This window comes from Zonotrichia leucophrys, chromosome 2 (assembly GCF_028769735.1).
Source record: "Zonotrichia leucophrys gambelii isolate GWCS_2022_RI chromosome 2, RI_Zleu_2.0, whole genome shotgun sequence".
Classification (NCBI taxonomy): Eukaryota; Metazoa; Chordata; class Aves; order Passeriformes; family Passerellidae; genus Zonotrichia; species Zonotrichia leucophrys.
Genome location: NC_088171.1, coordinates 91,707,584 through 91,823,791, shown reverse-complemented (window position 1 = coordinate 91,823,791; position 116,208 = coordinate 91,707,584). Strand labels below are relative to the sequence as shown.

Genomic DNA, 116,208 nt, shown 5'->3' with positions numbered 1-116,208 from the left:
CAATCACTTTCTCAAAATTTTTCTTCTCTAACAATAGTTTTGTCTTTTCCCACGTCCCACATCTTTATCCAACAAACCCTTAAATTCAACACAAAAAAACCCAAAACAAAACAAAAAAACAAACAAAAGCTGAACTCAGCACTCCATTTCTCACTTCCTGTTCTCCGTATCTAATGACAGGGTCACATTTTTGCTTTAGAAATCATATGGGTGAAACTCAGTTGGTGTCAAAACCAAAAAAAAATAGAGATGTTATTGAGTTGCATAGGAATTATCAGCTCCAAATAAGACACACTACAAAGACATATATTATGAAAACACAATACGGATGGGTTGTGGGCAAAGAGTTGGGAGTTAAACTTTTCTGCCCATTTCACAGAGCCCAGGGGGAGCTGAGAAGGGAGAGCTGGGAAGCTGCCCCACAGCTACAGCTCTCCTGTAGAGCTCCAAGACACAGGGAATGCGGCCAGTCCTGGTTTACAAACTCCTGGTCTCTAAAAGGTGAAAGGTGACCTCATGCTGCCTGCCAGCCCATTTCTGGTCATTTAATCAAACCTCCTGAGCTGAGTCAACTATGAAATATGGCTGGTGGAGATGCAATTTGTATCCCTCCCCTTTGCCCATCTGCAATGACACTCTGGTCGTTTTTCCAGGCCTCAGAAACTCCCCCTGCACCACCAATTGTGGTATTTGGTGGGTCCCCAGGGCAAAGGAGGAATTGAGAATCTGACTCCATGTTCTTAGAAGGCTAATTTATTATTTTATGATATTATATTAAAGAATGCTATACTAAACTATACTAAAGAATAGAGAAAGGATACATCAGAAGGCTTAACAAGATACTAATACTAATTAAAATCTCATGACTGACTCCTCAGAGTCCTGACACACTGGATGGTGATTGGTCATTAAGTAAAAACAATTCACATGAAATCAATCAAACTAACACCTGTTGAGTAAACAATCTTTAACCACATTCCAAAGCAGAAAAACAGGAGAGAAAATTGAGATAATACTGTTTTTCCTTTTTCTCTGAGGCTTCTCAGCTTCTCAGGAGAAGAAATCCTAGATAAGAGATTTTTCCAGAAAATATGACAATGACAATCAATCTTTTCCTCTTGCCACACAATCCCCTGCAGTGTTGGGGACCAGCCCCATGAGCAGTCTTGGAGGCCTCCCTGCTCTAGCCAAATTCCTAAAGGGAATCTGAACACCAGCTTCCAGTCCCCCCTTTTGGTGTCACCAGCAAATTAGACGATCAAGAACTCCATTGCCTCCTCCAGATGTTCAATGGCACAGTCCCCAAGACCAACCCCTGCGGTACTGCCTTTCCAAGGGCACCAAACCCCTTCTCCGCTCTTTGGAGACCCATCACTGGCCCCATCAGTGTCTTGTGGCAGGGAACACAAGGGTAGAGCCAGCCCCCTTTGTGGTGTCACAAATGGCTGGGGAGAGGGAAGAAGCAATTTTCCCTGCCCTGCTGGCTCACACCTTGTTCACAGCTGGCACCTGGATCTGCTGGCTGAGCCTAGGGGAGTTCAGGTGTACGGCTGGTCCTGCTCTGTGGGCACCAAGCTCCCCTTCTGTGTGACACATCTTGCGTTGACAGCTAGATGGAAGTGCTGAAGTGTCTCAAAATGGAAATAATGCTGGTAAATATAAGTAATGTAAAATGTAGGGTGAAACCCACATAATATAAATAAGACAGACCTCAATTATTTTAGCTATGAGGCTTTAGGAGAGCAGACATCCCACACTCAGCCTGAGGGTGCACCTATACCCTGCTAGCCTGAGTGAGAAATCCATCACAGCAGACTGCATCTACAGAGGTGCTAATTCATGTCTGGTTGCCTGGGAAATTTCACTCTTTCTTTCCATGGAAGCACATTAGTCCTAGCTGTTGCTTCCTCTGCCTCCCTGGTGCTGGTGGAGTTTACCAGTTCAGGGTCTGAACTCAAACATGGTAAAAAATTGAAGAAACAAAAACAATCAGGCTGACTCAGAAAAGAGGAGAACCTGAACTTTTACCCATCAGGTCAGAAAATTCCATGTAAGACTTATATAATCTGCCTCACTGAAATGTCTCCAAATCTTATATATTTACATGAAAAAATTGGCTTTGATAAACAGAAATTTTTAACTAAAATAGCTTATGATTGTAAATACAACCCAACCTTTCTTCACTGATTCCTGATGAGATTCTGTGGCTTTCAATGTTTTCATCTTAATGTTCCATTAAATTAATGGGTTAGTGTCGGATCTCAAAATCTCAGCCCTGAGATTCTGAGCCTCCGAGACCACTTTGGGGGTCTCGGGAGTCCTGGAATGTTGCCAGAAGTGTCTGGTAGCTGGACTTTAACCCTGCACAGGAGACGACAAGGATGAGGGCTTCACCGGGTGAATGGTGAAGGGATTAGTTAATTAGAGGGTGAGACACAAGGTTTAAGATTTATGTACAGGGGGGTTTAGAGGAGTAAGATGGAGGAATTGGGGTGTGTCCTGTCCTCCTCCTTCTTCCTCCTCTCCTCCATCTTCTTTGGCCACGGTGGCACCTTTCTATTGGTTATTACTAAGAGTACACCGAGTTATAAGAATAGATGGTATTGGGGAAAAATGATAAATATTGTACACGTAGCAAAGGGTATAAAGATACGTGGCTGCCCGGAGGGCAGACACAGTGTGCCCATGGCTGACTGCTGAGCAGATCTCTGCTGGCTGAAAGAACATCTTTTAGATAAACAATTAATAAACATAAAACCAGAAAGAAGAACTGAAGCCTCTTCTCGTCTTTCGATACGCGGGAGTCCCAAGGCCACCTCCGGGCCACCTCCGGGCTCTCCAGGCCCCTCAAACAGCCGAGATAAACCGGACAGGTTAGTCCTCACCCCAGCTACATTACAGAGTGAAGTGCAGTCATCAAATAGCTACACTCCTATGGCACTAAGCAGATCACAAAGCCAAAAACAAGGTTGTATGAGACCCAGAAACGAGGCAATAGCTGTCCCATAAATCCACTAAAGGCATAGTACTACTTACCATAAGATGGTTCCCATAGTCAGGGGCAGCACAGAGCTCTAAGTGACCAAACCAGCCCCACCTCTGGCTTGTGTCCTTGTACATGTTGCTGCACACCTTGGCCCTGAGTTGACCCCTGTGTGTACAGAACAAAGGGGAGCTCCCCAAAGGATTTCCAGGGTGTCCTGTAGGAGATGATGTGCCTCTCTCAAACTGAACCTACTTGTCTGGGGCAAGTTTCAAGGGCTATTTGTATTCTCCCTGAATTCACAGTACAGGACTTGTGGTGTAAACAGTGAGCAGCATGTAAAGAGTTCACACTCTAGTCTTCAAAAATTTAAATAGCCTCCCAAAACATAAAGAATTTTTGAGTAACTTAGGCTGCTTTAAAAAGAATGTAGGACATCACTCCTTTTCCATAATAGAGACCCAAACATATCCCATACTTGCCCTTAAAGTGGTTTCCATGATTTGGCTCAATGGTTCTTACCCTGATCACAGCAGGAGAAGTGGATCATGCCTACAGCCCTCCTCTGTGTCCTGAAAGAATCATGTTTGAAATGCTTAGTGTAAGGAAACTGAAGCGCAAGTATTTTCTTCATATTATTATTATTATTTAAAAGAGTAATTGGGAATGTTAGTGATGGTTTTCCCCTTTAATTAGCAATGTATAATGCAACTTTAACTACAATTTAATTACATTAGGAAAGCAGCAGGTATTTTCTGAAAGCTCTTGAATTTTTTTCCCTTGCTCCTAGATTAATCCCATTAGTATTAATAGTTTATCTGCTTAAAATCCTCATATATTATGAGGACTGAGCTAAAAGTTTAACTATTCTTAAAAATTGTAATGCTTGTAAATTAGACATGTTCTACTTAATCTTAGAGACATAAAAATGGAAAAAAGATGCATGGAATTTCAATATGGTTTTGGCTCTGTGAGAAAAACTGGACTTTTATTTATCTTAAGAAATATTGCAGTAATGTAGATGATCAATTTTATCAAACTGCAAATAGCTAGTATACCACTCTCAGGGAAGATTTTGACATTGACAGAGAACACCTCTTTCCTGCTCAGAAAAGAAGGTGTGGAAGCATTCTTATTTAGACTTCTCAAGAAAATGAGCTGTTTCTTCTCCCCTTGCCTGCAACAGGAAAGTTTCTTCACTTCAGCTCCTTGGTGTTCAGATTTAGATTGTCACATGTCACATTCTCTAGTAGGGAGGTGTCAAAGAAGTGGCTTTTCATCCTTGTCATGAACGATGCAGCTCACCTGTCAAAGCAGCTGTTTCAGGCTATCTGACATCTTAGGCAGATCCATTTATTTGGTTATACATAGGTCATGGTTCCAGCTAATCTGTAGGCCAGAGATCCATATGTACAGAAAAAAAAATAATGGAAGTCCAACAAAAAATCATGAATTTCTGATGCTGCTATCTCACTTTCAAAAACAGCACAAAAAGTAAGAAACAAGATCCTAAAATTCATTCTAAGCTAACCTGCAGTGGAAACTCAGATATCCACAGCAGGCTATAACCAGGTCACTAACAAGCCCATTACATCCCCTCAGAGGAGAAATCCTTGAATAAACACCAGAGGCAAAAGATCAGCAACTTGTTATGCAAAGTGGGAAATCAAACTCTAGTGAAAATTTCAGTTTCCTTTAAATGTACAATATGCAAATGGATGTTTTGAGAACGAATATATTTGCATTCTGAGTCCAAAGTTTGGGCACAAACATTGAGTTGTAGAAGCAGAGGAGTGAAGAAACAAATACTGCAACTTTCTCAGACAAAAACTGTGGAGTTAGCCCACCTTGGATTCCCTAGCTGAGATCAGCTAATGTTAAAAGGAAACAGGCTAACTGGTGGAAGACACTCTGGGTTTAAGTGAGAATTAGAAGTTCCTGATACGTATATTTTTTGAGGAGATTGATTCAAATGAGTGGTTTCCTACCAGAAACCTTTTTCCCTTCTCAAAAACAAGTTCCATGAATAAAGCTGAAAGAGCTCCATTCTTTGTGCAAGCAAAGGGCAAAGTACTACTAGAGAGAAATTTATCCCAAACAAACTTTCCCTCAATTCCTCTAGATACACTTGGAAGAACAATTGCAACAAATACAAATTTGTATTTAGTAGAACTGTAGACTTTGACAGAAGTTCAAACAAGGAGAGAGCTGGGATTTCATGCAGGCAGGATTCCCTTCAAAAGTCTGATCCCACTTCAGAGGAGTTTCTGTCATAAACAATGTTGAAAGCTGCAGCAAGAAATCTGAGTAAACTCTGGTGACACCTTTCCTGCTGAACACCCCAGTAAAAGTGACTGTGAATTAGGTGGGAAATGGCCTCCACAGAAGAGAGGAGAAGTCTCCAAAACAAGCATGCAGTGAGCTGTGACTTTCCATGTCCCGGTGGAGCCTCAGTCAGCTTGTAAGGCAGAAAGTTCTTACAAACCTTACCTAAAATAGTGGCATCCACTTTTCCCACATTTCTGGGTGCAGAAATCATCTTAGTTATTTTTAAGCAGAATACTTTAACTTACTGACCCTGGTGAATGTGTAACTGGGACACTCAGGCAGAGTGGGGAAACAGGGAGATTTAAAGCACTGTTGGCCAAGCAGCTCTTGTGGAGTAATCAGTTTGGTACCTGCTTTTTGTGAGTACTTCTGAATAATGCCATTTATGGATGCCTAGTGGAGGCCCTCAGAAGAACTGACCTTTCTCCCTATAATTTCTGTGAGACCTCAGGGGAGAGCCCTGAAGGTAATTTGCAATTTTCCTGCTGCCAAGAATGTCTTTAGAAATGCTGCAGTACACATCCAGGGAGCCTCAAGGCTATAATGATTTAGAATAACTCAAGGTTTGTGATGCATTTTTGTTTAAAAATTTCTTAAGCCAAGTCTTTGTCAGCTTTGAATGTTTCTAATTTACAACTTCCATCACTATCCAACGAGTAAAAAGATGAAAAATGAAATGTACATGGGATTTATGAACTCTCAGGTAGTACAATAGTTTTCATCAATAAAAAGTAGAAAACCTTTCACTGGATGCATTCAAAACTATACTGAAAGAAAAAATCTAGGGATTAAATTTCATGACACACAGAGTTGATATTTTCAATTTTCAATTTTTCTGTGATTTGATTAACACACATTCCCTGCTATTACCTTATATATTCTACATTAATTTTCTGTGCTTATCATTCAGCCTGTGTCTATACTAATTAAGTACGTAACTATCCAGAAGAGTCTCTAAATAATTTGGGTGGATGGTTAAAGCTTCAGTGAATCCAATGCAACTGAAACCTAGAGCAACTGATCTGCAATTTAATTGCAGCAAAAACTATACAAAATGTATACAAAAGAGGTACCTTAACAGATTACCTTCTTATAAGTCATGGGAGCACTAAAATGAAACTTGACTGTAAACCTAACACTGCTGATTTTACTAACAGATGTGATGAAAAGACAAAATAAGCCAACTAAAGTATCAGCTGAGTATATTTAATATTTACAGATGACATTGCAATCATAAATGACTAAATTTTTTTTTTTTGTGGTGGCAAAGAATAAAAAACATCCTGGGATAATAAATGCAATAGAAGACTATTTTCCTTGTTTTAAGTATCAGATATATATTAACTGAGAATCAAAGCATAAGGCATATAAACCTCTATGACATAAAAACAAAAGCAGATACAGCACTGAAAACAACCAAGAGGATTGTATTTTTAACACCAACAGAAAAATTTATCAAGTTTCTATTCATTTGTGAACAGCTCATACTCTCAGGCCAAACTCAGGCAACCTTCTGGCTTCTATGAACAACATTGCTGAACGAAATTCAGCCAAAAAAGGTGCCTGGACAAACCATCAGTTGAAATGCTTAATTCAAGCTAAAAATATAAAGAATGGTTCATATGCCCTCCTGAGCTGCAAGAAAGAATTACTAAATTAATACCAGTTCTTATTTCACTTTTGTGAATACAAGGTCTTGGGTTTTTTTATTGTAATGGACACTATTTATTACTTGCTTTCCCCACACTATTTAAAAACTCTTACTTCTAATTTGCTAGTAAGGTTACTTGAAGATACCCCTTCTTGTCTTTCATCTTTGCAAAATCTCTTCAACAAATTGTCACCCTTCCAGAACAGGGACTCTGAATCATTGTATCTTATTGAAATGAGATATAACGAAGGCAGAAAATATTGATTTCACAGATATTTGAATAGAGAGGGAAGAACAGAATCAGATTCACAAGAGTATGCTCTGTATTTGTATTTAGAAGCCTTATTTTCTGTGAAAGCAGGAAGTGGCTGGCGTTAAGCTGGAGTCAAATATACAAACATATTCATAGGCACTGAGAGCTATAAAGAATGTGGGTTGTAAGATCTGAGTCACCTCCTCAGACTTTATCCCTCTTGTACAGATTTTGACCATGTAATACTGGAATTAATTATTCTAATTTTTTTAATCGCTCATGTACAATTACTGTATGATTCTGTCCTCTCTCCACTGTCACTTTACAAACACCTAATAATTACTTAACATTTCCTCCTTCACAATCCAGATTTAGTCAAAGCAACTTTTTTTCTGAATACTTACTGTTTTCTTGCCAAAAGCACTATGAAACTTAAAGCTTGTATTGACTAAAGCACCATTCCTCCTTCAGCCAGTGTCACCCCTCACCATTTACCAGAATGTCAGGCAGAGGCACAGTTTCCTCTCCAAGTTAACCTTTTGAGAATGTCAGAGAATAACTTATACTTCTCCTTGAGTTACATTTCAGAAATTAGCTTTTGAAAACAGTTCACTGGAGCAACTAATCCTTGGAAGTTCAAACATCAATGTTCTAAGGCTCCCTTGGTCTCCTGCTTTTTTCTTACTCTCAGTCAAAGCTAAACAGAGATGGTCAATCAAATGCCTGCTTAACTTTTGCATTAAAGATAAAAATAAAAGATGAAGGATCTTTGAATGAAGTACTGCAAGCTCTTGAAACTGAACCAATAAAAAACCTAGGAAAAAGACAACTGGGTTTTTAATTTAGTGAATGATGAAGTTAGTCAAATTGTGATAAATGCTGAATTTCAGGAGACATTTTCAAATAATAAGATCTATTAAAATGTGCAGTATCTTATGTGTAGGAAGAAAAATCTTCACCACTGTAATTAAACCTTGACTAATGTAGAGAAAATTATGTCTGTAGATGTAGAAGGATTATATCACTTCCTCATATCCCTATGCAAATCAATTTATGTATTTCAAGAATGTTTAAAAATCCAAATACACACAACCTGCAAAACCCATAAATCAAACCACAAATGACATGAATTCAATTAAAAGTTTATATTAATCTGGCTGAAGTTTATATTTGTCTTAGTTATCAAAACTGCTGCAAAATCTGTTCTGATGCACTACTGGTACAGAGAAACTGATGGTTATTTAAATTAAATTTCTGGAAAATAAACTTAATTATTGTAATATATTTCTTGAGTCTTTGAGAAGATGTAGTGGGTGAAAAACAAGTCTCTAAAAATATTCAATGAAATCATGATTAAGTTTTTTTTTTTTTTTTTTATATAGTTGTAACCAGCATCTGTTAAGTACAGGAACGATCATAGAAATTAAGACTGGACAAGAATACAAGTAGATCTTCTATGAGAAATAGCACTGAATTTCTGGAGAAGCGTGAACCTGTCATAACCTGTCTGGAGACCAATACTCTCTCCAGTAAAGTTATGGCCACATATGCATATTTCACTTCAGCACATCAAGGTTTTTGAACCTCTTAGCCCAAAGAGTAGAGAAGGGAATGCCTGGATTTTCAAATGGACCTCACTGTGTTATCTGTGTCATTCCCACTGAAATCTATCAATTAAGTGTCCAAGCTGCTTGGGCCTTTCAAAAAATAACTCACTGCACCTCTTTCAATCTCTCTGTGTCCAAAAGTAATTGGCAATTTATCCATAATCAACTCTGTAGGCAAGAGTATATGCTTCCAAATGAGAATTACAAACTTTAATTAAATAAAACAGAAAATTATTTGGTGACCTCAAATGCGACATTTCAGAGAAGAAAAATAGGTTAAACATATCGGACAATAAAGCACCAGTGCAGAAGACATATTTTTGGAATTGTCTTTACAAATAATAAACTGAATTGGTAGGAGCAAGAAAGGATTTCTCAAATGGTAAAGTTTTGGCCAAGAGCTTAGAACTTTTATAACAGGAAACTGGGTTTAGCTCATCCATTAACTTCTAAAAAATTGTGCAGCTTTTGTAACATACTGAATTTCCTTAGGTAAGGGTTTAGACCAGTTTCAAATTGCTTTGATTTCAAAATTGTTAATTTAGATATGAAAAAATGTTCAAACATTTGATACATATCACTACCAATACAATCTGTGACAAAAGGGTTTTTTTGTCCGTTCATATTTCACCTAAATTTTTCGTGATCTTTTGCTGTCTTGTAATGTACTTGCTGCTTCTTGCTGCTTATGGGATTCAAAATGCTTCACAAATTCATCCTATATTTTAAATTGTATCAGTCATCATTTTAGCAGTCCTGTCTCCCAGAACTATGCTTACTACATTCATGGTGTTTATTTCCATGTTATGTTACTTCACAGCTCCTGGGTTGGTGTGTGATTCACTGGTGAGTGATTCCAGCCCTGGTTTCAAGCTGCACTCCCATGAGTGACTGCAGAGCCCCCCTGCCAGCCGGCCTCAGCTACTCCACAGTTACCCCGTGTGTTAAATACACTCGGCACAAGAAATGAGCCCCTACTGCTACAACAGCTCCACGGTTTTCTGACATCTTCACAATGACTATGAAAACATCAAATCCTATAATTCAGGAAATCCACTCCATATTCATGTTACTGGAAGTTTGTTGACCAAAATTGTGTAATGCTATCAGATAGAAACTTTTGGCTGTGGTGCATGCACTGACTGGTGTAACTTAGATTTCTCTAAATGTCAGATTGATTTATAATAGTCTGCTATCTCCCTCAATCTTTTTTTCTGTTTTTCTTTCATCAGCTGACTTAGCTTCTTGGTGTTGTAGGAATAAATATTAGTGGAATATATACTTGGAGATCTGCAGAGGTCTATGATGCCATTAGTTTAAGATGGAAAATTAAATCACTAGTGTTCTGGAAAAATTAAATTAAATCACTAGTGTTCTGGAGTCCTACAATGACTAGTTATTACATCCACAAAAAGGTTTCCAAGCCATGCCACACTGACTGTGCGTTTTTTCCTTTTTAAAAGGTTATTTATATCTGACCAGTCTTGTTTTAGTGGGCTAAACAACCAAGGATCTCTAAGTAATGCTTTCTTTGTGTAACTTCATAGGTAGCTTGTGTATCTGTCCTAGATGTCTTCTTACTCAAGCTCATGCATATTCTTTGTGAACCAAGAGATATTTTTATTAATAGGCAGAGTCAAAGGTACAGATCATACAGAAGCCAAACGTCAAGGTACAGAATTAATTATTATTTGATCAGTTGCTATCTCCTACAGGCTTTCTAAACAGGAAAAGACTCCTGTGGTTCATGATCCATTCAGACTTTGAATTCTGCACAGAGTGACGATTTAGGATGGCTTCCTGATATGCACGCAGCGCTCTCAGATGTCAAGGGTTTTGGCAGGAAGCACAAAACTCAAATCTGTACAACATACAGTACGTGGGAAAAATTATGTGTCCTGACAATTTGAAATTCTGCCAATGCTATAGAAATTTTCATAATGGCACTAAAAGACACCTTTCTGACTCAAAGACTCTTTCCTGACAAGCTCCCAAAATATGCTGCTAATCATGATGGAAGTGGAGCTGTTAAAAGTTATACCCATTTTATTTTATTACAGAAAGCACTAGACAAACTGTGTTAGAGGCTGCTACTTCTATCATAATACTTAAATGGTAATGAAATAATTATGTCAAGCAATTACTTTTAAAAATATTCTTGCAAATTTTGACTATATGCTTCTAAAAAGCTATCTATATTGAAGACTGAAAATGCAGTGCTTATATTTAGTTTGATAAGTTACCAAAGACTTACAAGCTTCTGACAGGCTGGAATTTTTATTTTTCCTGGGGAAAAAAAAGGGCATCTTCTCTGTAGCCACCATTTAAGTACCAGAACGCTGTGATGAGATCCCTCCAAGCCCTCTTGTCTCCAGGGAGTGACTAACTCCAGTGTTTCCTGAGAGGTCAGGTTTTCCAATCCTTTGCTCATCTTCCTGGCCCTCCTTCAGACCCTCTCCTCACAGTATCCCAGGCTCAGCCTGATATGTGTTACATAACATATTGTGTGAATTTTACAATTTGGAATGACCCTTATTAATGAAAACCTTTGTTATTGTGACTACAAACTCTATTTTAATTACATAAAATTATGGAAAATGCTAACAGTTGCTCATCTAGTGCTCAAACCAGTGGATTTTAGGCTCAAGTAAAGAGCTTTGGGAAGATAGGCTATGCTTCAAAGGAAACAGTAAACCATGCCATTTGTAGGACAAAAATCCTGCAGTTTATATAAAAATTTACAGAGAGAAAGCTTCCACTGAATTGCAAGTTCCAGATTTGGATCAACGCACACCATAATCAAAACTACCTTGGGAGCAGAAAAGATAGAAAGGAAGAGAATGCTGCTTTGTCCCTTTTGGAGCATGAAGTGTTAAAACCATCAGAGTTTCTACACAGAGATGTCATAGATTACACAGTTGTAACAGTAGCAAAGACACTGATGTTTTTAGGAGAAAGAGTTATTAGCCTGCTTTTCCTTTAACTGTAGAGCAGAAGCTTTCAAAGTAAGTATTGCAAATGTAGTTAAAGACACCACAGATAAACTGCTTTTAGAAGACTTACTTGCAAGAAAAAGAAATGGAGTTTTAGATATTAACAATGGAGACCCACTAAAGCTTCCACAAGATTACAGTATCCAAAATATTAAAAATTGGCAGTAGCTTTTTTTTCTTTTCTTTGATTTACAATATGTATCTTTTTTCCCCACTGTTCAGAAATAACCTTCTAGTCTAAAGAATTCGTTACAGTCTTACCATTTTTAAAGCTTTCAAACCTAGCAACTTTTAAAGCTGCCTTTCTGGTTTTGCTTGCTACTTATCTATTTTCAAGGAAGACAGTAGAGTTGTTTAAACTCTCTGCTTGTCAGTTCCTAATTATAAGCTTTTGCCTTGTTAAAATGTTTGCATACATCTTCTTCAAAAATTATTATTTTTCCACAAAAAAGACCCTAAATATAAAAATATTGTGTCCAGAGGCTGTAAAATTCAGTTTTTGAAAATAACGTTCAAAACATCTGCGGAGAGATACAAGGAAGAGAGAGAGCTTAAAATACTGTATTCTAAAAATTAAAAGACCTTGCCAGTAATGGAAACTGACAGTTAACTGAATGATATGATGATTTTGCAGCTGCATTCTCAGCTGTCCATAATTAGAGTGAATACTACACATATATAGAACAATAATTATTGAGAAGCTGTCCCAACATTGTGCCTCAGCTTCAAATGAACAATATCTATCCTACATGGACTTTTAGGATATGCATTCAGGCACAAAATTATCACCATAGAAAAGTGAAAATTAACATCTTAAATTGTGAGTTGCTTCATGATTAACAGTGTTATTTACAGTAGGATTTGGAAAGCTAGGGTATTCCCTAAATAATATGCTATTAAAAAATGTCATTCAGTTGCCATTGTTCTACTAGCAACAGGGTTTTCTTCCTCTTCCACTTGGTAACAATGTTGTGTATTACTTTATTTTAGTAAGTTTGAGAAAGACTAATGTCCAGAACCTGCTGTCATGTGAGTTAGACAACCAAACACATCAGATAACTGAGTGGTCACCATGGAGCAAAAGTTAAGGACACATATGCCTGCTTACAAAAGACTTGTTCAAAAGACTGTGGAACAAAATTGTGTAGGGCTTGTAGGGCCCAGGAAGACTTCAGAAGGCACCAGACTTCTGAAGTTAGGGTAATTTCAGATTCTCCACTCACTTATTTTATGTTAAGTAAATGCTCTGATCCATCTCTTTGACTACTCAGCAAACTACAAGTTTTTGACAAGTTCTGGGACTACCACCATCATCCTTCCCTACCCTCACTTTGATTCCTGACTAAGGCACAAGTTAAATTTCTGCTGCCAGAAGGCACAAAGTCAAACACTAGGGCTTCCATTATTTTGGTACTTGAACAAATTTCCAGTAAAAATTTCCAGTGTTTTAACCCCTTGCAGCTCACACAGGTGACAGGAAGATCTTACCTAGAGTCATGAGGATACTGAAAACCCAATTCACACCTTTATGTCTTCAATCAAATCATCCCAAGCAACATTTGTACGTATGCACATATGCATGTATGACTGCATACTGACATATCTGACTGTTCAAATTGCTTCAGCTCCCAAACTGAGCATAGCTTGTAGTGCCTGAAAAGGGCTGCCTACAAAGAAGAGTTTAGTTTTAACCTTTGTGTGACCTTGTGGGCAGATGCAAGCTTGTTTTAAAGACATAGATGTGACTGCATTACTATCTGGCACCAACCCTGATCTAATAAGCTCTTCAAGAAGTTTGGAGAGACAAATTCTGACTTAGTGCATTGCTAATGCAGTCCCTGGCTTTTTGACTAGAGTGGCCTTGTGTGCTCTTTACTCAGAAAGCAGAGAGCTTGTTCCTACCTGCCAGCCATGCATCAAAACAACTCAGATAAAGAAACACAGAACCACAGAATATCCTGAGCTGGAAGGGACCAACAAGAATCACCAAAGTCTGACCCCTGACAAAGGACAACCCCACAATTCACACCATCTTTGTATAAGGAGCATAAAGCAGGTATAATAGAGGACTAGAAGGTCACAAGACAAAGTGATGAAGGAAATATCTGCATAAAATAATACAGCTAACATTACTCTAAATGCAGTATTAGATCTTTTTGCATTTTCCATCTTTCTGTCTTTCTATAGGAGCCTTCTCCGAGTTCTGACTGCAGAGCTAGAGAGTGTGGGGATTTTATGATGAGTCCAGAAATACATGATAAAGTGTGAAATATGGTCCAGAAATATCTGGTGTTCAACTTTGAGTTATTTGAAAAAGACTATTTTGAGTTTCCAGGCTCATATTTCCAAAAAACCTGAAGGCAAAGATTGCTGAATCATCTGATATCAGAAGCCAAATTTTACTATTATTTTAATCTTAAAAGAGTGGAGACTTTTAGCCACTCAGGCCTGTTTTCAGCATTAGGCTCACTGTTTTTTAACAATTATGATTAGTCATATTTGTCCTTCTCTTTTCCATGCCCATTTCTGAAATACTAAAGTGCATGTGAATCAAGTTTTCTTTCTTTCCCCTCGAACTACAAGCATTAGAAATGTGTTTTAAAGACACTTACACTGATATTCATTTCCAAAGACATTAAACTAGCAGTACCTTAGGGCTTTAAAATAAACACCAGAAAACAAAGTTCCATATGGAGTCATTAATTCACAACAGGTAGATATTACGGTTTTTATACCAAACACACACATTAAATGTAAATTATTACGTCTCCATTCCTCTTTATGACTTAAGCTGTAGCTGCTTAGGAGACAGAGCACACAGAATATCTGAAGGCTTTTCTGATCCACCACATTTGAGTTGGCAGTGTGAGAAATGAGATCATGAAAAACACCTTTCTCTTTTTCTCACAAATTACACTGTTAGTTAAAGTATTCTTCCTGGAGGACGGGACTTCTTCCACTTCAGGTCTCACTTTTGCTCCATCCTTTCAGAACTTGTAAAAGTTAGTACAAGTTAATTTTTGGGCATTGAGTCAATGGCTTCAGGTAAGCATCTAAAACACCCTTCGGTCAAAAATCAGACTTAACAGTGCTGCACTAAATTAGTTCCCATTCCATCAGGGACACCCACACAGGACTGGCTTCAGCAGATGGGATAGGGAATGTTTGTCATGAACCTGTGGTGTCCAGCCCAAACATCTGATCTCTGCATTTGATGAATGAAGCAGACGGAATGCACCATCCTTTCTTGGGACACCACTTAGGAGGGAATTATTTCCAGGAGGCTCAGAGACTACAACTGGATTGTGTAACAGCTACACCCTTTTTTTCTTCCCTGGTAAAAACATTCCAGTGAAATGTAGAAAATAAACCTTTATCAGCTATGGAGGAGGGTGAAGAGATGTGGTCATTGGGTCAATGATTATACAATACTCATTTTCTGGATGCTCACTTGCTACCTGATTTACAGACAGGCCAAAAACCTCACACAGGATCATTTACCATCAGTGCAATTTTTCCCTTTTAAGAAGTTGGTCAGAAAAGGACTACAAACTTGGTGCCTAGACTATTTTGCAGCAAGGGTAAAAATACCTTTTTTTTCTGATTGTTACCAGAGCAGCAGCTCTGCAGGAGTTCTCAGTGATGATAATATTGTTGAGCAAAATCAGTGGAAAAACTCAGCACAGAAAAAATTGCAAAGACTTGAACTGAAATTCTTACATACAGGGGAGGATTTCTTTTGGCTGTCAGTCATGCTCTATTCCCATTTTTGTTTCTCTGTTTAACTTTTGCACAGACATCTTAAAAGCATATATGGTAGGTGAATTAGTATCTATTAACAGTAATAGTATCTATGTTATCTAGTAACATAGTGTTATGTTACTTTTTGAATGTAAAAACATTAATACATTTTAGTAGCTTTGTGTGATTGACACAGATCTGTGAATAGCACCATCCAGTTATAGAGTTATAAATGTATTACTATGGAATTTTGTGAAGAAGATTGCTCTCAAACTGAAGGAAGAAAAACAGGCAACTGCCTTACAAGAGGAAAGTTCAAAAGTGAGTAGGATGAGAAACATGAGAAAGCTAAAACCTGGAAATTCTCTTACTGCCCAAACAGAAGAGAGAACTGAACTGCCCACACCTCACAGCAGAATATGAACTGTAACACCTCAGAGAATCCGGATGACTGAACCCAGACAAACTGTAATATCTTAAGTAATGCACCAGCACTCACTATGCAGGGCTGAAGAAAAACCTTTCAGGGCATTAAAGGACAGGGTGCTGTTTTTCCTGGAAAAGATTGTTAAGAACTTAACCAGCAAGCACAACTGAAAGCAAAGGAAAAGGTACAGAATTTGACAGCTATGACATCAAAAGCACTGATCTACTTGAACATTTCAGGCAAATAGCATTGTATCTGAAAAGCTGAAGTTAGGAGACAGTTTTAGCAACAGCTCTCAGGCCATCGGGTCACCTGAAACCAGGCAGAATGAAAAAGTGAGTACAGCACAGCAGTTAGTGTGCTGTCAGTGCCCAATAACAGATACACTACTTACTGAGCTGTGGTTTTGTTGTCATTGTCTGGCAGCAAGATCATTTGTTTTAATGACCTTCTGCCATCATGTGAAAGCAATAGCTCTTTTGATTGGACGTGTGGTAAAATTAAAGGCTAATTGGTATTCCACTGACAATATACAGTAGGTGCCTCATTGTGCTGCTGACAAGATCTGATGGATGCTGCTTCAGGTTGAAAGGAAATTAGTTTGATAGGAAAAAAACCTGGCCGTGCCAGGTTTTCAAGTTATCTACTAGTATTCTATTTCACAAGAGATATTATATCATCCAAGTTTAATACATACCAGCCAGAAGAAAACATAATGACAATAATGCTAAATATTATTGTGGCATCTGTCCGCTGTATGAGGTTACTTTAGTATCACAGATTTGAAACAAGCATTACAACTTAAGAATTTCAGAGAGTTGAGGACATCAGTGTAACAGTTTACCAAAACATCAAGTCTTGAGACCAACAACAGGTCTCCTAGTACTGAAAATGTTATGGGAAGTCCTGAGGAGTAGAGCAGGGCTGCTGGATATTTAGAAGCCCTACACATGCCAAGTAGTTGCAAAGGAGCAGCTTATCTAAAGTGCTGTACGTGATACATGCAGTTTCAGAGTTTATCTGCTTAGGTGCAATTAGTACAACACACTTTGGACACTATGTGTTCTGCAGCATGTAAACAAGCAGCTGTGGCACGACCCAAGAGCTACCCAACTGTAATGGTTTAGGGCAAATTTGTTAAAGAATCTGCAAAGGAGGGCCCCTCCAGAAAGCAAAACCCACACGGCCCCTCCCCCCAACCGGTTTGGGAAAAAATTCCTCGGAGAGAGGTGGAAAGAACCTGTTTATTTGACAGACACAGCACCCCCAGCACAAAATGAACAATACCCGATGACACCGCTCTGAGAAAGATGGCAAAATCAGAAAGTCTCTTTCGGGGGTGGTTGCTCTGTTCTCAGTCCTTCCAGCGCTGGGACAGCTGCTGCAGCCAAACCTTCGGTGTTCCCGGGTCCCAGTCCGGAGCAGGTTCGAGATGGTCACAGGAACAGGAGAGGAGAAACAGTCCCGGACGGAATGTGGACTGTTTGGCTAAACTAACTAATAAGCAGAGGCAAAGCAGAGCAGAAGCAGAAGCAAGAGCAGAAAAGCAAGCCAGCCAAGCAGCAAGCTAAGCAAGAAGAGAAAAAAACCAGCCCGATGTACGCTCTCTCTCTGTCCCTGATAAGAGAAACCCAAACAAAACTTCCACTCTTCAGAGCCGGTCTTAAAGGCACAGAACAGAGGAATGGGGATACAAACATCATAATGTCACCCCAGGACACCAACACACACGTTGCTACTTCTTTCCACAAAGTGACAAAGAGAAATACAGCAATACTTCTAATGCATAATTATGCAATAAACAACTCTATCTGTGACTCAGCCTTTGTGTCAGAACAGCTTTACTGCTTACTTTACCTTAATGGCACTCATCAAAGCTTTACTGGTCAGAACTCAAGCTTACATTAAAGACAGGCTTTTAAAATGGCTTGGGAACACTGTATCTGGACTCAAGAATATAAAAAAGCAGGCATAGATTCTGAGATGCTGACTACTCATTAGCTTCAGTGATTTCAAAGGCATATGGGCTTGAAACCTTTGATTTTAAATTTGGGATTAGGAAGACAACTTCCCAAATGTGTGCCTTCCAATTATCTTCTGTGCTCAGCAGAGACCATGAAATACAGCAAAAACTGCAGCGCTCATACATGCTTTTTGAATCCAGCTTTTAACTGCCCTAGCTCTGCAAAGTAACATGAACTCCAAAAATTTATTCTAAAATACCTTCAGCAGCTATGGCTTCCATTATTACAATCCATTTTCAAAATACACGAAGTAAAGAGGCATCATTTTCTGTTAGGACAAAGCAAAGCAGGGTACAAAAAAAGAAGCAGGCTATGTAAAAGGGAAGGGTGGCCAGCCATAAATCCAGTCCTGTGTTCAGCCCAAATAAAAGAGCCACAACAGAGGTCATCCTAGTGCAACATCCCTTTTACAGGACACTGCACCCAAAACTGGGGAGAATATGCTGCTACCACAAACATTCTTCACCACAAATTTTCTCATTGCAAGTGAGTGTTGCAACATTAGCTCAGGTAAAAAAGTGAAGGCAATGAGTATTGAGAGCCCAGTGCTAACTCAGTGAAGCTGGCAGCCCACCTTTGTTGACTGAGCCAGGGCATTTGAGATTCAGGCTTCTATTTACACAATCAAATGTGTGAAAAAGGAACAAAAAATGAGGAAGCTATTGCTTCTGTGTTGTTTAAATATAACTTTTTCTAACTAAGCTGAAAGTTGCTGATTAAATAAATGCTACCCCTGTATTTTAGATACACATGAAACGTGCACATTCTATGATGCAGAATCTCTTTGGCAACTTCCAGAAGTAAATAAAAACTCTGAGCACCAGATGTGTACTCAGACACTTTAACTATTATATTTCTATGGCACAAAGGAACAGAATCTCCATCCTGGGATATCTTTTAATTATGCAGTAAAGTCTCCTGTGAAGATACATAATAACATAAGCTATTGAAAAGCAAGCCATGCATGAAAAAATGCTGTTACACTCTTCCTTCAGCATCTTTCAGTCAATAGCACCTACAAGAATGTATAAAATTATTGCATATTATTGTACTGTGTATATATAACAAAGTACATTTTTCTGCAATTCTGAATAGGCTTCTTGGAAGTGTTTATGTATTTTTTTTCTTATTAATTTTCTCCATATTCTTTTCTGGTATACTTTACTGCTGCTTACACTCTTTTCCTGAAAACTCAGCCTTTCTGCATCTGAGATCTAATACCACCACAAAACCCAAACAACAATTACCCAGTAGAGACCAGGCTGTTGCTGCTCTGATTCCCACAGCAGTGAGGCTGAGCAGGTTTTCTCAAAATAGGGTGGAGGTGCACTGTACCCACACAGGGCCAGCCACACAGATACACAGACCAAAACACAGCCCTCGTGCAATCACCAACAGCACTGGCACCCACATCCTGTTTCCCCATCTGGCTGATTAGGATGAAAGCCTCTGAGCAAGGAATGCACACATGGATATAGCACAGCTCCCTCCAGCAGCTGCTCTTAGACTCTCCATCTGTCCAGTTACTGGCTGCCTGATCTTCTGGTGTCTCCAGTTGCTGGCACCTGGACACAAAAGCCCCTGAGGCCCACAGCCACACAGGCTGCTGGCTCCCAGACCCACTGGAGCATGTGCACACTTGCACACACTGACACTCACATCCTGTGGCTCTCTCTGGGCTTAGCCAATCTGTAACCAGCTTCCCAATCTCCTGGCCTGATACTTGCCTCATGTACAAACAGGCTCTCTCACAGCCTCATCCCTAATTCCATGGGTCCCTCCAACAGCTGGCTTGGACCTCCATCTTAATGTTCATTAGTGATTAATTACACACACTGATGTTCCTACCCACCCAATATGCACACACTCCAGTCTTTCCAGTTGCTGTCACTTCAGCACACAGACACCTATGCCACACTTATGGCCACCTGTCCAGCTGCTGGCACTTAATCCTCCACACATTTGTCTTTCCAGCAGCTGGTATAACAAACAAGGGCCCCTGAAACTCCTGGTGCCCCCTCCAGCCACTGCACTTAGTTATCCATCCACACAGAACAGACAGACCCTCATCCACAAAGTTACCAATGGAGTTCAGTAACAAGGCTGGGAAAGCAGCAGACCATGTTAAACTACTTACTAGCAGGCTTGCAACTGGCCCTTATTGTCATCTCTTCCCTATCTTGTCTTTGTCCCTTCTCAAATCACCTGAGTCCTTCTCCCAAACACTTTATATTAAGCCTTGCATAATCCCAAGAATCTGTCCCTGCATTCCATAATGGCTTCAATGTCCCTCTCAGGGTGATGGGATGTCTGTAATGATCCAGCCAGCTTCTTCCATTAACTTGTCTGGTGAATTTCACACTTGGTCCCAAGGCTGAACCTCCTCCTCTGACATTTCTATATGACATCAGGGCATTTCCCTCATGCTTGCCCAGCAAATTGGTAACTGGAGTTTCCCCTCAAGTCACTGCTCCTCTGTGCTCTTGGCAATGAGCCTCTGATAACCTCTCATATAGCTTATGCAAAGACACTTTGCTGTGTTATATCATTACATTATCAAGCACAGCTCAACAGTTTACAAATTATTTTCAATACTGATATTCTACATGCATCATAAGCATTGAAGAACACAAAATATAATCAAAATTACTGAAAACAAAAATTGCAGCAGACCCAAACTGCAAGGTTTTTTGTTTGTAAGTATCTGTGATCATATGTTCAAATCCCTAGGGAGTTTTTCCACAGACTTCAATAACTGACAGATCAGGCTAAAGGCAAAAGACCCTCTTCAGGGGCAAATAGCCTAACTTTAATATTTTATTTCTATTCTTTACTATTTCCATCATTTCAGGGCTTATTCTTCAGAAATTATTTGCAAGCAGGTCATGTCTATAGCCATGCTTTGAAAGAAAATGTATGACACAAGTCAGAACCCCACCCTGGCAGCTAGTGCCTCCCCAGACATCTGTGCAGCTAAGCACAGCACAAAAGGATCCTTGCTCTTGCTGTGAAGCTTCCAGATAATTATTTCTTCAGCTAAAACCTCACTGTTTCAGAGATGTCTTCAGAAAAGAATTTGTTGACATGAGAATGAGCCACTACAGAAAGGCAGGAGCACAGAGGAAGGTCATGGAGATTCTTACATAAAGAACTCTGTACTGCCATATATTCATATATGGTTTTTTTACTTAAGAAATTACAGCTATGTATTTATGCTAATTAAAAAACCCAAAACAAAAACAAAAGAAACCAAAACTCCCCTCCAAAGCTCAGCTTATAGGTTGCAGAAAATCTGTAGCCATTTGGGAGACATGACCAGCAATACCAATTTTGTTTTTTCCAAAGAGAATTCTAAGGACTTTGAAAACCACCATAGAACACACATACTAACAAACAAAGGACATTGTTACATTAAAATGTACTTTTAGGGCTTAGAATACAATAACATCAAATATGTAATTGCCAACTTGTTGTTCAGCACAGTACTGAAAAGAGGAACCTATTAGAACACTAACAAGGAATTCCTGATTCAGGGATTTCTTTACAATTGTGAAGTGTTGTTAATAGAACAGAAGGATTACTGGAGATTTTAAAGAAAGAGATGGGAGTTTTGTGTGAGGTTTCAGCTGTCCAGAAATGTTATGCTAAAAACTTTGCAGTTTAAACTAAAACCGAATTTTTTAACTTTCAGAGCTCTCATTTATTTTATAAAACATTTCATATCTCTAATCACATAGCTGTTCTCCATAAAAACTTAAAAGGCAAGGAAATAAAAAACTTTCCAAATCTCAATAAAACTTTTAGGGGTAGAAGCTTAGAAGGGCCACTTAAGGGTGGTTCCCAGCATCATGCTCAGTCCCACTTCCCCATCATCACCTCCATTAAGTGCATAATGTTGACCTCACACAAGACAGCTGTGAAAGAGCCTCGCTAAGAGACTGGAACTGCACCAGCTCCTTAATGGTTCCCAACTGGTAAGTCTTGAGGCATTTGCACTGGCACACACTCAGCACAGCAATCAAGGCATTTTTGGGCAACACCAATCACATCAGTTAAACATTTGGTATTATTTCACAAGCTTTTCCACTTCCATCCTCTTCTTCCTCATCCATTTTCCCTCCTGAAAACAAACAACCAACCCCCCAAAAATGCCAGTGAAGATGATAATTTCAATTCCAAACATACCCTTATTGTAACAGGGGCCTGGATCCACAGGCTATATTAAGATGCAGTTCTATGATGGACTAAGACAGCAATCAAACTGCTGCCTGGTTTGCTCTCCACCAACTCTCCAGTTAATGCTTCCCATTTGTCCACAGGGCTGAGAGATTTTTTTTTACATGCATTAAACCATCCACAAGGGTCACCAAGACCTTTGTTTTATGTAATCACTGTAACTACTCCAGAGCCCATGGCTGGATATGTATTCAGACTAAAACACTAAATGATAGAATGGGAAAAAATTATTAAAGTACTTTAATTTTACCGTAAGATAAACCTACTGGGATCAGTTCAGGTAAAATAGGCCTGACCTCAAGTTTTACTGCAAATAAGTGTTTTAGGTGAATTGTTATTACTGTAATGGATTCTTCTTTTTTTTTTTTTTTTGCCTAGTTGATGGATGTTAACTACTCAAATTAAATAAAAAAGGTAAAGAGCACTGAAGATCTGTCCTGCGTGACATAGGCTCCAACACTTAGGTTTGCAAATGACCTTGACAAGATGGGAGGGGACACTCCAGATTTGACACAATGAAACAGAGGCAGTCAATGCATTTGAGAGGCTAGAAAATGAGGCTGCATCATGTAGCAGCTGTAATTTCAAAAGATTAAAAAAAGAAAACAATCCACAACAAAATGCCTAACATTAGCATCTTAGGCATAAATGTTGTCTAACTGAAATAATAGAAAGGCATCTGGTAAATAGTATTCATGCAAAATGAATTAGCATTAAACAAAAAAAAATCTAAACACACAAACCCTATTCACTCCTGCATTTATAGCCTTCCTCTCTTCCTTCGGGAGAAAAAAAAAAGAGTAGGGTTGAATGACACAGAATTTTTTCAATACTTCAAAAGTGAGTGCATGGAACAAATCCATAACCTTCTGACGTGCTGCTCTCTATTTCTGAAGTTGTTCACAACGCATACTTCCCTTCTGTCCTTCAGTCAGCTGAACTCATGAACAAAGAGGTTTAATTCAGTCAGCGAGTGGGAGGTATTAGACATAAAGAAGAGACATCTGTCACCTCCTGACTGGTGAGCAAGGTGGCATTGTCAGGAGTGCAGGCAGCAGGAGAAAAATGGCTGAGAATGGTTTGGATGGTAAGTTTAAATCACTGTCATAACATTCCGAAGTCATCAGTAAAGCCAGATACCAGGGCAGGATTCAGTGCTGCCTTCACACTCTAGCAAGATGAAAAACCTTGGCAACTGATCACACAAGAGAGGCCAAATTCAGAGGCAGTGGGCATGGGTAAGCAGAACTGCACCCACTTTACCAGCAATATTAATTGTGTGGTGATAGAGAGAAAAACCCTAGAAATGTTGGAGAAAGATTCGGGAAGTGTAAGAGAGCCTGTGCCTGGGACTCAGGGCAGTGAAGGTCTCATGACCAGTTATGTGGTACAGCAAAGGAACATTTGAAAAATACAGTATGTTTTTTTCAGAAGAGAACATCATGTTTTTATTAAGTGTCAAGCCTTTCTCCATGGTGATCTCAGTCCTTTCTTACTGTCTTTGTCCACTGGTGCACAGAGTGATCCTTCTGCCAGATCATTAACTATAATGACAGGTTTGAGCAAAGAGCGCTCACCGCAGAGGCCCTGTGGATGCCGTGGAAAGCCGACATCCCTCGCCATTCACCGCACCCTTGGCTCACAGCCGGCCAGCCCGATCCCGGCCCTGGCCTGCCCACACACGCACTCTTTGTAACACCGGGAATCCTTGCACGAAACCCTTTCCAAGCCCGCAGGGAACGTTACCACACCCAGCGCCATCATCCAAACCAACGCTGCCAGCCCTAAATGACTCGCGTTTTCTGGGAGGAAAAGACTTCTCTGACTCTCATCCTTTCAACTCTTTGGGGATTATTCACACCTCTCGCGAAACCCTAAATCCAAACGTCAGTGACTTCTCAAACAGGGAACCTCCCGGGATCTAGCCTTCCTCCCGACCACCTCCTCCTTGCTGCGGGCTCTGTCCCGGGCCGTGGCGGCGGACAGGAGCGGCGGGACCCCCCGGCAGGCTCCGGGGGCGGCTCCGCGGCGGCTCCGTCGAGGCCGCGGCCGCTCGGGCCCCACGTGAGGCGGCCCCGCCCCGCTGGAGCCGCCGTACCCGGAAAAGGAAAGAAGCGAAGGGAAGGGGCGCGGCGCGGCCGGCGCGGGCGGGCAGCAGCGGTGGTGCGGCTGAGCCCGGCCCGGCGGCGGCAGAGGTAACCTCGGGCTGCTTTTCCTCCCCCTCCTGCTGCGGCAGCCTCTCGTGGGGAGTATGTGCCGGGCCCGGGCCCCGCGGCAGCCGCCGCGCTCAGGGCAGCGCAGGCGGCCGGGGCCGGCTCCGCCGGCGCGGGGTGGCCGCGGGGGCCGCGGGCGCTGAGCGGCTGCTGCGGGGCACAGACCGCGGGGTGGGACAGGCTGGGGGGGACCAGGGGGGAACGTCTGGTCCAGCCGCGCTGCTCCGGGAGGGTCATCCCAGAGCACGTGGCACAGGATTGCGCCCAGACGGTTCTTGAGCTCGTGTGTTCCATTTCTGCCGGGAGGGAGACTCCTCACCCTCTCTGGACAGTCTGTTCCAGTGCTCGGTCACCCGCAAAGTAAAGTTCTTCCTCATATTCCGAGGCCGCTCCCTGTGCATCAGTTTCTGCGCGTTGCCTCTTGTCCCATTGCTGGGCACCGCCGGGAAGAGCCGGGATCCATCCTTGTGGCACTCCTCCCTCAGTTACTTATGGGCAATGACGAGATCCCCTCGTTTGTTTCTAGCGGCGGCAATGGGGTTTTCCAGGCTGACTAATACTTTTGAAAAAAGAGGTTCTCCTCATTGCCCTGAAAAGGGCTGAGGCAGCACCGCCCTGCTCGCAGTCTCCATAGCAGTTAATTCGCAGCCCTGCTGGAGTATTTGTGGGATGAAACACACAAACGCTCACACTTGTGAGCATCTGGTCCACAGCAATGGAACAAGTGAAAGGAGCCGTGCCACACTAATGTTAAAACAAAGGCAGAGCGTGACAGCATAAAAAGCCAAATTTTTGTGGAGTGCTGGAAACACTCGCCCAGCTGGTTTGCCAAAACCTCTGGGAAATCCAGTGATGAAGGGTTGGAAATTTCGGTTTTTAAGCAGGAATATGTAATTTATACTACATATCTTGACTAATGCATTGCTCAGACAGAAATTGCAGGGCTTCTTTTAAGCACGAGAAGACCCTAACCTAGAACTTAGTTGGTGCACCCTTGAGGGCTCTCCTGTCAGCAGTGACTCAGGCGGAGCTGAACAAAGGCAAGCTGGCACCTGGGGAGGTGTTCATGGCCAGTGACCTCACTGTGGTATTCAGCTTCTTCTGTGCCCGAGGCAACGCATCTGGGAGAAGTGCTGAATGTGTAAGAAATTTAAATGTCTCTTGCTGCATTGGTACTTTGAGCAGGGTTTGGTTTTGTTTGTTGTGGTGTTTTTTTTGTTTAAGCAAATTATGATTGTGTGTTACAGAGGATAACGTGATTGGTTTTGTGCAAGCTATTTAAATTTTCCTCTTTTTCTGGATTTTCAGTGCTGAAAGGGAGCTGCAATGGAGAGTACGGTATCAGTTATTTTCATTGTATCATTTTCCATACTGCTGTGTGAAAGTTATCACCATGGAGTGGAGACGGCTACTGTTGTGCACACATCAGAGAGAACTTTTCCAGAAAAGACAGTGGGTGTTAATACTGACTTGGCAGGACTGATACAGAAGTTGCACCTTCAAGAACTTTTTAATCGTTATGGAGAAAACAACTCTCTGTCAATTGATGGGTTTAGAAAACTGCTACAGAACATAGGTATAGATAAAATGAAAAGGATTAAAATAAGCCACGATCACGACCATGATCATGACCACAATCATGATCATGACCACAATCATGACCATCACGACCACGACCATCACTCTCATCATAATCACGTTTCATTGAGTAAAGCCTCTGAGAAGACTGCTTGTCCAAGCCACGAGTCTGATGCTAGCAAAGACCACAGGAGCAGCCACGGGAAGGAGCCGCACAAGGCCGAGGGCGTGGAGCGGCAGCAGAACTTTGTGCGCAGCAAGAACGCGCTCCATGAGATCCCAGTGTCTGTCATCGCTGCCGCGGGCGGCCACGCCGAGCTCCAGGACGTGCAGCCCGGGGAAGCCAAGCCTGTTGTTCGTGTGGCTGCAGCTGGCCCTGGTGCCCTTAATGTCACAGGGGGCCGCAATGGCACCTGGCCGGGTGCCACAAAGGCAAACGAGTCTCGTGCTTCTCCCAAGGAGCTGGAGAGAGGGAGCTACCTCTATTCCAAGCTGAAAAAACAGAACACGCAAGAGGTGAGGCTGGTTCTGTTGAATTCTCAGGAATCCAGATCCACCAGGAATGTTGTCATGGTTTATTTTTCAGGTGCTTATTGTTTACCTGGCTGCAAATTTTGTGGTGTAACAATACCCATAGCCAAACACATGCAAGCAGTTCCTTGGAACTGAACATTTTGAGGGAATATGGTGTTATGTTCACAAGCTCAGAGGAAAATTAAGTATAAACATACACTTGGTTTAATGCATTTATTATTTATATATTTAACTGTTACTAAATATTAAATAAATTGATACTAAACCTGAAAAACATCTACAGTTTTAAACTTGCAGTTCTGCCTTAGATCAGGAATCTGTCTTGTTTTCCTATTAATGGAGTGAAAGTAAAAAAATCAAGTTAAGGTACTGTGATTCTTATCAAAGCTGTCTCACATTGGGATAGTGTAGAACCATCCTCCTCTAACACCTTCCCTCTCCATTTAAAAACTGTATGTAAATATCTCTGAAAAAGATTGTGGCAAAGTGTCACATGTTACTTTAAAATAGTATAAAATTAGCACTGATAAAGAGTATAGTTGGGTTGTAGACATTTTTCTTAAACAGTCAGATCCTTTTCCATTAAAGGCTTTAAAAAGCAAGTAGAATCTTAGTGTTTGCAGCCATGCCAGGTAACTGTGAGTGGGTGTTGTGCGGCATGCGATGGTGGGTGCTGAATTCACAAGTTGTTGCTGTGTTCTGCACTGTGGAAGCAGAAGTTCTGCTGTTCTTTAAACCCACTGAGACTATGTGTGGGTTGTACAGTGGGAAGCTATTTACTCGAGGGAGATATGTACAACGTGCTCTGCACAAGACGTTCCACAGCAGTCACTGCTACAAAAGGGTATTTGGCCTTGTTAATGCTTCCTTATGTGGCCTTTAAAACTGACTGAAAAGTGTTAGGCTTTTTCTGTTTGTACATCAAAGCATCTGACCCATTTGTGCTGAGGATGAGTAATAATTACATGTCGTCTATCCTGACTCCCAAGCCAGCTTTCTGGGGCACGGTTGGGGTGGAAGTACATTTTTTACTAAATGGGTTTGTTACCAGTTTTTGAGTTGTGTTGATAGAGCTGCTTTCATGTGTTGCCACTGCATTTCAATTAATGTGGCATGTGCAGTCCTTTTAAGATGTATTGTGGTATTTTGCTTCTAATTAATCTTTAACTTGTCTCTTTCCACAGTGCTCCAATGCATCCAAACTGATGCAGTCTCATGGAATAGGCACTCAAGTATTGTTGACTGCTACAGAATTTAGTTATCTCTGCCCAGCTCTTATTAATCAGATTGATGGCAAGTACTGCATAGTCCATGCTACCAGTGAAAAAGCTGAAACTCCTCCAAAAAGTTTTTCTCTGCAAATAGGTAGGCTGGGTTGTTTTTTTGTAACATCAAAGCTTAATGGATAAATATTTATGTTGGTTATAAAATCCAAGAAACCTATTTCATAGTTGTAAGAAGTGTTGTTTTCTTCTGGTACTTCACTAAGATTAGAGAGAAATCTTTGTGGCATACCTTTTGTTAACATCTGATTAATTGACTGATCAGGTGTGTTTGATAACAGAAACATTAAGCAAACAAAGTCATGTAATCAGCTGTTACTTATTGTTGTTGCCTTTTTTTTGTTTTTTGGCCAGCTTGGATTGGTGGCTTTATATCCATCTCTGTCATCAGCTTTCTTTCCTTGCTGGGTGTTATATTGGTACCACTGATGAATCGAGTGTTTTTCAAATTTCTTCTGAGTTTTCTTGTGGCACTGGCTGTGGGGACCTTGAGTGGAGATGCCTTCTTACACCTCCTTCCACATGTAAGTATTAATTACTGTTTCATTCATTATCTCCAAGCAGAGAACTTGACAACTCTATGTATTAGTACCCTATTAGTTCGTACCCATTTGATGAGTCATTTCTCAACCTTGTTATGCAGGTTGTTTGATAGAAAGGTTTTCCATTTGGAACATCTGTATTGTTCATTTCACAGTCTTTAAAAATTCAAGAGCTTCATGGCATTATCCCACTCTCTATTTCCTGTTCTTACTCATATGTACTGCCACGTCCCTGTATTGTTCCTTGAATGCGAGAATTTTGCATAAATTTTCCTAGTGGTTTATTGCAGTGCTGCCCCTTTTTCCCCCCTCCCCAGTTTAACAGACTTCAGAGGTAGTGGAAATTGCTCACTGAACACTTTAAATGTGAAATGAATAATCAACTATTTTTTGTTGCAAGCCACTTATGTTGATGGCTTACCCATTGTGATTTTTCTTTTTTTTACCAGAATCCATCATTTCTGAAGTCCTGGGGAAAATACTACTTGATGGATTTTGGAATTGCTGTTATGTAATAGGGACAATGAAATGGGAATATGATTGCTAAATTTCTGCCTTTCTTGAGGTTCTTAAACAGACGTTCTCCCCCTGCAAAAGTAGCTTGTTTCAGCTTTCAAATAAAATGGATAAAAGTGACTGCAGATTCTGTGGTTTCTCAGTCCTGCCTGTAATCTACAAGGTGGTTTTTCTTTCAATTAATTTTGCACTTGCTATGTAAGGTTATGTAAGTCTAATCACGTGCTAATGAGATGTGCAAAAAGGTTTTTTATTTTTGATCATACCTGTATCCAGTAAGGACAGGGAAAGTGTCAGACTTTCTTTAAGGAAAGAAATTACAGCCAACTTTCTTGTAGAAAAAAATTGTTTTACATCTATGAGATTTCTTAGATGGGAGGCTAACTGGTGTGCTGGCTATGAGCACTGCTTAAAATGTGGATTCCTTGATGGTGTCAGGAGTTTGTGTGGGAGCAGCTGTACACCTTGGATTAAGCAGTGTCCATGCAGCTTCAGTGTGTAGGCCTGTGCTCAGTCCTTGCAAGGTTTCTTCCTATCAACAAATTTCCAACCAACAGATTCCTTTGTAATTGAGTCTGTAAGCAGAGCATTTGCCCTGTGAAAATTGTCAAGTCTGGACTCCAGACTTGAGGAAAATGTTGTGAAGAATACCCTTTATGTTTCTTACATTACATTTCTTTTGAATATAATGACTTTCCCCTTTTTGTTCTCCCCTTAGTCTCATGGAAACCATCACCATCACCACGAAAAGCCTCTGCTTGACCAAAAAGGCTCTATGTACAAACATCTTGTTTTTCAAAGTACAGAGGAGAATGCTTACCTGGATTCTACATGGAAAGGACTTACAGCCCTTGGAGGCTTGTACTTCATGTTTCTAGTGGAGCATTTGATCACTTTAATAAAACAATTTAAAGACAAGAAGAAAAAGGTAAGGAGACTATTACTCTGAAACTCTATTGTATTACATTATCATTTCTGAAAACACTTACTAAAAAACGTCCCATGAATATCATATATCTTTTGATTTAATAGCAATGGCTGACTGGGTTAGTATTAGAATGTTGTTTTTATTAGGGACGCATACACTTCTAAACCTTTATTAAGGGCTCTTTGCTATCTCCATTACCAGACAATATAGTACAGGGTTTGACATTGCAGTGAATTGTTTAAAAAGAAAATGTCCAGTTGCATCTTCAATTTTAACAGAGTGATTTAGGAACTCACTTCATTACTGACTGCTTTCTGACATCTTGAGACATTTATAACTCTCTGAACTGGTTTTATTAATATTTTAATTCTAATCCTGGATGCAATAAGTTTGTACAGTTTTTGTACTGCTATCGAGGAGAGCACTTGCACAGACAGGTAAGGGTTGGCAGTAAGTTCTTACATAAATAAGAATCCAAGTATACTCTAGAAAGTGACTTTATGGAATAGCATTCCATGAGGAAACAGTCTGTCAAGCCTCTTGGTGCTTTCCCTTCTCTCCCCCAAAAATGCAAAATGCAGCTCTCAGATTGTTATGCTGTTTTTTATGTGTAAGGTAAATAACTGAATTTTAGCAGGTATTAGTGTTGGTAACTTGCCAGTTACTCATAATAGTTCTTTAAAGGCCTGTGTAGCCAGGAATAAAGAATTATATCAAAATTGACTCAATATGAAAAATTAAGCAGAAGTTAGTGACAGATTAGAATCATGGAGTGGTTTGACTTGGAAGGTATCTTAAAGGTCATCTGGTTCCAACCAATCCTAAGCCTTGCTTGAGGAAAGTTAGTAAATACTAATTACTTAGTTTAAAAATAGGTAATTGCTAGGCTACCTCAAAGACTGATAATCTCAGTTTAGTTTTCTCATTAAATTGGTCATTAAGGCAGTAGTTGCAGGGAAGATGCCATGTAAGCTCTTTGATCATGGGAGCTTGTGTTGGTGTGGTTTATACTGAAGCTAAACTAACTGTGAGGTTTCCCTATCTCTAGTCAAATTTATTTGACAGGAAAGAACATGAGGAGTTTCAAGCAGAGCAAGAATTTTGTCTCCTCCCAGCCACAAGGAATGGATTTCCTGTTACACTAATTATGCCTTCCAAGATATTGAGTCACTGATCACAAATTGTTGTGATACAGACTTTAGTTGGCAAGGAGGAGAGATTTTACTTGGTTTTCCTTCTGTATATTATAAAAAAACATTATATTGACATTATCATAGAAAAGAATGAGCAGAAGAAATTAGTCACCATTGAATGCATGTCACTTCTCAGATGAGATGAAAATCTTCTGCTTATTTCTTGTGAGAAATGTAGGGCATTTGTGTGTGTGGGCTGGTTTGTTTGTTTATGATCTTCTTTGTTTTGTTTTGTGTTTTGTCCCCTCCTATGGAGCCTGAAGAACCTTTGTCATCCTACTTTAATAGGTTTCTAATCTTTATATGGCATCCATGTTGTCCTCTTTCTGTGCAGGCTGCATAAATGTTGTGAATATAATGTTGCTCATGTATATCCTGAAAAATAAGTAAAATATTTGTAACTGCAGTATTTTCTTTTGGAATAAGAAAAAAAATGAAGATGATGGAGAAAGTAAGAAGTTTTCAACGAATGAAGAAAAGTTGGATACGGATGATCGTAAGTCTCATTAATATCACACAGTTGTTGCTTTGTGGCAGCACTGTTTAAAAAACACCTGATTGATGGCAGCTCGTAGATCTGCTTCTTACTGTAGGTTGGAACACTGCCTATTTGAATTATTTTCAGAGCAAAACCTGTCTGTCTGCTGCTATGTGGAGCACTAGGTCTATTTGCTGCTTTCCTTTGAAAAGGATCAGTGGGTTACAAGTAGTGAATTCGCAGTTTGGGAACTTAAAGCCTTTTCATTTTAGCAGCAGAAGCTGAAGTCATTCTGGGAAAGCTGCAATACACCTACACTTTCTACACTTCTCTTTAGACTGCTAGATGTTATATGCATCACTCATTTAGATTTCTGGGTTTCGTTAGTTTGATTATTTATTTATAAATGTAATATTACAAAATTGGAGACAATACTTGAAGCTCAACATTCAGAGTGCAAATGACCATGTTATCCCCAACATCATGCTTTAAACCAAAACACACCAGACTAGTTACTTGTTAGCTGTTGTTGATAAAAGAGATGTTCTGTTTTTCAGAGTAATTTTATAAGTAATAAAATACTTGTCTGTGATGTAGAAAAAAATATTTATTCATTTACTTGCAGAGGAAAAATTTATCAAGTTTCAGCAGTTAGTTAAAAGAACCAACTGTGGTGTGTCAGCAATGTTTATATGAGGGTATTTCATGGTCTATATTGATAACTTTATTTTTTAGTGTTTATTTTCCAGGTGTTAAACTCAAGTGCCTGTATTTGTTTTTGAAATACAGGAGTTTCCAAAATTATCTATAACATAATCTTCTTCCACATCCTTGTTCTTCAGCCCTGAGATTAGTAAATGGCACATGCTTCTCAGATACTTGATTTTTCTGAAGTAATTGAACTAACAGTCTTCTTGCTGTGAGACTGGGACTTGGAGCCTTTTGCTGCTGTTTAAATTGCAGTGAGTCTTAGAGGAAAAGATTTTTTGCCTTTTAGGAAGCATTTGTGTCCGTAATGTAAGAGCTGCTTCAGTAGTAGGGGACAGAAACTAAAAGTTTTCCTTATTTCACCTATTGGGAATTATCTCTAAAATCTGAATAAGTTGTAGAAACGTTTCCAAAAAATCTTGTGGTTCAGGAAATTGTATTATCAGTCTCAACTTCTAAACTTCTTTGCTGCTTCACATAGCCAAACTGTTTATTGTATCTTTGCTTCTTAGGTGATTTTAAAAATGTGTAACATTGTACTCTGGGTTTTTGTAACAGGGCCTGAGGGCTATCTAGGGACAGACTCTCAGGATCCATCAAACTTCATTTCTCAGCAGCCAACAGTACAAGAGGAGGAAGAAGTGATGATAGCTCATTCTCATCAAGAGGAGGTTGACAACGAATACGTGTCCAGGGGCTGCAGAAACAAATGCCATTCTCACTTGCACGATACTCTGGGACAGACAGATCACCTAAGCCACCACCACCACGACTACCATCACATTCTGCACCACCACCATCACCAGAACCACCATCCCCACAGCCACAGCCAGCGCTACTCGCGCGAGGAGCTGAAGGACGCGGGGATCGCAACGCTGGCCTGGATGGTCATCATGGGAGATGGGCTGCACAATTTTAGTGATGGGCTGGCAATTGGTGAGTGCTAACGCGCATGCTGGGAAGGCAGTGAAGTCTTCTAGCTGTCTCTTACCTCTGTTAGGGATGTAGCTAATTAGCAGAGGATCTTTAAAGTCTGAACTTTTTTCTCAGAGCATCATCTTAAAAAGTAAGAAAAATCTCTAGCTTAACAAACTGGAGGTAAGTGATATGTGAAACAGAAATTATGTGTTTGCAGCTCTGTTTCTTTACAAAATCTATAAACTGGACGTCATTTCCTGCTTTTGGAGAGTTAAAGCTAACATGTTTCAAAACTAAAGCTAGGCTTATAAAAATATTTAAGATTAAGTTTGTGCCTGCAAGTGCTCAGCAATTTTTTAAAATTTTAGTTCTTTTTAGGACAAGCTTGTATCTTTCAACATAGCAACTGTTTTTTCACTTCTGTCAGGCCACTGGTACCATTGCCTGATTTATTTATTTTTCTCTTTGATCTGCTCTTGTGTTGCAGCAGGGTCAGGTTCTATACTTGGCATATCTGCCTGCCTGCCTGTACTGGGCACTGGTTCCACATCAGGATTCCTCCAGAGCACTGATGGATAGGATAGGGAGATGAGGCCCTGGTTTCAATCTGTTTTAGCCTGAAAATTTTATTTTCTGAAACAGTGATCATACTATACTCAAAACCTTGCTCCTAAAGTTGAGCTTAATAGTCCATTTTTTAAAAAATGGAACAGGTATAAACAGTTATTTTACTTGTAAAAAACCATTTTGTTTCTGCTGAGTTCATGCCCCTGTTTTCCCCTTAATGCATCTGGTTGCTCAGTCTTTCTTGATAATGCTTCAGTGAAAGTACTTTATCACAAAAACAGTAGATTGAGTATTTTGTTTTGGACTTCTGTCTGGGAGGTCAGGTTTGGGAACTCTGTCATGTTTTTCTTAGAAGGAGAACTAGATTACAGGTATATTGAATTTAAAAGGTTAAAGTAAGTCACAGAAAGTGAAGTCAAATCAATAATCTTCAGCACTTATGCTAATCTTTCCTGATCTTGACTATTGTATTTAGGACCAATCTTTACAGGTATTGGATTAATTTCCAGGCTGTTTAGCATACTGGAGGCAGTTCAGCAGCATCAGTCTTTCTGTACATTTTATTGTAGGAAAAAAATCATTCTTGTTTGAAGAGGAAACCCAATAATAACTATTTTCTCACAGCAATATTTGCAGTTGTTCAGATTCAGTCAATTCAAAGTGTAATGTGAAAAGAGACTTTCTGATTTAATCTCATTTTTGATGAAAGTTGAAGCATGAAATGTAAATTTTTGAGCGGATCAGTAGTGAAAAATGTGGTAGAAGGAAGATTTGCATACAAATGACACAGAATCAATTACCTCTTGGCATTAGGGAGATTTGGGAAGGAGCTATGACTTTATAGTTATGAAGGGAAAAGTATGAGAGAGGTTAATAAAGGCTTATTGAACAAGTGAGAGCAATAGCTTTCAGAAGTCCTGCTGTGTAGCTTGTTCAGGCTAATGGAAATATGGGTTTCTTTCAGTTCTGTATGTGCTTACAAGTATTATGGGAAACCATCAAATTGATGGTGTTGTGAAAATGCCAATGCTACTTGTGTAGTTAATCTGTATTTTAAAGAAGACGTGAACACTTCTGTAAAGATAACTTTAGCCAGCATAACCCTTCATTTAAGTTCATTCACTTCATGTGATTTGTTATTCATAAGTTCCATTCGTTACTTTTTGCCTCAAATCTGTTGTGCTAATTATGTAGGAACAAGATTTAAAAGTGCTTATTTTTTATTAAGGCGTGGAACTGTTGCATCTGACTCATTTGTGCAAAAGGATCATCTGTGATTTGAACTTTTAGGTGTAATTACAACTAAATAAGTAAAATGCAGAACACTATTTTTATACTAGTCTTGCATAGATATTTTTTTCCTTCAGCTTTTGAGAGAAGTCATGTCTTAAAAGTATATTTTAAGATAAATCAGCATCTTGAGAGGGGATAATGCCAGATATATTAATTTCATCTTCAATTTGTTAACATTTCAGGACTTCTTTTTAGCAATGAATAAATAAAAAGAGATATTCTTGTTATTTAAACTTGTACTTTAATTACTTCTTACTTTTTCTCTTTGAACTTCATAAGAATTAAGTCTGCTATGGTCTTATCTAAAGCTCTCGTGCTTGGTGTGTCACCTCAGCCCTTACTTTCTCCCTGCTTTCCCTTAAATTTTCTGTTGGTGCCATCTGTTTTATCCAGATCATTAGTGAAGATACTGAAGAAAATGGTTGCAGTTTTTGTCCTGGTGAGCTCTATTTCTTACCAGCCACCAGGCCCTGTTGGCCCAGCAGTCCAGTCAGTGTGCAAGCCCATATTTGCTCTTTGCCCAGAAAAGACTGCTGTAGGAGAGAGTGTCAGAAATCCTGCTGAAGTTCTGTTGTATTCACTATCTGTATGACCAATTATTTCCTCAAGCTGGATGCAGCTTTTGGAGAGGGATTTTAAGAGGATATTCCACATGATCTTTTAAGGAACTGAGATGACACTGACCACTCCTGAGTCCTTTCTTAAAGATGGGAATAATGTTATCCTTTTCCCAGAGCTCCAGTGGGGCCTTCTATAGCCATGGTTTTCCACACATGATCAACGGCAGCCTTTTAGTCACACTAGTAACTCTGTCAGTACCCTCAGGTGAGTCCCATCCTGGGGTGCACCTGAGCAGGTCCAGGTTTTTCTGCATTTCTCTGAACTGTTGCTTCTGTGGTTTGCTGTCTCTTTCTTTCTGGAATGGAGCTGGGATCTGGCTTTGTTGACAAAGACTGAGGTGAAGGCTGTGCTGGTGCTTTGCCTCTTGTTATGTCTACTGTTTATTCCCTTCCTCATCTATCAACAGATGCGAATTTTTCATGAACTCTGTTTCTCAGCTAACATTCTTGTAGAACTGTTTCTTGTTATCCTTGGAATCTTGCTAGTTTTAGTTGAAGCTGGGCTTTGGTCTTCTTCCCTTTAGTTCCACTGCTTTTGGCTTCTTTGCTAAGTTCCCAGTCTTTGTTCCTATTTCTTGAGTGCTTCCTTTTTGAATCTTAATTACTTACTGTTATTAAGATTCAAAATATAATTTAAATCTTAATAACACACAGCTTAGCTAGGCACATCTTTTGCAAGTGTTCCTGCACAAACAGGTTTGTTTGTTTGTTTATTTCTGTGCTCTGCAAACTGGCCATCCCTTCTGGCCACATTATCTCTTTTGACTCATTCCCTACACTGCAATTCCTTAAATAAGTCAGAATCTGCTTCACTAAAGCCTAGAGTCTTAGTTTTGCTTCTTCTTCTTCCAGCCTCCTCCTGTGTCCTGAACTCAGTTACCTCATGCTCACAAGATGTCATTTTTTGCTGTATCTGCCATCAGTTTTTCCTTGTTTTTGAGCAGCAGGTCAATTGACAATGCTAATCCCGGCTGGTTTTTGTATCCTCTGTAGTAGGAAACCATGACCAATACACTTAAGGAACATCCTGGTTTGTGTGTCCAGTACTGTGTGACCTCCACAGCTGAAGACTCTTTGTGGGAGTGGTGATATTCTATGTTCATAGGTAGCCTTATCCACCACCTTTCCTTGGTTAGATGATTTGTAACCTTATTCCTAGTGTTACTCTGATTGACCAAGAAACTGAATAGACACATGGAACCACAGTTTACTCATACTTTTATACTGGAGCTCTCTGTGGCCAAGGAACCCCTTCATGGAGGTAGCCAAAAAAACCCAAAGTGAATTGTATTCTGTGCCTCTAGAAAGCTGGCATGTCTAGCCATGGCAGGCTAGACAGGCTTTGGTGGTGTCTCCACAGCATCCATCAGGCAGGCTCTGGGAAACCCATGGACTTCCCTTGGCAACAGGTCAGCAGGTCTGTCGTTGTCCTGCATGGGAGGGAATCTCCTATCACTAAAAAAAAAATCTTTTCTTTCATTTTGTACTTCTAATCTGATGTACTGAACTGCTGGGCAAGGCAGGACTCACTTATCCTCTCACTGCTGCCAGGGTCATGACCATGTTCTTTGGGCTAGTGAGCTGCAGTGGGAACAGAAGAGTCTTCCTGTTGCCAGACTTCACTGTTTTCAAATGTTACTCATCTCTTGTTTCCTTTCCAGTTCATGTTTCCTGTTCCAGTGCTACTTTGGTCTTGCTTCCCTCTGTAGTCTGATGGGCTTGGCCTTTGCCTCTGTAGAACCTCTTCTGAAGACTCTCTCCATCCCATTTGTCACCACAAAGGTGCCTCCTCACCACATCCTGCATCCTCTTGCCTGGATGCCACAGCACACATCCCAGGCAAATGGTGCTGCTGCTGTCATCACTTCAGGGAGGAGCATCCGTCATTTCTTGCACTTGAAGACCTGGATAGCTGGGTCCCTCAAGAGTTGATCAACAGGTAGCTTCCCCAGTGAAAAAAAAGGATTGTCTCCAGTGGAGTCATTGCCAGTGTAGTGCTTCCTCTGGGAGCAGTTCTCCTGGGTCCCTTGTGTGCCAGCCGCTGTGACATGGCTTTGTGCCTCTTTGACTGCTTGTTGGCAGCATCTGGTGTGCTGGCAGGCTCCTGGTAGCAGCTGAAGGGGAAGCTGGATGTGGCTGTGCACCTTGGAGAGGCTCTCCATGCAGCTGGGGCCCTGACATGCCGTGTGTGAGCTGTGCTGCAGCTCTGCAGTGTGCTGCGTCCTCCTGGGCTGCTGCCAAATGAGAAAAATGGCAAGCAACAGGAGGAGCAGAGAAGGCAAGAAAGATGAGGACTGTTGGACTAGTTTAAGGGGTTTTTGTGGTTCTTGGGCTTTTTTTCTCCACTTCAAAGCAACCTGCTGTGGTATTTACCTTAAAGCAAGCTGCTTAGAAATCAATCCATCACTGTGATTTTGTAGCCTCTCTTATTGTTGTCTTGACTTTCCTTTCCTAAAGTGTCTGACTCTTGAGCTGCTTTGTTCCCTTTGTATCTTAAATAAAAAAGAATTTTTGGACAGTATTTCCATTTATTGCGTTTTTGGGGAAGGATTATGGTGAAAGGTACATTTGGCTTAGTTCAGAAATAAGGTAGTGAAATGTGGTTTACTTTAACAGCAAGATTCTGAAGAAGAATTTTGTGACTTAAGGATCATAAACAACTGTTCAGTTAAACTTTAAATGCTTCCACAAGTTAAAATTTGAGTGAAATATATGTGCTAATATGACACAAGCATGTGCAACAGTGCTTCTGCACTTCTGAATATGTAGTAATGTTTTGTTTGCTTTTTGTTTTTTTTTTCCTGTCTCTTCATAGGAGCAGCCTTTACTGAAGGGTTATCTAGTGGTTTAAGCACTTCTGTGGCTGTATTTTGCCATGAATTACCTCATGAACTAGGTAAGACCCCAGTGCTGTGAGAGAGAAAGACCCCCAGCATTTCCATATGCAGTGTGTGTATGTCCTTACAGGTGCATGTGGGAGAAGAGAAATTTGATCAGACAACTTTATCAGGTTCTCTGTTCAAGGATACTCTGATTTACTTCAAGACTGTTTAATCATTTCTAAATTGAATTAGTAGTTTAAAAATCTAAATATTTCAGCTACTCTGGTTAAAACTGTCTCTTGCAATTACAGCATTTTCTGTCTACTTTAGTTGTAGTTTTTATTCTCCTTGTATATAACATAAGCTGTGAATTGCAGGAGAATGCATGACAGAATTTTCTCACATCTCTCCTTAATTTTATTCTCCTGCTTGTGCTGCTAAAAAGAAGGTCATGATTAGTCAAAGTACTTTCTGCATAACATTTGCTGCTTTTTCATTAAGTCTTGCAAAGAACTGCTGTAGCTCTAAATTAAACTTGAAACTACTTGGAAATCTTTCTGGAAACAGTTTGTCTTTCAAGCTCAAGTGATTTAAATTCATGTGCAGTCCCATGAGAGATTATTGTCATGTCTTACAATATGAGTTGAGTATTTGGCCCTTTTGAAGGGCAGCTGGTGAGGACAGGATGGATGTGCTTAGTTGAATTTGAGACAAAGCTGATCTTTCCAGTTGTCAAATCATTTTGGGTGTGCAACTGGTGTTTATTTCTCAGATGTCATGGTTACAGTCACACTTGGTGTATAGAATGAAGGAAGAAGAGTTTGCTTTCACTTTTTTGAGGGTTTTATTCCCCAGAGGGGAGAACATTGTTTCATTTAATGGAGCTTGTAAACCAGTATGCATAAACTTTAAACTCTCTCTACATAAACAGTGTGATATATTTGTACAGTAGTATTATACAGAAATACATTATGGAGAAACCATACCTGATTTTATGGGTTGGGAAAAATTGAGTCTTGTTCATAGTAATCATGGAACTTGTATTAATTACACATACTAAATGTTGTTAGTTCAGATATAGGAAGTAAATTCATCTTATGAACCTGATAATTTTAGATTCAACTGTTCTGTTGGTTTTAGAAATAACAAAAATCTTTTAAAATTTAAATCATACTTCTTTAATCAGAACAGAAGATTTGATAGGAAATACCTTCTTTACCAGAGAATGTGAAGTGGCATAGGAAAATTGAAACAAATGGAACTAGTTGAGGTTAGCTGGGAATAAAATTGAACAGTTATTAATGCTAAGCAATATACCAGTTCATCTTGCAATAGCTTATAGGAAAAGCTGTTGTAAAAAATGACTCAAATCAGCTTTGAAAATTGCTTTTGTTTACTTTAACTGGAGATAACTTATAAAGAATCCATTTTATTTTCAAATAATAAGCTTACATTCCTCCGGTTTAGAAAAAATATTTTCTGAATTACAGAAAATCTGTTTCTGGCTGGTGGTCTATCATTCCATCAAGTATAAATAAGACGTTAAGGATCATTTATGGAAATTAATAAAGAAATGACATTAAATTTATAAAACAGATTACAAGTACAAAGAGCAGTTACAGGATGATAAATTGAATATGCAATTGAGTGGGAATATTCTACTGTAGGAACACTCAGGCATATCAGGTACTACAGCATTTTACAGTGGTGGTTTAAATTCAAACTGCTTGAGGATATGAAGCTATTCAAGACCATCCAAAGGAGGGGTACAAAGATGGGGAAGGGGCTGGAGGGGAACCCATTAGAGGAGCAGCTGAGGTCACTTGGTCTGTTCAGCCTGGAGGAGACTGAGGGGAGACCTCATTGCACTCTACAGCTTTCTCATGAGGGGAAGACAAGGGGCAGGCACTGATCTCTTCTCTCCTGTGACAGGATCCAAGGGAATGGCCTGAAGTTGTGTCTAGAAAGATATAAGTTGGATATTGGGACAGTGTTTTTCAACCAGAGGGTGAAAACCCTCACCCCAGAGGGTGTTTGGGCATTGGAACAGACTCCCCAGGGAAGGGGTCACAGCACCAAGGCTGAGTGTTCCAGGAGTGTTTGGACAATGCTCTCTGGCACATGGTGTGATCTTGGGGCTGTCCTGTGCAGGGCCAGGGGTTAGACTTGATGATCCTTCTGGGTCCTTTCCAAGTCAGGATGTTCTGTGATTCAGCAAGAAGCTGCTTCTTTCCCAAATGCAAAGACTTTAAAATTATAAACTTACAGTATTTGCTGCTGTGTTGTTGTTCATGTGCACCCTTTAAATTTCTGTCCCTCAGTGATTTCTGACTTTATGAAGGAAAAAAAATAAGGCAAATACCAGCATAAAAGTAGCTTAGTAAATAAGACAACACTGCAGTACCTACCCAAGAATAAAAACTTTGTCTTGGCTTTTTTTTTCCCCTGTTATAGGAGATTTTGCTGTCCTCCTAAAAGCTGGTATGACTGTCAAGCAAGCTGTGCTTTACAACGCTCTGTCAGCTATGCTGGCCTACCTTGGGATGGCCACTGGGATCCTCATTGGTCATTATGCAGACAACGTTTCAATGTGGATATTTGCACTTACTGCTGGCTTGTTCATGTATGTGGCTCTTGTGGATATGGTAAGTACCTAGACCTGTTTGAATTTTGTGTAGCACAGCTTAATAATTAATGATTTGAAGCAGCTGTTTCTTTTGAAGGTATTTAACACCTCCTTGTTTGTTTAGGTACCTGAAATGCTCCACAATGATGCCAGTGACCATGGATGTAGCCGGTGGGGATACTTCCTGTTACAGAATGCTGGCATTCTCCTGGGATTTGGGATAATGCTGCTTATCTCAGTATTTGAACATAAGATTGTATTCAGCATAAACTTGTAATCCTGGTTGCCAGGAAGACACCTTGGTGTTAAATTATAAGTGGTAGAGGTTTTTTTCTACGAATTTCCTTATTGGAAAGGTACATTTGATATAGACTAGATATTTTTGTTGGTGTGCTTTGTTGTTGTGTACTTCCCTCCCTTCTTGCCTGATAGAAAGGAACACTGTAAAATTTGGGGTTTGTTTGAGTTTTGTTTGTTTTTAATTGTATTTTTTTTACTTGGGATTTAGCATTGCTTATGGTACTTGGAAAGTGGTACTTAGTAAAACATGGCCAAATCTATATTATTTGTATTGTTTTGGGGGGAGGGGGTAGGTTGTTTTTTTACTGAATTTATTTACTGTATGTAATTATATGTGATGTTTTTTACTTCATTGGTTTTGCTGGTTTACAGAAGTAAAACAACAGTGGTTTTTATTTTAGCACAGTTAAAATCAGTGGATACAAAGCACAGTGAGCAAAGTAAAACAAGGACAAGACATGTAATGGTTAGCATATATTTATTGGTAAAAACTCATCTCTTCTGCATCCACCTGGTTTATACAGAAAGGCAGATAAGTCCATTCCATCCTTTGTGGTGGTGCTGGTTCTCTCAGTAGCTTGTGGATTCCTATGTCATATTCCAGTTGGTTTCTACTGCAAACAAATTGATGTAAAACCATATCCTAAGTGTTTACATCAAATGTTTGACTGGTTTCATCCATTCTGATACGAGTTGCTCTTCACTGGTTTCTCAAATCAGCAACAGAAGTCCAGCTCTTAAATTGCCAAAACTTTAGGAATCCCATCAAAAGGACTTTAAAAGCAGTGCTGTATCCCACTTAAGCTGCCTGAAGTGACAAAGGTGTATTAAAGCCTGTTTGATTTCAAGGGGGAGGAGTGCTACAGGCTGAGATAAACAGTCATTTCCTACAAAAGCTTCCTGAAGTAAAGTGTTGATTTACTTTGGGAAAATGAGCTGAGTGGGAGAGCTGCCTACCTCTAGTTCAGTGTGATTGCACACAAACCTGTGCTGTTTTTTTGCAAGAACTAAAGCTGAGAAATCCAAAATAAGAAAATTTCTTTGGTAGCATATCTAGAGAAGCAAGGTGTTAAAGATAATAAGTGTATGTAGTTTAAGCCTACAGTCTTAATATGTTTAACCACCCTGAATGTCACTGAAGGAAGAAGGTTGAAAAAACCAATAGTAAAATAAATCTGCATTTGCAGGGAAGGTGAACATGTCAAAGTTCTTTAATGATGAATAAATATCAGAATTATGCTATCTTACTAGCTAGCTTTAAAAACCCCAGAAATAAAACAGTTAGCACCTATTTCTGATCCACTGCCTCAAATCATCAGCTGAATAAAAAGCTTGAACAACAAGATAAATGTTTGATAATACCATGTATGACACATTAAAACAGTCTGTTGGTCTGTCATACAGTGGAAGCCAGGAACCATTCTATCACCTCAGAAATAGATGTTTTCAATTAATTGAGAGATTTGAGGGGGTTTTAGGAGTTGGGAAATGGGTACCACATGAGGTTTGCACCCAGTGGACTTAGCTTCTCTTCCTTCAGCCTTTCCTCAGGTTAGCAAGATTGAGATTTACTTTTCTGCTCACAGAAAAGTGAATATGCCTCTTTTCTGTGCTTCCTTTGAAGCCAGGGTTGAGAAAGGTGTACTTCTGTCAGCTCTTCTAATGCATCCCTGTGTCCTAGCAGGCTTTTTAGGGCTTGAGCATGGTGTTCACCTGTGGTGTGGGAAAACTCCATAAATACTGTGCACTTCAGCCTGTGGGGCTTCCACCTTCTGCAGTGCAATCCTGGCTGCTACAGAAATCTGGCATCTCTGTAGTCCTGGGGGATTTCAGACATGGATGAGCTCAGTTTGCTTTGAATTTTTCACTGCTGGTTTCTGTTAGCCTACAGCCATAATAGCTGCCAGTTGAGCTGGATTTCTCTTTTCTGGATATGACACAGGAAGTGGGCAGGTAGCCTGCTGTTGTTCAGGAGATTTTAAGATTAATGACTAAATAATGGAAATAAATCTACAATTTTCAGTGTTTCCAGTGGGTTCTTGGCTGGCTTTTGATTATTAAAATATCCACATATTACCCCTTGCTAATTTAGGAATAAAAAAAAAAAAATTGCCTTTAGAGCAGAAATGTCTGTATCCTGTACACAAACATTCCATCCATTCAGTGCTCTTTGATCATTAATGGAGAAATGTCCATGACAGGCAGCTGTCCGAACTGATAACTAAGAAGGCTATAGACTAAAATTTGCTGTAGTTTTGTATCAGCAGGATGACAAAATGCTGGTTGTTCTGTTTGTTCTGGGCTGGTTTGTTTGTTTTGTTGTTTATCTTTGTTGGCCTTACAAAGTAGAATCTGCATCTTTTGCAATGTACTCGTGTTGGAAATACTCAATGCTTGGCAAACTGGTGGGGCAGTGCCTCTAAGCAGCCCTTTATTTTTATGTGCATATTTTTCTGCAGCAGTTTTTAATGTGCCTGGCTACTCTGGATAATAAATGTAAATGTCTGCTTTGTGCATCCATCTGTAGCTTAATAATGGTACAGACCTTAATTTTTATGCTGTTACAGCTGCCTTTAGTGCCTGTGCTAGGTGCAGGTGAACAGAATAGGCAAAAATGCTGGAATCAGTTTTGGTTTGGTTTATTTCTGTAACATATTCTAATGGTTTTGGCCTGTGTTTGTACAGAAGTGGTTTCAATTTTGGGCAGCAGGAGTCAGAGCAAAAGTGTGGAAGTTCTCAAGTTCTCCCCTGCCTGGCCTGTGGGGATCAGGTGCTGGTACGGTTTCTCTCATCCTTTGTCCCTAAATGTGATGCCACGTGTGCTGTGGGAATGCAACTCCTTTATGTTTATATAAAACACAGCCCAGGCTGTGAATTCAAAGGCTGAAATAGAATCACAGAGACTCTCCTGCTGCCTGAACTGAGACACACGTGCAGTTAAAATCTCTATGGAAAAACTGGGTCGTTCTATTTTCCACAAGCAGAAAACAGTTATTTTAATAGAATGTGGGTTGTTTTTCTTTGTTTGGTTGTTTTTTTAAATTTAAAGTACGTTTTTGGTGTGTGTGTATATATGGTCACTGTAGCTATTACTGTATTGCTGTGTGCTAGAGAAAATAAAACCACTGAACCAAACCGCAGGCGTCTGAGCGTTTTTCTTAGTGATGCAGCTACGGCAAAAGATGTTTAGAGCCTTGAGAAAAAAAAAAAAACCGGTAGCAAAACGGAAGGTTTGGCAAACTGGTGGGGCAGTGCCTCTAAGCAGCCCTTTGTTTTTATGTGTATATATTTCAGCAGCAATTTTTAACGTGCCTGGCTACTCTGGATAATGGATGCAAGGGTTTCCTCCGGGTTTCCCGTGCCGGGGCGGGGAGAGGGCCGGGCTGGGGCTGCCGGGGCCGCCTCCCGCCGTCATCGCGCTGCGCCGGCGGGCCGGGCCGGGCCGGGCCGGGCATGGCTGAGGGGGCGGCGGGGCCGGGCGGCGCCGAGCGCTACTTCACCCGCTGGTACAAGCCAGGTAGCGCCGGGGCCGGGCAGGGCTGGGCTGGGCCGGGGGGCGGCGGGGCCCTGACTCCTCTTTGTGCCCTTCTTGCAGACGTGAAGGGGCGGCCGTGCGAGGACTTCTGCGTGCTGCAGCACTCCAACAGGCGAGTGGCCGGCGGGGCTCCGGTGCCCGGGGAGCCTCGGGCTGCGGCCTCGGCCTGCGCCCGGAGGGAGCGGCGGTGGCTGTGGCAGCCGGGACATGGGCAGGGTCGGCCTGGGACGCAGCACCGGGCGAGCCTGCGCTGTCCGGGAAGGTGGGAGGAGGGCAGAGTGACAAATCGGCCTCCCCATCCTTTAATTGCTCCAGTGAGAAACAGAGGCTTGGGCTCTTCCCTCCTGACGGCCCCCCACAGCCCCTCGTGCTGCTCAGCAGGGCCCGTGGTGCTGCCCTCGCTCCCTTGCACCCTCTCCTGCTGAAAGGATCCCATACACTGTCCCTAGGGATGTTCATGGAAAGACTGGAGGTGGCACTCAATGCCGTGCTCTAGTTGACACGGTGGTGTTCGGTCATAGGCTGGAGTCGATCTCAGAGGTCTTTTCTAACCTAATTGATTCTGTGATCATCAGTAGCAGCAGAGAAACATTCCAAAAGGCCTTTGTGAAATGACATTTTGAAGGGGTCCTTTTAACTTGATTTAGAAATTCTTCCATTTGAACAAACATTTAGCTTTTTCTAGATAAAACCTAATTACTTTTCCATGCACATGTACTAATGGATGGTGAAGGCAAGATATGAAAGTGTCTTACTTGTGCTTGGATGTAGCTACATATCCAGTTATATGGAGTAAATCAACCTGTACCTGATGTGGAGTCTCCTTCCATACCTTACCTCCCCCTGCTGCAGCCTCTTAGGGCATCGGGAGCATTTCTGGGCTCAGTCCCAGAGGGAAGAACAGAACCTGCTATCCACACAAAAACTGCCAGGGCCAGTGGCTTATGGGATGAGGGAAGGTGAGGCAGCATTTGCATTCCTGGTGAGTTGCCTGCTCTAGAAATTCAGAGTAAAAGGAAGAGTATGCTTGGCACAGGGCAGAACCATCACCTTGCTGCAGCCTTTGGAGTTGGAGCTTCTCTGTGGCTGTTTCCTTCCTCCATTCTTTCAAAAGGGAAACCAGAGTACCTTCAAATAACAGGTGACAGTAACAGCAAGGAAGGACACCCTTCCATTTGTACTGAATACTGAATATAAGGTTACTAATCTCAGGTGTCTGATATAAACAAGTTTAAATGCCACTGATCTGTTCAGTTGTCGTGAAGACTGTTCTCCTGCTTTGAATTCTGAATTATCAGGACCCTTGGATTCCACAGCAGCTTAGCCAGATGTTCTGTAAAGTAATTGACCATTATTATGTATGGAGCTGTGGCTCAGCTTGCTGTTTCTATGCAGTGTGAAGTTGTCTCTTGCTTTTTTGTTTTGCGAGGTCTCAGCTCCATCAGGTGACAGCTCAAAGACAATTTGTCATCTTCCCCTTAGAAGGCGGCTGGGGTGAAGGGAGGTAGCTTTGCTGCTAGAACTTGCTGGATGCATTTACCAGGATCCAGCTCCCTCTTGTGGGAGCTGTGCAGCCAGAACTCCACAGGAGTGTGGGGAGATGGATACAGCATCTGCAGGGAGAGATCTGGTTCTGTGCCCTGGTTTTCTCTGCAGTCACTCTTGTGTTGATTCTGGTGCTTGCTGTAGGTTTTATACTCTCAAACAGAATAGCTTCCCCTCCCTTCAGTTACTGGCAAGTCACGCTTGTGCATTAAGCATGGTTCTAGGCCAGGCAGGCTTGGTCTCTTCAGCTGGGCTCATCTCAAACTGTGCAGTGTCATGGTCAGAAATAACTCTCTGTTAGAAAAAATGCAGCAAGTTAACTAAGGCCCAGGTCACCGAAGGATTCCTCAGCTGTTCACTGCACAGGGCCTTTAGCTGTTGAGAAAGACTCCTTTGTGTTACATTTTGTGACAAAAGTACACCTTGCTTTACTTATCTTAAGCTTAGTGTCTACTTCAACTATTGGCTGAAATGAACCAGCCATGGTCTCATGGGGCACAACAGATAAAACAGTACTGGCTTATTTAAAAGCAGTGGTTTTCTTTCAGTAAGAAGTGTAGGGCTTTTGACAGTCCAGTCTGGTATCTCAAAATGAAGCATTTTCCATGGGAGTGGCTTTAGGTCAGAATGCCATTTTCGTTCAGTTTGGTACAGCAGGTGTCAAACAAGATAGGCAGAGGAGGTTGTCGGATTTGCTTAGAGCACGAAGGAGTGGCTTCTTAAATTACAGTGGAATAATTATATTCTTTTTTTTTTTGCAGAATTTGTGTCATCACCTTGGCAGAAGCCCACCCTCTTCTTCAAAGTGGGAAAACAATTAAAAACATTAATTACCAAATCAGTGCAAACTGTAGCAGACTTCAGAATAAGGTCTCTGGGAAGTCAAAAAGGGTATGGCTTTTTGGTTTCCTTAGTTTTCATTTTAATCTCTCACACTGCCTGAGATTTTTCTGTCCTTTCTTGGAGAGAAACCCAGCAGGTTACTTCTGTATTTCACTTAAAACCAGCCCCTCTGCACTTGAAGAATTTAGATTTCCTCAAGATGTGCTTGTCCCAGCCAGGGTCTTGCAGTGCTCCTACAGCACTGGTGGTTTCCAGTGTTGCTCAAGCACACTCGCTTCTAGCAGTTTTTTTGGTAGTGTACAGAGGGACATAAACATCCCTGAAATAATGGAGGTTTATTTCCAAGAAGATGTGAAGGATTTGGAAACTAGAGAGTAGATGGAGCAGTTCAGTGTAGTGGGTTTTTGAAGGTGCATTTGAACTTGCTATACTGAAATCCATGGTGCTGTTCCTCTCCTCTCTCCCCTGGCTCATCAAAATACAAGATTGCTAGTCTGCAAGAAACTCAATTATGACTAAATCTGTAGGCTTGTAACAAGCTTCTGTTTGATTTGTGCACATAACTAAGTTGGCATCTTCCCTTCTGTAGGGAAGCACAGCTCTGGAACTTGGAATGACCTGTAACTATCACACATCCTTCCTTTTAGACATTGCTGATGGTAATACTTTTACAAGTCCCGTGTAATTAAAACCACAGACATGTTTGTTTGTTTTCCAAATGCAGGGAGCTCAGTTTTTAACAGAACTTGCCCCTCTGTGCAGGATATCTTCATCAGATGGAGAGGAATACACTATTTACAGGTAAGATTTTTCCCATTTTTTCCCTACCTTGCCATACCCCACACATGTACAGAATCTGAACACTTTTGCAGTTGCATACGAGGGCGGCTGATTGAGGTGAATGAGAACATCCTTAGCAATCCCGCTCTTCTGCAAGAAAAGGTAAGACACTTTCTTGTTCTTTATTTTTCAGCTTTTATTTCACTGCTAACTTCAGTCTCACTTTTTAGCCATCAACTGAGGGGTACATTGCAGTGGTTCTACCCAAATTTGAAGAAAGCAAGAGTATAACTCAGGGACTTCTGACGCCGAAGGAGTACGAGGAAGTTTTGATGAAACGCCGCAGTTCTGCTTCGTGAAATCAACTCTACACTTCCCATCTGTGTTTGATACTAAATAAGTGACTTTTATTGTACACTGTGAGTTTTATAGTATGGAAAAGGCCCAGTGCCAGTTTTTAAAAGGAACTAAACTCCTTGATTTGTAAAAGAATAAACCAGTTAAAATAGTTTGTATATTAAAATTTCTGTAAAAACTTGACGTGAAGTTTTTTTTTCTCTGAATTCTAACACTACAGGTTTTTAAATAAGCTCAGAATGACATGTTGGAGATTATTTATGTTCCACAATCAGCTTTGCTTCTGCTTAATGCAAGCATAGTACATACAGAAAAATCATAGTATTTAGCTATCATGTAATTTAGCTAAACTAATACAATATGGAGTTTGACACAGGTGAATGGAAAACAAAAATGCAACAAAAGCCTGTGTACAAAGAGCAGATAAATTTAAAAATACATATTTCATACCAAGTTGTATTTTCATGGTATCCTGAAGTCAAATAATGCCCTTTGTACAGAATTTTGTAATAATCACTATCTATTTTCTTCAATTTTACATGGCATAATGTCAAGTCTGCATAATACTTCAGTGGTTCTACAGGCAACTCAAATTCTGCTCAGAAAGTTTTAATAAAAAAGCAACAACTGCCATCTACAAATAGGGTAAAAGAAAAAGGGCTTAAGTCGAAACTAATCACTTAGAAATACGTTTTTTGTGGAGATAAATCTTGTAAAGATTAAAATTCAGAGGTGAATCGATTGAAAGAGATTTTTTTTTTCCTAAGACTACTTCATTGCAGGTATAACTTGTAACTAAGGTAACATTTCAGTGCTTCAGGCCACAGCCTTTCAGACTATATTCCTGTTTCTGCTTTATCAAATACACAGACTGAAATAGGCCAGAGATGAGTGTACAGACTTCAACAGTAGTGTTACATGTAGCATATGCAGCACAGGGGTCTGTATGTAAAATGTCTATTTAGCAGCATCTTTGGGTTGACACATCCATTAAGACATTCAGAAGCAATGATTACAAAATCGGTATCAACAGCGAGCATAGGAAAGGCATTCACATTATAAAAATACAGAATATTTAGACTGGCTTGTGTTTTAATGGCTAAGTAATGGGACATCTATTAGATGTGACAAAGGTCAACAGTTTTATATCAAATTAACCTGGCTTGACTTTCCACAAATGAAAGCAGTATTGAAACTTCAGCAAGTGTTATTGTCAAATGGGAATTCCTGCATTTCTCAGGGCTGTGATTACTTGCTCTCTAAAAATGTCATGTTTGTTACATGATTTTCTAAAGACTTGATGCCAAATGTCTCCACTCTTCTTTCTGGAGTACGTGCATTTGTACCAGTTCGTATTCTGTCTTCTTTCCATGGTGGAGCAGGCTTAAGACAACCATTTCCCGCTTTATTCTGTGTATGCATATAAGAAAGATTTCTTAAAAACAACCAACCAACCCAAGCAAGCAAACCTCAAAAGTTTTAAATAGTGCAGATTAAGCTAGTACTCACCTTTCCCAGTAATTTGCAGCAAAGTGGAAGAAGTTGACATAACAGAGTCATCACATTCCTTGTTTTCAGAATGCATGCATCAACCTAAACAAGACAATTAATGAGTAATACCTGTTACTCAATACTTGTGTTAGGCAGTTGTTTTTGGCATGAGATGATCTGTTTTGAACTGGGTTAAGTAATACTTTTCCTGTTGAAATATCTCCTAATCAAATGGGTTTGCCTACTTTTTTTAAACTTCTCTGTATAGTACATGTAAAACAAGAGCATCCCTTCTGTTAAGCACAACTTGAGCAGACACATCCCAAGAGGATGAACTACTAAGAATATTATATTAAACAGTAACAGAAGTCTCTTGGAAAGGAGCTCTTAAGATCTAAGCATGAATCATCAAAATTCTTCATGCTTTTCCTTTTGCCAGCATGATTTAGAGAGCCAAGCATCATTTAAGCCTCAGTTCGATGTTACACTAAAAGTTATCTTAAATCTTAACACTCGGGTCACAAGTCTGAGCCCTCAGACATTAATCTGAGAACCTGTTACTGCTAGGTACTGGTACATCACTGTATAAACAGACTGGAGTTCCCATTTAATTCAGAGGGTGTAAAACAAACCATGCAGTAGCCCCAAGGTGCTCAGTTTGGTTCTGAGTGGCTTGCATGCTTCAGCCAGTTTCACACCTGCTGTAAAACTGAAAAACCTTTTCCACAGCCATGTGCAAACAAACATCCAGCTGCATGGAAATGGTCTTGCTCAAATTGATTGCTGCTGGCTCAGGGATACTGATCCCCTCTGATCTTTGCAGATCTCCTTCTTGTGTTAACAGTGATGAAACTTTCACTGTCTATGTAGTTATTTATAGCAAATATGAATATCAGAGAAAAACCTGAGCAGTCCAGGGTAGATGCTGCCTACTGAGAATCAAATGTGTTTCAGTAGTGGAGTTGGGGTTTGGAATTTGCTACATTTATGTTAAGCATCAGTAACAGTAATAACAGTAATTATTACAGTGGCAGAAATACATATTACCTTCATTAAAATTTTGATCCCTGAAGTCCATACTGAGGTACACCTAATTACAGTTCCTGTTTATCTGAATGGCATTCTAGTGGATTACAGTACTACTGCAACCTAATTCCATATTTTAACTGGAGCATAAATTAGTAAATTACTTTATTTCAAAACAAGTTAAGTGTTACTTTGAGAAATATATATAGTTTTTTACTGTACCTTTGTAAATGTAGCACTTTTACCCTGAGCAGAAGCTTTAGCTGTTGCCTGGAGCTGCTTGCACATAGTGATGAGTTTTTCAGCCTCCAACAGAAGCAAAGGCTTGTCATCATCACGTACCTGGTATGTTGTCCAGGAAGACAAAATAACTCTATGTTAAAGACTCCAGCATCAAGTTAAGGGAGAAGACAGCACAAGCAACTTCTAAGCAGTATCACTGATGTGATAAGATACATCACCTGATCAGAAAGAGCATGAAGAGCTGAGGCAAGCTTTGTGCCCTCTGTGGCAAAAATCTGAAAGGAGGAGAAAGCATGTAACAAAATGAATCACAACAGAAGGTAAGGCTCTTTCCCTCCTGGTTCCATAGAGTGCATTTAAGTAAAAAGGTAGCAGGAAATACTTGTAATAATTGTATACATCTACAATACACAAGTCAGCAGTTTGCAGTGACTTCTGAAATAACAACTACACAGCAAACTGCCATCCTCACAGATAAGCGGAGTTTAAAGGCTGTCCCTTTACATATAACAAAACCCCCAATTTCCAATTATTTTTTGCACGTGGCAGCTCACAAAAGTTTTGTGATGACACCTGGCCTCTTTGTTTATTGTCCTTTCAAAGGTAACAAGTCTGTTACACACAGGTATGCATTCTGGAAAGAGCATTCCACATCCCTTCATTTGGGCCCTTCTGTTTGCACTGTGCAAGTTTTTACATCTTTTTTCTTTCCCATGAAAATCCTGCTGCTCAGACTAGGATTTAGTATCTGTTAACCAGGGACTGAGCTGTGTGACATAACAAATATTACAGATGTGCTGAAGTCCACTCTATTTGCCATAATGCCAATTTGCTATCCCTCCTCCCACTGGAATCTATCAGTGTAATGATCCTGTCTGAAGCTATTACTGGAACACTGGAAGCTCACTTTCAGAATATGTATCAGAGTTAGGCTGCTCAAAGTCTACAACTGCCAGTCAATTCATGGTACATTGTACTTATGTGTAAGGAATCAGACACTGAAGTTCCTGTTTGGCTTCACTCAGAGTGTCTATGTCCTATTTTGTTAAAAATACATTACCTCTGCCTGATGAAATAAATCTTGAGTAGTTTTCAGAAGTCCTTCTCCTCTGTGAGAAATAACAAAAGCAGAAGATATGCCATTTACAGACTGCAGATTATATTGCTTACTATTTAAAAAAAGTCTCACCACTGAACATCTTACAGTTCACACCAGTGAACTGTAAATATCAGTCTTTTAGACGATACTAGACACAACTACCTACAAGAACTGACTTAAATATATTATACAAACACCTCAGTAGCTACAGCATTATTGGGGAATTAACAATGGCTCAGTTCTCATAAGCTGAACAAGACTAGAAATCCACATCTCTGGCATAATGAGTATTATTGGACTAACAAAAAAGAAATCTCAGCTCTGGTGAAAAAACCAAGCAAACCTAAATTCTTCAAGTAAGAAAGCTGACATTGCACAGGCAAGTTTCAGATAAACACTTTTCAGTACAAGGATCAGTAATTCTCATCTACAGTTCTATCTCATCTACAGGTATATACTTGTACTTTAATTCCCTTAATTTTCAAAGTATTTATGAACATGATTCTTAAAATGTTTTCCGTACCCAAGAGACATTTAAATAGATGCCCTCCAACGAAACAGATGTTAAGCCCTTTAAAAATAAAGTGGTGTTTAAAATTGGGGGTTTTTTAAACAGTTCAGAAATTTACAAAAGTTTATAAAGTCTACAGACAGAATCAAGTTCCTTTCTAAAACAGTCCCAATTATTATGCTCTGAAAATGAAAATTTGTTCTTTCTTATAAACACTGTTAATGCTCTTTTTCCCACCAAAATTTGCCATGTGTACTCAAATTACCTGGTAAATAAATACATGGAGTAGGCCATACTTGACATGCCTTGTCCATGCTGCACAATCTCATTCTCCTGGTCCTCCCATTTCTCTGTCTCAGAATCCACATCAGATGTGAGCAGATGCAATTCTAATCCAAGCTTTGCAATTTTCGCCTGTTCCTGTAAATGGCAAGCATATTTATGGCACTTAAAAACACATTGTTCAGACAAGATAAAAAGATGAAAGGAGTTTTTTTACTAAAATGATGCCATCTTACCTCAGAATCTAGTTTGACTGGCTTTAATGCTTTCAGATTTGCATTATGCTTCTGTTTCAAACAAAAAATAGTATTTTTAAATAAAAGGAATTGGTAATAATTTTACTTGCAAATCTTAAAGAGGCAGCTCTATATTCAGAGAAAGACTTTGCAGGAGAGTTCCAGAGGTTCAAACAAACTTCTCAGCAGAAACTGAGAACCTGTGCTGATCTGTCTGTCCTGAAATGGTAGGTGCAGATGCCCTGAAATTGCAAGGAAAAGACCTCATCTACAGTTCTCAGGCTCCACTTCCTAATGCAGTACAGTCTCTTCCCTTTACCCTGTAAATCCTCAATAATACTCAGGACTAAAAGTCCTAAGCAAGTACTCCTGCACTGATTTTTCTATCACTGATGGTACTGATATAACAGGGATGCTGATTTGGCTAATAGCAAGCTGACATAGGCTACAACCCATATGAATGCTGCTGTGAGGAGGCTGCCCATTATTCTGTGTCACTCTGGAGAAGCAGCTGTAAGCAAATACTGACACTGATCTTTTCATGGGTTTCCTTCTTTTTTTTTAAGTCATGAACAATCCGAAATATAAGTCTGGCTGCAAGCCAAATATTAGCCCATAATTAGTGGTACTGATGTGAGCGGACTACCTGGTAAGGCAGGGCTTGCCAGCTGCATGACACACTTAGGCAGTAATTCATAATTTATTTCGTAATTATTTGCTGTTCTTGGCTTTAATTTCATGTGCTGGTGCTGTCACTGTGCAAAGACAGCAAAATCATCAGACGTGGGAGGCACAGTCCACATTCAGAAACCACTGGACTGCAGAGGAGTAGCACAAAATTGGTGTCATAACTTGGAGAGGTGTGAGGCACAGGAGGAAGCTGGATAATCCCAGTGCTCAGCTGAGAGCCTTGTCTGAGATTCTGAAAAACTATGACGAAAACCTGCTGCTATTCATTCGTGGGAGTACTTGGGCAAATTAGGTTCAGTAATGCGTGCAGGAAAAAAAAACAACAAACCAGGAAACAACACTGTTCATTGTGAACAGCATCAGAAATGAGATTCTAGTCCCATTTCCATTTCTCACTTCAAGAATCTGAGCAAAAGTATTCATACTGAAGTTCCTAATGCAATTTAGTGCACAGTTTAACTTTCTGCCATTTCTCTTTTCCATCCAAAAATGTTTAAATATTCTGAATCTTATAAATGACTACCCAGATTAGACACTGCAATTCTGCCTATGTATTAGAAATGCTGATCTCATATCGAAACATTTAGCACAAAGGACTGTACTTCTAATTGTGATTTGACTATACTGCATGTTAGAAATGCAATTTCAGAAATACTGTTTTCAAGGCAGTGTCTTAAAAGAAGAAAGGAAGACAAAACCAAACCAGGTTTGTCTGTAAACACGAATTTTGGTCTAGAAGGTATGGCAAATATTTAAGCTGCAGAGTCATGGAAGGGTATTCAAGAAAACCAGCACTGTTTACAGCAAATAAGGTTTTCAATTCACAAATAACTAAAGGAAGCTCAGAATGTTTTTGCAGTTTTCTCCACTCTAGTGTTCCCTTGCATTATTTTAATAGTACTGTTATTAAAAGTCAGATTAGTAGATACGTTATTCTCCTTTTAAAACATGATTCAACACTTTAGAGAAAAAATATGCATTAAGTACACACATGAATCATCACTGCTGCTCTGGTCCTCATCTACAGCATGGTCTAGGGTGCCACTCATTACCAGCAAACAGCAGAGTGGCAATTAAACAGATGTAACAAAATATGTGATCTAATTAGATTGGCAGGAACAGTGTGGCCTCTGCGCAGGGACAGCGTGGGCGTCAGCCAGGCACAGCAGATCTGTGGTGGCAGAGGGGGAGGAGAGGCTCTGCTGAGAGGAGCAGCACCAGGAACAGTGGCAATTCCAAAGCTCAGAGCACCAGCTAGGCGAAGAAATCACTCTGTGAAGAAACTCTGGTGTCCTGTGGATGCCATCTGTATTTCCTGTCTACTTTCAAACTGTGCATTTGTAACTCCCCACAATGTTAAGTATCTTGCAAAACCCAAAAGGAAGGCAGAAACCTTTCAAACAATGCAAGCAGAACTGTTTAAATGCTGATCACAAAATTTTATTTAATATTTTAAAAAACATTTTAATCAATGGGACTCTGACTTCAAACATTTAATCTCTAAATTATGACATCCAAAAGCTATGTGTCTTAGTCAAACTGGTCAGGGACAGAAACCCTATCCAAAGTTTCAGTATTTAGTTCCATAACTGTGAAATTCACCCATGCTCATGCAGCCTAACAATTTAAATCCACAGATTGGCTTTATAAAACTTTTAAAACAAATCTTGGATTTATAAAGCTTTTATCTTTTCATTAAGAGTCAGAAGTTGTGTTGTGTTTGAACCTCTAAAATTGCACAACAGAAGACATGGAGACAGAGGACCATTTCAACCCCAAATTTCTCTACAGGTTAAGGAAAAAAAGCAAGGAGAGAAAGAAACAAGGTAGAGCTTACTGTACCTTTTGAGACCATTCTTTCCCTTTTTCCTACTCATGGAAAGATTCAATTTACAGCAGGTGAATCAAATGACTGATTGCATGACACTATCAAGATTTAGGAGGCTTCCTAACAAACATGCTCTCAGAAACAGTGTAATATCAAGTATAATCAGCTAACCATATTAAATTACCTCACACCTAAAAACTGGGTATTTGGTGTACCTTTTTTCTCTACATTAAACACTTAAGATCAAGGAAGGAAACAAGAACTCATTATTTAAAAAGGCTACAACAGGCTCGAAAATGAACCCTTGTTACAAATAGGTTAACTAATGTTAAGTCTTGGTAGTATGATTTATTTTTGTTTTAATTTTCAGTATATTGCAGCATATTCCTACTGTTTTAATAATAACAATGTACTTTTTAATTATACAGCATGAAAGTAGATTATGTGGTAAAAAATTATTGAGCAGGAATTAAAGTTTATGTATAATCAAAGTGATTAAAGCACATAACATAACTAGTTACATTTGTCTTCAGCCTGTTTATTATTCACTTAATAAATTGACAAACTTTGATATTTTACTGTCAGCCATCCAGTCAGGATGCGTGTTACCAAGATATTGTTAGGTCCCCATTTGGTTGTGACAAGGAAAGAAATCAGAGAACAGCAGAAACAAAGAAACCACAAAAAACCCAAAAGCAACTTACCCCTGGTCTGGGCAGTGATAGGTAGACACGCTTCTCTCCTATGAAGAACACACAGGTTTATACCAAATTTTATATACAGATTTTAATCAGTGGGATCAAATGCCTTACTTCATCCTTCCTAAAACTGCAGTACTATACAAGCAAATTACTTACCTGTAATTCCTCCTCTCTGAATACTGCAGAAGGTCCTCTGTCTCATGCTTTCAGAGACAGGCCAAGAGCTCTGTACTGCTCAGATTTTAGCAACTGGCAATTAAGGAAGTTTCTCTGAACATTTTCCTCAGTAAGATTTCTAGTCTCCTGCATGCATTTCACAAGGAAAGTAAAGCAACTCTCTCCATGACTCACTAGCTACATACACTCATTTTGTTGCAAAATACAAAACATAAATTTGCAGCTCCATGTATGGCTTTTCTTGGCATGGGATGAATGGTCTGAAATTTGCAGTAGACAGTGCCACTAGTGAGAAACACATAGGCAGGTTTTCCTAAGTAACGCAAATAAAACTCTCATGTTGTACTATACGTATCCCATGTGTGCTGTATTTTATGAAGAAGGAAGTTCTACAGCATTTTACACTTATTGAATTGTTTCTTGTATTGCCAGGAGCCTACAATAATCCAAGTCTGAGCAAAATAAATTAAGAAAGAAAAAAATCCTTTTTGGGTGTTACCTAAAAGTTGATAAGACTTTATTTTCAAGAAGAAACACTGCCTGGGCTAACAGCCTAAGATCAGAGTTTCAATTACCAGAAGATACAATAGTCTACAAAGACTAGCATTCATTACAATAGATTCAGTTGCTACAATTGCTAATTCCTCCTCTTGCATCAGCTCCTAGAGAAGTTCCATTCTGAGTCCTCAGAAGACAGTTCTTTTGTGCATTCAGGATTTTTTGAAAGCATGCCCTTTATCTCCTGACACAACAGGAAGATCAAAATCTCTGTATCTAGGCAACTGACTCCTACAATTTTAGGACGCCAACAAGTGTCCTTCAACCCTCTTGAAAAATAGGAAAAATGTAACTTTCCTTCCTAAGATCACTTTTTCCTTCCCCTGTGCAGTTTTGCAGAAGATAAATGAGCTAACAGGGCACAAGATGCATAACCATTTTTTTTTCAGAATGCAGTGTTATTCGGATATTAATTGCCCTAACATGTATCCAAGCAAGACTTCCCCCCTAAAGACCAATACAAATTATGAGAAGTCATTTACAACATCCTATACATCAAAACATCAGCTAAAGGGCATGTAAGACATACCAAGAACAAAAGTGAACTTGCAATTTTAAATGCTGCAGCATAAAAGATCTCCTTGGAGCTATGTAAAAACATGTTGTGTCTTGTTAAAAAGTTCAAACACAGAAAGCTTTGACATAACAAATGGAATAAAAATGCTCACTGCAATGACACAGTACTTGCACACACAAGGCAGGCATTCAGAATTAATGGAAACCAAATGGAAAGTGGTGGCAAACAGAAGAAAATAAAAATTGCCTTTGCTCTTCTACTAATTCTCATTATTTACCTTAGCAGGGTTTCATTGCTCACCATATTCAAAAAGAAGAAAGATCTAACTACTTATTTCTTGAACATTGTCAAAACCTCTAAGGATCACAAAATACACACACAAAAAACACACTTCACTGGACCCACAGAAACCAAGACCTTTCAAAGGAGCAGATCAACTCAGGTCAGAGAAAATCCTACTTAATCAGAAAATACTTAATTCCATCAGTGTAATCAGAGAACTTTTATTTGATTCCATTAACAGAATATACATACGTAATTTTTTTGGTATTTAATTTCCTTAGTTTCTGTGTCAGATCTTTGCTATTATTTCAAGAGGCTTTTTTCACCACATGATGGTCTTCTTTTTATTTTACTCTGCCTGTGTTTTTCCCAATGTGTTTTCTTAAACATGTTTTTCCTTTTTAATTTTTTTTCACTTAAAATTCATTTTCATTATTTCATTCTCTGTCTTCCAATTTTCTGCTTTCTACTAGTTCCAGTCCTGGTTTTCCCTCCATAATACTCCTATTTCAACTTTCAATTCCCACTTTTGACGTCACTTCTTCTCTGAGAGTATGGCAGCATGCCTGCTTCACTCTTCTTCCTGGAATCTGAGCCTCCTAATTCGGATCTGTATCACCTATTCATCACCTACAGTCCTTCAGAAATCTCATGGTCATTCAACTCCTCTCAAATCAAGTGAGCAAAACAAAAGAGGAGAGCAGAGAAGTATGTTATCTTCAGAAACCATTCTCTCACTTCTTTGCTGCCTTGTAAGCCCAGTTACAAGGAAGCAAACCAGAAGATCATTTATTTACATTCCTCTCCACCATGTTCAAACCAAAACATCAGAAAAAAGAGCTTGGCTGACATCCAGCAACTTGGTTTGATGAAAGGTACTTTTGTCAGGTGGTTCATCTCAAAGTGCAAGAGCCTCAGAGTTAAGCACCAAATGGAAATGAACTAAACAATCCCTCTGTGGGCAGAATCAAACTTCCCATGCCTGGCAGGGGAGAAGGGTTATCCTCTCAAGGAGCCTGTCACCCTCCTCATCCCAGCCTGGACACACCAACACTGTGGAGAACAGGCCTCCTCACCACTGCATTAAAAAGTGGTTTAGGATTCAGCAAAGAAGGACAACTCTACCTAGCTGTAGAATTCTGCACAGCTCAGGAATATTTCCCAAAAACAAATGAAGGTTACTGGGCTGTGCTGCGCTCACCAACCTTCCCCACCCCATCGTGCCTGTGAATCCTGCTGCCCTGGAGAAGCCCTTTTCAATTTGGGCATGTTCTGGTATAATTTCATTAAAATTGAGTAAAATACTGCTTCACTTTCAAGTTAAATCCAGCTCCTCCCATGTGCATTTGGGATCTCAGCATGAGAAATACCTCATTTTATGTTATGAAAAAAACCCCACTGGATAAAGGAGCTATGCAATTGCTCGAGAAAATAAAGAAATGAGTATAAACAATGTGAATCTAGTGTAATCCGAAAAATGCTTCTTTTATTTGATGTGTCCAGCACATTTATTCACCATTCAATTTTTGCATCTTAAGCTGTATTCTGAACTCTCTAACAAAGCCAAACATTTAAATTGGTAGTACAAAAATACAAGATTTTAAACTGAGGAGAAAAAAAAATATACTGTAATTCTATCTCTTCTTACATACAGTCACAATTTTACTATGAATAAAGCACTTGATACATTTTAGTCTGTAAAATAAAGACACTTTTACCAACCTCAACATTAAGACAAGTATAATGAATTACAAGAAGAATAAAGCCTTATCAAATATTGTGACAACTCCATTGTGTTTGGAGGCAAAGTTTTGTGAATGCCACTCCTATAACCTTTTAGCAAGTAAATACGTTAGTTTCATTTATTTACTGGATCACCAGGTGTGTTTTCTTGGAGAAGAAAAATGTTGGAAGTGGCAAAGTAATTTCAGAGTATTTTCTGGTAGAAAAAAGGTGGGGGTGCTCAGGTGAGATTTTTTTCCCCTCCCTTTTTTTTTTAATGATAAGAGTCACTCTGAAGTCCAACAAGAGAAAACAAACAAAACCAGATTAGCCCACAAAACAGAGGAAAACTTTGTGGAAGACAGGTGGATATAAGAGATCCAATTACTTCTAAGGACGTAATTGGTGGCACCTATGAAACAATCCAAATTCAGAGGAAGGTCTGGGCCATATGACAAGGGAAATAGAGATTTCTTAACAGCGTTTTGACAATACAATATCTAACACACCCGAGGCCACAGAGAGAACACAGGCAATGCTCAGTATCTTACCAGTGGTGGGATCAGAACACTTTATGCTGAAAGAAAGACTGAGGAAATGAGAGTCACTAACAAGAACACACTTGGGTGGTTATGCCAAATGAGAAGTCTTCACTTCACACAAATGAGAAGACCATCACTCATGATGGCCTCCAACCTGCTCAGCAACACCTACCCATTCTCCTTTCCCTCCTTTAAGCAAGGACACTGGGCTGCCCTTGTGAAATGATGCTTTATTTAAAGTGGAAAATACCACTTATGGAAAATGTGTTATCTGCCATCAGCAGCCCCAAGAGAAAGTTATTAACTACAGAGGAGGCTGGGCATCTGACATCAAGAACAATTTGTTTGGAGAGCCAAGGATATGCTTTGCTGTGGCTGCATGATTCTCATCCTATCATTTTTAAATACAGTAATATCTATATATATATGTGTATGCACACACACACACACACAGAGATAGATATAAATATATAAAAAGGTTATCATTCAACCTTGCTAGACCATTGTATGAATATGAATAAAATCAGATACCGCATGATCAGTAGATTCCAAATTCCTAAAGATTCCAAATTTATTCTAACAAATTTACAATAGCAGAATTTGAGCTTCATGTTATAAAATATTCTCTTTAAGGAAAGTGAATTTGACCCTGGCTCCCAAAACAAACAAACAAAAAATCTGCTGAAAGTTAAAGGGCCCATAAACAGGCTCTCTGCACAATTTTATGTGGTATTTCAGAATAAGGTGGAAGAACAGCTGGGATAACAATCATGTTTTTCTCAGAAGTCTCAAACTGCCAATAACCTGAAGTACACACAATTGTTGTAAACCCACTCAGAATTTCAACACATGTTTTCTTTTTACAAGTCTTGAGGCTCAGGCACACACTCATTCACCAACCAGCAACAACAATTTAAGATGTTACACTCCGTGATTGGTTGCTACTGTGCTCAAAATGCTGGCAGTAAAGAACTGCTTACACAAATAATCAAGAACAGAAATTCAAACTACAAAATCAAATCTGAAAATGAAAAGAGGACTCAACAGCAAGCTGAAGTATTGTATCATCGATAAAGTGTCATCTAACCTGAATAAGGATTTACATTTTCTGTATCTTAGATACAAAAAATTAAGTGCCCATATTTAGCTAAATCTAAGCTTTCGAACCTGAGCAATTTTCTTAAAAATACAAGACATTCAGTATTATTATATATTACATTCTATCTGTATGCAATTATACCCTAAAGACTGAAACAAAGACATAGCTATAAGAAGTGTGACAGGCTACACTAAAGAAATAATCTGAAAGAAAATTATGTGGTATAAAAATAAAAACCAAAATGTCTTCCATTTTAAAGGAAAATTACCCTATGCTAAAAGTAGACACAGAATTTTTTTTCCTTAAGATTCCAAGCTTTTCTTCTACATGTTGTACAAATACCAATAAACTTACCAACCAGAGAAAATATCCCAAGATTGTGTAGAGTCGTCAGAAATTCCATCCAGGAGAAAGGACAGCAGTTTAAAAATCAAATAACTACATTCACTACATTATGAAGTGAATACAAGGCAAGCTGACAGTATAGAACGTATATGTATATACGTATTTTCTACAAATACAGGACATTAAGTAAACATGTCACAATTCAAGTTGTATCTCGACTGTCATGAATTGATAATATGTCCAAGACAAAACAAGGGGTGGGTGAAAGCCCTACCACCCCTTGTATTTGGACACTGCTGGCAAAGAGCTGTGTCAAACACTTTTGTGTCCTTTCAACAGCTCCATTTGATTTGCTAGAACTAATCCCAGTGCAGAAAATTAAACATAGCTAATCTTACTAGCTTAATCTTATAGTAAATCAGGCCTTTAAATATTTGGTTGCTTTATTTTGAAAAAAGTCAATAAGCAGCCTGATTTGATATCTATACAAACCCAACATATTTGTGTATTACTACCTAGATCCCACAGGATGTGGAACTGTTTACTGCACTCCACTCTTAAGAAAACAGAATTTGCTAAATCACACTTAAAATTTTTAGATATCAAGTTCCATTTTTCTATTTCTACACAGCCTTCTTACCTCTTCTTCCTTCAAACACATCGTTGATTTCTCTTAGCAACAGAGACATGTCACTCAGTTGAGACTCCCAGGCCTCGCAGAACACCTCAAGATTTTCTTTTGCAATCTTGCTAGATGGATGTAATGCCAGAGTTTCTGCAGCAGAAATTATCTGGACAAAGAACAAAGCATTTGCTCCTGTAAGTCCTAGTACATAGTGTTCCACATGAATTCACAAATGCCTCCCCAGGCAAAACACAGAATTAAACTGCTACTATTGCGTCTTCGTAGCGTATTCATCTGACAATTGCAGGCTGGATGACCTTCCTTGTGCATTCTTTTAGCTCCCACCCAGCACAGAACAAAATTCCTTCTTAGAAATCAATGCTTTGAACAGGTAAACATTAGGTCTCCTAAAAATTCACACAAGGAATTTTTATTGATTTATGTGTAGTAGAAGAGGCCAGTTAAAAGCTGAACATACCTGTGGGCCAGTGACCTGAAAGGTATCCTCTGCATGTATGCAAGTTATCTCAAGGGGCTCAGTTCCAGAAACATGCCTCAGTAAGCGACACATCTGAATTATTTTTAAAAAATTAAAAGAATTGTAAAAAATGTGCATCTATTAATAGTGAGAAAAGTTGTACATACAAAAATAAGGTGTACAAACAAACACAAAGTTATTGATTGCCCTATCAAATATTTACTGGGGACTGCACAGCTGGGTGCTACTCAGGGAGAATTAATAATAAAAATGGGGCTAAATCCTGACTTGAAAGGTGTGGAAAACCATTAACAGAAAGGAAAGTCTTAATAACTAAAGTAAAACAAAAACAATTTCACATATTTATGTCTGAATAAAACTGAAGGTGAACACAAATACAGAACTCGGAAAAACTGTAGAATAAATAAGAACAGGCTTATTCAGCAATAAGCAACCACGTGGAAAATTTAGGTTTTCATCATCATCCAATGGACTAAATTATCTTTGAGCAAATCAGTGCCAAATTAGTTTAGGGAAGTAATACTTTATCCTTCAGCTTTTTTTTAGGAAGATTAAGAGTGAACTTTGGCTTGAAAGGAACATGGAAGTTTTCAGATCAAAAGGAATTTGTAAGTCAGAGACAGCATGTATGAAACTTATTGCACATCATCAGGACATGCTGCAAGGTCTCACACACCTTCTGGTTATGCCTGAAAAAAAAAATTTGATGTCTCACTAGAACACAAAATAGCCACAGATCAAGAAGATATTAAAGTTGAAATTAAAAATTCAAAGCATTGTTTTGCCAGTCCTGGAAGTTCAAGGGTGTTGCTTCTGCATATTCATATTTCTGGGAGGAATCCTCAAGCCCTGTATAGCATAATTTTTAGAAATGAGTATTGGATATGAAGCAAGTACAGCTGCTGGCATCACCATATTTCAGATCAAAGTGATCTATATTTGTATGTCTCCTGCTGGCACAGGTGCCTCTGCTCATCTGTGAGAGACAGCAACAAAATACACGCGGCTGACATCCCCTCCACACACTGCTTGTCACAAAGGAGGAAGATTTTCAGTGGCCCTCTTAACTAATCTTCAAAAAAATCAAACTCACTGCACTAAGAAATTTAATTGTGTATCTCCAGCATTCCTGTATACTAGGATTCAGCTATTGCAGGATGCCTAGTGCTTGAAAGAAAGGGGTGATAATTTCCTCTTGGACCTAGAAACTTACTTTTTTCCTTAATATTTTAGGCCAAATGTCTACATACAGATTGAGTCTAGACCATGAGGAGAATTGGGCACAAGTGTAAATCCCTTCTACAACACTTGCATGCCACAGTGACGTATCTGGCTCAGACCCTGACAAGAACAATCCAAAATTCAACAGCATACTAGGAAAATAAAATAAAACTGAAAAAACACAGACCAAAGCCCTCCTAAAGAACACAGATTGATGCAAATCCAGCCACTCATTTTCTAGGTTTTCTATACAATGAAAGCAGGGGTGAACTCACCTCAACAAGCTGTTCTTTCTGCTCTGATAGCTTGCAAGTATATTCTGCTACAGCTTCAAGATTTCCTTCTACTCCTGTGATTTTTAATGCTTTGAGAACCATATGATCTGTATGGTACTTTAGAAGATCTGCTGCCAGAGATGTTGCTGCACTGTGGACCTTGAATAGCATTAAAAGAAGAGATAAACCATGAAATAGAAAAAAAAAGTTTATCCAGTACCAAGTCAAACAAGCTTAAGAGACAGATTAACTTGTCAAGAAGCAAAAACTTCACTGGTATGAAAGCTCATATACAGCTTGCTTATTATCTGGAGTTTTAGTTCTTCAATTACTATTCAAATACAAAATCCATTGCAATAAAAAAAAATAAAACCAAAAAGCCAAAAAACTCTCCCCACAAACAAGAAAAAACAACTTCACAACCAAATATGAAGAGAAACAAAAGAGCAGCTGGGTAAACTGATGCCATGAAGTTATCACACCACTGCCTTCTGATGATGTTACAGCTGAGGAAGAACCAGGCGCATGAATCTGTGGGTCACCAAGTTCAGCAGAAGGAAAGCACAATGGCCATCCCACTTCTCCTAAAGAACACACATTGGCTGTGTAAATCAGACTGAAGCCACACAAAACTTGAATTTATAACATATTAGAAATTAGAATTATCAGTGATGCAAAGAAAAGCTTGAATATTATCAGCTTGTGACAGAGACTTAGGGAAGTATAAAGCACCTTTTCTACAAGGAGATGGGTCTTGAAGGAGTCTCAATCTCCCTACACTCCCAGCAAGCAAGGAGAAGCTTCTCATTTAAACACATCTCTAAATCCAGACACACACTCAGACACTGTCCTGTGAAGGACCCTGGTTGAAAACAGAATCAGTGACAGCTGCTGCTAGTTCTAGTAACTAGGTTACCTTAAGGACATTGCTAAAACCAAAATAGCAACCTCTTTGGAAACAGCAGAATATGCTCATAGGACTACTGTGAGTCTTGTAATTCTGTACTCACTTTGCTAGGCTAGACTGAGTACAGAACAAACTTGGTGTTCAAGAGGAAGTATTTTTCCAGCTCTTATGAATGTGATGAGCTTGGAACTCACTCCATACAGAAGAGTTTTTACTAGAATGGTATGTTGGGGATTTTAATTCACTGGATTCCATTTTTACCCCCTTCCTCAGGCAGTACTTCCTGTGCATCTAGAATTAGGTTCTTCTTCTTTGTTTTTTAATTTCACAAAGGACAAGACAACTGAATTGCTGCCTCAAAACCTGCTGCAATTGTTTTTTAGAGGGGGAAAAACGAGCTATGACAACCTGTTATAAACTATTTATATAACATTGCTCATATGGCATTAAAAATTAGCACAAATCACTAATCCCAGAAATGAAGTCAACTCTGAAGAAAGGATATCTGAAAGGCTTGTAATGCTGGAGTAGGAACTGGCAATTCTCATTTATAGGTAGACTACATAGAGATCACTTTTTCATTAGAGATTCTTTTCATCCTGACCCAAAATAGAAATATACTTCTACTTAATGCTGTCTCTGATCATTAGCGGTAAAATCATCTCAAGAAAGGAATACAACTTTTATTTCTTCCATAAAAAGACAGAGTTAACTACTTTAACAAGGCTGTCTTTTGTTCTCAGCCACTCAGGCTCTCAAAAACATTTTAATTATAGTCACAGTATTTGAATTTAACCAGTAGAAATCCTGACTGATACACTGTGGCACCCCAAGTCAGACCCACAGGAGACCCTTCAGCCATGTACAGAAGCACGGCCACGCTGGGATCAATTCAATCACTACACAAAGAACAACAAAAACAACAAAATTCTCTGAACTTACTTCTAAGAGCATGAATCCTTTCTTTCACACAACATATTACAGCCACCTGTTGCTTTATGATCTATGCAATTAAATAGTCACATCCTAATTTGACTGGGAACTCTTCCACCTCATGCAGCACCTGGGAACAATGTTATTCAAAAAGGATAATCTCATAGCACTGTGAAGTGCTCCCATTCCAAAGTGAAGGCCACTTTGGAAAAGCTCTGCTGCTTATCTCCTCCATAATGGTGACCAAATTACAAACCAGCACATAATCAAAGTGCAAAAATGATCTATCCTTCACTTTCTGGAGCCAAACACTCTGCCTGACAGCAGAAGTGCAACTGAAGTGAAACAGATTGAAAGCACTGTTCAAATCTTCAGTACAGCTGCAGGAACTACAGTCCAGAAGACAAAATTTCTTATTCTGCCTATGGTAAAAAGGGGAGCATGATTTTTTCAGCAGTCAAGATTTTCCAGTTACAGCAGCTGACAGCTCAGCCTAAGCAAGTTCACTACACTTCTCCAACATCTTTGCACTGCTCTGTGTTGAAACTCACTGTTCTTAATCTTCATTTCTCCCTCTGCTTAAAAGAACAGCAATTTGAAGCAGTTGAAAAGATAGCTGAATCATGTGCAAATATTTAGGAAGCTGCCAGAAAAGAGATTCTGTATTTGCTTCAATTCTGTGGAACAGACAAGGCAGCAATGCTGTCCTCACTAGGAAGGGTGAAGACCCTGAGCAGCAAGTGCAGTCCATGCCATGGACCAAATGAGGCAGCTATTCCATGTGTGTATGCAAGCTGACCTCAGCATACTTGCACTTAGGAAAAGAACAATGATTTACTACAGACACACACACAGCTAACAACTGCTGAGAAAAAAACCCCTGAGTATAAGGCACTGTCATAACATATTTCTGCTAAGGAAATCAATAGGAAAAGTTAAATACAAATAAACTGCAAATATAATTTATTAATTTAGGCACACACTAGAAGAAAATGTATTTGCAAACAGTGATGTATGCATCCCCAAGGGAAGTTTGCCTTTACATTTAAAATAATGATTACATACACAGTACTTGCTTCCAAAAACACTTTTTTGGGTTAGCAGTGAACCTATGCAGCCAACAGATTTCTAATCAGTAAGGACAAAGATGATGTAGCTAGATCCATGACCTAATTCTGATTTGGTTACTCTTGTCTATTAGCAGGCAACAGTCTTCTTGGGTACAGGATCCTATTTTACAACCTCATTATGAAAAGTATGAAATTCAAACCTTTATTCACCTTATCTTGCTTAAGCTGCACTTACCTCTCTTTTAAGTTCATTCATGCACTGGCATGTTTTTAAAATGGCTACTTCCAAGTCTTCCATGAGATCCTTTGTCTTTTGGTTTTGCTACAAAGCAAAGGAAGAAACCAACAAGACATTACACAAAAAACCCAGCAAACTCCACCTTGACATCATATGTCATTAGTTCAAGAAGCTTTAGAAGACAGCCTTTTCTTTCTAGGTGAAATGCTCTGACTTATGCAGCCTGTGTATATTCTACTAGGAAAATTCTTTTATACAAAACATTTATCACCAAATTAAATCTAACACCAATTGTGAGGCAATTTGATTGACTGCTTGTGTTCAACAGGAATTTTTAAACCTCACTGAGCTTTTTTCTGGAAAAGGGTTTCCTTGACATCTGCCAGAAATCATCTACCTGACCATCCTAAAGTAAAACAAGCATTTAAGGCATTATTTTTTTTAATATAAACACCCTTTTAAAATAAAGTGGTACCTAAAAATGTTATACCAAATGTTTTATATTGAATTATAAGATTGGTTCTTCAGAACATTCACCCTGCAATGAAACTGTTGAGCTGAAACCAAATATCCGCCTCAGTGAGCTGTTATTATTTTACCTGCTGCTGCTGTGTCCATAGTCGCAACTAGGCTGGGTTATTTATTAATGAAAATTCTTAATGCATAAGCACACATGTGCACGTCCAACTATTTTCACAGATCATATATATGCATAATCTTGAACTAGGCTCTCATTTCTATCTCTTGAAACGTAGCCTGTAAATTATTTAGAGGTATTATTTTCCACCAGTAAGAGAACTAAGAAATAACCACGTATCCTGGTTTTGGCTGGGATAGAATTAACTCTCTTTACAAATCTGGCATGCTGCTGCTTCAGATTTGTGATAAAGGCAGTGCTGACAACACAGTGTTAGTTATTGCTGAGCAGTGTTTGCACAGCTGCCTACCAGGGCTAACCACCAACACCAAGCTAAACACAGGTTTAGCTCCTATAGTTAAAGGGAGTCTATAAAATTGATATTCTCTATGTGTCTTGTTTGTCAAAACAATATTCTGTATTATCAGTAATATTTATATGCCCTTCAAACTACACTACTGCATTAAAAACACCTGACAGCAGTACCTGATTCAAAGAGGAAAAAAGGAACAAAATTCTTTCTCATAAGACACACTCAGTTAAGTAAATATCCTATACCAGGACACATCTGCCTTATTTCAGAGTGTTGATAAGACTTTGTGCTACACATATCCCCAGGAGCAAGACTGAAAGCAAGTCAGCATCAAAACCAGAAGCTGCATTTTCCATCTTTGCTTTGCTTCCCCTTTTGCATGTACCTTCTATCATTTTCAGGAACAAGTAAGACAAATGATAGAGGCAGGCTTAACATGATTCTTTTCTAAAAGCTACCATCATTTAAATAATGTAAAAAAGGACAAACAAAAATAGCCTTACTGTTTCTCTTCTCTCTATAATATTAAAACCCAGGCAATTTTTTACAATGTTTCCCTTTCCAATAGTTTAACTGTTTCAGTTGAAAAAAAGACAGAAAACTGTGGTCACAGCTATGGGATCAAGACAATTGAAATCTCTGTATTACTCCACCAAAAGACTTCACTATTTAAGACTGTGCAGTGATACTTCTGTTCACGGCCTTGTTTCCACTCACATCTTCATTAAAATTAGTCTACTGCCATCAGTAGCCTAATTTAGCCATCAAAGAATCAATGAAGCAATACCACTGGGTAGGGGGAGGACAGAACATATGGAAGCTGCAAAAGCACAGAACAAACTGTGGCTTCCTTGATCAGCTCCCACTGTGAGGAATACACCCAGTTCTCTCTTCCTAGACCAGAAGAAAGACTGCATTCAAAATTTCTTTTCAAAGTAGAGATGAAAAGATTTACTTTGCTAAAAAGCTCTTACAGCTTGCATCCACACTGAAACCAGCTGCTCTAGTTCCATTTTAGCTTGCTTAGACAGCTCCAAAATGTGCTCTCTGTGCTCATGACTGGTATAGGCAGAGTCTGTGAAGTCTTCTGTATGTTCCAGGATAACTTCCAGCATTGTTGAAAGGTTCTCTTTTGAGAGAAAATAAAGATTCTCACGGAGACCTTCCACCTTATTCTGAAAAAGAAGCACATCATTTCTTTGAGAATTTACATGATTTAGTTGTGACACAAATGCAGAAAGCAGATCTATCATTTTACATTTTATTTTTTTCCCTAATGCTTTTTAAAACTACTCCCTTATGTTCAAAGTAATCCAACAATTTCCTTGTGTCCAGACCAGCAGTTTGGGGTTTGGAATGTTTCTTAAAAGTGATAATACATCCAGCAGTTTACTAGTCCCTTATCAGGAATAACAGCAAATACATAATTGTTCTACTGCTGTCAATAAAAAGTTTCTAAGTTCAGGAAGTTTCAGAAATAAAATATATGCTCCAATTTTGTTTCATCCTTCCACATCCATGTTATCCATTTTGAGTAGTTTTCTAAAAATGTGTATGTAGCAAATTTAATACTTTGGGGCACTCTTAAAAAATTTCAGTGGAAATTCAAAGAGGGGAAATGGATAAACAAATAAATTGAATCAAAGTGACACACTCAAAAGCAGTAAGCCATGGTTGCTCATTAACTGTTCTTAATGGAGTGTGAAATTTAGGAAAGCCTTTATGAGGAAAAAAGACCATTGAGCTACAATTTCAATTCAGAAGATTTCTTTTAAATGACAGTTTGCTCATTTAAATGTTTGTAAGAATATTTTTGTGTGCAGTTTTAAAAACATTAACACTTAAAAAGCAAGAATTCTCAAACAACAACTATGTTAATGAAGGTCTGAGCAGATCCTGATAATTCAGTTTATTCAATGTCAATGCATCACCTCAACAACACATTAGAGTTCTGAATGCAAACTGATTCAGAAGGAGAGGCGTGTTTTGGCAATGAAAATTAAATTATAGTCACCTCTTGACAGATTCTTTAACATTTTGAGACAGTTATTTAAGTCAACACCTCTGAAGTGATGCAGCTCCATGATTTCAAATCTGAAACCACTTTTTTCCCCCACAAAATCCTAGTTAAGAGGTACTTTACAGGCTGTAGAAAACAATATTATTTCTACTCTTACCTTGAATTCTTTGATGCCAGAATATATGCTGATGGGGGCCATTTCACTTTCTCCATTTGGTCTAGAGTCAGTTACAATTTCTATCACCTGTTCCAAAGCTAGTCTCATCCGATGAAAAACTCCATCTTTGTTAATACGAGCAGATTCACAGTCTGGATGCCTCAGACAAGTCTTTTTAAAGAAAGCAGAGTAGCTATTATGAAAGAGTACACATGCAGTATATTGAAATGAATGCTTCCTGCTAAGGCAAGTCTAGAAAATGATTTTAAAATATGGAATTCTTTGTTAAACTGCTGTTGAATTCACACTGTTACTCAGAATACAGAGATTTTCTTTCTTCATTCTTTACACTTATACCCTCCTTTAGCATGAAATCTGAAGTGAGAGAGTGAGAGAGGAGAGTCAGCTCTCCTGGCAGATGCCATGCTTTGTGATTTAGCCAAGTTGTGTAAGGGTGCACAAACTCACTCACCTTTGAAGCAGTCAGGAGCATCATAGTGCACTTCTCAAGAACAGCCCTAGATGCTGCCATTCTAGCCTTTTTCTTCTCATCCTTCAAATCCTAAACACCAAAAGAAAAAAAAGACCCAAATATTACACAGTATCTAAAATATTAACTTGTGAGACTGGAAAAAGAACTCTTGCAGGTGAATGGTTGTGAAAAAGCTTTCTTTTTCACATTTTCTGAAAAATGTGAAAAATCTTTTTCACAATTTGTGATAACTGGTATTTTCAGCCTAAGTCATGATCTAGAACTTATTTTTCAGACAGACTTCAATTGATGCATTTATTCTTGGCTCTATTCAACTCAGATTTCAAAGAAGGAAGATCTCCAAGATATAGAGCATGTTATGTAAACTGTTGCTAATTTTGATACCTTTATCATACGGCATTATTCATAAAACAGAAAAATGAGGTGAAAAGAATAGCTGACAAGAACTATTTTCTGAAATGGAGGGGAGGGTAAGGCAGAAACAGAGAACACCTGATTTTCATTATACTGCAGTGGAGGAAATGTAAACAAAATCTTTTCTCTACTTCAGTGTTATATTTGCTACATACCAGTAATAAAAAAAGTCTTAACAGGCTGAAAAAGCAATTCCTTGGTATTTCTCTGCTCTGAGTACAGAAACTTATCAAGAACTTTCCAGGGAAAGATGGATGCATTTGCAAAACTGAACTATACCCCCAGCAAAGTTCATCAAAACAGAAGAATTTAGACTCCAAACCAGGATGTGGGGGAAGAGGGCAAAACATGAATCCCTCAATATGCAAGAGGGTCTAACAAGGGAAAGAACTTAGAATGCTACAGTTACCCTCTTCTCACTGCTCACAAGGACAGCTGAGTGCTGGGTGTCAAACAGGCAACTGAATGGGATGAGCTGAAACTTTACAAGATGTAATTAATCCTAATATACCCTGGATTAACAAAAACACCCAGATAAATCACAGCAGCAGCCTGTTTTGACATTTTTATAATGTCTGTATTTGGCAACTACAGAAAATCTTTAAGATCAAAACCACGTGAAAAACCAAATCAATAAAACAATGAAACAAGAAAACAGTTGGTTTCTGAAATTCTGACATGACACACCGATAAATCTGATGGCACTCAAGAATTTATGGCACACTTAAAAATACTGTGAGGGAATGCCTCCTCCCCATAAAACCAGTAGTGCCACATAGCAGCCTACACACTGTAAACTGAGCATATCAAAAAAGTCCTGACACAACTGAAAAAGTGGCAATGTAGCACTCTTGCCAAAAGAGTCAAGTAGGCAAGGAGGGGAGAGCAGAAGACCACTTAACACTGAAAATCCAGCTGAAAAGTGAATGTAGTTGAAAAGTGACTATGACTTCCTAATTAATGCATGTTTCCCTTTCAAAGGAACAACTGCTTCAGGGAAAAAATAGTTCAGAGAAAAAGAAGAGTTCACTTCTAAGCAGGTATTTCCTTTAATTTTAAGTAGGTTTTCCAGTTCTTTGACACCAAGCATGCACACATCAACAGTAAAAGGAAACACACGATGCTGGCCAATTTGTTTATACAAGCAGATTTCAGAATTTTGATGGATATTAGGGACTCTGTATATTAACACCAAACCCTGGTTTAGCTTTGAACAGAGGATTGGATTATCAAGGGAAAGCAACCAGAGCTGACAGCAGAAGTCCTAAGCCTCAGCAAACCCTTAAATTTACATGGAAGTAGTGGGGAAAAAAGCTTCCAGTATGAATGAAAGGCTTTGAAAGAGTAGCTGCCTATGAGAACTAAAATTCATTGCCCTAACATAAGAAGGTTTCAACTTAAACCTAGAAAGGTATTTAATGATAATGATAATACTAATAATAACCACCAAACTCTAGCAAGCCACCAAGCAGATGCTTTATTAGAGTCCCTTTGGAGTTTAAGATAATGAAGTCCTTTCACTACATGCAAACATCAAATATTTCTGTCCAATAACAACAGACAAACTCTCTACCAGAGTAATGAGCCAGAAAGGTTAGAGCCAAAAGAAAGTGACTGAAGCCAAAAGACAATGAATATAACACACATCCAGGCTATATTTATAGCAGCTATATTTATATATGCAGCCATATTTCTCAGGCTGAGCTTTAAAATCAAAATATATGTTTTGGGTGGAGCAAGGAGAGGGCAGGTTCCACAGACAGGACACCAGCAATTGTTTTGTTTTCTTTTATCATCCCAGAAGAATCCACACCTTCCTGATAACAAGATGAAGGTGATACTGGTTCAACATCTCGTACAACTCCTTACTAATACTTACATTTTGCCGATCTCCAGTTAAATGGGCAAACTCCACCATTTCATTTCCAAACTGGCTGAATATCTGTACAAACTCCTGGAAACTACTGACTTTTTCTAGTTGTTCCATTGTTGCAAGAACCTGCAAGATAAAGGAAAATACTGCAGATTAACAAAAACCATTATCATTGAACTAGGAGTACTATTATTTACAGACGTTCCTAAGGTGTGTAGTTTAAAATGTATATATTTGTCACAACTTAGGCATTAATAACTCAGCCAGAAATCCAATGTGAGTTAATTATCGTGCTGCTTTCAAAGTGAGTCATTTGTTGTCAGCCCTCAAAAAACATTCTCCCTGCTCCTCACAACGTGAAGAATAAGAGTATTGATGGATTCAGCTTCCAGATTCACGAAAAAAATGTGGTTTTAAATTTAATATGACAGTAACAAGTGCAGATGATACCCCTGTGTTGTAACTCTCCATTTCAGATGCCTCACTTTTAAAGTCTAAAATCACAGTTACACAGATGTGTTTCGGTGGCTCTGCATATTAAAAAACAAAAAAAAAAGGCAACAGAATTCAACAAAACTGAAAAAAAGGTTAAAAATAAGTGAGTTCATAGTTTTGTACTTTCCATAACAACCTACTCTAACTCTGGAGATTTCTATTAGGTGCATATAAAACAAAGAACTAAATAAACCCAGGTTGTACCAAGTTCTTACTCACGATATATAAACACATGTAAAATCAGCATTTTTTTAAACATTTAGAAAGACTATCATAGAGCTTATAAATTACTGATTACTGAAGGTATCCTGTGAAGTCGCTACATTATTTATAATATAGTATATATTACATATTATATATATTACAGTATATATATTACAGTATATATATTTTATATATACATATAATATATATTGTATATTTATTGTATATATGTATATATATATTGTGTATATATATTACAGTATATATAATATAGATAATATAATAATAATTTATAATCTTAAATTGATTATAACAGAAATTAACATCTGCATTTTTCAGGTTAGACATATACTTGCTAATCTCAAAGTGATCTTTGAAATCCTCTAAATGTCTTCAGAAGGGAAAACACCCAAAGCAGTTCTGCATTGTCTTTCAGACTGGAGATAAAACACCACATGAAAATTTAACAGACTGTACTTGAAAGGGAGAAGCTTCAACTGATTTTTCCTTTTCTATGCCAAAAGTATCTCCCCACAACTACAAAAACAGTGTACCCACCTGATTTTGACAAACTCCCCCTTCCCTGCAACCCTGGCAAACTCTTCTAGAAGCACCCATTTGTTTGTGGCAGAGCAGCCACTCAATCTCAGCTGTAACCTCAGTAAAGCAAATGTCCCACTGCGACTGCTGTGGAATTCACAGCTTTATCAAGCAATATCAGACTGCAGCAATCTGTCTGAGTATATTATGTTGGGCAAGCAGCTCCACAAAGGCTGCAGAAAGGAGGAGTTTTCCTAATTGGCTTGTTGATATATGAGAAAGGCTGGAGTGCGAAGGACTTGGAAGGAAGATGCAAAAAGATGTGAAAATAGCATCATGGGAGTGGAAGGAGGAGAGAACCACAGACTGAGAAATTGAGGATGTAGAACAGTAAATGTGGATAAAAGAGGAAAACATACAAGCTAATGTCCAACTTTGTCTTCTAAGAATAGATAAAAAGAAATATTAATGATGCCCAACCATTCTAGGTTTAATCAAATGTAGTACTTTATGAGTCTGACCTTGGTTGCAAACAACTGTTACAGTTTTCTGTGGATCTATCATGACAAATTCTTGTCAAATAAAAATTACAGTGAAAGCACATGCATTTTCATTACATTAAATAATTCTAGACATCCCAGGCAGAGCTGACATTCCAAAAACCTGCATAGACAGCTCTAAATTTGTCTAAAGCTTATTCAAGATGCTGATACAATGCACAATATCTGTGATGTCTTCATAATTTTTTGTTTTAAAGCTTTTTCAACAAGAAACATGCAGGTAGTAATGAAGACACATCTATTAATTAAAAGGTTAAAAAATGCAAAAAACCCCAAGGCTTTAAGCTGTTATTAACATCTAAATTAGCACTAGGTATTGCACAGCTACTGCTGCAGGATGAATGTTGCCTTGCAAACAGCAGTGGCAGGCTGACATCACCTCAGGGCACATCCATATTTTGATCCAAAATGAACAATGCAGCAACTCCCCCACTATCTGTCACTTCCCTGCTTATTGTTCTGGCTCTCCTAACCTGACTGGTGACAGTGAGTGGAGCAAAACCTTAAGCTCACCAAAGCAGTGACTAAGCCTGTTGGACAATGAAACTGATTTTGTAAGGTAGGAAAGATGTGGGCAGGTATGGAAGAAAATGAATGCAATCCAAGAACACAAGGACAGCATATATGGTGCAGAGAACGTGGAAGCAGGAACAGGATCACTGGGGATCACCAGCCAGAGGCTGGATTCTGGAGCAGATCACCATTCTGGAAGATCTCAATCACTTCATTTGTCCGAGAGATTGGATGCCCAACCACTCACCTGTTCTTCTATCCTTAGCCCTTGACTGACTCTTTATTCACATGAGGAAGACTATGACAATGGGGGAAAAAAAGGTGTTCAGAAATAGGCAGTAAAAAAAAAAAAAAGGCAATAGAAGTTTAACATTGGGCATTCAGTCTCTAAGATAAAAATGGAGCTGAGATCTTCTGGAACAGTGATGCATTTCAAGAAGCCAGAATCTTCTCCAGCTGGCAGTGCTGATGATCCTCAGTACTTTTCCATCCTCTTTGCCATATTATACTACACTGTCTCAGGGTATTTGTGTGCACTTCTTCAATCCCTGCCCATATTATCCCTCTACCACCATGTCTCCTACAGGAAGAACCTCTTTGCTATCCATCATAGTGGTGTCTGACACACTTTTTGGGAATGTATTCTAAAAAATTAGGGCATATATAAATATTAGGCCTGTATAAAACACTATTTATTTAATCTGGTTCTGCAGATGTAAATTGCTCTACTGGTACCACAGACAAAAGCAGACTTTCCCAGACGTGCACTATACACAGAAAGGAGAATGCAGTAAAATCCAGGAGGATCCTAAAGACCAGCTCTGTCCTGGGGGGCACCAGCACAGCACTCACAGCTGGGCAAGGGAGGGGATTGTCCCACTCTGCTCTGCACTGGGGCAGCCTCACCTCCAGTGCTGGGGACAGGTCTGGGTGCCAATATAAGAGGGATATTAAACCATTAGAGAGTGTCCAAAGGAGGGCTATGAAGATTGTGAAGGGCCTTAAGGGGAAGCTGTATGAGGAACAGCTGAGATCACTTGGTCTGTTAGGAGAGGAGGAGACTGAGGGGAGACGTGATTGCAGTTACAACTTTCTTGTGAGGGGACAAGGAGCAGCAGGCACTGATCTCTTCTGTGACAGGACCTGAGGGAATGGCCTGAAGTTTTATCTGGGCAGTTTTAGATCAGCTATCAGGAAAAGGTTCTTCACCCAGAGGGTGGTTGGCTACTGGAACAGGATTGCCAGAAGTGCCACAGCACCAAGCCTGACAAGAAGCATTTGGACAGTGCTCTTGGATACATGGTGTTACTCTTGGGGTGTCCTGTGCAGGGCCGGGAGTTGGACTTGGGCCCCTTCAACTCAGGATATTTGATGATTCTGTGCCTACGGCAGTCAGAATCAGATACACTTTGGACTATGAGATTGCTTGAAATGCTTTCAAGATTAAATGCTGCATCTGTGCTTACTATATTCACATTGGTGTGTATATGACAATGTTTCCATATATATTTAAAATTACTAGAAACCTAGCCTGGTCATGAAAGGATATATCCTTCCTTACCCTTTTCATGATATGTGCATTTGCACAGTTGCTCCATAGCCTAAACCTGCCACTTTTGGAAAGGAAAATTAATTAGGATTACTGCATGGCTGCAGACGACAGGAGAAAAGCAGCAAAAGGTTTTAAATGCACCATTCTGGTCTTCAGTGCAAAAAAAGACCAAGGAACATCAGCAAACTGATATTGATAACACTGCTGCAAACTGAATCAACCGCTGGGAGAAGAAATGAGCACAAAGACAGCAGATCAGTGCTGACAAGTCTAAAACCAGAGAGAAGCAGGTAATTTCACTGGTTTTGAATCCTGGACTGAGCTAAGTGCCTTGGATCTATGTGCTGCAAAAGAGAGTCCAGTGGGTCTGGAAAGTAAACTGGGACAAAGGAAGTGGAAAGAGGGGCAGTGCTCTGGATTACAAGCTCAGAATTAATGGAAACCCCCAGGCCTTATCAGGTTCTCATTTTTCAAATAGAGGATTTTTCTATTTTTGTTTTAGCACATTGTGAAGAAAAAAATGGAAGAATCTCCTACAGGCAGGACAGTGAAGTCTGCACTGAATGAAACAGATTATATTTGAGGTTAAATGGGCCTTCATAGAATTATTTAAACCAACCAAGTAGTTTCATCCTAAGTTTCAAGACCTAAAGTTAAACTGCACAAAAACCTTTTCATCTGTAAATCTCACTTCACTGGCACAGACATTTATGTGCATTCCTCACAGTTTTTTGCCAAGATCCCATAAAGCTCTCCTTGTCTTGATCCTGACAGAACAAACATCCTGTCATTAGCAAGCAGATGATTTATTGACCATTTTATCAACAGACACTTTTTATGTCACAGCAAATTTAAAGTTAAATAAGGAGTAACACAGCATCTTGTCCAACACATTAAGTGAATAAAGCAATGTGGCTGACATAAAATGCAGAATCAATGAAAATTGTTATTTTAATCCTACTGACTGAGAGCCATCCCTTTTCAGATACCTGCTAAGTAAACAAGTATGTTCAAGACATTCATTTTATCTCTTTATTTTATAATTACTCTAGAGAGACAATGACAATATCACATTTACCACCAGTCTTTTGCACTGAATACAGGTGTTAGTTAAACAGAACAGAAAAGAAGCTACAATACCTTGTTCCTGGAAGTTATAATTTGCTTAATAACAATTCTGTCTGCTAACACCAACACCTTTGTGACAGAAGAAAGCAACAGCCTTGCAGCTTTCACCACACCCGTTTTGTCAGTAAAGATTGTTATGTGGCTATCAGATTCTGGATGATCCAAGCTTGCAACATCTGTAAGCTGTGCAATTGTTTCACCTAGAAGGAAAAAAAAAATAAAGTGACTTTCCATACTTCTTAGAAGAAAGATACTGGGCTATTAAGCATTCTTAACTTTTACTTTTGAGGGATAAGACAATTTCAGAGTTATCTACAACTCTTTTTATTTCACTTTACTTCCTTCGACTGACTGCTGGTGGCACCCTCTCCATATTTAAATGTGGATTACCATTCACTACTACCTTATTCTTCCATCTGTAACATACACTAATTGCCTTACAGTCATCTACAGCTATTTGAGGGGGGAGTGATGGGAAGAATTAGGGAGTGTGGAGGGAGAAAACATTCACGGGAGATATTTTTCTGATTTTAATAGCTAAAGTCACACCAGTATCCCAGTACTTACACTTGCAGCATCAATCCACTGAAAGAGTGGGATGCAGCAAGGCAGAAAGAACAAGGAACTCCCTTGCACTTTCCAAATTTCAATTAGCATTCCCATAATTTATAGGTTTCCTATTCCTGTAGAAGTCTCCAGGCATGAATAATAAAGAGATTCCAAACATAACTTTACAATTTGGATGACTGAAGCATTATAGTGAGACTACTGCACTTTACATTCAAAGGAGGGCCCCTAAACAGGGCACTGTCAGAGACAGGAAAGGGAAAAAAGGCAAGGAAGTGCTGATTTTTGGTTCAGCACCATCTTTTTATTCAACTTTGATTTAGTTAGATAGACAGTTAAAAAGGCTTAATTGACCACTTTTATTTTTTATGCAGGTAAAAACTCTACATCCACTGCAGCTAATGGATTTCCTTATCTGATAAAGAAACACAGACCATATCCAATTGAATCTTCTGGAGTACCTTAGATAGTAGTGCAATACAGGAGAGACAGAGCAATTTGTTAGTCTGTAACCAGAGAAGGGCTGCTGGGAGACTGAGCTCAGGCAAGCTCTGAGACATGAGTTTTGTTAGCATGCAAGAAAAGATGACCAACCTACAGCTGACTTATAGATCATCCTTAAAGATAAAATCTAGGAAATTTGATCTAATTCCCTATGACTCATCTTCAAAATCTCAACAAAGGTAATTCACCTAAGCAGGCAAAATAACTCCAAAAGCCTGATAAAGCCAGTGCTCCCATTTGAAGAACCTGAATTATTCTGGTACTCCAGAAATACCACACACTCTAGAACAAGGAAGGCCTGACAGTCCTTCAAACCACAGAGCTCCACATTTCATAATGCTTCTCTCCTCTGATAATTGTAATCCCTTGGGTTCTTAAGCTGCCCAAATAGTATTGCTTTATGGAAAGGAACTTCCAGTACATTTGCTGGGACCAGGCCAGGTCACAAAAGGCATGCTCCATGTCAATCATCAGTGACCCCAATACACTGTACTGTGGTACAGTCTGAGACAGTGAGCTCCACAGCTGAAGGCCCTGGAAATGGATAGAAGCAAGAGGACTTTAAAAAGTAGAGCTGCAGCTCAAAGAGTGAGGGGCAGCCAGAGGCATTCCCAGTGAAGCTCCAGGACAAGTCTCCAGCCAGGTAAGGAGATCATTTGACAGTAAAACACATTGGCCATTGCCTTCTCCATAGCCCAATTCATTTCACTTCACACCAATCTCTACTTTTTCACCTTTGTCAGCAGATTAACCCATTTCTGGGACCTCACAGTATCTGTGATAACATAAAATGCTGTAGAATCCCACAGAGAACAATTACAACAAATGCAAAGTTCTTTTGGCAGCCAAGAAAGGATGCACATCATTGTCCCATTTTTTGTGCTATGGGATTCACCTTCTTGAGGATGAATCAAGTCATAGGTGAAGCAGCTAGTCATACAAAGAGTTATCAGAGAACACTGAAACACCTGCAACATCTGCCTGCTAAAAGCTCCAGACAGCCACAGAAACTCAAGACTTCTGGTAACAGAACAAAGGCTTCCTTCTCTGCCTAGAGATCTGCAACTACAGGGACAGGAATTAAGCCCTGGGAGTAAGCTATGAGGAACAAGACCTGTTAGGGTAAAGAGATGGAGCTAGGGAAGCTATACCCAGCTGGGCATACACCAGTCCCTAAAACACATCTGAGCATGTCAAAGAAACAGTTTAGTGTCACTGCAATTCTTCTATCATGACTGAGAGATTATGACAATTGGGTGATATTTCCAATGATAGAAAGACAATTGTCACATCCATGTCAAAGAAGGTTAACAAGAAAAAAATCAGGTTATTGTGGGCTAGTCAGCCTCACATCAGCCTCCAGGATTACCACTAAAATAATCTTGGAAGATATTACCACATTAAGCTGAACAAAGCAATCAGGAAGAGCCATCACAGACCTGCCAAGGTGAATAGTCCCTTATTGATCTGAGTGCCTTTTACCATAAGATGACACTGTTTTTTAAAAAAAGAAGTAACAAATGCTGTGCATCTCAGCTTCAGCATAGCCCCTGCCATGATCTCCCAGAGTTTCCTTACAGCTTCATCTGGGATATGGACTAAGTGAACAAAAAGGTGGGTAGAAAATGAACCTGACTGTTGGGCTTGGGGATGCTGATAACAGGTACAAAGTTCACTGGGCAGAATATTTCCAGTGGTGTACCTCTGGGACTGACAGGAGTCATCCAAACTATTCCCTGGATGATTACTCAGCATGCTCAGCAAGTGTGAACAGTACCAAAGGGGGAGTGTCTCATACTGAGGAGGGCAGGGCTGCTAGACAGAGGAACAGGCTGAAAAAAAAAGATCTGATAGAAAATCTCTGAAGTCTAACAAGGGCAGTAAATACCACATCTGGGCCAGGGTAACACCACTCAGCCCTACATGCTGAGATCAGATGTCAACAGGGAATCTTTGAAGGGAAAGACATGGGGGGCAACAAAGACTTGAACAGGAATCAGCGATAATGAATGGCCAGCTGCATGTGGAAGGCTCTGCCTCTGCAGGAATGATTCTCCCCTTCCTTTTGGCACTTGTGAGGCACAATCTGGAGCACCATGTCCACTTCTGGGCTCCTCAACGTCTCAGCTGACACACTGGAGCGAGTGATATAAGGGGAGAGCTTGAAGGGGGGAAGTTTATTCGGCCCCAAGAAGAGAAGGTCAGCGGCAGAGCTTTCTGTGCTCTACATCCATCCCCCTAGGGGGCAGGTATGGAGACACAGACAGACTGATCCCTGGTGATGGAACAAGATGTAAGAAAATACTTTCGCCACACATAAGGTAGTCAAACACTCTTATGTAAGGGCAGAAGAAAGAAGTAAGAAATGAGCAGTGTACAACTTCCTCCATTCTTGGAAGTTAAAACGACCCTTACAACTTCAGTTATTCTGTGATTCCATTTATCCATTTAAATTTCCATTTTTCAGCCTTCTTAATTTAGCTCTCTCTGTACTAAAACCAAAGCAAAAATAGCAGAGAGCTATTTATTAATTTTACTCCACGTCTCCCTTTAGGGCTATGCATTCAACTGGCAGAGAATACTGGAAAAGCTATGACACTTATTCCTGACATGTGCTTTCTCTTTTAAATTAGCCAGTCTTTCCTAGTTTTTAGACAGAAAAAGAAGACCAAAAAAAAAAAAAAATCACAGATGGGCATCTAAAATGTGCTTCTGTAAGTTAAATTCCACTACTATACTGTCACTGTAAACATTGACACAGTGCAAGAATAATGTTACCCAAAATCTGCTACATGACCCTCTGCAGTGTTTTAGGATTCTATTTTGAGTCAATCAAATTACAAGGTTTATTACAAGGAAATAGTCATAACAAGTCTGAAACATTTCAAATCACTGATTATACCCTTCTCAAGAAACAGATACAACATCTGTCATCCTTCAAAGCCTCTGCAGAATATGCAATTGATTTAAAGACTCCCTACTCTTCTCAGAAATTGAGATGCTTAATGTTCTAAATCCTTTTGTGTTGAAATCTTTTATGCCTTGTAAAATCTCCATTCCTAAGACACAATCTAATTTATTGGCTAAAAAGAAGTATGAGCAGGTCTACCAGATTCCCTGCCCTAAAGAGCAAAGGCTTTCTGCTGTCTATGCCCTCAGAACATAGGATCCATTAATACAGAACATATTCTTGGCTATAATTGTCCAGAAAATTTTTTTAGCTTGCTTGGGAACACCAAAGTTATTAAAAATGGCACTTGAGTAACCATGTTCAGAAATGGAGTTCAGAGGACGTTTATCCACTCAAAGGACTTTGTTACTGTGTCCAACACTGAACAGTCCACAGAGACACTACCGGCATAAAAAACCCTCCATCAAACAACCAGGAGCAAACATGTTTGCTATACTGAATTTCCCATGTAAGCTGTAAGTTAGATCTCAAATGCAGGGAACAAGTGAGCCATGCCAAAGTAAACATGAGGCTGACAGAAATGTAAACAGGCCATATCTTCACTCCTCTAGACTGAGGCTATTATTGCATAACAGGAAATAAAACTTTCAATACAAAAGAACTATAGTCTTTTGCTGGAATAAAGTATTGCAGACTATTTTTAGGTTCTGAGCTCCTCCTGCATACAGTGATAGGGAGAAAAAAAATACTTAACCACAGCATAACTGGCAAATCAAAAAATAGAGATTCAGACTGCACTGCTCTCCCAGCAGCTGAGATTATCGATGTGAACTTTGGCAATTTTGTCTTGTCAGCATTTTACTCAGATCTCTGAAGAGAAAACACATGCTTCACATAACAAATGGAATGTTTTAAAATTAGGGCACTTCTGTTTGCAGCCAAGTTTACTGGAGCAACTAGAATTTTCAGTCTAAAGTTTATCCAGAATAGTCCTTCAAATCACAAGAACCATCATTCCTTAGCAGCGTGTTTCTAGACATGGTGACTCATTGTTGAGAGATTTTCAGAGGATTTCTTACAGCACCATGCCCAATTTCTAAGCTTTTTTTTTCATTTAATCACAAATAATAGTATGAACTGCATCCCCAAAGTTTGAGGTGAGAACAGTGATCCAACAAGACGTACACCAGTTAGGCCAGCAAAGACAAGTTCTTCAGAACTCTGAGGTAATTTCAAAGATAAAAACCAAATAGTCACCCAAGCCCCCTTTTTAACTTAACAGATCAGTTTCAAGTACAGTAACCCACATCTTGGAGCAGAATATTGCTCCATCCTGCAGCAATCAAGACATGATGAAAAGTTGTTGTAGGGTCATTTATTTGTCCCCAAAACAGAAAGTCAAGATTGTCTCGCTGAAGCCACAGCAAGCAGAATGTGTATCACATTTGCAGTTCATCCACCTGCTCAAACTGGGAAAGCTTCCAGTAGAATTTCCCATAATCCAAAAGTATTTGAAAGCAAAAACAAAACCTCACCCCACTAACAACAAAAGGAACAGTCTACTAGATGTCATATTGAAGCCTTCACTGCAGATCTAAGAATATGCATTCACTGATGGCCACTGAAATATTAGGCAAGGAATAGTATCTAGTATCTAGGAAACCAGCTTTTAGCACGACACTGGCATTGTCTTACAGCATCAGAGAATGCAATTCCCTATCAGCCTAAACAGAGTCTTCTGGGGGAAGGAGAGTGACAGCAGGCAACTCAATTATCCACACTTCACATTCAATTCATACACACAGCAAGTTTGCAACAAAACTTGAATCCAGCTAAAAGGCAAGCACAATATGATTTTCATTCTAGTGAGGGGAGTCATCAGATGACTGATGTGAGTCATCTTACTGAGTCCTGATGAAATATGGGTTGACACTGACCTTCATTCAGACACAGATTTGGAATGCAGTGACCTCAATAGCATAACACTCAAATAACTTAAAATACTCCACTGTTTTAACTTGGCAGCAATAAACTCTAAAGTTGTACTCCCAACACTCTGCTCTTTGTCTGTCGTAACATCATAAAAAAAGAGCAGTCAGGTAATTCCTTGAGGCAAATGATCCCTTAAAAATCAAAGCCAACACACAATTCCATTCCCTATTCGTAAGAAGACAGCAATTTAAGTAAGTGACAAAATCAGGGAACAGATCAGGCCTTGAATGAACCAGCAGAGGAAGGTTAAGCAATTAAATAATAAAGTTCTTACATTATGCCTGACACTAAAAATAGCGTGCCAAAAATGGCACCAGTACAATTTCATGAGTAACTCCATACCTGCTCTCCTTGCCTCGATGCAAGCAACACTCATTTCCTCCTTCAGCTCATGGTTTTCGTTGGCGATGGCCTCACCCACAGTAACAAATCTCCCGACTGCCAGGTTAACGGCCTGGCCCACGCGCTGGATTGCCTGCAGAGTCTTGTCGGAGCGCTTTGGTTTGTCCTTATGATTAATCAAAGTGGTTATCTGCAAGCAAAAATAGTTATTTATTAGAACATTTTAACTTTAGTACTAAAGGCAAGTTTTGAATTGAACTCAATAATACATTTCTACAGTACTTCACTAATAAAATTCAGTTTTGTGTTGTGTCATGAAGCATCATTTAACTTCTCAGAGAATGAAAAAAAACATTGAAGTGTAATTAAGGTTGCTCATCTGCTCTGTTTATCTCACATGAAAAGAAGGATTTTTATTCCACTCCCCATTTGCAGTATTAAAATAAACTGTCCTGGGTCTCAACAGCCTTTCACACTACACACATGGCCATTCCTTCATTAAAATATCCACCATACTCAACTTAAACATCCTCAATTACACATGTTTCCTAGAATTTAGAAAAAGGTTGCTACTTTGATACAAATTATCAGTGAAACAATTTGTGAGGACATTCCTATTTTGCACTCCTGACTTGGCTCTTCTGCCCACTGCAAAGTGCTGTACATTCCCTCCTGGATCACACGGACTGGAGATCAGCTGCATGCTGGCTGTAGTAGACTGAAGATTTGTCCAAAACAACAAACATGAGGAAACAAAGACATCCTTTCCCCTCACAGAGGAGAAAGGCAGGATTGCAGAAGCACCTTCTGAACCAAGGCATCGGGTAAACATGATAACAGTAAGCAATCCTGCAACTTACAATTAACTGACTATAAATGGCATTACAAACATGAGCTTTACATTTTTTGCTACAATGATTTTCCAGTGAGAAGCAGGAGAGAAATTATACTCTGTAGATGCTAACATCCTAAACCAGCATAAAAACCCAACAAAAATAGTCCTGCCTGTCCTTGTCTCCCGCTCTCATGTTTGCAATGCATTTATCTGATATGGGTTAAACCTCAGCTGTGGAGATGATGCTTGTTGTTTTAGTTTTCCCCATTATCAGGTCCCCAGTCTGGTTCACTGCACAGCTTCATGAATATTTTTGGTGACAAAAGGGAAACGGTCCAGCCTGAGGAAAGATGGGCAGGACCACTCCTTTCAGTGGGATTATAGTTTAAAATAGCCACAGAACTCCACTGTAAGCCACATCCCCAGGAGCTCAAAGATGTCTGTTTAGAGAATCTCAAAATTACCTGAATTACCTAAGTGTCTGAACATCTCAGCTCTATCAGCTTGATCACAGATGTCTTTGCTGCTCCTCAAGAAGACATAAATCATCATTCACTCATTCTCCCACCAGTCAAGCCTGTGGTGGGACAGGAGCATACAAGCTGTACCTGTAATGCTCACTAGAATTTCAAGGGCACAGCAGAAACTGTTCTGCTTCATGATTTGATCAATGCCCAAGGTTTACCCTTCAGATATCACTGAGTCGTCTCTCTGGAGGAAAAAAAGAGTGCTGGTGTTTAACACCTTGCTGAGGCTGGTTTTGAATGCCAAGAGCTAGTTTAGCCAAGTTTCCAGTAATAAACTCTTTGCAATAGGAAATATCAACACTTCATAGAGTGCTTTGCATACATAAGAAAACTAAAGCCAAAAAAACTAAGAACAGCGCTGCCCTGTGGAAGAACTGCTATGAGATGTAAGAATATTCTATTCTGGTACAAAACATCAGTACAGAAATGCATTGGCTGCCCACTGCCTTCTTATATATGACCTACTTAAGCCACAAAGGCCTTCTTCCTAAAGGAAGGCCATACAGTTCATACAACAAATCTGTCCCTGTAAGAGACCCCTGGATGACCAAACTTCAACTCCGAAGCCTATCAACCTTGGATACCTTTCCAGTGAAAAGATCTTCTTACAATGAAAACAGTAAACAGTCTTAATAGAGAGTAAACTGAGGAAACATCTGAACATCTTCAAATTCATTTTAAATGAGGAATGACATTCCTCAAAGCACACAATTACCATCACTTCAGTGGAAATTCAGACCTACGTGAAATTCATGGTATAAACAACAGCCCTACACAGCTCTCCTGAATTCTTGCATTGTAGGTACTTCAGGTACACAGAATTAAAAAAATACCTGTCAGCAGCTAATCTAACAGTGCCAGCTGGTGAATTCTTGAATAGGCACGGCTAGCAAGCCAACTGAGAGGATTAGTACAAACACTGAAGAAAACCAAACTGAATAGAGGGTGACAACTTTGTTTCTTCAAATAGTTTTTAAGTAAACAGCAACCCATACTGGATTAGTATTACATGTACTACATTCATACAGTTATTGACTTCTCAGAAGTACGTGTAAAATAACACTGGCCTAAAACAAACTGCAAGTTTACATACTGGCTGCAAGTTTACCTCCCACAACATTTTACACCAGTAGAAGTTTAAACATGTTCTGCATAACCCTGAAAAAAAATGCATATGCAAATAACACTGCAGAGTGAAAGGAATCCCACTGTCTCTTACAAATCATCAAGGGCATTTATTTTAATTCCCATGTTACTGCAGAGGTATGCAAATAATAAAAACCATAAAGATATTACAGCTTAAATTCCTTTACTGAAGTCTTACAAAACATTCTCAGGAACATGAGTGCCTTTTACAATTCTATCAATTTTTTTGCACTCTTTTCAGAGGGCATCATGGTTTTTGCAGCCAAACACAACCCCTCTAGTCCCCCAGCCAAGGTTAAGCAAGAACAAGCAGCTGTTTTGACAGGTCTTATCACCAGTGTCATCTTAACCTCATCAAGTTCAACAAGGCTAAACACAAGGTCTTACACTGGGGCTAGGACAATGCATGGTACCAATGCAGGCTGGGGGATGAATGGATTGGGAAGAGCCCAGCAGAAAATGACTTGGTGCAAGAAAAACTGGATGTAGGTCAACAACGTGCTTGGATCCTGGGCTGCCTCAAAAGCAGCGTGGCCAGCAGGCTGAGGGAGGGGATTCTGCCCCTCTGCTCTGGTGAGACCCACCTGGGGAGGGGTGTACAGCTCTGGGATCCCCAACAGAAGGAGGACATGGATCTACTGAAGACAGCTCAGAGGAGGGCCATGAAGATGGCCAGGGGGATGGAGCACCCTCTGACCATGACAGGCAGAGAGAGCTGGGGTGGTTCAACCTGCAGAAGGCTCCAGGGAGACCTCACAGCAGCCTGTCAACATTTAAAGGTGGCTTAGAAGAAGATTAGGAAAGACTTTTTACCAAAGCCTGTAGTGAAGTAGAGAGGTTGACATTTTAAACTAAAAGAGGGTAGATTCTGACTGGACTTAAGGAGGGAATTTTTTTACCATGAAGCTGATGAGGCATTGGAACAATTTCCCTGAGCCGTGGAAGCCCCATCATTTTAAGAGTTCAAGGCCAGGTAGTTTGAACAACCTGGGGCTTTGAGCAACCTGGTCTAGTGGAAAGTATCCCTACCCACAGCAGGAGGGTGGAACTAAATGGTCTTGAAAGGTCCCTTTTAACCCAAACCATTCTCTGATTCTATGGCCTACTCTAGACACCCCCTTGAGTAGCTTGTATATGAAGATTAAACTCAACCTACGGTTATACACAGCAACAGAGGCTTTGAAAATACCTCCTGGAATAATGAATTTTTAGCTGGGCAATAAAATTTCTTCTCAGACAGGCTAACTTAGGGCCAGTATAGTAACTATAATATTGGAATGGAGGAAAGTGGTTGAGCTCCAAACTTTTTTCAGGTAAGTCCAAAAACTGTATGGATTGACAGCTAAAAACCACCATTGTGAGCTAAAACAACCAAAACAGAAGTTGGTCAAGAAATTTAAAACATCACAGCAAACAGCTTCATGTAACACCTCTTTTCAGCAGGATCAAATTATGTAGCAAATGTAGCCTATACTGATATCAGATTTGCATAAGAGGTTTCCTATAAAAAACTAAGTAGCAAACAGCCCTGAAATAGAAGTAGGTAGGTCATGATAAAAGAAAGGGAAATATATGAAATATTGATCAGTTAAAGAAAAAAGGGCTTGGTTTGGTTCTAGAAACTTGAGTTACATATAAACCAAATGTAATAATGTCAAAGGCATGAGGAAAGCTGTTCAGATACAAGATGGGCTCCTCATAACCTGCCACCTGCAGAAAACACTGCTCTACAAACAATGAAAATGATTTTTCACAACTATGCATTCTCATTCCCTCACAGAGTGCTAAGAGTGACAGGTACATCCTCCATGTCAAGTGAAGTTTTGAAAAAGCAGAGGTAATGGCAACTGCAGTTTAGGATTCTTTTTCAATACTTAATTAAGCTTGTAATTAACAGTCAGGGTTAAAAAAAGAACAAGATCTTAACTTAGCAGGAGAGGAATTTTACTAGTACATTAAGTGACAAACTGAATGAAACTCTGATGCTAATAAGCAGGGCAAAGATTATTTAACCATTCCAGCACTCAATAATAATTGCCTCAGAACACAAATACAACAGGGAGCATTAATGGGCCAATAAGAAAGACTTCTAAAATAAAGAATAAGCACCGGTTTTGCTCCTTAATTTTAAGCAATGCTTAAAACAAAGATAAAAAATTAGACAAGTTAAAGGGAGAAAAGAAAAGACCCAGAAGAAACTTAACAAGGAATTTTCTCCGCAAAACCAACCAAAGAAACCCTAAGAGCCTATAAAAACTGAACTAGTAAAACTTGCAACATTTCAGATGTTTCAGATTACAAGAAATTGCTTTTCCCCCTGCAGTCCATCCAGTTGGAACCAGACTAGAACTATTACCGTGTTTTAGGTTTTTTTTTTTAATGAAGGAAACACCTGCCAAGTCCAAGAACATCATCTAAGGCTCCCTCAAGCTTAACACCTCCCAAATATTTAATCTGTTATATTCTGATCATGTATTTCCCAGTCACCAACATCTGTGATGTTTGGACAGGAGTTAGCAGCTGAAAAGATTACCTGCAAGTCTTTTTGAACAAGAGCAATACGTTACATGCTGTTTACTTAAGGATTTACTGATCAGGTCCTAGAAAGGAAACAGTCCTTTTGATGGTACTCACCCTCTGTTTAATGAGAGCTCTCACAATATTTCCATGGAATGTTTATCTGAGATTTGAGACAATCAGTTTAAGGAGTGCCTCAAGAATCTGTCAGCTACATTCTTTTTTCACTTGTTATGAGAAGCCAGAGAAAAATAACAGCTTCTTCTCAAAAACTTTACCAAAACTAACAGATATAGCCATAATGTATCAAGATGTACTTCATATTTAAGGAAACAAGCTCAGTTGTGGCAATTTTTGAGCAGCTGTTTTCAGATCTTTTTGAGGGCCTTCAGATACTGACATTTAAGTCATTATATGCTTCATGCTCAGGAAGCATCATGACAGCATGCTTAGCTAAAAATATTCTAATGTCTATTTATTGTCAGTGTAATTAAGTCTTGCATGACAGAATTAAGTGATACTTAAAGAGACTGGGTTTCAGGAAGTATTTATAGACATCTATAAATAAAACCAGAGGAAACATAGCTATTTCACAGCCCCTGCTACAAACACAAGAGTTAAACTGGCAAATCATGTTTGGAAGACATCCTGCCTACCTCTCTCCCTAGGAAAGTACCCACATTGTATACAGGATGATTTAGACTCTCAAGATTAATATTTGTTACTGCCTCTTGTGTGGTGGGTTGACCCTGTCTGGATGCCAGGTGCTCACCAAAGCCATTTCGTCATTCCCCTCCTCAGTGGGAAAAGGGAGAGAAAATATAATAAAAGGCTTGTGGGTTGAGATAAGGAAGGGAGAGATCACTCACCAGTCACCATCACGGCCTAAATAGCCTCTGCCTGGGGAAATGAAATGAATTTATGACCAATCAAATCAGAGTAGGATTGAGAGAACTAAAACACATCTTACAAATACCTTCCCTCTACCCCTCCCTCCTGGCCTTTATTCCTGATTCTCCACCTCTTTTCCCCCAGCAGCACAAGGAGACAGGGAATGGGGGCTGTGACCAGTTCCTCACATGCTGTTTCTGCTGCTGCTTCCTCCTCAGCAAGAGGTTTCCTTCCCCTGCTCCAGCATGCTGTCCCAGGGAAGACAGTCCTCTATGAACTTCTAACACACGGTGCTTCCCATGGGCTGCAGTGCTTCACTAACTGCTCCAGCATGGGTCCCTCCCACAGGCTCCAGTCCTTCAGGAACAGGCTGCTCCAGCATAGGTGCTCCTTGGGATCACAAGTGCTGTCAGGAAACCTGCTCCAACGTCAGCTCATCTCCACAAGGCCACAGCCTGCAAGGGAATCTCTAGTCCTGCAACTGGAGCACTACAGCACTTTGGTGTCTGTAGAATTGTCTCATATTATCACTCCTCTCTTCTCTGGCTGCAATTACTTCTGCACAATACCTTTTCCCTAACCTTAAACACATTATCCCAGAGATGTTACCACCATCCCTGACTCCAAGATGGACCCATCATTGGCCTTGGCCAGTGGGTCCATTTTGGAGCCATCTAACATTGGTCCTGTCAGACATGGGGGAAGTTTCTGGCAGCTTCTCACAAAAGCCACCCCTGTAGCCTCCCCAGTACTAAAACCTTGCCACACAAACCCAACACACTCCTACTCACCCTGGAAAAGTGAAGGCTTTGAGTGACTTCACTCAAGGTGAGTGACAAGAGCCTATAGGAAAAATGGAGAGGGGCTATTACAAGGGCATGTAGTGACAGCACAAGGGGGAATGGCTTCAAACAGAAAGAGAATGTTTAGATTAGGTATTAGGAAAAAAAATCTTTATTCTCAGCATGGTGAGGCACTGGAACACACTGCCCAGAGAAGTGGATGCCCTATCCCTAGAAGTGTTTGAGGCCAAGCTGGATGGGGCCCTGAGCAACCTTATCTACTGGAAGATGTACAGGAAGATTGGAACTAGATGACATTTAAGGTCTCTTCTAACCCAGGCCATCGATTCTTTAATTCTATATTGATCAGCATTCCTGCTAGAAAAAATTCAAGACTTTATCTCTATACAATGAGGATTAGCTGCCTTACAGTAAAAGCTCCTCTTCCATTTTGTGTATTTTCTGCTTCCTACCTTCCATTAACTTTATAATGGTAGAAAATTTGGTTCTCAAAAAAAAAAAGTAATTCCAGGAATGAACAGTCTTTGCTAAGAAAATGTAATAGCACTACATACTGGGAAAGAAGCTACAAACCCCTACAAGAAGAGTGCTGTAAGGTAAATTTAGTTGCATTTAATACAACACATAGAAATCTTGGTCAGAAAGGCCTTTCCCACGCTGCTTGTACTTTCATTTTGTACTTTCATTAGCTCATCTTGAGTTTGGGGGCAGAGAGGATCTTCTAATATTACATTTTAGGTACTGTCTCTCATTAGGTCTTGCACAGTGCTTGAGGAGGATCAGGTCTTCAGACTCATCCAGCCAGAGAGCAGCACACGTTGTTCCAACACCCACACCAGCTATGGAATACAAACATGCGTCAGAGAGAGAGAAGCAGCAGCTGCCATCTGACATCCTGTCCATAAGGGCTACAAGCAGAACTGCCACACAGATGCCTCATCACGAGATGAGCCTCAGGGATCTCAGGAAGTCAACAAGGACTACCTGCTTACCTGCCCTAGAAGACAAAAGTCTGTTAAGATTAGGTGCCTGTCCAGGCACTAACAGAAATCTTAAACGGTTTGTACAATTTCAAGCACTAATATTTTTTTTTAGTTCATCTAGTGTGTGGATTTTTGGAATCAGAAAATTCATATCTTTCTATTCATATTTAATTTTGTAGAAAAATTCAGCAAATAAACTTTGCAGAAACTCAGTTTTGAAGTTTTTCAAAGGTTGCTAACTCCTAATGCACATACTTTTTTTTTTTTTAATGATGAAAACATAACATTATTTCTGACAATTGTCCCTGCTTTATGGACTACCAAACCAGAACAGTTTCTTCTACAAGTTATTTTGCAAAGGGACAATCAACCCTTTTTGTAGAAGTCACACAGACATTCAGGATACTGAGTCAACACTTTTGAGACAGCTTCCATGAAGTGATGAAATCCAGTTACCCCCATTTATGAATTTTCCTCGTAGTCCCTCTGGACTGGTGTCCAGAATAGCGGCACAAACGCGCTGCATATCCAAGACTGCTGAGTACTTAGACTTGTGACATTGAGACTTGTGGCATGGTACCTTAACCTGGAGACTTTAAAAGTATCTTCTCCTTGGTTTTACACACATCTTTTATAAAAACCTTCAGGGAAGCAAATTAAATAAACAACTTTAACAACCTGTAGGCTGGTTCACTTATCTGTGGGCAAATGCTAACATGCTTAGCACAGCCTCAGGCAATCTTCCACATGCAGTGTCTAAGAAGCTGGTAAGCCACCTCTGAAAAGGAAGGAGGAACAATCCATGACCTGCAGTGACAAGTAGGAGCTGCCAAGCACAACAGGAACAGCCTTGCCAGCTCAGATCACTGGGGTACCTCACCTAATATCTTATATTCCAGTCCTCCACATGCTTGCCTAGAAAAGATCATGAGAGTTAAACAAGCAAATGCAACACGAGCTATAATGCACTTGTAACCAGATTTCCAGCTAGCTAACTGCAAACTGTACGTTAAATTTCAAAACACCACAATACCTAATTGTACACTTCCCACAAGCACAATACCTTCACCAGATAGAAATATTATCTGCAAGAGGTGAAAACAGTCCTCTTCACCTGCTTCACATCCACACTTAAAATCTACTCTTCGTAAAGTTCACCAGGAAAGAGTACAACTTCAAATTCAAATAGGCACCTCAGATTATTAGTGCCATTGCTATGTACTTGTTAGACATTCTTGGAATTCTTAAGAGATCAAAAGAAAGGATTCAACTCAGAACAAGACTGTACTATAGCAGTGAATACCCTTTCTTTGTGCTGAATGCATTCCTAGAAAACCGAGGAACTTTTAAACTTCAAGTTCCAAACCAAACAGTATTGAGAAAATTATCAGCTAAAATGTGATATAGAAGAACTTGTTCAAATGCAGTGCAGAAATTTGACGACACCAATTTATTTCCTCCAGTGTGGGTTATTGTGGGTTTAGAGATTGCGTAGTAGGTTTTCTTTGTTTGGTTGTTTTGTTTTTTGTGGGTTTTTTTTTCAAAGCAACAAGAACCCTGAAAATTTCAGGACTTTTTTCCCCCCCACGGGATTAAATTATTTCCAATTTTTATTTTGTAATTGTGAAAAGCAGGATCAGAGGGAAGAAAAAGGAATGAACACAGCTCACTATTTTCGTAGCCTGTGGATTCTTGATATAGAGGATTAAATTAATGATGTTATTAAAGTATCCTACTTTTAGAGGAGAAATATGCTTTCTTTTTAATGTTCTCTTTTCACAGACTTCTTAAAACCAGGGATCCCCACTGATCTGCAGAGGTGAAGCAGAAAAGTACAAAACAACCAACCTGCATTGCTGCTACCCTCTTTTTTCCACACTTGGAAGAGGAGACCAATCACTGGAAAATCCTTAGTGAGGCTTAACCAATGATCAAAGGTACCTTGTTTACTGTTATTCCCACATGGTGCACAAGTCAGAGGACTGCCCCACCATTCACCTAAAAAAGGAGTCTTCAAAATTTCTGTAGCAATGAGTGACCATGAAAAATATCATAATTTTCAGACAATTCAAATTCAACATTTCTTCCCTTTTTTAAGAGATGCATGCATGTTCACAGACTGAGCTGGCACCAAAATTTGTACCTTTGAGCAACCTGACATGAGTTGGCAAAGACAGTTTTTCAAACAAGGTCCAACTTAACTTCTTCTGATAACTGAATATGTGCATCAAAAAGCACACTGGACATTATGAAATATGCATTCACCATTACAAAATCTGTTCAGAAGTAAAACTGGCTTTCTAACTCAACTGCTGTCTTGAAGTTTGAAATGCACAGCTACCTCACTAGAAAAGGTGAGTACTATCTAGGAGACCAAATAATTGGGTTTCAGGGCATACCAGGCAGTACATTTTCCTCCCCTCCTGTTGCCCTTCAGTATCTTCTTACCCAAACAGCTAGATTCTATAAACAAAGCAATTCCTGCTCTTCATTCCACACCTAGAAAGCCTGGGCAAGATTAAGCCTAAGAAAATCCAACTCAGAGGGAAGTTCATTGTTTAAAGTGTACTTTCAGATGTGGTCAAAACAGATGCAGACATGTTTTCAGCACCAGAGAGATGCAAACCTCAGAAATAACTCTATTTACTAACATAATCAGATAACCTCAAAACCAGAGACTGGCAAACAGTAATTCTGGCTTTTCCCCCTGACCTGTTATTGTTAATGTACCTAACCTTGTACTGCTTGTGCAAACAATGCCTGAGCCAGCTCTGAGCTGCTTATTCAAAAAAATCACCACTGTTGTGGAACTAAAAACTCGGACATTTTAATAAAGGATGTAGCAGGGACAACACATTTATTTCACCTGCAACTGAGAATTCTTTCTATTCAAACCAGATTGGCTACTGAAGATGTAGAAAATGTTCCTGGTTAGTTCATAAGCAGGTGGCTTCCCTGCCAGGAATACCAGCTATTCAATCCTCCTCACACTGCATCTTCCCAGCAGAAGAGTTCCTGCAGCCTCTTTCAGAGAAGGCTTCCTGAGCAGCACTTTGACATCCCACTTCAGAGCAACACCTGGTATTCCATTTTGAAAAGCACAGACTTGCTCTAGGGATTAAATGAGAAGTAATGCTGTGGAAAAGGCTATGCAAATCCAACTACTATCCACCTACAGGAGTGCAAAACAAAAACTTAATATAATCCAGGAACTATTATTTATGCTAAAGTGCCTGTATGTTGTTGTTCTTTTAACTGCTTCATTGAAGAGCTCCAGGGCAATAAAAACTCATTCACTTGGAAAATTTAAGGATATTTAAATGAAACAGAGATACAATACAGAATCTTTGGTAATTAAAAGGGAATGCTCCACGCACTGGTCTAACTCCTACATGTTAAGTGCTTGCAACATTGTATTACCCTTCTGCTTGCAAACATTCTTCATGCCCATGAATAAACAAACTAACAAAAATACTATCATAACCCCCATGCTGAAAAGATTATGCTACTACAGAACAACTTCGCTTTTTTATTTGGATAATAGGGTTTGTGTGGTTCTAAATGGTTATATTCATTCTGTTTAATAAAAACATATTTCTGTAAGACAAAAGAAACATTTTTAAAGTTTTCTATGCACATCAGAAAGGACTTTGGGATTTGCTCATAAAATACTTTTCTGATTTATGCTTAGGAGTTATCTTACCATTTCAGGCATATAACTAAGAAATAATCCAATTTAATATCTACTAACAGTTTTAAGTTGGCTTTTGAGTCTCACTTCTCACTTACCCCATTAGCTTTAAACAAGGCTGTTAATGAAATGCAGTATAGCTCAATAAGTGAAAAATAGACTTTAAGGTTCTATCTAGCAAGGGTTATACTCTTCTAATGAATAAAGAAACATAAAATAAATCCATGCAGAAAGCCACAGCTCATAGTACCACACAACAGTTTTACTAAACTATAATCAGAGTTGTTTGCAATCATTAATTCATAAATCATCCTTTGGGGATTTCCCCACCTAATCTGTCTAAAACCATCTGGTAATAATGCTGAATAGCAAGAAAGCTGCTCTAATTCTTCTTGTGCAGGATCATAGAGAGGCAGTTTTGATTTAATGCTCATTCTACTGGAGAACTACAAAAATTTGTTTAATCTGCAGAAAAGTCATTAATCAGATCACAAAAATATGAAGGATACGATACCATTGAAAAAGAGCAATTGATTTTCAGCTATGGCAGTAAAAAGCATCTTCCTTCAGCCACTTGAAATGTTAGTCTGACTCATTTATCACATCAAGGACTAAGGTATTGAACATTACAAAGCAGTAGCCAAGCTTAACTCAAAGCCAGTTTTACTATCCACGGGTTCACAGAAAAAAAAGGCTGAAACCACAGCTGTTTCATCATAGTGCTGTTGCTCATGTGATAAAATGTTCCCATGTAATTTTCCTTGTAAAGCAGAATATAATTAGTGATAGTAACATCATTATTTATTAATGCAACAAAATAATTTAATTTACCTCTAAGTTATTCTGAGGTATTCCTGGGCTCCCCAGCATACCTTATAAACCACAACTGTAAATGATTATCTATTTCTCTTTCAATGTTTCACAATGACCTAGCTTCATTGACTAAAAGATGTCAATCAAAAACTAGTCTCATTAAAAGGAAACCTGCAACCACATCAGCCAAGAAATACAAGTAGTAATCACCTTTCCTACATCCAGATGACAATCTCCTAAGATTAACTCTTCTGCATAAATCAAAGTGAAACAATCAGGCTCCTTTAGGGGCACGGGGCACCAAGTGTAGGCTGAGTAACAGCTGAGCTTGCGCCAGAAAAAGAATTTGCATGGAGCACAAGATGCTTAACAGAAAGCAGAAGCTCACAACTTAACCCGCAGCACCTGTGGAAGCGCAGGGAGAGGAGTCTCGGAGTTGGTGACCGACTGGAACCAGGGAGGTGCAGCTCTGCACCCAGGCAGCACCGCGTGCTTCGGGGCCCACAGCAGTCACAGCGTGAGATCCATGGCAGAGTTTCTCTGCTGTACAGGGGGGAAACTCTTCTGACTTCAGCAGGAGGTTTGCCTCCCTCCACACAAGATACAGCTCAAGCTTTTACACCACAATTTGTAGTTTTATTACTCAACACTAGTGCCAAGTTTCAAGCCTAAAGTAAGTACCAAATTAATTCATAAGACAGAAGATTCTGGAAAAGAGGCAAAACAGCTTCTTAAAGCTTTCAAGTTACCAAGATTTTTAATGTATGGAAAAACAAAGACATGGTCCCAAGAAGCAGTTTAAAAGGAGAGTATGCAGATCTTTTTTATCCCTCAAAAGCAATGAGCTAAAGACAAATATGGATCATCCTACTTTTTCCAAAAAAGAATTTTCTCATCCTCCAGAAAGAGCCATAAGGGGCAATGCAAAAGCTCTGGCACCAGCCAACAATGGAAGAACCCTTCAGCACCTTAGACATACGAAAGAGAAAGACCTAGAGGTACCAAAAAAATGCCCAGTGAAACAAGGCAGCCAAGGGATTCACTGGAACAAATCTGTCAGTGCATCTGCTGCATGGGAAATGCAAATGAGTCGAAGTGAATCTGAGTTTCGACTGAAGGCTGAAGTTCAGGAAGCAAATAAGACTGCACATATTCCTTAAGATTACAAATATTGCCCAGAGAGTGTATGAGACACTTCTACCTAGACTCTAATTGAGAAAGAGAATGCATTTGATTAACAAGTTCAAAAGCAGATATGTAATGAGTCTGTACTGCAATACAATACTATGGCTACAGACATTCAAACATTACCTTATATACAAGACTGATGCATGATGCAGAGGAAAAAAAGACAGGGACAATATTGTGGGGTTCCCCCCCCCATTTTTGTAGAATTCCAAGAATAAAGAACTAGGGATAAATAAATTAGAAGCCTAACAGTGCTTTTAATATAGGACTGTCTGCTTTAAAGCTGTTAGAAAAAAAATCTGAATTTCAAAAGATTCCTCTCTTCCAATCTCTCCAACCTGTCAAGGTCCCTGTGAAGGGCTGCTGAGCCCTCTGGTGCATCAGCCACTCCTCCCAGCTTTGTCTCATCAGTGAACTTGTTGAGGAGGCACCTGCCCCTTCAGCCAAGTCACTGATGAACTATTTAAACAATACTGGGCTCAGTATTGAGCTTGAGGGACACCACTTGTGACAGGCCTCCCACTAGACCCTGTGCCACTGATTACAAACCCAGTGGGATCTGCCATTCTGTCAGTTCTCAGACCACCTCACTGTCCACAATTCTTGAGTTGGCCTATGAGTATGTTGCAAGAAACAGTGTTCCAAGTCTTGCTGAAGCAGAGATAGAAAAGACCTGCTGCTCTCCCCTCATCCATTCAGGAAGTTGTTCCATCATAGAAGTCAATAAGGTTGGTCAAGCATGATTTACTTTTAGTGAATCCATGCTGACTACCCTTGAATCCCTTTTTGTCATCCATGTGGATGGAGACTGCTTCCAGAATGAGGTGCTCCATCACCTTTCCAAGGATTAAGGGGAGGATGACTGGCCAGCTGTCCCCTGGCTCCCCTTTCTTACCCTGTTTGCAGGCCAGGGTGACACTTGATTTTTTCAGTCCTCAGGCACCTCTCCCAATCACCCAGAGCTTTCAAAGACACCATGAGCACCCTCGCTGTGGTGTCTGCCAGCTCCCTCAGCACTCATGGATACATCCCCTCACAGCCCATTGACTTGTGAATGTCAAGCTTGCCTGTATGTTCTCTAACCCATCTTCCTTGATGAGGCACAAGTCTTAGATTCCTTTACTCTGGTCTCCTGAGTCAGAGATTCCTGAGGGCTGGTGTTGCCAGTGAAGACTGATGCAAAGAAGGTATTCAGTAATTCCACCTTCTCTGCATCCTCCCTTACCAGGGTCCTGCCTCCATTTAACAATGGGTTCACATCCCCCTTAGTTTTTCTTTGGTTATTGATGTATTTGAAGAAGCCATCTGAGGACTTCCAAGCCAGCAAATCCACAAACAGCTTCCCCAAAACCGCTGCTAGCCTACAGACAAATTCCAAAGGCCAGTGTCAGTAGCACTGACAGTAGCACACTGAACTCCATGTCTGCAGTTTTACACTTCTCTTAAATCTCCCTCTTGGACAGTGGATGCTTTTTCAGTTCCATGGAGAATAATATCAGTTCCACTAAAGATACAGCAATGTACCTGCTATTTTAGTCCATTCCTTCAGGAGTTATAACCTCTGTAACTTCCTTACCACAGTTTGCTATATTCTTTTGACAGAAAATAAGAAGAGAGCAGCACAGCTACTCATAGTTGTGCTCAACTGCAAAAGAAAGTGAAGCAATCCCTACTCCAGAATGTACCTCTGTGAGGCACCCAAAGAATCTGTGTGGAATAAAAGTGATATGCAGAATATGATATGAAAATGTTAGATAAAATGAACTGGAACAACTTGCCAACATTAGATGTAATTCACTAAGATTTCAAGGGGCTCAAAGATACAATTGATTGCATCAACTTACTCATGCAATCTCCTGCTTAAATCCAGGTCAACAGTTGAGGTACGAATGTTGCCCTGACACTTGTACATGTCAAATCAATACAAAAAGTTAAAAAGAAGTAGTGGACACCTAAATAAATATGACATACTGGCAAAGATTTAACAAAGCTGTTTTTAAAGAAATTATTGCCTCACAAAACAACTAGATTTCTCTGTAGACATCACCAATTACATGGGTAAGAAGGCACTCCACTGAAAAAAAACCAGGAAACAAAATTGACACCACAGTTTTCAAAAGACATCAGACAAGTCTCTGAGAGAAACAGAAGCAGATCTTTTCTATGAATTTTGAACTCATCAAGAGAGAACGATGAGAAGGAAGATGAAGGATATCAGAAAGTGAATGATTACTTACTTTAATAGAGTTACTCAGAAACCTTTACTGCAACATGGATTATTATATATAATCGTAAAGAGAGAGGTGAGATAAGCAAGTAACAAAATGATGAAGATTTGTTGGTGATCCCAATTTATTTGGGACAGTAAAGATAAGATCTCACTACAGAATTGCAGTAACATCTGGCAACACTGACCAGGGAACAAAATGTCAGAACAAAAAAAACACTGCAGATCAAAATGATACAGGAAAGTACATTCCTAGCTTTCCTTATGAAAGCTAGGTCTGAGCTGACCATTACTCCTCAGAAGCATGATCTTTTGATTATGAAACAGACATCCATGAAGAATATCTGACTTGCTTATGATGAAAGCAGTTTCCAGTATCATCTACTCTAGTTCCTTGCTCAAACCATGTCCAGTTGGAGTGTGCTGTTTATAGCATTATAAACAGCACACTCCATTCTGAACATCTCCAAAATTGCAGACTCTGTAGGAGCTCTGCACACCCCATCCAGTGTTTGGCCTCCCTTACACTGATAAAAGCCTTCTCTTATATCTCATTAGTTTCCAATGTTCCAATTTCTGTCACCACACGTCTGGGATCTGTCCGTCTGTCTTCTCCATACCTGCCATTAGGTGGATAGCTGTAGACTGCAGTAAACTCTGCCCTTGTCAAGACACAAAAAAATCCAAAAAAACCCACCGTAGATTCAAGTGATACAGAGAGGAAAGTACCATCTTAGCTTTCTATAAGAAATCTAACAGATCACTACACCTCTCTTCTTGAGGTGGAATAAGCCCACTTCCTTCAAGCACCCTGCCTATGTCACATACTTCACTATGTCAGTGTTTTCCCTGGAGCACAGAACTCAGCATGGCACTGTACCCCATGCTGCCTCACAAGTGCCAAACAAAAAAAGAATCACTTCTGCAGTCTGTTTGCCATGTTCATGCCATCAAACCCAGGTGCAGCTGGCCATCACTGCTGACCCCCATTCAACTTGTCCTCCAGGATTCCCATGCAGTTTTCCTGAGGACAGTTGATCCCAGCCTGTACTGCTGCATGGTGTTACCCTGACTCAGCTGTATGACTTGGACTTCACAAACTTCCTGTCATATAAATTTTCCAGCCCATGCCTCTGTCAAGCTGCCCTGCCATCCACAGTGTCAGACACTCCCTAACTTGCTGTAGGGAAGGTGACATGCCTGTTGAACATGCCGGTCTATGCTCACCCCAACATTCAGCATTCAGATCATAATTAACCAAAAAAAAACAAGCCAGAGAGAAGTTTACAGATTATATACAGACCTCTAGCTTGATGCACAATGACTATTCTAAAGTCATACCTTCAGTCTGAAAACTGCATCAGTGAGCTTCTCAGATTATTGGGAAAACTTCAGCTGTGTGTTCTTTGGGGTTTAATATACAACTCCAGAAACTTCTGGAAAAACAGAACACTGGCAGAAAATTACATAACGTTATATAACATTTACTGAAATGCGAATTATTTTAGCTAGCTTCAGAGAAAGCAAGGAAACAACAGGACAGTAAAGAACAGGTTTGTTTCATTCACTGTTAACTCACGTAGAATCTAAGACTGACAACAACAGCATTCAGAAGCATTGGTATCATGGGCTTTTTGTAGCTAAAATAAAGAAAAACTTAGAAGCTTATGTTTTTTACTATATAGGTCAAGTCAATTCCAAAACCTCTGGCAGGATCTCCTATACCAAGAAAATTAGAAAAACATGCTCAGTAACATATGTGCACACAGTCATTCTCCAAAGTGCCTATGACAAAATGGGCTTTCTGGAAGTTGAGCAGCTGTAGTCACATTGGTCTGCGCTCCAGATGCTGGAGGATAGGTCACCTTCCACTGTGAAAAGTGACTTTGTTCTTTTGGAAATATAGAAGTACAGGATGAGTTGGGATGCAGGGGAAAGGTCATCTAGTCCCACTCCTGCTCTGTCAAGGGCTGGGATACCTTCCACTAGATCAGGTTGCCCAGAGACCCATCCAATCTGGTCTTGAATATTTCTAGGGATGAGGCACCCACAGCATCTCTGGGCAACCAACCCACTGCAGTGTCTCACCCACCCTCAGACATAAGAATTTCTTCTTAACATCCAATCCAAACATATTTATTTTCAGCTTAAAGCCATTTGCCCTTGCTCTATCACCACACACCTTGATAAGAAACTCCCTCTCCAGCTTTCTTGCAGAGGTCCTCCTTAGGTATTAAAAGGCTGCAATAAGTCTCTCCTTCAGGCAGACAGAGTCTGCCTGAGTCTTCTCTCCTCCAGGCAGACAGACCTCAAATTTTCCATCTCTTTCCCAAGTACCTGACTGTGAAGTTTGACAAATACTCATTCTGCTGTTTCTCAGTGTTTCCCTAGAACAGATCTAGACAGACAAACTCCTACAGCTGTGAAGGTACCTGACTGCTCCTACACCAGCAAACAGGTACAGAATGGCAGCTGAGGAAGCCACTGGTGGAGCCACATCCTGAAAAGTGCTTTTTCCCTGTCTTTGCTTTTCCTCAACTGCTTAAACGACTTCTTATTAAATGAGTCAGCACTGACCACTTCAAACACCCTTCCTGACGTGTGTTGCCAAAAACTTCCCATTAAAAGAATGAACCCCAAAATAATTAGACTGGAAATGGGTAGCAGCAGTGAAGGAGGATGTCTAGACTTTTAAAGGATGCCATAGTATTTATGCATGGAAAACTGAACTAAAGACACCTATCCCAGTGAAGAAAATATTGCTTATTTTAAAGAAAATCGTGGCGCTTCACCCCAGAAGCCATGTGCTCTGAACTGCATGCCACATGCTTTGCAAAATACTGCACAATGATTCTTTTCACCGTTCAGCTATGTAGACAGTGAAAAAGAAGTGTTAGCAAAAATGCTTAATACTGTGGCTTAAATTTGTCATCTTTGTCATCTGTGGCACTCTTAAAAATGGGCCACATCAAGGTCTGAACAGATCTCATTTAACTCTGTAAATACTCTAAGTTTTAAAAGCATTTTTAATTGGTTTCATAAGTACATGCAGTAATAACTCTAAGGGTAATTTATAGGAATTTTGTACCACTGCAGATAGCAAATGTACTCTGTTATAACATAGTCTATAAGGAAAAAAACCCAAGCTGCAAAATGCAATTAAAAAAAAAATCAAACAAACCCAACACTCACAACTGCTGAGGAAAAACAAGCAGGCAAACACATGTTTACAATATTACAACTATGTACAATACAGTACATGAATTTAAATAAGAATCAATGCAGTTTTTTTTGTTTTTTTTTTTGCTTAAAGAAAAGATTTAGCCCTACATGAGAGATTGAAAGTGAGTTTGGCAGACAAGGCACCTTTTGTTTCCTCTTTGCTTAAAATAAGTAGTGAAAAGCAGCAGGAACATTCTGACTATTTTTTCAGTAGTATACAAGTATCACATAGCGCTTCTCAGATTTTCACAAAAGGGTAAACTGTGAAGTTAACTTCACAGTAGGAACAAAGCCCTTTGCAAGTGCATTCTGTACAAGCAGAAAAACAAAGTCCTGGGGGTTACTGCATGCACAGCTTATGCAGAAACTACAAGCAAATTCTGAGACTAAGAAGTACTCTATAAACACCATTTGCATAAATTTCCGAACAAAGCCAACCAAGTGAGATCGCAACTGAGCAATCCAGATGGAAAGGCACAGGCAGAACTGATAAGCCACTACAGTAAGTGGGGCATTTTACCAGGCAGGTGTAGGGAGCTACTGCTGACACCATCAGCAACTTCAGCCTGAATCTGAGCAGAGCTCCGCGCCCGTGCTGCAAGGAACATACTTGTCTCGAGTCCGGAGCGCCTCGGCAGGAAAACAGCGAGCTCTGAGCGTTCCCAAACGCTCACACACCCGGCATACAGGGAAGTGAAAGCCGCTTAGCCCTTCTGCAAGATGTTGTCACAGGTTTTGGGGACAATGAAAAATCATACATGACACACTTCTCTTTCGTTGCAAAGGCAATAAGATCACTGTTGTTAAACAGTACTCTGGAGAAATAAGAACATCTTCGCATAAGTCTGTTAAAAGTACAAATTTAACATATGCAACTAAATTCAGCTTTTGCAACTGGATGTGTTTCTGACTGTTCTTAAGCTTCCTAAAAGAGGTCTCCCTATTTTATCTCGGTTCTTTCAGGACTAGAAAATTCATTTAACTTTACTTTGCCTAGGAAAAAGTGGTTCAATCCCTTTGAAAGGCTTTGCTGTACTGACTGTGACGTCTCCAAACAGAAAAAAACCCACACATTACCATGATGGGCACAGAAACACAATCACCCATCAGAAAAACTCCTCTTAGCCCAGACACAGAAATGCAAAACCAGGCTTACCACAGCTTGTTTCCAGGTAGATTATGAGGATATAAACACAATTTGACCTCACCAGGACTAGTTATTTTTGTATAGCTGTTACATCTTGTTTAAGGATTTTGTACAGATAGGTTTTGACTTGCTAACTTTATCGATCAGTGCTCAAAGCACGAAAATCCTACACAGCAAACACTGTGATGTTTTCAGACATTATTTTTCAAGAAACAAAATTCTAATGAGTCTGTCAAGTGCCAATTTTGTAACTAGATGTCTGAAAAAAAACCCCAACAGCAACAATAACAAAAAACACCAACGCCAAAGTGACTGGCATGTAACTACTTGGCAGAGCAATGAAAAGTCCGATTTGGGTGGGTTTTAAAGTTATTTAGCACAGTGCGGGACGCGCTAAAAGGTCACCAAGACAGTTTGCCTATTATTGAGCCTCTTAAAAACCGGGCAATACCCTGGGGTGCAGCAAGAGCTCCAATCAATGCACCGCTCAGGCCAGACCGCGAAAACACAAAGCTCCGCCAAAGCCCCTGGAAGAGGAGCGCTCTCCGGCGCCGAGCCGGGAGGGAAGGAGCGCGCTCCCACGCGGGCGGCCGGGAGCGCTGGGGCGGCGGGGCAGTGCCTCCGTCCGGGGCTCGGAGCGCCGGCGGCACCGCAGCGCCCGGCGTTACGCAACGCTCCCCCGCGACCTTGCGGGGAACTTCGGAGTCTTCCTCGGGGACGGACGCGCGAGCAGCATCAACCACACGGCTCCGGCTTCGGCAGCCGCCGGCGGGACCGCGGCACGGGCGGGAGGGGGCGCGGCTCAGAGCACCGGCGCGGCCGGACAGAGGGGCTACGGAGCGCCGCGACCCGGGCGCGCAAACTTCGGCGGCGGCCGAGCAGAGCCTCCCAAAGGCTGCGGGGGGAAAGGGGTGGGAAATCGTTCTCCCGCGGCGGTTTTCCTACCTGCGACACCAGCGGCACCAGCGTCTGCTCCACGGAGCGCGTGCGGATCTCCAGCCCCGCGTCCGCGCCCAGCCCGGACGAGGACGACGAGGAGACGCCGCTGCTGCTGCACGGGGACGTGGCCATAGCGGGGGAGCCGGGCCGGGCCGGGACCCCCTCCAGCCGCGCCGCCGCCGCCGCGCTCCCGCACGGGCAGCCCGTGCCCGCCGCTCCCCTCACGCCGCTCCGCCCCCGGGCCGCCGCCCCCGCCCCGCGCCCGCCGGGGCTCCGCTGCCGCGCCGGGCGATGCCGCGCGCGCGCGCCGAGTTCCCCCCCCTCCTTCTCCCTCAGCGGCCCCTTCCCCGCCCCTCGGGATGGGACGGATTTAAAGCGGCAGCTCCCGCCCGATCGCCTCCCACCCCGCCGCGCTGCCAGCGCTGGGGGTTGCCGCCTACCCTTCCCCGCCGCTCCTTTCCCGCCGCCCCCCGCCCCACTTCGCAGCCGGCGGGGGAAGGGAACTGGGAATGGTCCCGCCACTACCGCTCCCACCCGGAGTTTCCCCTCCGGTCTCGGTTGGGGCGGGGGAAGGCAGAGGGTCCCTGCCCGAAGGGAGGAAGCTGGAGCGGGCGGTGGCTGAGGGGCTCGGGTGGCCCCAGGGAGCGGCAGTCCGGGCCGTGGCCGGCGTTGGGCTGCAGCGGCACCGGCCGGCCCGGGGAGGCTGAGGGGCTCGGTAGGGAGGTGTGAGGCGCCGGTGTGGGGGCCAGGGAGCCGCTCTCTTCTGGGGAAGGGCTGCAGTCACGATTCGCCTACTTTTAGCATCCAGGGGGCTGATGAGGTGTCTCAAACTAAACGCCATCAGCTTCTCTCTTAGAAACCTCTCTGCGAAGGGGAAAAAAGGCTTTTTTTCTGTCTTTGGGTGATTTGTATTCCATACCTGGCCGCTCTTAGAGTACAGCTATCGTGCTTATCCGGGTTTGCCCAGCCCTGGTGCTAAAGCAAGAACATCTGTGATTGATCTAGCAAAAAGAAGGCAAATGTAATTCAAAGAAATAAAAGTGGTTTGATTTGTGTTGTGGGGTTTGTTATGGGCTAAATTCACTTCTCTACTTTATTTAGTAACCTGTACTTGAAAGTATCCGTGCCTGGATGCTTACAGGTCCCTTTTGACTTGTGTTTGGTACGGCTGACTCTTCTACAGGTTTGTCTGGCCAAGACTGTGGGCAGGGAGCAGAGCTCTTCTGGCTGCGATCCAAACCACCGAGGTGCGAAGCAGCTCCAGCCGCGGCTCAGCGCGGTGCTGTGCGGGAGCCAGCGAGCCCTGCGGAGGGTCCGACAGTAAATCACTTCCACGCAACTACTTCGTTTCCTAGTCAGAGCTGGTGATTTGTGTGTGTTTGACTGCTCAGCTCTCGCACAACGCAACTCTGTGATCGTGTCTTTGGCTCTTTTTATGTTTTAAATCAGGGACTTGGTATCATTTTATGTCTTCGAAAAGATTTCTGACCCTTTTTGTATATAGCATCTTTTCCACAATTTTGAAATACAGACACAAGATAAAGGACAATATTTGTTGTCCTTTAGAGTCCTACGGACTTATCCATATTTATTAAAAAAGAAAATTGCCAGAGCTGCAAGCATAACACTAGATAACGATATGACCCTATTCCTAGCTCTTCAGGAAATTGGTTTCCAACACGGTCTCATATTTTCTAAAATGACATCTTATATAACATCAAGTGTTTCAGGAGAGAACTGAAGGCTTAAACCTGCCATGGTACAAAAACATCTGAATGATGGTGTGGACTTGAAATAAATGCTAGTCATGCTTGATCAAAGTAGTGTAGAGCACACTTGAGATTTCTTGTTTTGTTTTTCTCCCAAACTTTTAATTTTCTTACAACACCTTTTGTTCTTTTTCAGATAATATGTTTTTATTTTTACTTCTCAATAGCCATATTCTAAGCTCTGGCAACAACTGCTTTCTTTTACATTTTGATAGAGTACTGAGGGCAGATATGGTTGCAGCCTCCCCAAGATTCTACACTGCTGCAGGAGAGTTCTGGATCATGAGCAGAAACATCCACCAAAGTTCAGTAATAACTAGACAGGAGTGCATTCCTTTTCCCTCTTCCCCCTGTTATTCCCACTTATTGACTATTTTATGAATATTGCTGTAATGCAAATTAACTGTCATCAGCATATACAGATACAAATCTATGATTCACATCAGAAATGCACAGGAAGGACATGAACACCTGGATGCACGCGCAGTTTATAATATGACAATTTGTGTCCCTTAATTTCAAAGACAGCTGCCTGTTGTCTTCAACACGATAACAGATCAGACATTCCAGGAATGACATTTTCTCATTCGAAGCAGTGTTAGTAACAGAGGTTAATGATTAACTTTGAAGATTGTAGCCTATTTTTTTAAAAAAGGAAACATTGAGTTTAAAAGTGGCAAAAACATTTTAAAGATAATTTCTTACACTTAGTGGACAAATTGTGTGAACTTTGCAATGCCTTTCTGCAGACAGAAGTCCTGTTCCCAATCTACCACTTTGTTTTACTGCTTGCATTTTTTTTTTCACTTGAGAAGCAGCAGTAGTGGGTGGTGCTAGTGACAACACTGTCTAGCTCTCCCAATTATCCTCCTCAGGTGCTTCCAGTTTTAAGCATGGAAACTACTGCTCTGCTTCTGGAATCCTGTGCTAGGCAAACAGACAGCATGTTGTAATGTTTTTAATATAACACCACACTACCATGCTGCAGACTAATATCTTTAAAGACACCTTGAGGAGTTCGTCAAACATCATAGCCTGGAGCTTAATTGTGCATTTTAATTACGTTAAGACAATTTGAATGAGCCAGTATGATAGATTGCAACCACACCTTTGGCATGCCAACACATACCTGTGAGGGAGAACACTGTGCAATGCTCAGCAGTAGAACATGTAGCACACGATCCTCATCAGCCCACAAAAGCAGAAGCCCATCGCCCCACAAAGAACATCCCTGGTGGCCGCAGGGTGTGAGGACCACCCACTGGCCATGGCAGGCTTATGTTTCCACTTGAGTTATCACTTGAGTTACCGCTGTTCAACTCTGCTTTTGAACCTGCAAAGCATTTGAAGTATGGAGGACAAGAGTAATGCCTAATGGACTATATTTCTAACTTCATAACTTAATCAGTGGTCAAGGGGAAGGAAATGATTCATATCCTCACAGCATTATGAACATGTCAATTTGGTCCTTGTGTTGTTTCCAGACTTCACTCAAGGACATGACACTTGCTTCTCTGTCCATGATCTCCCATGAGCTTAGGTCCTATGACTGATGACAGGTTCCTACACAGAATGTAAGCCAGCTTTCCCTCATCCAGCTCTTCACTTTAATAAAGTGAAAAAAAAAAAAAAAAAAATTGCTCCTATCTGAAGTAGCTTTTGTGGGAGACAGCATTACTACCTAGCACAGTGCTGTGCCAAAGTTCTCAGACAAAAGTGCTGTTCCCCACACTCTGACATTCTGTCAGGGATGGCTGTTTTGAGCCTTTATGTATCGTTAAGCCTCTCACCGTGGATGCTGACCTCTTAGCTTTGATGAGAATTATATGAAATGTACTAATGAGTGTACTAAGCATATCTTATGCTCCCTGTGCCATGGCTTGTTTGCAGAAACTGTCAGTCAGCCTCAGTTTGATGGAGCAGCTGGCACCTTAGCTAAGATGTGTGTGTTCCCTGGGCTGTATAAAGCAAAATGAGATCGGTAACTCTTAAAGGGTTTAAATTATGCTTTTGCTAATCTGGCCATTTTGACCAGATTAAGGTTCAGCAGTGAACACAGAAGCCTTTTCCACATGGAGAAACCTTCCTTAGGAAGCAGGTTATAGTTGTTCCATATGTTCCATATAGTTGTTCCATGAGGCACATGCAGCAAAGCAGATGCCATTTAACCAGCGAAGACGGGTTTGGACTTGTGAGCTGTGAAGAGGAGCTTAGCAGTTTCTGTCCACAAGGAGCAGTTGGTCTAGGAAGCGCAAACTGCATGGAGAACAGGGAAATACTAGCAAAGGCCAGCTGATGAGATCAGAGGGATTTTTAGTCAATTTTGATAATGAGTGCTTTTCAACACATACTTATAATGAATAAGATATAGGAATTAGCTAAATTATTAACACTTGGAGGATGAACTCCAAAGCGTAATTGGTCTCTATCCTCCCACAGAGAGCATCCCAAATATCCAGGGGTGAGAAGAAGCAGGGCCTCCAATGCTTCCTTATCTCCCAGCTGCAGTCTGGAAAGCAGAGCTGAGTGGGCTAAGTGTCAGATTGCTCCCTTTCTCTTTCCTCTAGGTGAGATTAAAGTTATAGCAGTGTGGGAGGGGAAAGCACATCAATCATCCTTCCAGATGAAATTTAGAAATCCACTTTAAGATTAAGCTTTTCCCTCGATTGCCTCTAGTTTCCTCTAAAATTTGACAAAGTCATATTTCTTTTTTTTTTTTTTTTCAGTGGGGATGTTTTGCAGGCAGCTTGTGAAATCAGTAATTTTAAAGACTGCTAAAAAATTTAGGCTTTTGAGAAATGTCAAAAGATGGGAGACAAGCATTGCATGAAATGTCTAATCTTGATTATTAGTGGTTATTAACTCCAAAGTGCATTACTTCTTTATAAAAACAATCAATCTTGTATGTTTGCTTCATGCCCCATAGTAAAAAGACTACTTTTTTCTTTTTTTTTTTTTTTTACATAGACAACATTTTATGTGACTCTACAGTGACTATATTTGTCATTTTGTGAATTTACTAGTTTCACAGTGGGATTGCAACAGTTATTACAAAAGCTATGAAGAAGAGAGGATATAAAAATAATGGATAGATGTATCCAAAGGACTACAAGCTTGTATCTGTTTTTATCTGAAGGTTACTCAGAGTAATGATATAATAATAATAATATATATATATTCAATATATATATATAATATCTGTGCCCATACAGCTAGAAGGTGATTTTAAGCTCTCTTTCCCTTTGCATTTACAAGGTGGTAGCTGTCAAAATCTTCAGCAAGTAACGGCTATTTGGCCATGCTAAATGTGGTACACCTCCAAAAAGCTTCTGTCCCCTTTGTCTGAGGAAAATGAGGAACCTTGTTTGGATGGTCAGAGGCTGATAGCCCACCATGGCTTCACTGCCTCTTTTACAGAGCTCAAAAGAATACAATTACCTGTGCTAGTTCTCCAGGAAGCCTAAGGACACAGGGTTTTATCCCAGCACTATCAAGAGACTTCTGTAATAAGTAGCAGTTTTTGAGAACACATCTAGGCACAAAACATATGTTTCCTGTATCATGCTGAACACAAAGAGCACAGAAGCTTTAATCAACTGATTAAAGAACATTAAAGTCAGGATCTGAAGGTAATATCCCACTTTTCCACTGATGTTTCCTACCAAAGCCACCTGCAGTTGTAAAAGATGTGTGTCTGAGGTAGGGAAGAGCAAGGGAACAATTTTGAATCCTGTAAAAATTTGCCTTTTTAATGATAATATAAGACTTTATTGGCAAGAAAAGATGTAGTGGATAATATATAATGGATACTGCTAGAGTTTCCCAAGATTTCCATTGTACAACCCATGCTTTTGGTTGAATATGAATATGCTGAATGCTGAATATGTTGAATATGAATATCCTGTATTTCGAGCTTCCTTGTGTTGTCCTTTAATATGTATTACTGATATATAGACTTGAGTCTAACACTGACATTGGTGTGACAGCTTTTGGAGGTGGAAAGTCTCATCAGTTTAGCTTCAGGTGTGAATTTGGCCTTATTTCAAAAGGACATCTGAAAATACTGATTCAACTTGACCTGTAAGTAGGAATGAACGTGCAGTTTTGTAAAATCATACCCTAGGAACAGTAGAGTGAAGGATTCTTTTCAGACAAGTACTATATACATTTATCAATGCATTGCTATACTCTTTGAAACTCAGTGCTGCTGTTACATCTCAGGCAAAATCCCCCAGATGATCAGTTCCCAGATGTTAAGCAAAAGTTTTGCCTTCTTTTGCATGTACATATTTTTTCAAAGGACTGTGACTGAGGCTTATCCATTAGATCAAGGACCTTGCTCTAAACAGGAGCTAACACCAGTTTCAGAAGAAGGCATGAGCAGCCTTGCAATATGCAGATACAGGATAATCAACCCTCATTAAATTCTTAAACTGACCTCTAGCTAGGATTGGGAATAAGCTTTTGATGCCAAATCTCTTATTGCTTTCAAATGTACAATCATCCTAGCACTCAGTGGCATTTTGTTGTTTTTTTAACAGTTCCTATGGGTTATAAAATAAATATGGAGGATTAAAGGTCTGAAGAAATCTCTAGCCTGCAAAATCTTTAAGAGCATTTGCCACCTAGCAACAGCCAGGAATGTGCGTTTCCTTCAAACAATCTGCAATTGTGTGATTCAGAAAAAACCTCCACAGTGTTTATAACTGCAATTGTAACTTATGTAGGAAGGAAAAATGCAGCAAAAGGCTCTGGTTACATCACTGACAAAAGATTTCATTACCATAAGAAGTCCCTAACAGGGTGACAAATAATCAAGATTAAAAAGAATGTGTGAGACCAGCAGAAAGGGAAACAATGACGTTCCCATTATAGCTGTGGCCTTTGCAATAAATGATATGTCAGCTTTTCCATTTTGAATTGTGCTGAATAACTTGGTGATTTTAATTCATCAGCAAATGAATACTTAGATTAGAAGCTATTTTCTTTTCAAATGTGCGTTTGCTAACTTAGTCATGCAATAAATACCTCACTCTTTGAAAAGTGTGATAATATAGATACTGCTTATAGATGTTAATGATTTAAACCACAGATACTGTGTTAGTTTGCTCAGCTATGTGAGGAAAGTATGGGAATTATATGAGAGGAAGCATAATTGCAACATGCATGAGCTGGCTGGCTATCAAAATCCTGTTGGTCTGCATTTTGTGATGTTAATGAGATAGTAGGGGAAAATAACACAGATGCTAATGCACATGGGTTCTATTTAGATGATTATCATGCATAAGTCTTTGCAACATCTAAGAATATACTTTATCGAGTATCAGTTATCCCAGTTGCTCAGTTTTCCTCCTTTTTTTTTTTTAAATCTCCTTAAAGGAAAGAACCTGGGGATATCTAAGGACACTGCATCTTTCAGACCTCCCTGAACTCCAAACCATTGCATTTGTTAAGGAATTGTTAAATTAACCTGGATCTGTTCTAAAAATATCAGCAGCTTCTAGATTTGTGTTCATAGCATGAAAATTCCTTATTAACAGGGTATTAAACCCCACTTTGTTTCAGTGTATGTTCTTTTAAAAACATGGGTTGTAGTTTCTCAGTTAACAAACCAACTTAAACCCAACAAAGACATTACTAATAGACTTTACTAACAAAATACTTCCAATGCTAAAAGGTATTGTTGCTAACCCCTTACAGGCAGCTGGTAGGATTCAATTCTGTTTCTGGCAGCAGGAGAGTACATGCAGAAGTATCAGAATTGGAGCAGAAAATTGTAAGTGCAGCTGAAATGGAAGGGGAAGCGGCAAGCTATTGCCAAGGGAGCAAAAGGATTTTTGAAATAAGTACATTCAGTGAGTTTATACTAAATACTAAAAGTTCCAGAAAGCATAATGTAAATAACTGAAAATTTAGAAGCCTCTCTTTTTCACTTGTGTTCAAAGTACTAAAAGCATTTCATAGAACCTGACATTTGTACTGAATTGTCAGTGCAATATCAGCCATTTTTGGAAAACATTATAATGTAGACAGGCCCTAATAGGCAAAAGTTTTGAAAACAAAATGAGGTGTTGCAGTGCAAGGAGAACATTGACAGAATGGATTTTTGCTGTACTTACTAACACTAGTCCTGACCTGGCAACTCTTCCATTGATGTACTTTGGAGTGGTGCCACATGAGGACCGCACATTCAGGTGTGCTCAGGACACTGTCCATGTTCCTCAGCAGGAGCAAGTTTGCAGATCACAGGTGGAAAGCACTTAAAAGTCCAAACTTTCTTCTTTCACAGCTGCTCTGTTATAGCAATCAGAATGTGAAATCTAATTGTGAGCTTTGGATAAGGAGAAAATGGTTTCCTAATCAATGTTTCTTTGATCCTGCTATAAAGGATGGCAAAAACCCCTGCTTCTCTGAAAAGAGGAGAAACCAATCTATGGCAGACAGTTTGTGTTTTCAGTTCTAGGCCAGGTGTTTAGCCTAAAAGTTGCTTCAGGATTCTCAAGACCTCCTTTACTGTCTATGCCTCTATATGTACCCATTTTGATTTCTCACAATGCTATGTATCTTACCAAGCAGCATAATTAGAAAAATATCACTCTACTTTAAAACATTGTACCTTTTGAAACTTAAAATATCACAGAGTGATATGTAATTGATAATTATATCCTGATGGAATTGCTCCCTACTCTGTCTGACATGCTCAAATGCTGGTACACATCAGGAAGGAAATCTCAGCCCTTCCAGCAGAAACTGCAGCAAGTGTATTTTATCTACCTCTGTGTCCTTCTCAGAAGTTATGATCAAGGTGCCAAGGAGATACAGCAAATGATAATATTCTTTTAGCTCTAGCAGAACTTATGCTTTACTTTGAAAGACAGATGATTAAGATTCACATTTTTTTAAAAATGGGCACAGCAGAGGCAAGACGTAAAGTGAAAATCCACCTAGATTAGTGTAGCCTGGTGTACAGTTCACACATGTAGCTTTCATAACCTGATTTGAATCCCTGCTTAGCCAGCTTTAGATCATGTTCTTGAAACTAAATTCCTGTTTCTCATCTGCTTGTTTAGCTATGGATGTTTCAAGGTGGTATCTCTCTTTTTGAAGAAATCTCAGTTGGACTTCATCTTCATTCAGATACAAAACAGAAATTGCTCTGTTCCCCACAACTAATTCTTACCTAAATTCAGGAAAAAAAAAGAAGTTTCAATAGTATCTTTTCAATCTTAACTTTTTTCTAATGAACTTCTGATTTATTGCTCTTTTTATTTCAAAGTAGTGTTAGGACTTACAAGTGTGATCTGGAGCAACTCATACTATTTAGCAATGTTTCTGAACCTTTCATCCCAAACAAAGAATGGTAGAGTACACTTAAGGTTTTAAACATAATTTCTTTTGTTCTTCTTAATGTTCTTTTCAGTATATGAAGGTGCTTTAAGACATTTCCCTCCAAAGCCTTCATCATGGAAACTGAATTAATACATTTGACTCCTAAATCATGCATCATTTTGCTTCTTCCTCTTAAAACTTTCTTTAAAAAAAGTCACTTATTAAATACGAGTTTCAGAGAAAGTTCAGTGTTCCAAGGGCACTTTATAAAAGGCATGAGCAGCTGTCTTCAGACAGGGATTTTGTGTATATATGCTGATCCCAATAGACTTAATGTGCATGATGGAACTGGACTATGGCCATGCAATTTGAATTAGGCTGTTACTTTTATATCTCTTATCACAACTCCTTTCCAGTTAACATTCTTCTCATTTAAATCCTGCATTTGTAATCCCTTAGGATATTTTTTCCCCAATTTTTACAGATCAAAATATTCACAAGATTAGAATCCGTAGTTTGTCATATTCCTTATTTGAATACAGCAAGCCTGCTTATAGTTGGTTCTGATATACTTGGTCACAATTCTCTAGCAAGGAAGAATAAAACCCTACTAAGTGTTTTGTTGCCTTATATTTCTCCCATTAGGATTGCATTGAAGGAAATTCTTTGGTGATGGTCAAAACCCTTCATACACTGGCCTAAAACTGTTCCAGTGGAAGTCAGCTGTCATCTCCTGCATCCTCTGGGTCAGGCACAGGTCAATAAAAAGCACATTTGTGAATTCCCATTTACATAGCCCAAGCTCTGGTCCGAAGAAAGTCGTATTCTGGCTTCCCAACACCTGATAACTTTTCTTACTAATCCTATACTCAGCACTGTGGATGTTCTCAGATTTTGGCAGACTAATGTGGAAAGATTGCTAGCAGGAATTAGGCTCAGGGAACATGCACCTATTGAACCTTACAATATTTATAGTTGTCATGACTCGGTTTTTGTCCCATTCTAGAGTTGATAGTGAGAGACAGTTTATCCCTATTTACTCATCCCTTTTTTCATTTATATCCTGTCTCATGTGATGGATGCAAATTGGGAGGAAGGGAGGGGAGGAGGAAGGGGAGGAGGAAGGGGAGGTATTCCTTCCCTGCTCTTTGATAAGGTGACCTAGGACAGTACTGATCATCAAGTATCCCAGTAGTTGAATTCACCTTCTAATGATGAATTCACCTTGTAATGAAACATATCATTAGTTATTTCACTGCTTTTCAGAGATACAGACTTCTCTAGTCCAAAACTGATGGCAAATTCAGAGCAGAAGTAGATTTGTTCCTAGTAAGAAGGTACTACCTTCTTTTCCTTCCTTGCCAATTTTTCTTCAGAAGAATCAGTCACTGATTTTTCTGGGGATTTTTTAAGAGATTTCCCTTTGA

The 116,208-nt window shown here is 39.9% G+C and overlaps 3 protein-coding genes across 3 annotated transcripts; 2 read left to right on the top strand and 1 right to left on the bottom strand.

The window, feature by feature from the left end:
- The first annotated feature begins 24,374 nt into the window (after positions 1-24,374).
- On the top strand, positions 24,375-44,497 carry SLC39A6 (solute carrier family 39 member 6). The gene is made up of 10 exons (XM_064705667.1): positions 24,375-24,438; positions 25,765-26,550; positions 27,753-27,933; positions 28,206-28,375; positions 29,628-29,837; positions 31,457-31,526; positions 32,775-33,152; positions 38,430-38,510; positions 40,891-41,081; positions 41,187-44,497. The coding sequence occupies exons 2-10, from the start codon at positions 25,783-25,785 to the stop codon at positions 41,337-41,339; spliced, it is 2,202 nt and encodes a 733-aa protein (XP_064561737.1). The 5' UTR covers positions 24,375-24,438; positions 25,765-25,782; the 3' UTR covers positions 41,340-44,497.
- Positions 44,498-44,792: 295 nt separating this feature from the next.
- ABITRAM (actin binding transcription modulator) lies at positions 44,793-48,605 on the top strand. The gene is made up of 6 exons (XM_064705666.1): positions 44,793-44,879; positions 44,958-45,009; positions 47,204-47,333; positions 48,010-48,086; positions 48,158-48,227; positions 48,296-48,605. Exons 1-6 carry the CDS (start codon positions 44,816-44,818, stop codon positions 48,422-48,424), a joined length of 522 nt encoding a protein of 173 aa, XP_064561736.1. The 5' UTR covers positions 44,793-44,815; the 3' UTR covers positions 48,425-48,605.
- CTNNAL1 (catenin alpha like 1) lies at positions 48,237-105,895 on the bottom strand. The gene is made up of 19 exons (XM_064705664.1): positions 105,690-105,895; positions 84,755-84,944; positions 78,451-78,638; positions 73,453-73,572; positions 71,139-71,228; positions 70,667-70,837; positions 69,464-69,664; positions 67,537-67,623; positions 64,392-64,550; positions 62,875-62,967; positions 62,412-62,562; positions 56,533-56,570; positions 53,311-53,361; positions 53,058-53,212; positions 52,243-52,291; positions 51,401-51,457; positions 51,162-51,281; positions 49,932-50,015; positions 48,237-49,832 (listed from the first exon to the last, which is right to left on the bottom strand). The coding sequence occupies exons 1-19, from the start codon at positions 105,813-105,815 to the stop codon at positions 49,671-49,673; spliced, it is 2,292 nt and encodes a 763-aa protein (XP_064561734.1). The 5' UTR covers positions 105,816-105,895; the 3' UTR covers positions 48,237-49,670.
- Positions 105,896-116,208: the final 10,313 nt, after the last annotated feature.

Bases quoted from the DNA above. Each gene is read 5' to 3' on its own strand.
- ABITRAM (XM_064705666.1), top strand. From the start codon at position 44,816: ATGGCTGAGGGGGCGGCGGGGCCGGGCGGCGCCGAGCGCTACTTCACC. The intron at 45,010-47,203 runs GCGAGTGGCCGG...TTTTTTTTGCAG, and splicing joins GTGCTGCAGCACTCCAACAG to AATTTGTGTCATCACCTTGG. The intron at 47,334-48,009 runs GTATGGCTTTTT...TTCCAAATGCAG, and splicing joins TCTCTGGGAAGTCAAAAAGG to GGAGCTCAGTTTTTAACAGA.
- CTNNAL1 (XM_064705664.1), bottom strand. From the start codon at position 105,815: ATGGCCACGTCCCCGTGCAGCAGCAGCGGCGTCTCCTCGTCGTCCTCG. The intron at 67,624-69,463 runs GTAAGAGCTTTT...TTTGCTTTGTAG, and splicing joins TTTCAGTGTGGATGCAAGCT to CAAAACCAAAAGACAAAGGA. The intron at 62,968-64,391 runs GTGAGTTCACCC...AAAATAATTCAG, and splicing joins AGAAAGAACAGCTTGTTGAG to ATGTGTCGCTTACTGAGGCA.
- SLC39A6 (XM_064705667.1), top strand. From the start codon at position 25,783: ATGGAGAGTACGGTATCAGTTATTTTCATTGTATCATTTTCCATACTG. The intron at 26,551-27,752 runs GTGAGGCTGGTT...CTCTTTCCACAG, and splicing joins AAAAACAGAACACGCAAGAG to TGCTCCAATGCATCCAAACT. The intron at 33,153-38,429 runs GTGAGTGCTAAC...GTCTCTTCATAG, and splicing joins TAGTGATGGGCTGGCAATTG to GAGCAGCCTTTACTGAAGGG.